The 144,179-nt window shown below is 41.1% G+C and overlaps 2 protein-coding genes and 1 long non-coding RNA gene across 7 annotated transcripts in view; 2 read left to right on the top strand and 1 right to left on the bottom strand.

Annotated features, from left to right (window-relative positions):
• LOC308642719 overlaps positions 1–10,902 on the top strand; it is a 14,163-nt gene extending 3,261 nt beyond the window's left edge. The window contains exons 2-3 of one of the 3 annotated variants that reach the window (XR_014020622.1): positions 8,031–8,078; positions 9,778–10,902. This is a non-coding gene — a long non-coding RNA (uncharacterized lncRNA). Of the gene's footprint in view, positions 1–8,030; positions 8,079–9,746 lie in introns of all 3 variants that reach the window. The other 2 variants (XR_014020623.1, XR_014020624.1) reach the window with 2 other exon arrangements.
• Positions 10,903–11,401: 499 nt separating this feature from the next.
• On the top strand, positions 11,402–43,472 carry G3BP1 (G3BP stress granule assembly factor 1). 2 transcript variants are annotated; one of them, XM_081301134.1, is made up of 12 exons: positions 11,402–11,550; positions 27,974–28,086; positions 31,172–31,253; positions 31,698–31,871; positions 34,729–34,819; positions 35,914–36,007; positions 38,002–38,203; positions 39,032–39,133; positions 39,341–39,452; positions 39,620–39,748; positions 40,977–41,086; positions 41,971–43,472. In XM_081301134.1, exons 2-12 carry the CDS (start codon positions 27,992–27,994, stop codon positions 42,175–42,177), a joined length of 1,398 nt encoding a protein of 465 aa, XP_081157260.1. In that variant the 5' UTR covers positions 11,402–11,550; positions 27,974–27,991; the 3' UTR covers positions 42,178–43,472. The 2 variants fall into 2 exon arrangements, with proteins under 2 accessions (XP_081157260.1, XP_081157261.1); XM_081301135.1 differs by lacking the exon at positions 11,402–11,550 and adding an exon at positions 11,999–12,227.
• A 19,572-nt stretch (positions 43,473–63,044) lies between these two features.
• On the bottom strand, positions 63,045–142,252 carry GLRA1 (glycine receptor alpha 1; the record flags this gene model as incomplete). 2 transcript variants are annotated; one of them, XM_081279900.1, is made up of 9 exons in its annotated part: positions 63,045–63,356; positions 69,992–70,138; positions 71,558–71,772; positions 73,392–73,529; positions 74,806–74,888; positions 77,440–77,663; positions 100,546–100,613; positions 106,294–106,421; positions 142,197–142,252. In XM_081279900.1, 9 exons carry the CDS (start codon positions 142,250–142,252, stop codon positions 63,045–63,047), a joined length of 1,371 nt encoding a protein of 456 aa, XP_081136026.1. The 2 variants fall into 2 exon arrangements, with proteins under 2 accessions (XP_081136026.1, XP_081136027.1); XM_081279901.1 differs by having other exon boundaries at positions 63,045–63,332.
• Between the last annotated feature and the right edge of the window lie 1,927 nt (positions 142,253–144,179).

The following is a 144,179-nucleotide window of genomic DNA, read 5'->3' as shown; positions in this document are numbered from 1 at the left end:
GCTCTCGTGACTCTTCCTTTCCTATATATAGGGCACCATCCCTGTCAGTTTAGGGCCTTCATATTGTGACCTCATATTACTACCTCACTGTTATCACCTCTTCACAGGTCCTGTCTCCACATAAAGTCCCATTGAGGGTTAAGGCTTACGAATTTTGGAAAGCACACAGAGCAGAATCTTACAGACCAGGGTTTGAATCTCAGCCCTTTCATTTACTAGTTGTATGACCTTAGGCTGAGTAATTTACTTCTGTAAGTCTAAATATCCTCATTTATAAATGGAGATAGTTAGGATGATTATACAATTTTTGATCTAAACCTTCTGAGACAGAAAATTTTGCCAGGCATATACCATGATCCATTCAGGCAAACCAAGGGTACATTGTTCTATCAAAGAAACCTCTTTGCAGTACTATTGGAATAAATGTGTGCAAACCACTTAGCACAATGCTTGCACATGGAAGGCACCAAAAAAATCTAAGAATTCTCCTAAGTGCTAGGCCCACCTTGCTGGTACTGGGTTTGCTTTTACTGACAAAATACCCCTTGATCCTCTACCCCCTCTCTGCCTGCCAGAAATTCCTAAAGCTGGGAGGGAGGGAGGAGAGAGGAAGGGAAAAGGGGAAGGTGGGGAGCAATGATGCTGGCAACCTTAGGTCCAGCAAAGGCAAGTGGATGGTCTTAAAAGACTGCACTGGGGTTGGGGATAGCAAGATTGCAGCGGGCCAGAGAAAGGAAATCCAGCTCAAAGGCTGTAGTGCTCCAGGAAAGCAACCCAAGTTAGAGTGTATGGCTTAGAGAACTGAGAAGGGGGAAGTTAAGCAGAGAGAAGGAAAGAGCAATTTTTATTTATTTATTTATTTTTTAAAGAGAGAGAGAGAGAATTTTTAATATTTATTTTTTAGTTCTCGGCGGACACAACATCTTTGTTGGTATGTGGTGCTGAGGATCGAACCCAGGCCGCACGCATGCCAGGCGAGCGCGCTACCGCTTGAGCCACATCCCCAGCCAAGGAAAGAGCAATTTAATGAGAACACAGCATTATGGAGATGACAGGTGAAGATCTATTAAAAAAGAGGATGTATAGGATTATAGTTCCTCAGTGAACATATACATAAATTCTATCTATTTACCCCCAAATTTAAAGTAAACTACAGCTGTTACTAGAACTTATCTTGAATTGAGTGCAGGATTACAGGCAGGATTCCAATGTACACAGTTTAAAATTTTTCAAATAGCACAAGATGGTATAAGGTAAAAATAAGTCTTCCTTCTATTCTACCCTTACCTCCACCACTGAGCCACATTTCGGCTCTTCCCATCTGAAACAAAAGGCCTGCTAAATACATGCACTGCACTTTAACCCTGTTTTCTCAATCTTAGAAATTGTACTTAGTAATACACATGGATCCCTCTCATTCTTTTTTGTTTTTAATATTTTTCTAGTTATAGATGGACACATTATTTTTATGTGGTGCTGAGGATTGAACTCAGTGCCTGACAAATGCAAGGCAAGTGCTCTACCTCTGAGCCACAGCCACAGTCCCCTCTCATTTTTTAATGCCATGAATGTCCTATTATTCAGTTGTACTATAATTTGTTTCATCAGTCCCTATGGTAGAAATCATCGGTTGACAAATGAATATCCATTTCCAATTTCTTTTTTTTTTTTTTTTTGTGATGCACTGGATTAAACCCAGGGCTTTGTGCATGGGAGGCAAGTACTCTACCAACTGAGCTTTATCCCCAGCCCCATTTCCAATTTCTTTACTCTTAATGCTAGAGAGGCCGGGATCCCTTAATACTTGATTTTCCACCCTCCCAGGCAGCCATAGGTGTACCCACATAACATGGCTCTGGACAATGATAAAAAAGAAAAGTTTGCTAGAATGATTCTGGGAAAGCTTTTCTTTTGGTACCAGGGATTAAATCCAGGGGTGCTTAACCACTGAGCCACATCCCCAATCCTTTTTTATTTTGAAACAAGTCTCGCTAAATGGCTGAGGCTGGCTTTGAACTTGCAGTCCTCCTGTCTCAGCCTTCAGTGTCACTGGGATTATAAGTGTATGCCACCATACCCATTCTGGGAAAGCTCTTGCATTCCTCATAAAGGAAACATACACCACTCCTTTGCCTTTCCTGCCTAGAACACTGTAATGTGACTGATATGTAGAGTAAAAGGGCACCACCATTTTGTCACCATGAAGGAAATGCCAGGAGAATCACAGTTGAGTCTGACACTGAACCAATGCCAGCCATAGCTGTTTTCTAGACTTGTTATATGAGAAATGTAAGCCCATCTTTATTCCTACTGATAGTAATACTTTGTTACTGGCCCCGACTAACAAACATATAGATTGTTTCCAATCATCGAATGCTGTTAATAATATAATGACAATTCATATATGCCTTTGCTATGGCAGCACATGCCTGTAATCCCAGCAACTAGTGAGACTTAGACAGGAGGATCGCAAGTTTAAGGCCAACCTTGGCAACTTATCGAGGCCCTTATGCATACAATAAATTTCGAAAAACCCAGTTTGTGGTATTTTGTTATAGCAGGTCATGGATGAAGACACTGGACATAGTTGGGATAGGGAAGATCTCAACAAATCAGTCACCAGTTCCTCAAGCCATCTGCTTAGAAGAGACACATCTACCTTCTACTCACATTTTTCTAGCAAAGCAGGGCACATAGTCATGCCTACATTTGTGTATGTTTGAGTTCATGTGGTATGGTGCTGGGGATTGAACCCAGGGCCTCAAACATTGAACCCATGCCTCACACACTTTACCACTAAGCCACATTCCCAGTCCAGTCATACCTTTGTTTGCTACCGTGGATTGAATCTAGGGGTGCTTTATCTCTGAGTTATATCCCCAGTCCTTTTTATCCTTTTGTTTTGAGACAGGATCTTGCTAAATTTCTGAGGCTGGCCGGGAACTTGCAATCCCCTGGCATTAGTCTCCCGGAGTTGCTGGGATTACAGGTGTGCAACCTCTATGCCTGACCTGTTATGCCTATCCTTAAAGGGGCAGGAAAGCATAATAATCCTCCCAGGTGCCCAGAAGGAAGAGAAATAGCAAAGTCAGGAGACAACACCACTGACTGCCTGCCATGGGGCACTTTAGATAAGCACTGTCTGGGCACCACAGTCCCCAACACTGCTTAAGTGAACTCCCAACACCACAGCCAAGAGTCAGAGAACCTTTATTGGCTGCCCTCTGGTTTTTAGATTCTCTTTCAGAGACCTCTAGACTTCAGGGTTTTAAAGGTATGTTTAATGAGACAAGCTCACATTCATTTTCCAGCATTTCAGGCAGTTAACCTCTGTGAACCTCTTTCTTCCCCTGTAAAATAAAGGTAATTATTAGATCTACTTGGTACTGTTGTGAGAAATAAAAAGACTCATAAAACATTCAACCTTGTGACTAGTGCACAATAAGTACCCAGGAACTACTTTTTGGATTATGACAATTTTTTTAATTGTACAGTATATAAAAAGTTTTTTAATATAAAAAAAATTATAAAACAATACACATAAAGAAAAAGTGCCTTTAAAACCCTTACGATCACTCTTTCACAGACATAGCAATTGCTATCAGATTGTTGTATATACATTCAGATGTTTTTCTATTATCAAACAATAATTTAGTTTAATGATCTTTTCAACACTAGAATCAGACCACACTTTGTTCCATAAAATACAATGTGCTCTCTGGGGGCTGGCTCAGTGGTAGAGCGATTGTGTAATATGTGTAAGGCACTGAGTTCCATCCCCAACACCACGTGAAAAAAAAAATAGAAATAAAATAAAGATACTATGTCCATCTACAACTAAAAAATAAAACTAAAAAAATACAATGTATTCTCATAAGCAGAGAACAGAAGAGTTTGCTTTTAAAGACAGAAAAGACCTGTAGAAAACAAACAAAAACCAAAAAGCAGATGAGTCATTTCAAAGTTACTTTCCCTGTAAGATGGGCACAGGGAAACAGAGCAATGAAAAAGAATGGGTCAGTTAACACCAGATTGCTTCAGGTTACCTTGTTTGGTGTGTGAAAGGATTAAGGCAGAGGGAATCTCATTATCATGACAATTGAAACAGTCTAATAGAAGAAATTTGGCTATTATCTCAAATCCTGATTTCTCTGGAAGGTCAGATAAACTTGGTAACTGGAACTTTAGCGTTGAGTGGGTCCATTTTTTTTTTTCAAAGAGAGAGAGAGAATTTTAATATTTTTTAGTTTTTAGCAGACACAACATCTTTGTATGTGGTGCTGAGGATCGAACCCGGGCCGCACGTATGGTGAGCACGTTACCGCTACCGCTTGAGCCACATCCCCAGCCCAAGGGGGTCCATTTTTTTTTTTAACCTGGTCTGTTGGGGCCCAGGGCAGTAGTTTAGTTTAAAACAACAGCTTCCTATAACATTTTTTTCTTCAATTTTAAGACATTATTTTACTAAGTCACACAGACTGGCCTTAAACTTGTGTTTTTCCTTCTACAACCTCCTGAGTAGTTGGGATTATAGGTGTGAACCACCGTGCCTGGTGAGATTCATGTTTTGTATATAATGTTGTTACATATATTTTCTAGGTATATGAATATACATAAACATGGATATGCATACTTTTTTATTTTTTAGTTGTAGATGGATATAATACCTTTATTCTTTTTTTTTTAAATATTCATTTATTTATTTTTTAGTTTTCGGCGGACATTACATCTTTGTATGTGGTGCTGAGGATCGAACCTGGGCTGCACGCCTGCCAGGCGAGTGTGCTACTGCTTGAGCCACATCCCCAGCCCCAATACCTTTATTCTTATGTGGTGCTGAGGATGGAACTCAGTACTCCACATGTCAGAGGCAAGTGCTGTACCATTGAGCTACAATCCCAGCCCCTAAGCATATATTTAAACTAGATTAATCTTTCAATTGCTGGGCTGGAGTTGTGGCTCAGTGGCAGAGCACTCGCCTAGCGTGTGGGAGGCCCTGGGTTCGATCCTCAGCACCACATAAAAATAAATAAAATAAAGCTATAAAGAAAATAAAAATAAAACATAAAACCAATAAAAATTTAAAAAAATCTTTCAATTGCTGCATAAACAATATAGCAATTTTAGCTATTCCCTTGTTGACATTATTTCCGTTTTATATTATTTTAAAAATTACAAACAATGCTATCTTTGTTCTCTCTATATGTGTGGGAGAGTTTCTTCAGAATGAACACCAAAAAGTAGCATTTCTATTTCCTACAATAGGTGGATTTAAAATTTTCAGAGGGCTGGGGTGTAGTTCAATGGTAGAGCACATGATTAGTATGCTCAAAGCCCTGGCTTTGAGCCCCAATACCACACATACAAAAAACTTAATAGATGCTTTCGAATTGCTCTCTGAAAGCCCATGTCAATTTACATTATGTATTAACCGTAATAATTATCTCCCTGCACTTTTGCTAACATTTGATATTAGTAATCATTTTTCAAAATTTGATGGAATGAGCATATATATAGCACTCTACCACTGAGCCACATCTTCAGCCCTTTTTTATTTTGTAGTTTGAGACAGGGTCTCACCAGTTGCTGAGGTTGGTCTCAAATTTTCGATCCTCCTGACTCAGCCTCCTTAGTCTTTGGGATTACAGATGTGAGCCACTGTGCCTGACTGGGCTTCAAATTTATAGTGATAAAAACCTGATGCTGAGGTCTGGGATTGTGGCTCAGCGGTAGAGCACTCACCTAGCACGGGCACAACCCAGGTTCCATTCTCAGCACCACATAAAAATAAAGGCATTGTGTTGTGTCCATCTACTCTCTTAAAAAATAAAAAAGAGGGAAGACCTCTCCCCTTCTTCCTCCAGGAGAAGTCTTAAAAAAAAAAAAAAAAACCCTGATGCTAAATACCAGTTCCACCACTTCCAAGCTATGTAATCTTGAGCTAGTCATCAAAACTTTATCAACTGGAGTTGTTTTTTTGTGAGGATGAATGGAAAAACAGACCGGCACTCTGACATGTAGTAGTGTTTGACACAATGTTATTTAGCCTTGTCTAAGCCACAGGAAGTAAGGACTCTTAAAGGTGTATATGTGCCAAATGTGCAAAGGACTTTGTCTTGGACTCCGTAACTTTCAAACCACTTGGAAATCTGTCTCTGTAGGATTACCTGATGCCATGCCTAAGGGGGAAAAATAATCCCAGCCTTTCAGGAGTTTCCCAGGAGACAATGTCCTTGTAGTCAGGGCTTTATCCTCCTTCTGGGCAGTATTAACAAGTGGGTAAAATAACATGGACTTGGAAATCAGAGTTGTAGGGGCTGGGGATGTGGCTCAAGTGGTAGCGCGCTTGCCTGGCATGCGTGCGGCCCGGGTTCGATCCTCAGCACCACATACAAACAAAGATGTTGTGTCTGCCGATAACTAAAAAGTAAATATTAAAAATTCTCTCTCTCTCTCTCTCTCTCTCTCTCTCTCTCTCTCTCTAAAAAAAAAAAAAATCAGAGTTGTAGCTTCTAGGCCTAGTTGTGTGATCTTGGGCAAGTTAACATCTTTGAATTTGTTTCTGTACTTGAGAAATGGAAAAGAGGGGCTTGTGAATATTAAATGAGCTTTTTTCCTTGACAAAAATACTAGCAAGAAGCCTGGCTCATGGTCAGTGCCCCACAGTTTGAGGATACGTGTTTGCAGACAGTCAAAGCCAGAGGGGGAAATTCAATTAGGCATGAATTTCTAAGCCAGTAAACTTCTCTTTGAGAGCACTCCTCCCCCCCCCCCCCCCCCAGTTAAGAGATAGGTTCTCACTATGTGGTCGAGGTTGGCTGCAGCACTGGCCTCAGCCTTCCCAGCAGCTGGGAGTACAGGTGCAGCTTCAAGTTCTCTTTGGATCTTTGGGAAGAAGCAAGAGGAAAAGAGGTTAGCAGTCCAGAAGAGGCAGATTACAACTTTGATGCCTCATTTTCAAGACCCTTCATGTACCCACCCACAAGAGGTAGTAGAGTATTCTATCCTGTTTAAAGATCAAAATCTGTCTATTGTAGTTCCTTATGTTATTCATAATCTGTAATTAACATTTTTATGAAAACTAATAGACACATTAAAAATAAATTATACATTACCAAAGAGTACAGAATGAAAACAGCCTTTTTCCTGTCCTGGCTGAAGTTCATCTCCCTGTTAGGAATCTTTAACAGTTTCTTGTGACTTATGCATATACAGCAAAACCATACAGGAATGTATACATATAACTACAGCAATACCCATGTCTTAATAGAAAATGGCATCCCTCTACCCCTTTTTACTCAAATGCTATTAGGTATTCTCTCCCTAATATTCTGCACTTTGCTTTCTTAGTATCTTCTGGAGATCATTCTATAACTGAACATGTAGATCTGCTCTCATTTTCCATATGATTGCATGAGAATCCCCTGCAAATATACTCATTGTAGTATTGTTTCTAATTGCCCTGTGTAGTCAGACATTTGAGCTACTTCCAGTCTCTTTCTACTACAAAGAATACTGCAGTGAGTATTTTTAATCACCCATCACGAATGATTTACTATGTTGGGTTAAACTGATCATACGATTTCTTATCTAATATTTCCCATTCACTACCTGTCATACTATCTTCTGAGGTCTTGCCCATGTTTCCCCCTGCCCCCCCATTCTCTGAGATTTGAGAAGAACTGGCAGAAAGAGCAAGGTGAAGTAGCCTTGTGCAGGGATTTGCAGATTTTGCTTTGTGGTGGAGATAAAAGACCAGAAAGAGGCCAGGGACTTTCCCTTAGAAGACTAAGATAACTTGACTAGGGTTTCTTAGCCACAGCACTGTTGATTTTTTGGGTGGATATTTTTTTTTGTTGTTGTTATGGGGTCACTCTCCTGTGCATACCTGGCCTCTATCTGGTAGATGCCAATAGCCCCCCTACCCAATTGTGGCCATGACCCCCACCCCTACTCCAACCACTGCTTTAGACAATTCATTAGTGGTAAATTTTTTTTTTAATATCTTTTTTTTTTTTTTTTTTTTAAAGAGAGAGTGAGAGAGGAGAGAGAGAGAGAGCCACATCCCCAGCCCAGTGGTAAGTTATTCATGGAACATTTACCAAGTACTAAGTATCCAGCATCTGGGGCTCAAGGGTTTCTAATCTGGGTGGGGAAACTACCACAGGAGAATGCCAACTTGCTTTCCCTCCTCTGGGAGACAGCAATAGACATCTGGTGTCCTGCCAACTTCTCCCCCACTATCCATTCCCCCTTCCTTCACATTAGCTTCATTGCTCCCAATCTAGTGGATTCCCTAGAGGTTAATGACTCTTATTTTAAATGTAGCACTTTCCCTATGCACTTATATATCTATTTTAACCTACAGAAATCTCAATTTTTGGGCTGGGGATGTGGCTCAAGCGGTAGCGCGCTCGCCTGGCATGCGTGCGGCCCGGGTTCGATCCTCAGCACCACATACCAACAAAGATGTTGTGTCCGCCAAGAACTAAAAAATAAATATTAAAAAAATTCTCTCTCTCTCCTCTCTCACTCTCTTAAAAAAAAAAAAGAAATCTCAATTTTAACAATTGTTAATCCAACTAACAACTGGAGACAGAACCCACCTTATTTTTAAAACTGCTGCATTTAATATTATATGCATATCACCTAAAAATTTGCCAATTGATGAAAATTTGTTTTCAAGCATTCTGATAATGCTGCAGAACACCTTGGTACCTGTGTTTGTCAACAAATGTGGCTAAAAAGTATTGTTTTGGAGGAATGTACATAATTCAGGCCACTTGGGTTATATTACCAATCCATAAATGTAAAATTTTGCCCATCTGCACTCATTAGCCTTACAGTTCCGGGAGTCATCTAGGAAACTGAAGTCTCCACTGTGCATGCATCATGCCATTGCTTTCTGTGCTTAGCCATACGCCAGGAGAGTTAGTGCCCCAGGTATCTTCATTCTTTTTAGCCAACTGAGACTCAGTCATGTGAAACATCAGTTAAAAAATAATATTGAGATCCAAATCTATAGGTAGAGAGTTTTCTCATCTGCTTGAGCTTATCGTTTCCCAGTTCAGTAGTGATGAACAACCTCAACAAGAGGATCCACCCCACCTGAAAGTCAGGGTATCACACCTGGTCAAGAGGGAGAAAGCGAAGGAGGATCTGAAATCTGAGCCTCAAGGGCTTGACCTGGAAGCTGATTTCCAGGAACTGTGTGAGGCCAAAAGTGCAAGGTGGAGATGGTTCTGATGCCAAGCATGGAATTCTATCAAATCTAGAACCCCTTAAAATGCCAGAAGCAATTTAAGTGCCATTATGGGTTGAAAAGAAGACAATCTAGAGCCACGCGTGCATTCTTGATATTACAACCTTGATTGCTAAAATTATCAATAAGTTTTACAGTTTTCTGGGGGAAAAAAGTTGCAATCTCTTCCAACGTGGATAACCCAGGAGGTCACTCTCCCCGGGCTCTGTCCAGGTGGCATAGGGGAGCATAGGGCTCTGCCCCATGATGTACAGTCCCTTTCCACAATGTTGGACATGAAGCTGGGCTTTGTGTCTGCACCTGCATATTCCTACGACTTCTCAGAGGAGACAAACCATGCATGAAACAATATCTAGAAAAAAAAAAGTTGCAATCTCTTAGTCCATCCTTTTAAGAAAATTTTCAGGTGTTCCCCATTGCCCTCAGATTAAAGCACAAGTTCCTTGGCATGGCTAGCACTATCTCGGAGTTTCTTTAACTCTAGAACACTTTCAGCGGCGTGTCTCTGTGCGCAGTTTCCTCTCTGCTTGCAGAACTCGGTGGTGCCTGTTTCCGGGGTCAGCGCAGCGTCTGACTGTTGAATGGGTGACCCCGACTGCATTTCAACCAACTCCGACCCCAGCACCCGGAGATCTCAATGCCCGAATGAGCCGGAATGATGCGGAAGTGCGGCCTTACTGGCCAAAGGAACTTTTCATGTCGCTCCTGGGCCTCCCCGCGTGAGTTTCGGACTCGGGTCTGGTCCCTGGAAGGACGCGAGTGGGCATCGCCCGGGTCGCACCAGGTTGCTGCTGGGTTGGAGCGCCTCCTCTACTTTTGTGCCAACAGGTATGCTCCATGTTACTTCATTTTTAAAAAAATTGCGGCAAAACTTAACCGGTGACCCTCCCGCCTTGTCAGATGTTTGGAAAGACAACGGGGCCGGGGCGTGTCCATGTCTAGCACGTGGGAACCAAAGCTATTTCCACATAAAATACTCCTGGTGACCAACAGAGGGCCCAGCAAAATACCGAGACCGGACAGAAGCGGGTTGGGGCTCCTTAACCGGTGAAGTGTTTCGGGAAGATCTTTAGGATGTCCGCATAGGACTTGGCAAGTTACCTTTTAAAAGCATAACGCCACGAAGTAATAGTCTCCCTCACCCACAGCAATAAGAAAACGGAATGACAATGGTGGTGACGCACAGAATGTTGCATGGAGGCCAAAACTTGATGGGAGAATATAAAAACTGCCATTTTTTTTTTCAGTAACAACCCCCCCCAAACTTCACTGAAAGATCCAGGAATCGACCATGGGGCCAACCTGCAGCAGCACCTGCCAAGAAGCAACCGGATGGAAATGCAAATTCTCAAACTCAATAGCTTTCGCGTGTGACCTTTTTACAGGACCTTGCATACACACAGTTATTCTTTTCTTTGGCTTTCCTCTAACAGTTGCCCAACAATAGTGCTGACTAATGGTAAGAGCCAGCAAGTACTCTTTAGCGCACGGAAATGAAAAAAGTTGTAATAAGGATGATAAATTAAAAAAAAAACAGAAACTTTGCCATTTGGATCCTTGGGTACCAAACTGTGCGGAAAGGCGGGAGAGGAGTCTCAGGGTCCGGACCCAAGGGAAGTTAAGAAAGGAAAGGGGACACAAACCGGGCTCAGCCTCATAACCGCCACAGAGGGTCCGGGCGGCGCTGGGTCTCTGCCCTGTTGGAACAGTCCAGCCCCCGTGTCAATCAGCTCCTTCCGGCATTGTGATTGGTCTGGGCCTTTCTTGGCTTCCCCAGTGCCCACCTCCTAGTTGCTTGGGGTTTACTTCCCCAAAGTACACGGGTCCCACCTTGTGGAGCAACCGCTCCTGCAAGGAAAACGGATCTCCGCCCAGGGGAAGACATTTTAACCAATGAGAGCAGTCCCCTGTAGTTATTGGCTACCCCGGATATCGGTCAAAGAACTGCCCACCCTCCTTCCCTGTGTGCTTTCAAGTTATTGGCCTTTCTTAGTGCCAATCCCTTATAGGGAAGCAGGACCTTCACGGTCTTATAGGCATGAGTCAAAGCCAATCAAGAGCCACGCCTTCATCTTGAGTCAGTACCCAATTGCTATTCGAAGAGCTCAGAGGACGCAGTCGGGATTGGTCCTCCGCTACCCCGACCTGGCCGCAACAAGTTAGGCTGAATCACGGTTATATAGACCGGCGGCGGAGCACGCGTGTGTGCGGACGCACTTGCGTGAGGGATTTCTGCCACCTTCTGTGCTGTGGGGCAAAGCTTGTTCCTCTCCCGCTCAGCCGCGCAGGTACGCTGGGGTGTGGGCGGGACAGTGCGGCCTAAGGACGAGGACCAGTTGGAGCGGTGGTGAAAGAGAGGAGAAGTCAGAGAAGCGCCCGCGAGCCGCATACCCCCACCCCCACCCCAACGGCCGCCGGCGCGCGCGGCGGACGACGAGTGCGCGGCGGCTCCCCAACCCCCGCTGCCTGGAGCGCGTGGCCATGTCCACCGCGTGCGCGTGCCGCGTCCAACGGCCACGCGGGGCGGGAGCGAGCAGCTGCCGCCGCCCGGGCCCCTTGGCGATCTCGCGGCCTGGGGGCTTTGCGCGGTCCGCTGGCCAGCTTTTCCCGCCTGCCTTATCCGCCACGCGCCGGGTAGTCTTACCTAGCTTGGTCACCGAGCTACGGCTCGGCGGGGATCAGGAGGATTTTTTTTTTTTTTTTTAATCTGGGAATGGGGACAATACTGAAGCGTGATAACTCTTTAGGCCTGCAAAGCAGAAGTGCCGCTTTCTGGCTTTACAGGAGTTAGCATTGAGGGAACAGCACCTAGGATTCTAATCCCTCACTGTGCCAGGCACTGTGCTGAGCCACTTATCTATTTCATGTGATTCTTACAACGACCTAATGGGGTAGGTGCGGTTTTTCTCATTTCATCGCGACTAGGGCACAGAAGTGGAGTGACCTGGTCAAAGGCACACAGACGGTAAGGGGAAGGTATTTGGATCTGTGTTCTTTGGGTTCCAACCCAGCTTATTCTTTGCTTCAGCTTTGTGCGTCCCCTGGGCACCTTTGCCCCTTGAGCACTTTCCCCTGAGGTCAGCCTCAGCTTTGAAAGGCCAACTGCAGAGAAGACTGCAGCAGTGTATTTGTACAGGCCAGTCCTAGGACTTTCCAGGGAGACCTGGGTTGGAAGTGGGATTATGACAAAGGAAAGGCTACTTCCCTACCCGTATTTGTACAGTGGATAGATGTGACCGATCAGCTTCTGGAAAAAGTAAAGAATGAGTAAATGCAAATGAGCATGGACAGTGTTCCGGCTCAGATTTGAAAGTCATAACAGTGTGATGGGAAATTCCCGCCGGCCGAAGTTAGACTCTGATAGTAGACCTTGAATCTTTTTCCGTTTTTTTTTTTTTGTGGAGGAAGATCTTGGAGATGAGAACGAGGTTCAAAATGAATTTCAGATCTCACCAGAGACTTGGGCTAACATTTGAAATTGGAATGGAAAGGTGCCCCCTTAGAGTATAAACTGGATCACTGTAGGTGAATAACCAGTGATTGTGATTTTTTGAAAAGTATACTTAGGGTAGTTTAGGGTCTTTCGTGGATAAGTCTGTCTACATTCAGAATTTTTTTTTTTTTTGCATTTATCCTACTAGAATCCTATCTATATGCAAAGACCCCTTTCTTACCTTTCAAGAACTTGAGTTTGTTTTTCTTGTACAGTTGTCATTTTAGATTATTTTAAACACAGTATACTCCTTGTTTTTATAAAGTAAGTGTTCCTATGTTTCTAGGTTCACATGATTAACTTTATAGCACAAAAGTTTTGGGGCCAGTTCTGAATTAATTTGAAATTGACTTCCATGTAAAGAAGTTAAAAAGTCAGGTAGTTTAGTATTTATAAATGTATTTACCAAGTAGTTACCTTTTGTTTCTTACCAGAAAGTAGCAATAGATAAAGAATCAAAATATTGTACAGACAAGTTCATACTTTTGCTGGTGTTACAATAAATAACAGATTGCTTTGGATTATAACATGGTTTTACTTGAAACTTGCACTCTGTGCTGCTCAGGTTAGCCTACCTTCTATACATAGGTTACCTATTCAGTTTGCATTTTATCTTAAGTTTGAATAATTTATTAAAAGTTAAAACAATAATGACTTACATTTAGAGGCTGGGGTTGTAGCTCAGTGGTAGAGCGCTTGCCTAGCACATGTGAGACACTGACTGGGTTCAGTCCTCAGCAACACATTAAAATAAATAAATAAAATAACCACTTACATTTAAAGTATTAAGTTTGTTCATCTAACTTTATTATTGCTCCAGGCAATTTTATCAGAATGAAAACACATTATGCATTAGTTAATTGAGGGAAATTTTCATTAATTTCACCTTCAGATATTAAAAACAAACCTGTACTTTTATTGGCTTCAGGCAAATGGTTGTCAGGCAAATGCTACTGTCACGACCTGTGCTTTAGTTTGTCAAGAACAAGTGAATGGCTTTGGTGGCAGGCACATGCTTGTAATCCCAGCTGCCAGGAACACTGAGGCAGGAGGATCACAAATTTGGCAAACTTTTTTTTGAGACACTTACAAACTAAAAAGAGGTGCAGATGTAGTTCCAGTTATAGGACCCCTGGGTTCTATCCTCAGTACCCTCCCTCCCAAAGTGAATTGAAATAAATTGGGATAATAGTCCCAATTTACTTCTCACCCAAGACATAGGTTATTCTGTGCATGGTCCTGGGAATCAAACCCAGGGCCTCAAGTATGAAAGACAGACACAACTACTGAGCCACGTCCCCAGCCTTAGGCTAGTTTTGTTGGAGTTCAGTCCTTTCAATCCGTGAGTTTCTAGCAGAAAAGAGGCAGTTCTTTAACTTTTCAGCTGACAGTCCGTTACAGAAACATTAGGAGACTTTGGTAATGTTTGTTCTTGACCTATGGTGAAGTATTTGTTGTTGTTACTTAACATGGATTTTTTTTTTAATAACTTGTTTTAGTACTTTACAGGGAAAGTGAGGGACACAAAATTTTACATTTTTATAGCTTTATTATTGTATATAGTTCTTAGGATGAAAATGTGATCAATGTTAAAAGTGAGATTTAATATAAAGCCTGAATTTGTTATTAAAACCATTTTTAAAATTTTTGTCAATTTAATAAAATTGCTTGATCTTTTTACATTTTGCGAATTGGTTGGATATTTAAAAATTACAGACCTTAAGTAGGCATTGTGTACTCTTCATCTAATTAAATTGTGCATTTTGATGGCCTTGGATAAAACTATTATTCTGTAAAGGATATAATAGCAAAACCCCCTCCCCCCACTAGTCTTTTGGCAACAGTTAGTGGGAAAAACCTGTAACTGTCCTTCCAAGCTCTGCAGTTAAATTTAGATTCAGCAACTGTAATCCCACTTGTAGTTCTTGATCACACTGGCAGCTAACTACATTTATATTTTTATATCTTAAATCAGCTTTCTGTTTTAAAGTGTGGAAACCTCATCTGGCCTTAGTAGGGAAGACTGAATTGCAAGCCAGGTGATGGGGTTAAGAGTGAGAATCATCGACACATGAAGAATAAAGTTAGGTTAAAAAGCAGAAAGCAATATATATTTTTTCCTCATGGATTGTGACCTAGTAAATGAAGTCTTCAGGTTTTTTTTAATATTGCCTTTTAGCATATGTGCTCCATTTTTGATATTGAATAAAAAGTAAACACAATTCAGAGAAAATCTGGCTTCTTGGATGGGACACATCTACTTTGTAGGGATATAGTTTTTGGTGGGTATTAAGTGACTATATAACAGTATTTTTGAGTATTTTATTCTTTTGCATATTTTAGTTTATTGCTAGGGATTGAACCTAGGATCTAAGCATGAACTTTTAATACTGAGCTACAACCACAACTGATTTGCATGGTTAGTTTTTTTGGTATGAGGGATTGAACTCAGGGGCACTTAACCACCACATCCACAGCCCTTTTAATTTTTATTTTGAGGCAGAGTCTCACTCAGTTGCTGAGGCTGGCTTTGAACTCATGTTCCTCCTTGATTTGCATGTTTTTAAAATACTTTCACATTGTAGGTATTCTGATATTTTTGCTGAAAATTGAAGCTGTGAAACACAAATATATCTAGTTTGTGCACATGTAGTACTTAAAAGGGTGCTGTAACCAAAAGGATATAGAATCTGAAACGTGAATGTTGTGTCTACCTACTTTTCCAGTCTTCTCCCATCCTCTGTGCTGGCCTATAGGCTGTGTTATCCTCTGTTTATGTAGGATGTAGGCCTGTAGGCTATGCTTTAAGTACATTTAGGTTTAAAATTTTTGTCAATTTAATAAAATCGACAAATTTTTATTAAAATTTTTCAGCTTACTCTTAGGATTTCCTACGGTGTGTGCACTGATGTCTATGAGATCAAAAAAACGGGAGGCTAATGTTTTTAGAGGTTTCATGAATAAGCATTAGTATTAACTGTAATCTGTCTTTTCATGTGATGAAAAATGTTTTTTTCTGAGTTATGAACCTAAGTGACTAGTTTTTAATTTTGAAATAGAGAAAGGATACTCAAAGATAGCAAATTATTAAGCTTGTGGACTCTTGAAGTGTCCCCTCAGCTCCCCCCTCCCCGATTTAGTAATTCTGAGATAATTAGCAGTCTTAGGTACTGGTTATTAATCTTTTCTAATGTTATCATCTAACATAATCTTGGTACATTTATCAAAATAGAAATTAACATTGATAAGAATCCTGTTAGCAGGGCCTGGTGGCACATGCCTATGATCCCAGCTATTTGGGACAGTGATCACAAGTTTGAGGCCAGCCTGGGCAATTTAGTGAGATCCTGTCTCAAAAGGGCTGAGGATATAGCTTATGGTAAATCTCCCCTGGGTTCAATCCCCATTCTCCCTCCCTCCTTCCCCCAAAACAACAAAAACAAAAGGCTGGGGATGTAGCTCAGTGGCCAAGTGTTCCTATGTTCAATTCCCAATGCTGCAGAAAAACCAAAAAAACAAAATCCTATTAAAGATAGACTTTATTTGGGTTTCCTTTTTTCTTTGGTACTGGGAATTGAACTCAGGGGCACTTTACTATTGAACTACACAGGGTCTCACTAAGTTGCAGAACTTGTGATCCTCCTGACTTAACCTCTGGAGCCACTGTGCCTGGTATCCTTAGGCTTTTTTTTTTTTTTTTTTTTTTTTTTTAATAAAAAAGCCTCTTCAGTTTCTCAATCTGTATTGAGATGCCACATTGTATTTAGTCGTCTTCTCCTTTGTTTCCTCTAATCTGTGTTTGTTTTGTTTCATGAATTTAAGATCTCATTTGAGTTTGTCTGATGCTATGATTTGACTGATTTTATGGCTTTGGGGAAAGAGTGCTACAGAGGTGTAACATATACCCTTTATCACATTGTATCATAGGTGCGTAATATCATTAGTTGAATTTAACCTTGATCATTTGATTGAGGTGATCTGTCAGGTTAGTATTTTCCCCTTTTCTTTGCTATTCATGGGAAGCTATGACTAAAAGCTCTAATTCAAGGGGAGGGAGGAATCACATTCTTGTAAAGGGAACAGAATCAGAATTTGTGGGCACATATGGCTACTACTAATAATATTTTGGGGAGAAATATTTTATGCAAATGTCTGCATCTCCTTAAAGTTTTCCCCTTAGTTTTAGCATTTATTAGTGGATCTTGTCAATATGGGTAGCCTTTTTTCTTCTTTTTTGCAATACTGGGGATTGAACCCAGAGGTACTCTATCATTAAGCTACATCCCCAGCCAGCATTCCCCCCCACCACCACCACCGTTTTTGGAGGGGTAGTGGGAATTGAACTCAGAGGCACTCAACCACTGAGGCATATCCCCAGCCTCATTTTGTATTTTATTTAGAGACAGGGTCTGAGTTGCTTAGTGTGTTGATAAGTTGTTGAGGCTGGCTTTGAACTTGGGATCCTCTTGTCTCAGCCTCCGGGATTACAGGCATGCACCACCATGCCCAGGCAACCCAGCCCTTTTTAATTTTTCAAGATGGGCTTTCTAAGTTGCCATGGCTGGCCTGGAATTTGGAGTCCTCCTGTCTCAGCCTCTGAGTTGCTGGTATTACAGGTGTGTCCCAGTGTGACTTTTTTTTTTTTTTAAAGCATTTTCTTTGTTGTATTAATTATCAGGTACTTGAGGCTCACAAATATTTTGCCTATACTGGGGCTAGAGTCAACAGTTCTTCTGAGGAGCAGTCAGAATATTGAAGGGAAGGTGATAGGTGATTAATGTGAAAAGTTTGTGAAATAGATTGTCAGTGGAACCAGATTTGGTGCTGCTGCTCTTTGGGCACTGATTGCTTGTATTAAAGTTGCTCTGGTATTTGGAAAATATTGTCAACTGAATTTCAAATGTTTGAATACACAACGTAACCTTGAAACAAAATTTATGGCTTTTTTTTTTTTTTTTAGCCGTGGGCACTGGATATTGAACTCAGGGTCACTGTACAACTGAGCTACATCCCTAGGCTTTTTATTATTTCGTTTGAGCAGTCTCTCTAAAGTTATCCAGGCTGACGTTGAACTTTCTTTTAGGGGATGTGTGTTTACCTTTCGATCTCCTGCCTCAGCCTCCAAGTTGTTGAAATTGCAGATGAGTCCTTGCAATTAGGCATTCTTTATAGGTCTTGGATTCAAGTATTTTGTGTTTTCTTTAAATCCCAGTTTGTGGCTTGTCTTTTTATTCTTTTAAATAGTGTCTTTTGCAAAGCAGGTTTTAATTTTGATAAAAGTTCACATTATCAGTTCTTGTGATGTGCTTTTGGTGTGTGTGTGTGTGTGTGTATATGATATTTTTGTTTACCTTGTTCTCATACAGGTTTTCTTTAGTTTTGAATTTTACATTTTGGTTTGGACCATTTTGAGTTAAGTTTTATATATGGTGTAAGTCATGAGTTGTTATTTTTTTTTCATATGAATGTTGAATTTTTCTGGCACTGTTCTTGAAAAGAGTATCCTTTTACCACACTATTGTCTTTCTACTTTTGTTGGAAATTAGTTAAATAGTGATATGTGGCTATATTTGTGAACTTTGTTCTGTTCCATGGATCCATTTTTTCTATTATGTTCAACCTATTAAAAGTCTGTTTACATCTGCATGGATAAATAATTTGTCATTGCTTTGCATATGCTAAAAACACATTTAGACATATCAGGCTATATCATACAGTACATATTCGACAACTGACTTTTTGACATTGTTTTTGAGATCTATTCCATGCTGATTTTCTGACAGCTATAAATAGGGGGACTATATCTTATATAATACCTGTATAGTTATTTATATCCATAACCCTAATTCACTCCAGTTAACCTGGCATAATTAATAGTATTAGTTTTCAATCTTATAAGTGTGCATGTGGTAATCCTTAAATATAGAGGTTTCTATGGTATGAATGAACCAGAATTCAACTCATTCTCCATTTGTTGGACATGGAGATTGTTAGTCTTATATTTTAGAAATAGGGCAGCTGTTACTTCTCTGTATTCATCTTATGCAAATAGCCGAGTTTCTCTTTTACATATGTACTTAAAATCAGTGTTTTTAGGTAACTGCAAAAGTGTTTTCCACTGTGTTTAAACCAGTTGAGGCTCCATCTTTAGGTACTGTTCTTCCTTCATGCTTTCCTGTGTCTAGTACTTACAAAGATTTTATATACTAATACTTCAGGATTTCTCAAATGAGGAGTGATGGGTTTTAATTTGCATTTTACTGGTAACTTGGCATATGTTTGGTTGTCCATTTAGTACTTTCCTGGGTTACCAGATCCCTATCCTTTGTTTTTCTCTAGAGTTATTCTTTAGTGATTTGTATGCAGGGTTGGTTGGTTATACTTAGGAATAAACCCAGGTCCATGTTCATATGTTCATACCAGTTACACTGTCTAGACTTGAGTCTACACCCTAATTCCTATATACAATATTATGGATATAATGATCTCTTACATGATGTTATATTTAAAAAAAAATTTAAATTTGCCATTATAGTGACCTACTAAGGCATTTGCTATTTTTTAAAAATTTTGTTAGAGTAAGCTCTGTTGTTAAATTCAGGTGGACTATAGTTGGCCTTCATTATGCTTCCCTGCTCCTCATTTCATTAGGCTTTAAAGGAAGCACCCTTAACATTTCATGCTTAACTTTAGCAGAATTGCTAGTGGAGAGTTTTCTTTACTGTTGTTGTTACCTGGGCATGATGGCACACACCTGTAATCTCAGCTACTCAGGAGTCTGAAGCAGGAGGATCACAAGTTCAAGGTCAGCCTAAGCAACTTAGCAAGACCCTGTCTCCAAATTAAAAATTTTTAAAAAGTACTTGGGGATGTAGTTCAGTGGTAGAGCATCCCAGGGTTCAATCCTCAGTACCAAAAAGAGAAGAAAAAAAAAAGTTGCTTGTGCAATCTAGAAACTTGGAAGCAAGTAAAAAATTTGAAAGCATTGAAGTCAGGGTCAATCAATAAAATTGGTGATGTGAACTGTTGATGTCATTGATATTTCTATGATTTGTGTGGGTATATGTAGTTTTTGCAGTTCTGGGGGTGGAACTTGGCTTGAGGATGGATGCAAGTACTTTGCCACTGAGCTAAATAAACCCCTAACCTGGGTTATACTAATAATGTTTATTGAAGGTATTAGGTACTTTTCAGGTTACTTAAGTATGAAGTGTGACATTCATTTTTTGCTGCTTGTAGGTAGCAGATAATTTCAGTTTCACTTTTTTCCTACTCTGTAAAATACCTTACTGGTAATCATGCTTTCATTATATTTTAGAGAGATCCTAAAGCCACAAAGTAAAATCAAACACAAAATGAATTCCTTCTTACGTAAAACTTAAGAAAATATTCTAATATGGTTCTTGATCAGCAAGTAAATATCTTGTTTTAATATAAACTTAAAGGCAAACAAAGATGCTTCCCTGTCCTCGTTAAGCAATTTTTTGGGTGGGATGCATGGCTCTGAGGTCTTACCTCTGAAAGTTGGGAGAAAGTGCCAGACATAGAAAAGTCCCTGCACTGCAAAAAAGTTAAAATTGGACCAATTACACCTGTGCTAATAAATACTAGAGCTGTTCTGGGATCTTCAGATCTGCCATACACAGCAGAATTTATGAAGCAGGGATTTTAAGATCATTTCAAGAGAGCTAAAATATGTAAGATACCATACCACTAGTAATTGGATGTTGGTAGTCTTTGCTGTTTTCTGTTTATTATGAATGTAAAGCATATTCATCCCAAGACGGTACAGTAATACATAGGTCTTAGAAGTAGCCCTAGATGTTTAGAAATTTGATAACAAGTTTTTCTGGATTTTTTTTCAGGAGTACTTAAAGTTTACGTTTTTATTTTTTTCCTTATAAAAATTTAGTTCTAAATACCTATTGTTAGGCAACTTTTCCTCATTTGATACATTTTTAACTTTTTATTTTTGGTGCTAGGAATCAAATAGTTATTTCTCTGCCCATTTAGTAGCCTGAAAGTTTTTCCTTTTAATAGCCACATAGTTTTCAATTACATAATTTTGTATATACATTATATGTAATGTAATACAATTTTCCATTATACATGTAGTGCAACAGTGTGTACTTTAAGTATACTTTATGTTGATTACATGTACTTATATCCTAAGGTTTTTTTGTTGTTGTTGTTGTTGTTTTGGGTTTTTTTTTTGGTACTAGAGATTGAAGCAAAGGGGCACTTAACCACTGAGCCACATCTCCAGTCCTAAAATTTTTTGAGACGGGATCTCACCAAGTTGCTTAGCACCTCACTCAGTTTCTGAGGCAGGTTTTGAATTTGCAATCTTCCTGCCTCATCCTCCCAAGCAGCTGGGATTATAGGCATGAGACAACATGCTTGGCTAACTTGAGTTCCATCCCCAATATTGCAAAAAATGTACATAACACAGACAACACACATCATGGAAATATCATTGACACAGTTCACACAATCACCAATTTTTTTTTTTAACTTGGAGATCATCCTGTTTTAGCCTCCTGAGTTGCTGGGATTACAGGCATACACCACTGCGCCCAGCCTCCTTGGCTTTTTATTTTTTGAGACAGGGTGTCACTAAGTTGCTTAGGGACTTCAACCCCCTGAGTCACTACAAACTTAGTTTTCTTGGAAAAGCTGCTCTGGTCTTATAGGAAGACCGCAGGCCCATCACATCAGCATGGAAGAGAGTTGTTTTTGATGGTTGAAATAATAAAACTGGCTTATTTCTTATTCTTATTTTGATACATGATTTATATTCTAACCAATACTGTTTTATTTATATATGCTTTTTTAAATTGGGAATAACTATAATCTATTTGTAGGCATTTCTAAAAAATTCTTTGGGGAAAGGACACAGTGTATCCAAGAGTGTTAGAATGGGAGAATCTTGGAACTTTTTAGTGTATATTTTCATTGGAACTTTCTTCTAGTAGTTTCATAGTTCTGTGTGTGTGTACTTTCCTTCGATTTAAGTTTTTTTTTTTGTTTGTTTGTTTTTAACTGTGTTTTTTATATGGTGTTGAGGATCAAACCCAGTGCCTCACATGTGCTAGACAAGCACTCTACCACTGAGCTACAACTGCAGCCCAATAGTTTTTATAAAACGTTTGTCACAGTGGATCAGTAACTGGCAAAATATTGTTCTATGATAAATCCATTTCAGTTTGCTTTTTTTATTATTTTGATTTTATATAATTGAGAGTTGATGAATAAAGAGAATAGAGACTATTCTCAAGTTATTTTGTTAGTCCTATGTTTCTCATAACTTGTGTTTTATGTTTGGGCGAGAAAAGAATAAAGATTTCAGAAGTGATTTATAAAAAACAAATTTTCCTCTAATTAGGGTTGATAGAGACATTTAATAGACACAAGTCTTCTGGGCTCAAATTGCCAAAGGTTTTTTTTTTTTTTTTTTTTTAAACTAAGAATGATCGAACAGACTACTTTTTAAAATTGAATGATCAAGTTACCCACAAAACAGTGTATCATCTTACATAACTGAAGAACTTTCCTGACCTATCTGTAGTAACTGGTAGTACAGGTACATGTTGGTTTAATATTCTTAATTATTCTGCTGGAATTATAGTGCAGAGCATTGTGTGCACAGAGGCCCTAGATTTAGTCCCTACTGCCAGGCCAAAAAAAAAAAAAAAATCCCCTGATTATTCTAATGTATTCTTCTGATATTGTCAGGACATGCCCCCCCCCCCCCCCACTGGTGATTGAACCCAGGGACTATATACCACTGAACTACATCCCTGGCTCTTTTTATTTTTTACATCTCATCAGCCAGCCAGGGCTGACCTTGAAATCCTCCTTCCTCAGCCTCCTGAATTGCTGTTTACAGGCATGTGCCACTTTATCTGGAAGTTTTTTTTTCTTCTTTAATGTCAAAGTGCTTTTTAGATTCTTTATTTTTAGAAGTCTTAATTTATACACAATAAAATATACACAATTTTGAGAGTTCAGTTTGAAAATTTTTTTAATTGTACATATTCATATAACCATCCAGCTGCATAAGTTTCTAAACTAGCTGGTTCCTTTTTCATCCTTACTAGTCAATTTCCTCTTAGGCAACCATTTTTTTGGATTCTGACACCTTAGGTTAGTTTTCTCTTTGGTCTTATTGAGACTGTCGTATCCTCTATTATGTAAATACTGAAAAATCTGACAGTTCAGTTTTGATAGATGGTAAAAAATCTGCTTCCCTTGCTGGGGATGTAGTTCAGTGGTAGAGAGCTTACCTAGAGTTCATTAGACCTGGGTTCAATCCCCAGCACTGGGGAAAAAAAAATCTATTTTGTTTGTATTCAATTCTAACCTCCTCTTGTGTAAGAATGTTGAACAAAAGTTCTTTAGAGTTTTTTATCGATCAGACATTAAATTTTAGGGGGTAGCCAGATATAGTGCATGCCTGTAATCCCAGCTACTTGGGAGACTGAGATGGGACAATTACAGACCAGACTCAGCAGAATAAAATAATAAAGATTTAAAGTGGGGGGGCCGCTGGTGGTACAGTAGTAGAGTGGTAGCTTAGCATATACAAGGCCCTGAGTAGAATCACCAGTACCATGAGGGGAAAAAAAAATTAAGGGGCTAAAAAATTGAGCAATATGTGGTCTATCCCTAATCTAAAGAAATTTGCTATTTAGGATAATCTTTCAGTCTTTCATTATGTTAGGTCCCCTCAGCCCCCGTTTTTTTTTTTTAGCGCTGGGACCTAGAAAATAAACCTGCTGTCTATATCCACCCTTTGTGGAATATTCTAAATAACCACTACCATTTCCCTTGAGCTCTTTGGAGCAATATTTATTTATTTAGGTACCACGAATTGAACCCAGAGGCACTGAATCACTGAGCCACATCCCCAACCCCTTTTATTTTTGGAGGTGATCTTGCCAAGTTGCTTAGGGCTTCACTAAGTTGCTAAGGTGGGCTTTGAACTTGGTGATCCTCCTGCATCAGCCTACTAATCGTGTTTTGTTACATGAACTAGGGAAGAAGAGCAGATAGTGGTGAAGAGTGTACTGAGAGTAAAGGGGAAAAAAGGTACATATTAAGTAAATCACTGATTTTTTTAAAATTTTTAAATTATTTTACAGTTCTATGGATTAAATACAGGGCACTCCACCACTGAGTCACATCCTTGTCCCACCCCCCTTTTTTAATAAGTGAAAAGTCATTTGCTAATTTTTTTAATTAAAGTGTGTTCATTAATAAAGAATAAGGCATAGTATAAAATGATAAAATGGTCACTAAATCGAATATAATCACGAGTTATCTAAAAATACCATGGCATCTTTGTTACATTTTTTTTTTAAAGACTGTTTCCTGGAAATGGAGGACTATTCATCTCATAGCTTTTATTGAATAATGATTAGTATACCAATTACATCATAATATAAATTCCTAAATAACACTCTATCAATTACTACTACACTCATACAATCAAAATCCTTTAGGCTCTACATCGAAGGCAAGAAAATGACTTCTTGTGACTTGAGGTAACTACCACATAGTGACAGGAGATAGACTGGCAGTTTCCAGCTACAGAAAATATTGAGTTCTACCCAAATGTACAGATTATTTGAGATATAACCCATAATAGGTAAACCAGTTTCCTACTTATTTTGGATCAGACGGGTTTGTTGTTTTGAAAAATAGGCCAACGGAAAATCCTATAGCACACAGCAATCTCTACATCTTGGCTGGACATGAAAATAGTTACTAAGCACCTGGCCCTTTTTATTTGTTCTAATTAGTTACACATGACAGTAGAATGCACTTTGATACCTTGTACATAAATGGAGTATAATTTCTTATTCTTGTGGTTGTACATGATATAGAGTCACACATATATCCATAGGGTAGTCATATAAACACATAGGGTAATAACATTGTCCAATTAATTCTACTCTTCTTCCTACTCTCATTCCCTCCCTTTTCCCCCCTCCTCTCCGCCTAATCCAGAGTAACTCTATTCTTCCTTAGCCTCCATCCCCCTTATTGTGAATTAGCATCTGCATATTAGAGAAAACATTTTTTTTTTAGGATTGGCTTATTTTGCTTAGAACATGATATTCTCCAGCTTTACCCCACTTACCCACATATGCCACCATTTTATTCTTTACGGCTGAGTAATATTCCATTGTGTATGTATTCACATTTTCTTTATCCATTCATCTGTTGAAGGATACTTAAGTTGGTTCAGCTATTGTGAGTTTAGCTGCTATAAACACTGATGTGGCTGCATCACTTAATATGCTGAGTTTTAAGTCCTTGGGTATATACTAAGGAGTGGCATAGCTGGATCAAATGGTGGTTCCATTCCAAGTTTTCTAAGGAATCTATCTGGGTCTCACTTATTTGCGGAGGGTGGCCTCCAACTTGCAATCCTCCTGCATCTCACTCATCCTTCCTAGTCACTGGGATTATAGGTATGTACCACCATGACCAGCTTCTGATTTCTTTTATCCTGTGAAGAAGGTGCCTTTTGAATTGCTTTTTACATTGTGGATATAGTATGTATTTTGAATAAGACAGGAAAGCAAAACTTGATGTTCAGCCCTTTTATATAAATATAAAAGTGCAATTTATTGGAATGAAAATATTTTACCTTTCCTGAGATAGAGAGATCTGCTTCATTTCTGAAACTAGTTGTGAGGTCTGAGAGTATAACATAATCACAGTGTTTTTTTTCCTGTTCATCTGTTTGGGTTAGATACTAATAATTTTGAATGAGAGTAGTTAATTTCCCCTCCCCTTTTGTTGTGCTGGGATTGAACCCAGGTCCTTGAAATTATCTTAATTTTAGGAATTTTTTTCCCTCTGGATTGTTTTGTTTGTGGTACTGTACATCCAACCCAGGGTGTCAGGCATACTAAGCAAGTGTTCTACCTTTGAGCTATACCACTAACCCTTCTGAACCCCTTTTAAGAAAGGAAACCTTACAGAAGGAATTTTTATATATAAATAAGTGAAATTGCTTTCATGTAAGTGCGGCAAGGGGAAATCTAAATCTTGGAAACCACAGGCTATAGATAGATAACTAAGAATCTCTAATGTACAGATATCTTTAAATTCTGGGATCTATAAGAAAACCTGAAATTATTTTATTTTTCAAATTTTTATTTTAGTTTTTGATACTGGGGATTGAATCCAGAGGTACACGGATACATCCCCAGATCCCTTTTTTCAAATTTTTAAATTTTGAGACAGTCTCACTAAGTTGCTCAGGGCCTTGATAAGTTGTTGAAGTTGGCTTTCTGCTTCTCAGCCTCCCACGCTACTGGGATATGTGTGTGCCACTAAGCCCCGCTGGAATTATGTGGCTCTCGTTGTGCTTCAGGTTGATAGTTTATTAGTTTAATACTTCAGTTCCAGAGTTTTGTTTCTGGTATCTTGATAACCATGCCTGAAGGCAATGTATTTTCCTATTATGAAAGCTGATCCATGTTGAGGGGCTGTAATTGGGGGAAAATGAAGAACAGTCTTAGGACTGATACAGATTTTGGTGAAACAAGTAGTAAGTGGGGACAGCTCTTCAAGAAAGATGCAAGAGCCATGTTCAGTGCTGCTTCTTTCATCCTAGCTGCTTACGAGGTTGAGGTGGGAGGATTATTTGTTAAGGAGTTTGAGCTTGCACCAAGAGTTTGAGGCTAGCCTGAAAAACATAGCAAGATTATCTATTAAATAAACAAACAAACTAGATTTTAGGGCAAACAAATCGTTTATTCAGAAATTTATCAATCCATTTTGCTGTGCATGGTAGTATGCACCTTGTAATCCAGCACCTTGGGAGCTGAGGCAGGAAGATCACAAGTTTTATGCTGCCTCTGCAACTTAAGACCTAGTCTAAAAAAATTGAAGAAAAGGGGCTGGGATGTAGATCAATGGTAGACCACTTGACCTAGCATGTGCGCGTACATGTCCCTTGTTCTGGGAAGGGGAAAAATCCATTTTGCCCATCTTTTTAAAATATAAAAGTTCTTCTCCTTTTGCATATCATTATTAGGTTAATATGTGTGTATGTTTGTGTAAGTTGAGAATGGTTTTCTTTCCAGTTTTAAATAAAAAGTCAGAATATCAGATTTTTTCTGAAGGTCATTTTTGGTAATACTTGGCAAAAATTGAGAACTTGATAAGTATCTAAATATTCATAGGTATTACCTGCAAACCTTCTTGATTATTTTGAGTAGTAGGAATTATTTTGCTGAGTAAAAACGTCTTGTTAACTTTATCCCATTTGATTTTTATAGTCTTTTTGTTTCCATTATAAGATTAGCTAATAAGTACATTTAGAAATCTTGATTTTATAGTTTCTATTTTTAATTGGTTTTATTTTTTAAATACATGACAGCAAAATGCATCATAATTCTTATTACACATATATAGTTTCTATTTTTAAATAATATTAAAGGTTATCTGATTTAGATGGAGTTGAAGGTGTGATAGGTTGTACCTGGATGTTAAAGCCATATTAAGGTTATTGTCCTTGAATCTTCTATTGCCACAATAAGAATGTGTTTATGATTTTGCCATTAGAATGCTGGTTTTTTCCCCTTCACTTTTTCTTTCATTTTATTTGTTTTAGTTGTAGATGGACACAATACTTTATTTATTTTTTTTGTGGTGCTGGGGGTCAAACCTAGGGCCTCACATGTGCTGGACAAGTGCTCTATCATTGAGCTATGGCCCCAGCCCCTTCCTCACATTATTTTATTGGTGCATTATAGATGCACATAATGACAGGATTAGTTGCTACATATATGTACATGCATACAATACAGCATAGTTTTTTGTGTACTTACTAACTCAAGAAAATTATGGTAGGGTGTATATTGAGGTTATTTTATCCAGTTAAGGAAATTGAATTTTGGGAACAATGGTGAATTTTTTTTTATTTTTTAAAAAGTTTTTTAATATTTATGTTTTAGTTATGGTTGGACACAATATCTTTATTTTCATGTGGTGCTTGAAGATCGAACCCATGCCTCCCTCATGCTAGGCAAGCACTTTACCTTAGAGCCACAACCCCAGACCCAGTGGTGAATTCTTCATAGTGACTTTTCCCTCGCATATGTTCATCTGATTTTAGTAAATTTGAATGTGTAAAATGTCACCTGGTATGTGTGGGTTTTGTTTTTTTAATGTTTATCCCCATCCCTACCCCCCAGGTTGAATTGACCAAAGCAATGGTTATGGAGAAGCCTAGTCCCCTGCTGGTTGGGCGGGAGTTTGTGAGACAGTATTACACACTGCTGAACCAGGCCCCAGACATGCTACATAGGTAAGAAGTTATTCATCTAATTCTTTCTTTTATAGTGTGTGGTGCTTATACGTGAGATTTTTCCATTCAGCAGCATATTTCTTATGAGGTTGTTGTATAACAGTGCTTTTACATAAGTATCTGTAAGTACTGGATGTTAAAATTATAAAATTTAAAAGAATTTCCAAGTAGTATTTAAAAAGAACTATTAACTGAATTTTACAAATGTTATAATCTCACTTATTAAGACTATATTTAAGAAGATCCAGGTTTGTTCCTGAAGTAACATTCTGCGTTAATATGCTTTTAAAAACGGAAGTATCTTTTTAGTAGAAATGTTGTATGCTTGTTGTAAGTTAAAACACAGATGTACAAAAACATTGTGAAGTGCTGAGCATGTTGTTCAGTGGTAGAGCGCTTGCCTTAGCATATAAGAGGCCATTAGTTTGATTCCTAGCATTGCAAAAACCAGGAAAACAAAACAAATTGTGAAAATATTTGGTAATAGCATACTAACAATTTTTTTTTTTGTATATGCAAACATGTTTTAACAAACTCTGTTAACAAACTCTTTTAGCTTATTTTGCTTGGTAATTAATCTAAGGTCATCTTTAATGGTAGTACATGTATCACTTAATTTTAGTGATGACAGAATATTTTATAGAGATGTAGTATGTTTTAATTTCCTAATGATGTAGGTTGCTTCCAGTATATCCTTTTATAAACAGTGTTACATTATACAAAACTATTGATGTGGACTTGTTAGAATAATTTCATATAATTTCCAAAATGTATATTTGTTGGGCCAGAACTGTTTTTTCCTTTGTACGGTGGCCAACTTACATATTCAATATTACATGGTTATGAGGAAAATTTACAGATTGGTTTTTTGTTTTGGTAGTGGAGATTGAACTCAGGAGTACCTAACTACTGAGCCACATCCCCAGCCCTTTTTATTTATTTATTTATTTATTTTTTAAAAGAAAATCTTTTTTTTTTTTTTTTTAAGAGAGAGAGGGAGGAGAGAAAGAATTTTAATATTTATTTTTTAGTTTTCGGCAGACACAACATCTTTGTATGTGGTGCTGAGGATCGAACCCGGGCCACACGCATGCCAGGCGAGCGTGCTACCGCTTGAGCCACATCTTCAGCCCCCCTTTTTATTTTTTGAGATAGGGACTTGTTAAGTTGCTTAGAACCTCACTAAGTTGCTGAGGTTGGCTTTGAACTCTTGATCTTCCTGTCTCAAGCCTCCCAGGCCTCTGGGATTACAGGTATGTGCCAATGTGCCTGGTTTATAAATTCATTCTTTTTTTTTTTTTTTTCTGGTGGTGTTGGGGATTGAACCCAGGGCCTTGTGCATGTGAGGCAAGCACTCTACCAACTGGGCTATATCCCCAGCCCCTATAAATTCATCCTTTTTAAGAATTTCTTTTAGTTGTAGATGGACACAATACCTTTGTTTTGTTTATTTTTATATGGTGCTAAGGATCAAACCTAGTTCCTCACATGTGCAAGGCAGGATCTCTACCTCTGAGCCACAACCCCTGCCCTATAAATTCATTCTTTTTTTAAAAATATTTATTTATTTTTTAGTTTTCGGCGGACACAACATCTTTATTTGTATGTGGTGCTGAGGATCCAACCCAGGCCGCACTCATGCCAGGCGAGCACGTTACTGCTTGAGCCACATCCCCAGCCCTAAATTCATCCTTAATACCTGGTTTGGCTTTACACTGAAAATGGAAACAAAAATTTTTTTAAGGTTTTATCATTTCCAAGCACTTTATACTTTACCTACAAAAACTTTTCAGTAAGGCATTAAGGTATTAACTTCACTTTGTGGATGTAGAAGCTCAGCGGAGTTAAAAATTTGCTAGTATGGGCTGGGACTGTGGCTCAGTGGTTAGAGCACTCGTCTAGCACGTGTAAGGCCCTGGGTTCGATCCTCAGCACCACATAAAAATCAATAAAATAAAGATATTGTGTCCAACTATTTCTAAAAAATAAATGTTTAAAAAAAATTTGCTAGTATTATTCTCATGTCTATTAAGTGGTAGAACAAGTCCCCAAATCAGTTTTTATTCTTCCTGTTCATTGTTTTATGAAAGTTTTATTATTTTCTGTCCTTAGAAGTTAGTTAAACTTGGAGTTTAAAAAGAAGCAAGAATTTAAAGAAACTAATCAAATGCATTAATGTATTTTCTTGTCAATATTGTCATTCTAAGGCTGCTTTTTTCCTTCCCACTGTTTTTTTTTAATTTCTGAAGTACATAGGCACATCTTAGAATGAAAAGTGGCTTAGCCAGTAGTGAATGGATTCTCTGACACATGTACATCTTCTTAGTAGCTTTTAAAAGTAGAAAGGAAGACTTATTCTAGTGATTCCAGACCTATTCCTTTTTTGGGGGTTGGGGAGTGGAGTCAGGATATAAAATAATATGTATGGGTTTATTTATTCAAAAAATATACTTATCTGGAAGACAGATAACAAAAAATACTTAATAGTGATTTTTGCCTAGTTTGGGAGCATTTGTGTGTGTGTGTGTATGGTAGAATATTGTTGTAGTGAAAACGGTGTTTGAAGATACAGATGAACGAAAACTACAGGAAATTAAAAATTCTTACTGCATCAGCAGAAATTGTTAAAAACTTCTAAAACTGCCTGTGTGAGTTTGCAAGTAGTTAATAGGAACTGCTCATATGCATTCTGAAATCTAAAAGGACTCGTCAAGCCTATGGAGAATGTGACTGCCCCCAGCCCAACTGCTGTTTTCTTCCTTCTAGTGAAAACAGAATCTTAAGTTTAAGTGACTGATCTTTCTGACATGAACTGTAAGATCTTTTCCAACATGATAATCCTGAAATGTGGAAGTTACCACTTGGAAAATAAGTGTTCTGCCTCACTAACCAAATCCATTCCTATTCAGAAAATGTTAACTGAGTGGCATGGAGGGGATGGATAGATGACTGCATATAGATAAAGAAAGAAAACACATTCCTGCCTTCAATAATCAGCCAGTGAAGTAGATTTATAATGTGAAAAATAAATACTTACTGTTAGGGTACTTAAAGATAGAAAATAAATTATCTTCCTGTGATACAGATTTTATGGAAAGAACTCTTCCTATGTTCATGGGGGATTGGATTCAAATGGAAAGCCAGCAGATGCAGTCTATGGACAGAAAGTAAGTACAAGTTTTATTTGGATCTGGAAGTATCTAGAAACAAACCTATAATAAAGTTGAGGTAGATACATGCTTAGTAAATTTGATAATACTAAAAGATTGAATTTTTCAACATTGTAATAGAAGTTTAGGTAGTTACTATTTTATAAATATGATAGTTGTTGAATGGCCTGTGATTTTCATTTGTTCACATTGGATGATATACTCTGAATGCTTTGTATGTTAGAATATAGTTGCTTTTAGCCTGGGATCATGTTTTCTAAGCTTTTAAAAGTGTTATTTTAAAGGATTCAAGTCAACTCACTGGGAATAGAGTAATAAAGAAAAAACTCTTGTTGTAACTTAAACATGTATATACTCTTTTATCTATGTTGTGTTAGGAAATTTGGGGATATTTTGAAGGTGTAAAATTGAAGGCATTAACTACTGGCCTTGATTCCTTAGGAAATTCACAGGAAGGTGATGTCACAAAACTTCACCAACTGCCACACTAAGATTCGCCATGTTGATGCTCATGCTACTCTAAATGATGGTGTGGTGGTCCAGGTGATGGGTCTCTTATCAAACAACAACCAGGCTTTGCGGAGATTCATGCAAACATTTGTCCTTGCCCCAGAGGTATGTTTAGTAGTGAAATAATGTGGGGAAAAAAAATGAAATTTTTGCATATCTTTAAATTGTTTTTGAACTTTCAAACATATTGAGTTGTCAGAATAGTGCAGAATAGTGCAGCAATGCTTATGTAAACCTTACCTATAGCTATAGAATTACTGTCAGTACTTGCCCACTTATGGTGGATTGTGTTCTTTTTTTTTTTTTTTTTTTTTTTTGTAATGCTGGAAATTGAACACAAGGCTTTGCCCATGCTAGTCAAGCACTCTATTATTGCACCACATCTCCAGCCTATAATTTTTTTTTTTTTTTTAGGTATCCCTAAAAAGGTTTCCTCTTCTAAATCATTTGAAAAGAAGTTTAAGACATTTCTAATCATGCTCAGATGCTTATGTGGGCATTTATTTTCTTTTTTCTTTCTTTCTTTTTGTTTTAAATACTTGTATGTTGATTTTGTTCTTTCTTTTGTGGTGTTGGGGGAAGAACCCAGGTCTTTGCTTGTGTTAGGCAAGGGATTTACCACACAACCTTCCCAGCTTAAGTGGGTAATTTCTAAGAATAAGGAATTCTGTCCTGTAATCATAGTGCAGTAATTAAATTCAGGAAATATTGATGTAATGTTACTATCATTCTGTAGTCCATATTTGAATTTCAGAAAACACACCAATGTTGAACTTCATAGTGATTTTTTTTTTTCCAGGTCCAAGATTCAATACATAGTTATACATTGCTTTTAGCTATAATATGTCTCTAGTCTCTTAATGTGTAGTAGTTTCTTAATCTTTTATTTGTCATGGCAGTGATGTTTTTCGAGAACGGTCATGTTATTTTGTAAACACTTCATACTTAAGTATCTTTTAGTACCTCAAAGAGGCATATGATGTCATTTAGTTTTTTTTTTTTTTTAGATGGGCAGGGGAGGAGGGGTCTTTCAATTTTTTATATATTTTAGTTGCTGGACCTTTATTTTATTAGTTTGTATGCGGTGCTGAGAATTGAACCTAGTGCTTCACACATGCCAGGCAGGTGCTCCACCACTGAGTCACAACCCCAGCCCTGTTATTTAGTTTTATTAATGATGTTAACCTTATGTAAGGTGATGTTCACTAGGTTTTGCTACTGTGTTGTTAAGTATTTTTCCTTTTCTGATTTATGCATTGTGCAGATTGTTTGAGATTTGTATCCTGTTACTTACAACTTTTTGTATGCTAACTTTAGCAATCATTGATTCTTGGTTGAAATCAGTTGCTATTTTGATGGTGACAAATTGAGTTTATCTAATCCCCTATTAGTTGGCATCCTGCTATAAAGGACTTTCCCTTTCTTATCTGTTAATCATTTGTGGATTTTTAGTTTATTTAATGAGTTGTAATCTGTTACTGTCGTGTCTAAAATGTTCCAGATCCAAGCAGAGGGAACCCCTTCAAGCTTCTTTTGTGTCTTTTTGTTTGTTTATTTTTTGAGGGGGGTCCACTTTGTAACATTGTGGAGCAAAATGTTCTGGGCTCAGCTTGCACAGACCCTGCTTTAGCACAATTCTAGAATCAGCTGTTTCTTCAAGGAACCCCTAGTTCTTTGTAGTTAGGCTTATCATGAAAGTCTTCCAGATTGATTACAGTCAAGAATCCTGTCTGCTTAAATATGTAGAAGTGGCTCATTAAAAACTTGATGAAAAAATGATCATTATTTTTTAGTATTAATCTTTAAAATAATTTTTAATATTTAGAATAATGAACGCAATACTATATTTTTACTGAGAAGAGAATATTTTTGTCTATTTGAAAAAGTTACATGAAATCATTTTAGTCATCTTTTAAATGGAGGATTATATTGAAGGGTAAAGATTTGAAGAACTTCTATTCTAGCCAGGTATAATGGTATACACCTGTAATCCCAGCAGTTCAGAAGGCTGAGGCCAGAGTATCATAAGTTCAAAGCCAGCCTCGGCAACTTAGCGAGGCCCTAATAAGCAATTCATAAGACACCGTCTCTAAATGAGATATAGAAAGGAGCCTAGGATATGGCTCAGTGGTTAAGTGCCCCTGTTTTAATCTCCAGTACCGCCCCCCCCCCAAAAAAAAAAAATATTTGAAGGACTTTTAAATGTGTGAAGAATTGCATTGGGGTGTATAGCTTTTTTTTTTCCTTTTAAAGGGAAAAGTTTATTTTAAATTTTTTATTCATTTTTATACATCAGACTTTAAAGGGATGACTCTTCCATGTTAACATAATGCATTGTTTTATAAACTTTGAGAACACATGCACTGAGGTATATATGTTGATCTTTTTTTATGGATGAGGGAACAGCTTTGAAATTGAGTAACTACTAAATAACATAACTGGATTTGGACTTGGATATGTCTTAGACATAATGTGAGCAATTTTTTTTCCCCTTAGCTAAACCACCCTGGAATGTTAGAATGAATATTTTTGGATGCAGATATAGGGAATTTTAAATATCTAATTGCCTCTTAATGATTTGAGGTGTTAGCTTTTGCATCTTGCATACTTTAGAGTTTTTAATCTTCTCTTTTTTTTTTTTTGGTATTCATCTGGTGATGAGGATAAATGTTTTGAACAAATAAAATGTATTAGAATATAGTTTTTAAAATAACTGTAGTATAAAGCATGACTTTTTAATCTTGGTACTTTTGGCATTTTGGGTTAACTAATTCTTTGTTTTGGGGGCTATCTTATTCATCCTTGCACTCTGCTTAATAGTTGTTAGTGACTGTACCAGTCATGAAAACTAAAATGTCTCCAGACATTGTCAAGTATCTCCTGCTAGTTTAGAACACTGGTGTAGTTATTTGGCTCTTTGAAAGTCTGTTGTATAAATTAAAACTTTTTGTTGGCATTGCAGGGCTCTGTTGCAAATAAATTCTATGTTCATAATGATATCTTCAGATACCAAGATGAGGTCTTTGGTGGCTTTGTCACTGAGCCTCAGGAGGGTAAGTAGTGAAGCACTGTACGTTACTTATCTAAACATTTAAAACAGCATCCGATGGACCTTTAGAGAATAATGGGTTTATTGAATAGTTTTGTTGGTTCTTTATTGTGAATAAGTAGTATTTGTTAAGACATGAAGAATCTCAGCTTTTACCCTGTTGGATGCTAATTGGTTAGCTTTTTTCATGGAGGTTGGGAGTCAACCTGACTCTAAGGTCAGAAGTAGATTATCATTCTCAGCAGCCAACAGTAGCATTTTTGCTTTAGTTCCCATAGGACCCCATGAAGAAGGTCTCATGATATATGCATTGCAGTGGGTTGTTAAAGGTGTGAAACCCTTATTTCAGGGAAACCAAATCTTTTCTAGGCAGTAACATGCCTCTCCTTTGCTCTTTTTTTTTTTTTAAGAGAGAGAGAATTTTTTAATATTTATTTTTTAGTTCTCAGCAGACACAACATCTTTGTTTGTATGTGGTGCTGAGGATCGAACCCGGGCCGCACGCATGCCAGGCGAGCGTGCTACCGCTTGAGCCACATCCCCAAGCCCCTCTCCTTTGCTCTTGAGGAATACTTTTTTCTAAGGCTGTTTGCTATACAAATATTCTTGAAAATTACCCTGAAAGAAAGGATAGATGTGGATTATGTGCAAAAGCAGACCAATGGATAGTGTTTGAATTTTATTACATGGCTCAGACTGTTCTAAGTGCTTTATATTTATTATGTAATATACACCTTATAGACAGTACTTTAGGTACTGTTTCTCCAATAAAGTACATTAGGGTATTGAAATATAATAGTTTACCTAAGATAGTGGTAGCTAGTAAGGTACATTAGATTACTGAAATACGATCTCATATTCTGTGTTAATCAAAACACTAATCTGTCCTTCAAATCTGTGTCATGATTTTATCAAATTGCCCTATGTATGTTTCCCTTTATGACCTCATTTTCTCGTTCTTAAATAGTACACATTGTTTTCCCATTCTCATCTTTATTGGTAAAATCAGTTTAAAAGATATGAATCTCCTGTAATAGACATTATAATGAACTGAAAATTAGGTAAGCACAAATTATGTTTTAAATTTCTTTTCCTCAGAATCTGAGGAAGAAGTAGAGGAGCCTGAAGAAAGACAGCAGACACCTGAGGTGGTACCTGATGATTCTGGAACTTTCTATGATCAGGCTGTCAGGTAAGGAAATTTTTGTGTACATGTCCAGGGCTACATAAGAAATTGCATTATCTGTCTCTTTGTTAGAGAGCAATCATACCTTCTCAGATTTGATATCAAATTATAATTTTCTAGAAGAATGATTTAGCTTTGGTATCTCTGACAAAATTAAAAAAAATGATGTTTATTAATAGTACAGTGATGTTTATTAATAGTAGAGTGAGGACTGTTTAAATAGTACCTATCAGTTACTTTTTGGTTTAGTTTTTTCTTGGTGGTAAGTACAAATTTTTGAATATTTCTTATCAATAGTTCACTAAATCAAGGTATTTCATTAAATGCTTTTGGGGAAATATAAATTGTTAAGTACTGAGTGACCAGGTAGAAATTAAAATATGTGAGCTAAGTAGCAATAAAGAATTTTACCACCTCAGATGGCAAATATGTCATTATATTTTAGGGTTTTTTTTTATTTTTGTGCTTGGGACAGAAATGTGTTTGATAGGGATTGAAATGATGTTGCCTGCCATGAGACATCCTAAATGTTATATTCAGTGCTTAATATTAATTAATATCAAAAAATTATAATAAATATTTTCAGTTTATCAAAATGTGATGATGGTCTAACGATATTACTCATTTGGATTGCTGGTTAAAAATGAAGATTTGTGGTCATGCCACAAATCTGCTGAATTAGAATTTCAGGAGGAAAAACACCTGCAGTTTAAAAAAAATTATTTATTTATTTATTGTAGTTGTAGATGGAGAGAATGCCTTTATTTTATTTGTTTATTTTTATTTTATTTATTTATTTATTTTTAATATTTATTTATTTATTTTGAGGTGTAGATGGACCCAACACAATGCATTTATCTGTATGTGGTGCTGAGGATCGAACCCGGGTCACGCCTGTGCTAGGCGAGCGCTCTACCGCTGAGCCACAATCCCAGCCCCATTTGTTTATTTTTATATGGTGTTAAGGATCCAACCCAGTGCCTCACACATGCTAAGCAAGTGCTCTGCCACTGAGGTACAGCCTCAGCATACACTTGCAGTTTTAACAGCATTACTAGTGATTTATATGGAAATTTAATAACTGTTCTGAATTACAACTATCTTTATTTCTCCTAAAATTTCTTATGTGTTTTTATGAGAGTTTAAGAATGAGGTGTTAAGTATGAGGTACAGTTGTCTTAACGAGGTGCACATAGATGTATGAAAGATCTCTAGAACTTTTCATTCAATGTGCAAAACACACTATAGATTTTAAGAACAGCAATTTCCTCTTTCCCTCTTCCCCCAGCCCATTAGGTATGAGAGATTTTGTGATGTGTTATAAGTAAATGGCAATACTTTTAGAATTTCTATAGGATGAGAAAATTTTTCATTTGTTTTGAATGAATTTGAGCAAATATTTTGACTTGAATTTGAGCAAATAACTTTTTAAACTTGCTTCTTTTTAATATTTATTTTTTTTAATTGTAGTTGGATACAGTATCTTTAATAATTAATCTATTTTTATGTGGTGCTGAGGATCGAACCCGAGCTAGGCGAGTGCTCTACCGCTGAGCCACAACCCCAGCCCCTTAAACTTGCTTCTTTTATCTTTTTTTCGTGCTGGAGATACAATCCAGGCCTTGCTCATCCTATACATGTGCTTCACCATCAAGCTCTAGCCTCCTCCCTGAGAGAAGTTTTTTCCATGGTTAATACATTATTAAGAATTTCTGCCAGATGCTGTGGCACATGTCTAATTCCAGTGGCCTGGGAGGCTGAGGCAGGAGGATTGTAAGTTCAAAGGCAGCCTCAGCAAATTAGTGAGACAATAAGCAACTCACTGAGACCCTGTCTCTAAATAAAATGTAAAAAAGGGCTGAGGATGTGGCTCAGTGTTTAAGCTCCTCTGGTTCAATCCCTGGTATCCCCCCCCCCCCCCCCCCCCGCCAAAAAAAAAAAAAAAAGAATTTCTAAGTCGGTGGAGGCAGAATGATATTTCTCAAATTTTCCTGTGAAAGCAATGACTTGGAAGAACATTTAGAGGAGCCTGTTGCTGAACCAGAGCCTGATCCTGAACCAGAACCAGAGCAAGAACCTGTATCTGAAATCCAAGAGGAAAAGTCTGAGCCGGTATTAGAAGAACCTGCTCCTGAGGATGCTCAGAAGAGTTCTTCTCCAGCACCTACAGATATAGCTCAAACAGTACAGGAAGACTTGAGGGTAAGGAACATGTCTTCATCTTTATTCTATTTTTACTTTTTAAAAAACTCTTTTCTCCTTTTTTAGTTGTGTTGTTAACCTTGTTGATGCATTTCCTATTGGTTTAGGGAAATTTCTTACATACTAGGCCATGTCTCAGATAAGAGGCATGATGCCTGTCACTTTGTAACATCAAAAGAAATGGCCTGTGGTTCCCACCCCCTCAAAGGTAGCTTGAATGCCTCTTAGGTATTCAAATGGTAAGTTCCATTTTTATCAGTCATTATCAACAATCTCTAGTCTTTTGATACTTCATCTTTTTTTTTAGTGGTGGAATTGGGGATTGAACCCATGGATGCTTTTACCCATGGAGGTGCATTCCTAGCTGTTTTTGTTTATTCATTTATTTATTTATTTTGAGACAGGATCCCATTAAGTTGTTGAGGCTGGCCTCAAACTTAGTGATCCTTCTTAAATTGTAAATCATTACTTTAGTATTATAGCACAATATAAATGCAAACATCAGTTTAATGAAAATAACAGTGAAATCTAGTTGAGGATTATCCATGTACATATATGATGTGTGTGTGTGTGTGTGTGTATCTTCTGATTGACTAAAAGTAGCTTCTTTATCCCCAATCTTTTCATCTTTGACTTTAACTTGATCATTAGTTCAAGGAGTTTTAGTCCTAAATTTGTGAGTAGATGAAGGAAAGAAATTGCAAGATGTTTATAATTTCCATTCTATCTATGAGAATGTGATACATACATTATGCACAGGAAATCAAAAGTTGATAGCTTTTATGTTGTTTTGATAAGTAATGTAATCATGTAACATTGGTCCCTTAGACATTTTCTTGGGCATCTGTGACCAGTAAGAACCTTCCTCCCAGTGGAGCTGTTCCTGTTACTGGAATACCACCTCATGTAGTTAAAGTACCAGCTTCACAGGTAAGGCTCTGACTGGAGGCAAATTAATACGACTCAACAGAGATTTAGAGAACAGGAACTGGCATATAGTTATTTTTTAATGATTTTTTTTTTTTGAGGGAACTGTCATATTTTACTTTGAACCTTAATTGTTAGTTTAAAAACTTCACAGGAAAATATATGAGCCTGATTTGTTTTTAGACAAAACTTAACTTGTAAATATTTTAGCCCCGTCCAGAGTCTAAGCCTGAATCTCAGATCCCACCACAGAGGCCTCAGAGGGATCAACGAGTACGAGAGCAACGAATAAATATTCCTCCTCAGAGGGGACCCAGACCAAGTAAGAGCTGAATTGGGAAATTTCTCTAGTTTGTGTGATTTTGAGATGATAACTTGGGAGACATTGATATTTTAGTATTTTTTACTGTGGAGTAATAGAAGTGTTGCTTATGAATAGTCCCTGAAAGGTCTTTCTCTAGTCTTTCCTTGTTGTTTTTGTCTCTTAAGTCCGTGAGGCTGGTGAGCAAGGTGATATTGAGCCCCGAAGAATTGTGAGACATCCTGATAGTCACCAACTCTTCATTGGCAACCTGCCTCATGAAGTGGACAAATCAGAACTTAAAGATTTCTTTCAAAGTAAGTTATTTAGTTTTAATCACTACTTAATCTAGTGTAGCACCGTCCAGTAGAAATAGAGGAGCTGCATATATAATTTTAAGTTTTCTAGTAGTCATGTTAAAGTATAAAGAAATCATTTTAAAATATAAATATATGAGGAGCTGGGCATAGTGGCATGTGCTTGTAATCCCAGTAGCTTGGAAGGCTGAGGCATAAGGATCTCTAGTTCAAAGCCAGCCTCAGCATTTTAGTGAAGAAGCAACTTGGTGACACCCTGTCTCGATGTGACTCAGGGGTAAAGCACCCCTGGGTTCAATCTCCCGTACCCGTTCCTGCAAAAACAAAAAATCAGGTACAGATTAAGCTTCCTTAAATCTGAAAACCCAGAATGCTCTTAAGCTTGGCATGGTGGTATACACCTAAAATCCCAGTGACTTGTGAGGCTAAGGTAACAGAATCCTAAATTGAAGGCCAGTGTTAGCATCTTACCAAAACCCTGTCTGAAAATAAAAAAGGGCTGGGGGTGTGACTAAGTGGTAGAGCACCCTGGATTGAGTCCCCAGTACTACCAAAAGTTTTTGTTTGTTTGTTTTAAATATCTTTATTTATTATTTTTATGTGGTGTGGAGGATCAAACCCAGTGCCCCACATTTGTGAGGCAAGTACTCTACCACTGAGCCACAGCCCCAGGCCCCCAAAAGTTTTTTAAAAAGGCATCTGGAATCCTCTAAAACCTGTCTCTTGCGTGTCATCATTATGCCACAGATGAAAAATTCCACACCTGGGGCTGGGGATACATACAGCTCAGTTGGTAGAGTGCTTGTCTGGCATGCACAGGCCCTGGGTTCTATCCCCAGCACCACAAAAAAAAAAAAAAAAAAAAAAAAAAAAACCAAGAAAAAGAAAAAAAAAATCCACACTTGACCTCATGTGTTAAGATTTGGATTCCATCCCTAAAATATCTTTTATACATTTACAAATGTTTCATAATAAAAGAAAATCTGAAATCTTTTGTTCTTAGGCATTTCAGATAAGGGATACTGAGCCTGTGTTTTGCTTTCCTTTTTTTATTTTTTAAAAATACTAATTCTGAAATCCAGTGTGTATTTTACACTCAAGGTACATGTCCATTTGGACTAGATGTATTTGAGGTGCTCAGTGTCTAGTGATACTGAACAGTGAACATCTAACATTTAAGAGGGAACTTTCTGCTAATAAATTATTTGAAAATCTGTTTCACTTGCAGATTATGGGAATGTGGTGGAGCTGCGCATAAACAGTGGTGGAAAATTACCCAATTTTGGTTTTGTTGTATTCGATGATTCTGAGCCTGTTCAGAAAGTTCTTAGTAACAGAGTAAGCAGTTTTTTTATCTTGATTTCTTCCTTTTTTTATGTTTGAAATATAGGTATGTTTTGGTTCTTTAGAGGGTATTCATCCTTAAGCTGTGTCTTTATATGTAAAATGTAATTTATTCCATCATGTTTAACCCATTAAGTCCTGTCTGGGAATTGTACTTGGAGATTTACTCCTTCTTTGGGGTTAACCATAGATGTATCTTGCCTTTTCTTCATTTTACTGTGTAGGTAGAAGTCTGCTGCTGTGCTCTCTTCAATAATGTTTTGTGAGTACAGAAATAGTTTATGCAACATTGATCACTATGTTATGTTGTAATATAGCACAGTGGTTTAAAGCTTATATTTCCCAGACAGGAGGCCGTGGATTACGTTCCTTTTCCCCCATTCACTAGTGCAGTGACCCATAGACTTACTCTTGTCCCTTGTAAGGGACAAGTATCTTAACTTCCCTGGCCTTTAATTTGCTAGTGTCTAGAATTTTATTTGCCTCAGTATAATGACATTTTTTTGAGATGAGAATGTACTTAGAATAAATATGTATAGTACTATCTCTGCATATTCTATGATGAAGTTTTAGCCTAAGCCTCTAAATCCATGGAGAAGGTGGCAATTCTTATTTATATTATCCTGTTTAGGATTTGTTAAGTAAATATAATGACAATTACTTATGTTGTTTAATTTAGCTTTTTTTAACTAGCCTGCCTCCCTTACCACATTTTCATGCTTTTGTTAACAGGAAAATATGTTGTCTGAGCTTAAAACAAAAATTGATTGCAAGAACTTGACTGATTTGTAAGCTGCTGGTTCTTTATGGTAGTGTCATTTTACTTTTGGTAGGTGTAGTTCATAAGCGCTGAGTCTGGTTACCTTGATTTCTTCCAGCCAATCATGTTCAGAGGTGAAGTCCGACTGAATGTGGAAGAGAAGAAGACTCGAGCTGCTCGGGAAGGGGACCGTCGAGATAACCGCCTGCGGGGACCTGGAGGCCCTCGAGGTGGGCTGGGCGGTGGAATGAGAGGCCCTCCCCGTGGAGGCATGGTGCAGAAACCAGGATTTGGAGTGGGAAGGGGGATTGCTCCACGGCAGTGAATTGCTCTTCACTGGTCTTCATGAAGCATAAAAACCCCAGCTTCTGCAGAATGGTGAATTTCTTCAACCAGCCTTTGTTATCTTGGAGTATGATGATCCTAGTCTTATAAACTGCTTAAGTTTGTACAATTTTACTTCTTTTTGTGTTAATGGTGTGTGATCCTTCCCTTTTCCCTTCTCCTGGCCTTTTAGTCCTTCACTTCCAGTTTTGTGGAACGCTATTTTAGGAGTAACGAATTTTTAAAGAAGAGAAAACGAAAAGACTGAATTTCCTTGCTTACTTTGCATATACAGACTGGAATTTTTTTTTTTAAACAGCCATTTCCCCAAAGGAATGTGTCTTGCTTATTACTGACATTTGGTATGTTTCATTCATTGGAATATTTCTTACTTATTTTCTATGTGTTTCAAAACCTGTGAGGAATGCAGGATTTGATAAGCATTTTGGAGGCAGGAAAAATCCAAATTGTTTATTCTTTGAGAGTTACGACTACCTTCTGATGTGGAAAAATTGCCATTGGAAAATTTGACATTTGATTCTCCCTGATGTGGTTAAAAACTGAATAAAAGGTGTTAATAGAACTTTTTTCTTTTGATATGTGATCACAAAATAATTCTAAAACCAACTGTTTTTACCATTGAAATTTAAATTGTGAGATAGGTTTTAAATGTCTAGAATGCAATTAATAGGCTTTTCTTGAACTGTTAGATTCTTTTGAAGTAGAGTTTTTTCATGTTTCATCTATATTTGTTTAAAAAAAAAGAAAAGAAAAAAAATCCTCCCCAACCAAATAACAACCAGAGCAAAAACTGTTGTGCCTTCTATTTATCTTCGGTTCCAATCTTGGCAGTTGTTTAAAGAAAAATAATAAAAAAAAAATTAGATTTGTTTTATTAGGTTCAGAGTATGTGGGGAATTGTAGAGTTCCTCTTTTTATCACCTTGTATGTCTTTTGTTAATATTTGTTATGCCTTATTCTAAAACTGAGTCTCAAACTGGAATGCCTTGGAGGACAGATACTTTTGTAGAGGTCGTTTGACCCAAATAGTTAAGCATTTGTATTAAGTTTTATTTTGATATCTAATCAGATTCTTAATCATAGCCCATAAGAAGGAATGCAACTTTAATATTGGACTTTGCTGATGTGTTTAGTGTCTGCAATTTTTTTTCTTTAAATCATAGCCATATGGTAAATTTTCTATTTTGTTATGGTTCTCTTTTATTGATGGGCATGCAGTGGGTGTTTCTTGGAAATGGCCAATTTTTATTAAAATATTTCTGGAAGAAAATTTAATCTGGCAATATAGACTAATAATACTCATTTTATATAGTATGTTATCTGTTGTGTGCTGTGTGTGAGGTGGGTGAAGGTTTTGTTTACATGTGTGAGACAAACCTTTATATTGGTAACTTGTTATAATTAGGGCAACCAGGTTAGTCTTTACTCTTAACAGTGTTCATGCTTAGGACTTTTCATTTGAGGATAACATAGAAATAGCAGTTTTGTTTCACCATTGCTGAGAAATAGAAGATTTTTTTTTGTGAACAGGTTAGTTAGGACTGAAGTGATGTTATCAATTTAGTCTCCATACCTCAGCTATTTGAAAATTGCCATCATCTCCTTCACATAAAGAAATTTATGTAACCGAGTTACGTGCCTGTTTTGTGGATCATTTTAAGTAACTCTTTGATAATCACTTTATTTGGCCCAGATTAGTGATAATTGGAAAGAAATCAACTTGCAAATTCATAGCTTATATTAAGCTTTTGATTAAAAAAGAAAGCTTTAAATTGGCAGTAACTTCAAGGTCATAAATTAAAGATAGCTTAGAAATTACTTTTTATAATTGAGTACAAAGTTGTGCATTTAAAAAAACAAGTTCATATCAATCAGAAGTTTAAGGGCACTAACTTGATATAGTTATTTCTTGAGTTGGTGCTGTTAGTACATCCTGGAGAGCATTCGGAAATGTGAGATTTGGAAGGGTTGTGAGGGGCAATAACATATTGGGTGGGGACCAAGGATACCAAATGTTTTGCAAAAGTAAAGCAATCCCATTGAGAACACTAATGGTCCCTACTCCTGTGGGTAAGTGGAACAGTGGGATTAGGGAAACTAGTGAAGGAAGTGAAATTCAGCCTCAGATAAATAATTAGGAAATGTAAATCTCTCTGAGGAATTAGAATAGCATCTGTTCTAAGTAATTAATAATTCCTAGTTTTTGTACGGCCACGTGCATTTTGTGTGTGTAAATGAATGTTTAAATGGGGAGAGGTATAGCAATATGTGCTATATGGCTGCTTATAATGTTGCAAGGAATTGTTGCATAATCTCAGAAAACAAAAGTTGTTTCCTAAATAATTTCAAGTCATCAGAATTGGGATGGATGTGGGGTTTTGAATGGCATTGGATGTAAGAAATAGGATTTAGCATCATAGTTGACACTGTTAAGAATCCCAATACCATTATTTACATTATTGCTTACAGAATAAACATGAGAGCAAAAGATGCATATATTGACACTGCTAGAAAGTTGAAGTGAAATACGTTGCTCTAAGATTTCTGTAGGCAGCAGCAGCTTATTACATAAAACTTTTTCAGATTTTAAAGTACAAATTTTTATTTGTAGGAACAGCTCAATTCATAATACTTTGCTAATGAGCTTGAGATTTTTGACCCATAAATATTTTAACTGGGTGAATTTAATTTGGTTTGGTGTGTTTGGGTCTTTTAAGACCTGCTTGTTGAATATACATCTTGGGGGCTGGGGCTATAGCTCAGTGGTAGAGCACCTGCCTTGCACGTGTGAGGCATTGGGTTCAATCCTCAGCACCACATAAAAATAAATAAATATATTGTGTCCATCTACAACTAATAAATAAATAAATAATATGTAGATCTTGGCTTTTTAAAAATATTTTTATTTCTTAGTGAGATTGTATTCCTGTGTTCTCAAGTCTTTTGAGCTATTGTTAGGGAGTAGTAAAAAGGATAGTCCAAAAATAATTATCTGATTGTGGATGACTGGATTACTACCACAGCATTAGTTCAATTGCATTTCAGTTTTAAGTTAGAAAACTTAATTCTCACATCTACTCTGTAGAGTACATGGTGTTATCCTCAATAAAACAGATGGAAGAAATGGCATTAGAACAGGTAAATTATGAGGCCTTAAAAGTCATCTGTGTAGCAAGGAGTAGAATGACTTTCAAAATTGTTTTTTCTGTAGAATCATGTTTACTTATTTATATTTGAATGGCATATTTAGTGAATAGGATTTCTATAATAAAATTACTACTATATGGAGACCTCAGTCTGAAATACATTCAGAACAACTTTATCATTACTGTTCACTTACTTTAATGCAAATCAAATCATTGAACTTGGATTTAGGGCTTCTTTTGATATTTGCAGATTGTATAGTAACATAACATAGTAAACTTGTTCTTAAATTTTTTTTTTTTTTTTAAACTGGGGATTGAACCCAGGGGCGCTTTACCACTGAGCTACACTCCCTGCCTTTTTATTTTTTTATGTGGAGACAGGTTCTTACTAAGTGGCTGAGGCTGGCCTTGAACTTGCATTCCTCCTGCCTCACTTGCTAGGATTTTAGGCATGTACCATCATGCCTGTTTCTGCATTTTTAAAAAATCTATTTGGATAATTCATTTGATATAAATTTGAAATCTGAATGTAGATGATCACAATATTTTTACTATAATTCAAGTGAGTTTATAATTGTTTTATACATACAATTGCCATTCTTGACACTTTTTTTCAGCCCTTTTTTGAAGACCCTTCTAGAATTTAGTGATACAGTGGAAAATGTTGCACTTTATAGAAAGCGGTTAGTCTCAGTATGGAAATAATCTTTCCATGAAGTTTAGATTTGTAGGCAATGATTTATGCTGAATGACTTATTTGTTTTAAGTAAATGGTTGCTTTTGTCAAATCTGCTGATCTAAAGATGTCGTTTCCGTTTTATTTTTGTGCTATTTAAAAGAATCTGCAGAACTGCATACAGATGAGATAATTTCTGACTTTAGTTCAACAATTTTTAACCTTGTAAAAGAAGGAATGTGGGGATTTTAGCTAACTTCTTATATACCAAAAGTAGACAACAGGCAGTTGGAGACAGCCTTCCACAGTGTTTTAAAAACTGGGCAATGTCCTGTGTGAAATGGGGGAGCAGATGAAGGTTGCTGGTTCAATGATAGCCGTATGGCACTACAGACAGTGAAATAAGGAGTTCTGGTCTTAAAGTAATGCCATTTGGGGTTTATATTTGTTCACTTGATGTTGAGGTTCTAGGGACCACAGGCTTGTGAACTCTATAGTAAGGGAAAAATGGTGACACACTTGAGGTAAAACTTTTAATTCTGTACATTCTTAGTGGATATGTTTTTAGCTCAGAATAATAAATTAGACTGTCTTGCTCATGTTTTCATGTCACTGTCTGAAAGCATGACCTGAATGTGTGAAAAGTTGATTAGAAGTCACCTTTAACCAATTTTGGTTTTGATTATGATTATGGTTTAAAATCAAGATTATATTCAATTCTGTTTATATTTTTTGAAAACTTTGTGGATAGTCGTTCTACTCCCTGGCTTCCAACTTGAGCCTGGTAGCTTTTTCTTTTTTCTTTTTATTCCACTGTTAATTCTACAAGTGTGATGTGGTTGGTTATAGTAATACAGAAATGTTTAATACTTTGAAATATGGCCAGTCACAGGTTTGCAAGGGATGGATGTTACAGCATGTGTTAGGTGTTTTTTTTTTGTTTAAAGTATTAATTCATTTTGAAATACTTTAGCAAGTACTTGTTTTTCAGGAATCCACTTATGAGATGAGATGTTTGCCTATATTTTTGGTAGTAATTAGAGGGAAGGTTGTATCAATCTGGGCAGAAACAATTTCAACTATTGCTGCAATTAAAGCCATTTTGGTTGCTGGTATTCACCATGTTTTGATATTACCTGTTCTACTTTGGATTTGTTCACATTTTAAAATTTTGTTGTGAAGATTGTGTATGCACTGAATGAAGACACCATGAAGCTGGCATAGGAAAGAAGAGGGTGGGCTCTCGCGTGCTCGCGCTCTCTCTCTCTCTCTCTCTCTCTCTCTACAGTTGGGTGCACATTTAACTAGAGTAGCTTGTAGGACATGTTTTAAAAATAAATTCATGTATAAGTAGATGTTAGAGATATTGAAGGGAGGGTTGAACGAAAGTAGTCTTTAGCTAATGGAATAGGAATTATTTGTGATTTATATGGAAAAACATTTTTAAGTGAGGAAAAATGAGAATATTATCTTGGTTCCCCCCCCCCTTCTGATTATCTTCAACAGGAAAGACTTAAGACTCCTGTAGTTTTTCAATCATAGAAAACCATTGTTAGTGCTGGAAAGGCTTAATACGTGATTTTTCCAACTCCTCCATTTTATAGATGATACAGATGGCTCAGAGGATTGGTCAGTATGGTTCCTAATATGCTTGTAGAAGAAATATGGAGAATCCTCAGGGATCCCCAGTCCAGGTTCCCTGTAGGAAGGCCAGAGCTGCTAAAGTTCAGGATGTGGGAAGAGAAGGGAAGGCACCACATTTTATTTGCTTACTCAGTTCACCCTTCAGTCTAGTTTTCATACCCAGGTTTTGTGTGTGTGTGTGTGTGTGTTTCTTTTAGAACTGGCTTCATGCCCAGCTCTAGCAGGGTCTGTTGTCTAAGGACATTAAAAACTTTTGCTTCCCTCAGGGATGGGTTTACTACTAGCTCTCTCAGAAAGCTATTGGGTATCCTAATATTTTAATAGCTGAAACTCAGCTGTAATTTTCTTCTAAAATCCTTCAGCATTTTGTATTCTGTACATTGTGGTGCTTTTCCACCTTGTATTGTTATAACTGTAAGCTCCTAGGGGGCAGCAATTTGGCCTTAGGCATATACCCTGTTTAGTGCCTGGCAGTGCCATATGTGTATCAGGGTCCTAATACTCCTTTCCGGTTATTTCTCTCATTCTTTATAGAAATGATGCTCCAGTATGCTGAACTGCTTGTGGTCCCCTAATCAGCTTGGCCTTGCTAATTCCCTGGCTGTAGTGCCTTTTCTCCTTGAATACATTTTTGCATCTGTACCCTGGACCCCAGTCTGCCATCAAAGTAATTTTTATCAAGGTTCAGTTCAGGAGGTCCCCTTCTCACCTCTCCCCCCCAAAAAAAAATTTGTATCAAAAATAGGGAATCCCTTTTGGGGACTGATGATGTATCCAGGATTCCAAATGAGGAACAGATTTGTTCTTATGTTTCCCTTCCATTTTGTCCCCTCTCTGAGTTTTATGTGAAATTTCAGAAAACATAATTTTTTTCCCCTTTGGAATTAGCATGGATATGTGTGTACAGATGGTTCAGTAAATATACTTTTATATACATGTATCACAGGAATTTTACATTCCATCTTCAAACTGCAGAAATTCTGACCTTCATTTTTAAAGTGTTCCTAGATCACTTGATACCTTTCTCATGGTTTATAACTTGCTCCTTAAACCTAGAGTTAGAATTATATCTGTTTACTACCTTGTTAGACTATAAGCTCCTAGAGGACAAGGACTGGGGAATTAATTCCTATATTTCTAATTATAGGAAGGTACAGTGACTTATTCTAGATGTCCTAAATAACAATTTAATTTTCAGTTTTCATTCTTAAAAGCAAAGAATGCCTGGAGGTAGTCTTGAATGCACTAAATTTTAGGCACTGTGACACTTCAGTAGGGGAAAATGTTGGAAATTTGGAGGGGATGGGGAGGAGGTCACTGGCTGTTTTGAGCTTCTTCCATTCCTGGTGTTGTATCAGATTGTCCCTGATCTATCCCAGTGCCGGGTTTCCACACAAAATGATTTTGTTCCTTCATTGCTCTTCATTCATAACATTGCCTATCCTACACATGAGTCATCTGCTTCCCTTTTTGTTAACTCCTTACATCCAGTCTCCAGCTAAGTCCTCTATCATTCTACCTCAGTAGTCTTTCACATCTCTCCTCACCTAGGTAATTTCAGTAGTTTTTAGCTCCACATTATCTCTTCTTACTCCAGCTTATTTTATACACAATATTAGATTCATCTTACCAAAGCCTAGCTCTGACCATGTATCCCACCCACATGTGTGTTCTATCTCCCCCACTAGACTGTAAGCTCCTTACGGGCAGGACCTGTGTCTAGAGTCATCTTTGTTATCCCCCGTAGCACCTACCAATAAATATTTCTTGAATGAACAAATGAATTCTCATTTCTCAGCATAAAGCTTGTCTAAAGTGAAATGTTTTTCAGGTTATACATAAGTTTCTCTCTGGGGTAATTGCAAGACTTCAAAAGTTTTCTCACATGAAGTTGGTCTGATGATAACAATTATGACTTCACCACAGAAAATTTCAGAAAACTTTAATTTTTTTCCATTGGAATCAGCATGGATATGTGTATGGATGGTTCAATAAATATACTTTTATATATATGTATCACAGAAATTTTACATTCCATCTTCAAACTGCAGAGATAGATTTTTTTACAAGCCAAAAAATAACTGCCATAACTTTTATGACTCCATGCAAAAAAGGGAAGAGTAAGGGGCCAAAGGGAATTGGTTGTTCAAGGTTGAATGTCCAATAAGAAGTAAAAATGTTACATTAAGGAAGCGATTGCTTAACACGCTGCTTAAGGTGGTGGCCAAACAAATCCTTAACTGCAGCATTAAGGCCATACCAAGTTTATACATATATACAAAGAAATTTCCATATAAAAGACACTTACATTTTCTTCTGGGAAAGGTTGAGGAACTTCTTGAGTAATTCTGACCCAATTTTCCAGACCAGTTAAGATGTCCCCAGGCTGCTACTTTTAAATCTACTTCGGCTACCTGTTTATAGAGTTGCTGCTATATGGGCTTGTGATTTTTCTGGTCTCATGTTGGAAGTATGAATCGCCTTGAATCTCTTATGTTACGCGTGATCAGGTACTTTAAGCTGAACTCAATGCCCAGCCAAGCATATTTCTTGCATCTCCTCCCAGAAGTACATGGAATCACAGTATAATAACTTGTGGGCGTCATTTCTGTAACAGACTTCACAGCCATGTGTAGACACTGGCCTAAAGAATTATACAATGCCCTTCTGTTCTTTGGGGTTAAAATAACTTCACTTGAATAATGGGCAACTAAACTAGAGTTAGGTTTCAAGAAATATCCCATGTTGAAATTTAATTTCTGATATTTTATGCTTTGTATTTCATGACATGTTAAAATTGGCAGCTATCTTTTTGGAGAAAAAAAATGTGAAGTAGCTCAGAAAAATCACCTGGCATTTGCTTTTCTGCCTAAACATCAAACCAGGGAACTATTAAGACAAGGGGTAGTTTTGTGCAAATACCTGAACAGGTAAAATGGGGACTTCCAGCTATGCAGAAGTCACTTGCTTTGGCAAGATTTGGGTGGGACTCAGATTGCACACTTTGGTTCTGTTGGCAGAAACCAGCCCATCTTAATTTGGTGGAATGCATCCTGAGTCGAAATGAAAATTGAAACGTTTCTAAATCTAGGATAAATTATGTAAATAAAAAAACCCTTTTTCCCAATGGCTGAATTAGAGCATTTATTTTACAATGTTATAACTCAATTTGGAATGTTTTGAATCAGTCTGATTTAATTTTTGATTTGGAAGTACTGTACTTTGAACACATGCAAAACTCGTAGTAGTCATTGCATTCCTGTCACGCACCACTCTTTCAAATGATACTAGTTATATACACTGCAGCAGTTTGCATCTGTTCTGAATACGGTGCTTTAGCCAACAGGTCTGTTGTAATGTTGAGACAATGAGACTAGAATATCCTTGGGATAATAAGAGAGCTTAAATTTATTAAGAGTTTTTTTTCACTTCTGTGGTTCATTTTGCCTATTTCACACCAAAGCTGCTGAGTTTTTTTTAGCTGTATTTTTTCCCCCCAATTTTTCAAACTTACTTGAAGGTCTCTGAGATAGGCCCCTACTATATTTGTTTTTTGAAAGTAGAACTCAGATGTAAAAGACTTTTAGAGAGCTTGCTAGCATGCACAAGAATCCCAAGGAGTAGGCATTTCATCTATGTCCAATATAAGAAGTAGCAGGATGGGTCCCTTTGGAATTCACTCATTTCATTTTAACTTGTTAGTGCTGAAAGTATTATAGTGACTTAGGTATTGGAAGATTGAACCATTAAAATATGAAGTATGAATTTTAAATACTCCAAAATGCCCTATGAGAATGTCCTTTTTTTTCTGCTTTCATAATATTCAGGCTAAATTGGCATGTTGAGCATGGTATACACTTTGAAATGAGGTAGAAACATATCTTAACATGGAAAAGGTTGAGTTTCCCAAACTGATTGTTTGATATGTAAGCACCAGTTTTCAAAAAGATTGGGGGTCAATCTTTTATTTACTAGGGTAGATAATACTAAGCTTTCCCCAAAATATTCTTTCTACATTTGCTTACTGTAAAAGGCTATTCCTTCTACCTGTTTGCACTAGCAATGACTTGGTAAAACTCAACTACACTTAAATCTCTATTTCTACTAATCGTGTCTTTTTTTTTTCTTTTTTAATTTATGGACTAATTACGAGCTTTGAATAGAGATGCTTTTGGGTTGAGGGGAGGAATTTCAGATGCAAGCTGAAGGTTAAGAGACATTCAAGGTTACACTTTTTCTCAAGGTCTACTCTGTTACACATAACAAATCAACAAAAGATAACATTGGAACCACAAGCTCCCCTTTAGAAATTCCTTCATTGTACTAAGTGGTAAGTAACTCTGGGAATAACTTTCACAATTAATGTAGAAATGGGAGCTGAGTATAGAACCATGACTTTACAACTAACTCCCCCTCCCCACACACACATACAATGTCAAGTCTTGTTGCGTTTAGCAGATGCCCTTGAAAGTGTAAATTGCTACTGGGTACCATATATACTTATGAGAGAAAGGAAAAGGTAGGTTCCTCCAAGAGAAGAACAGAAAAATCTGAACTGGGTAGAAGTGTCAACTAGTAAGGGACAGAATGAGCTGCTCTGCTCATGAAGAAATACTCTGCCACTGAGAACTGCTACAGTGAGTCCTAATAGGATTCCTATTGAAGCATGTTTCAATGTACTCCAAATGTATCTTTCCCAACCTGTCTCCCATTCATTACACTGGAGCCAAGTGTTTAACAGCTGCCTTGCCTGTGCCCCTTATTTTTTACCACAATATTTTTGCTCATGCTATATTTTCTCTGCCTGGAAATCCACTGTCCCTATCTGTCAAAACCCCTCTCTTTTCCTTACTGGGGATTGAATCCAGGGATGTTTTACCACTGAGCTATATCACCAGCCCTTTTTTAAAATTTTGATACAGGGTCTCCCCAAGTAGTCCAGGTTGACCTCAAACTTTGTGATCTTCCTGCCTTAGCCTCCCCAGTGACTAGTATTATAGGTGAGTGTCTGTTTCAGCTCTCTTATGTTTTTTTTTTTTTGGGGGGGGGTGTGTACTAGGATTGAACCTGGGGGTGCTTTACTACTTGCTACACCCCTATCCTTTTATTTTTAAAATTTCAGATGCTGTTTCCCTAAATTGCTGAGGCTGTCCTCAAACTTGAGATCCTGCCTCAGCTTCCCAAGGCACTGGGTAATATTATAGACCTGTGCCACTGCACCCAACTCTCTTCTGTTCTTTTAAGTTAACTGCTCAGGTGGCCTTGCAACATGCTGATTTATTTTCTGCCTGCTTCATGGCACTCTGCTTTCTGTTACATACTTCATGCATTCCTTGTTCATAATTACTGGTACTTTTATATTATAGGAAAGTAGTAGGCTGTGTTTTATTCTGATGTCATGTTTTTATGACAAATTTAATGAAAAAGGTGGAAGCTTTGAAGAGGCAGATGTGGGGAGGTTAAAAAACGGATTAAAAAAACTGGACAATATTTCATATGATTGAATATGTTCTAGTGCGGATATGACACTAACTTTGGAGATGTCCCTGTGCACATTTCAACTCAAAAGGCCTATTTGCTTTCCCCAGGCTGAGACATTGTGAAAAATAATCCAAAGGTAAATGTATAAAAGTTGCCTGGAGACTCACTAAGCCAGCCAGTCTTGGGGCCCCTAGGAGGGATCCAGAGTGCCACTTGCCTCACCAACATTTAGAGCTGTACAGAGGGGTTTTAGATTAGAAAGTGCTAAGATATTCCAGATATCACTGTATTGTAACTCATGGTCCTGTCTTGCCAAAGATCAAACTTAATAGATGCAGCTTAAGAGACACAGGTGAGGGCAAGTGGGTCCTAGGATACAGTGGTAGAAGCCTTGTCCCATGAGCTGGACTGGCTAGTTTGTGCACCTCAAGTTTCCTAGGCGATACTTAGGTCAGGAACAGAAAGACCTGGAGACAAGCAGAATATTAATTTTGTGTATGTGTAATTAGGGGGAGGGCTCTATTCACACATTTTCCTTCTAACTCCATTTTCTCAGCCGGTTGCTAGAGCTTGGAATGGGAGTAAAGAGCCATTAGAAGTCCCTCCTTTATCTGGAATACTGGCCAGGCTGTCACTTTGAATACTTATGTTTCAATAGTATCCCACACGAAAAGAAGGTCCCTTTTTACCTGAACACCTGCTTGGAGTAAATGACTAGGTAACTGCCCACTAGAAGTTATACCATTTAAAATGTCAGTAAGACCATGGTTAATTCATACAGTAAACTGGTGCTATGGAAAATTGGGAATTTGAGATCAAGTATGCCATCGTCCAAGAAACCTTGGATTTGAGACATGACTTCTTTCCCCTGAACTCTCTCCCCCTTTTGTTAACACGTCTCTCGCCAAACTTGTTATTTATACCCACATTACATATTCATTCAAGTTCTGTAGTTAGGGATGATGCTCACTTTAATTCCTGTGCCTGTCGTTGTTTATAGTAGGTTCTTTATCTTGAGCGAATGTTCAAAGGGATTCTAGACTTAGGAAAGTCTTTCAGAGAAGGTACAATCTTACCCTTGACTCCTAGGCCCATGCTTCTCTCATACAGGACTACAAATAATGGATGCTCTCAATATCCTCCAAGTGCTATCCATTCCCTCCTGTCCTGGTACTTACTCCTTTTATTCTTTATTCTACAATTGAAAAACTAGAGGATGCCTACATATTAACTCCAAATCTGTGCATCAAATACCAGATTAGTAGGTCCTTAAACCTTGTAAGGTGGGCTGATCAATTTATGTTTATGATCATGTTTGGAGGAAAAAAAGACAAAAGATTGGTTTGTTTGGTTCCTGATCAAGATATAATCAAGATGGTATTCATTAAGTTACTAGATTAAATTTTGAATGTTGAGCTGTCCTTGGTCAAATGAGTCCATACTTCTTTTATCAGCAGTTATAAGATTCAGTTAAATTAATAAATGTTTAATCCATATGACATAGTCAACTCCATTTTGTTTCCTTGATTTTATACTCAGTTTGGGAAGACAAGGCTTTTCAGGTAGATGACTTAGGGCAACAGAGGGGGAAAAGATTAGTTGAAGGTTAAAAACATATACATGGAAGAGGTAAGTTAAGGCCATTTGGCTTTCAAAACTTAGCTTTCTATGGTCTAGAGTCATGCCCAAACTTTTTTGGCAAGGTTTTGACTTGGGATAATTACCTTAAATTTTCATCAATGAATGGAAAGTAGGGTCAAGGTCATGGTGGGAATTATATAGAGACTAACATAAAACAGGTGCTCAGTAAAATATTGTGGCATTCAGATTTCCCAATTTTCCTAGTCTACATGTGATGACAGCCATTCTATCAGTAGAGCCTACTATGGTGCTTCTACTCAGTTGATACTTGAATGCTAGCTATGGGGAAAAGGCATATCAGTGCTTGATAAGTGCAATCAGAGCTAGAATTTAGGTCTCTTAGTACTGAGCCCTGAGGCAAGCATGACGTAATTCACCAGTGAGGAAATCTCTGGGGCAATTCAGGGAATGTCACTAAACCCACTGCTCTGCAGGGCAGATGGATTGGGGAGGAGGCCTCCAATCTGTTTGCTTGTTTTGGTACCGGGGATTGAACTCAGGGGCACTCCACCACTGAGCCACTTTCCCAGCCCTATTTTGTATTTTCTTAGAGACAGGGTCTCACTGAGTTGCTTAGTGTCTCACAGTTGCTGAGGCTGGCTTTAAACTCATGATTCTCCTGTCTCAGCCTCATAAGCCACTGGGATTACAGGCGTGCGCCCCTGTGCCCAGCTAGGCCTCCATTCTGAAGGACCGTTCTTGGATGACATCTTCTGATGGAGGAAGAGGACATAAGAATTTCAGAGAGAGACTAAGATGATAATGAGACTGCTTTGCAGTTTACACTGAGGAAGTGGGGCTAACATTCACTGTCATTTTGTTTAGATGACAGACCTGTGTTGTAACTATTATCCCCAAAGAAACCAAGCACCACAAAAGTCTTGCTCAATGAGGTCATGGGCCTGCAGTAGTTGCACCTCAGGCAGGCTTTGAGTGGGAAGCTGGTGCCTTTTCTACTGCATTAAGGAAACCACAAACCTTAGAGTCAGGGGGAAGTCCTTTTTGTGTGTGTGCAATAAAGTGATAACTGGAGAAGTGGAGTAGAAAAGCCTTTCAAGATCAAGTAATTCAATACTATTGTTTACAGATGGGAAAACTAGCTGTAAGGGGAAAAACAGGAAGTGATTTTACTGTGACTGCCTCCATATTCACCATATGACATAGTGTTTATCATTCCACTGTGTCTTATCATGCTTCTATCCATCGTAGTGGTCTTTAATGTCTGTTATTTGAATCTTTTGGGGGCAAAGAAGTAGCTATGTGAGGATGGGGAATAGGGGTGGGAAAAACTGGTTTCAAATAAGTTTGTCTTTTAATCAACTAGTGAAAAATTTAAAAGGTCAAAACATTTTAGTTCATTTTTAAACCAGGGATTGAGAAAAAGTTTTAGTCTGCAATATTTTAATGCCAGGGCCAGACAAGAGTGAGGGCCATTTGTCAAAGTGTCAACCATATAAACATCTGAAAGAAGTTCCATTGATATAAAGCATACATATGTCTCTGTGGAAAGGATGGGAACAGTGTTTTCTGATTATAAGGGATATTTTTTTGAGCTACAGGAGTCCAGAAGCAATTTCAGGAACATTCCCAGGGTGAGATTTTGTGGGGAGGGTGGGAGAAAGCTGGCCCAGCACCAGCCACACCTGCTGCAATTTCTTTTCATACTACTGTAGTTTAGCTAATGGTATGAATTTACACCCCCCCCCCCATGGTCTGAGGTGGCCCCACATTTTCTGCTACTGCAACCAAAATAACAGGGATACACAGGGGGGAATATTCTTAAATCTTGTGGGAAGTTTCTTGTTATGATTAAGTTGTGGAGGGGGAAGCAGGCAGGGAGCAGACTTGGGGTCACCAGCGTTGTTTCCCTCGGGACATCTCACGAGTTCTGCTCTGATGCATTTTTTTGATTCTTCCAGAAGCTTGGGCAGAAAGAATTCAAAAAACTACCTTGGGAAATGGGTTCGAGCCTTCATAGGCCATATATGCTAAAATACCAGAGTGAAATGGTATCCTGATTTGTGACAAGAGTCTCAGGTGAGAAGCTGGACTCAGAGGCAAATCTCTCAGGGTTGTGAAATACCTGGCTCTCAGGGGAAAAGATTAAGATTGTGAACTTGAGGGCCCAAACTGACTCCTCTTTTAAAAATCTCCCCCTACCTATCTACCAGAATGCCTGGGAGGGGGTTCCAAACCTAGCACTAAAATAGAGAAATGACAAAATCCTTTACAACATGGTGCATACCTTTTCTCCTTTCTTTTAACCCATCAAAATGTCCAAAATTTGGCTGTAGAAAATCTCCTTCAACTCCCATCTTTCCAGGAGAGTAAGCAGCCCAATAAGTAGCTTGCCTATAGTTCCATGTTGAGCCTGAGGTAATGCCAGAACAAGGAGCCACCTCTCACTGACCTCTGTTTATTTCACAAACCAGGTTACTGGGTTTCTGCAGTTGTGTAAGAAAGCAATTGAACTTGGAGAACTGCAGAGTCACAACAAGGTAACACAGGGAATTGCAGAAGGGGCCTGAAGTGGGAAAGGGAGGCCCACAGACTTGGAAGCTACACGAAGCCAGCAGGTCTTTCATCCCCTGATTAGTTAGCTGTTACTGCTTTGTAGCTGGTTAATGATCTTATGTAGAATGTAAGTTTTATTGCTAGGCTCACTGAAGGGCATGTTTTTGTCTTGCCATCCATCCTCTACGCTATGACTTTTTGACCCAGTGTGCCAATGGAAATTTTCCAGAGCAATGAAATTTCAAAATGAATGGGGCAAGAGAAGAAATAGAAACCTCAGCCTTACACCAAACCCTCGTCTCCCTCAGAAATAAATCAGCATCTTCTGGCAGAACTTGGTTTCATAAAACAAGACGTGCAAAATGATGAAACAGGAAATACCAACAGAGAAGGAAGCAGAGGGAGGAGTAGGGGGAGAGCAAAAGAGGGAGAAGGGATGTTTGGGATGCTAACTGGGGAATCGTTAATGATCCTAAAAATTATTGGGCAATATTTTCTGCTTTGAAACTCATTTTGCTGTTCTGAAGAATGAAAAAGCACCTTAATTGTTGCTTTAAATAACCACACAGCTCCATCTAAATGGCACAGACTAGCACCCACGTAAGAGCAAAGCTATCTTGTGCAAAGCTGTCTCTATGGCTTAGGAAATCCTCTGGAAGCATCAGAATAACAGTTCAGTAGAGGTATCATCTAGTCTGGGCCCTCGAGAGTGGAGGTCACTCAGGATTGGGAGATGGTGGTAGGGTGCCCTTGTCCACACTGAAGTTCTGAAATCCTCAGCTGAGACAGTCAGATCCAAGTCACTGCTTCCCTTCTGTTAACGTTGGATTGGGGAGGGGGAGGTATCATTTTAGGGCTTTCAAAAAGTTCTTTATTTCTGCAGGGATTTCAACCTATCCAAGGATGTTCCCTCTGTCCATTGGGACTTCAGGATACCAGGAGACCAAAGCTTTGCCAATATGTATAATTTTTCTTACACTGATACAGTGGTTCTCAAGGGCAAACAACTCAACTAAAACAAGGGATATTTTTTTTTATTCCTCCCTTTGAACATAAGCTCTTGTTCCTGGCTTCATAGAAGTGGAGGAACATTGGAAGCTTCTTGATTAATATTTCTGGAGTTGGTTTCTAAGGGGAGGGGCTTAGTGAAGGAAAAGAAGCCAAATTCTATTTTAAGAATGTACTTCCTGTCTGTCTGATTAGAAAAAAATTGGTTGGCTCATGAAGTAAAGATTCCATACATCATGGGATAAAGGTCCTTTCACCCTTTCTCAACAGGTCTTAGTAGCTTCTCAGAGTACAAATCACCTAGCTAGTAAGTCACGAAGGAAACATAACCCACAGAGAAAACACAGTCTTGCCTGTCTCTTCAGAGCTGGGGTGCAGGGTAGGTAGAAGGTGCAGAAGTTGCTGGCTGAGTAAGTATGATAGCTTCCAGAGTGCTGTTCATTGTCCCTGGTCCGGGCTTTTGGCCAGACTGGGAAATAGTTGCAAATCTCAGATCCTGACCCCAGTCCTAAAGCTGATACAGACTGTACCACCACCAAGCACTCTGCTTGCCAGATTCTTCTTCTAAGAAAGCAGTTGCTATAGGCATAATGATAACCCCCTTCAGTTTCAGTATGTCTCAATTAAGGATCTAATTTTCACAAAGGACTATTATCAGGGGTGGTACCAGTTTGGCTAGAGCACTAACCTCCTCTATGCACTCTAACATCCTGGAGCCTTACAAAACACCATCTCTTTTATGATGCTCATGAAGATGCATATACTGAGGAAAGGAACCATCTCTCATTAGTTTCTTTCCAAGTATTAAAAAAAACAAGCCTATGAAAAATATTGGTGAACTTCTGAAAGTGATCCATTTCTTGTTTATTGCCAGCTTGGAAGAAGAAATAATAGGAGTCAAATGATTGACCCCCCTTTGTCTTTCTAGACTCAAGCAAAAAAATAGAATTAATTCCAGATATTAATTACACATACACACAAATAGACATTTTTGTTTCTGTTCACATCTGTCTTTTTTCCTGTTTTATATACTTAGCCAAGAACCAACCCTTGGTGTTTGAAAGGACAAGAAGAAAAAGGAGTTCAGCCATTCATTTTGGCTGCTTTTGAAACAAGTGAAATACATTGTAAACTAATAGGGAAATATTACCATCTGGCTCCTGGGATTAGTTTCAGTTTTGGAGACCAGTGAAGTCATCAACTCCTCTCTGCCACTATCTAAGCCTCCCACTATGTATAAATACCAGTCTGTCCATGCAAAAGGTTTGAAACCAGTGAGTCAGTCGTTGCACCTAAACCAGTTTTTCATTCACCATACCACTTGGCATCTGTACTCCCATCTCCTGTGCTCAAACTGAAGAAGAAATTCAGAAGCATTGCACTGCTGCTTGGAACCACCTAAAAAATATTGGGCCACCTAAAAAATATTTGATTTTCTATAGTGATGAAATTCACATAATGTATTGCTAAAGCCTTACTACATTATACATGGATAATAGCGTCTTCTCCTCCAAAATGTTTCCTTTCCTAAATCATTGATTTTATCATGATTGATGTCCTTTTTTCACCATTGTTCACCTTTGATAGAATGGTACAAAAAGAAAAACAATCTGCAAATTTTCCAGAGAAGAAAGCCAACAAGAATTGTGAGGGTCCCTGTACTTGTATTCACAATCCACAAGGAGGGTTAAAAAATCAAAGTGACATTAAATTTTTTAGTTGGGCCAACATCCCATAGACCTGTTTATATACAGATTCATAGAACAGTTAGGGCTGGGTGGAGTTTATACCACTCTCTCCCCTTTGTGTATTCAGAGAAACTAAAGCTTAGTCATTTACCTAAGGTCACTCAGCACATTAGTGTGGCAGGACTAAAATCAGGTTCTTTTCACTGCTTGTAGAACTCTCCTTTCACATCAAATCTCTACAAGGAATAGTAAGTTTGAAATAATCTGAGAGAGGATTTTAGGGACATCACCCTCCTGTTTCCCAGAGAGCTGATTTCCTTGATTGTTGGATACTGTCCCCCAGTCTTGGCAGCTCCCAATGGCCCCACGTGTTAAATATGGCAGTATGGTGGCAGAAGCCAGGGACCCAGCAGAGGTTGGGTAAATGCCCAGGGGATTCCTGTGTCAGTGGGATTCTGGATATTGCCTTTGAGAAGGCCAGTTTGGAACCTGCAGGGTTTTTTTTTTTTTTCTTGAACAATTAAAATTTATTTTCTTGCATTTCTTTGGCCTTTGTTCTGTGCTGACTGTGAGTGTGTGTAGGAAGAATTTCTTAGAAGGATTGATATTGTCTTTAATCTCTGACAGAGACCTGGTGCCTTTGTTGCCTCATTCACCTCTACTGTAGATTTCCTGAATTTAGTCCAGTAAGGAGTAAAGTGGGGAGAAGGGCATCACTGTTTATTTATTTATTTTAATTAAAAATAATCTTTACCTAAGTAAAGTGAATATAGTGCTCATGAAAAAAGGCTCATAGCAGTTCAGAGACCACTAGCCCTGAACTGGTAATAGTCACTCAAGTCCTCTTTGACTTTTCCTCTTTTGGACACATATTTGTGGTGGGGAAAAGATGGTCTTAGATGAAAGATTCCCATGCAACTCAGCTGCCACCACTCAAGATTTCTTAGGGGAAAAAAAAAAAGGACTCCAGGTTCTATCTCACATTATCCACAGCTGGGTTATAGTTAACCTCTTTGGTCTACACAGGCCAAGAGAACGGAAGGCAACAATCAATTGATCTTGGGCTTGGATGCAAACACCGAAGCCTCAAAGCCAGTACTTTTTTGGGACACATAATGCATTCTCTTTATCTAAATCACTCAAGTTCTTCATCTTGGCCTGCTTTTTTTTTAATTAAAAATAATCTTTTTTTTTTTAAATATAAGCCTACCTATATATATAAGCCTATATAGGCATTAACAATTGTGCCATGGAGAATGGGAGGTAATTCCCTGGGGGAAGGTGCTTTAGGGAGCAGGTAGGCACCGCTCCTCTTCCATCTGCTCCATCTTGGGGTTGCTCTACAGACACAAGCAAAACCCCAAAGCATCAGGACACACTGATTGTCAGCCATCTCTCGCCATGCTGCCTACAACTTTGATCAGAAGCCAGCACACTAAGGTACAAAGTAAGAAATGGAACTCCAGTATTAGGGCCATGCGCCCAAGCAGGGAAACTGCTGTAGACAATGGTGCCATCATTTCAGGCATAGGGATGACAGAGGGGACAGAGTCCTGCTGTTTCTGCATTGCAGACCTCCAATCTGAATGTCCTTGTCCTTCATCAGCACCCTCCAGTCCCCCCAACCCCCAACTCATCTCCTACTCCCGCTCTCTTTTCTCTGGAGTGCCCTAACTATCCTAGGAAAATTCTGGCACTTCAGAGTTAGGAGGAAAGAGAAATATTCATCTAACTTTCCCAAATGTTAAAGCTAAACAAAGCACCTAAAAGAAAAAAAAAGACTTATAAAAATATAATGGGGACATCCCCCCAAACTTCTCACATTATCTATGATACATGAAATGCCAAAATATAATGAACAGACTTTCTACATATTATCATCTCTTCCCCCACATACACCTAATCCACAGCAGCCTCAGTACTTCCCTTTCACCTCTTAAAACTTTCCTCTGTAGATCCACTAGGTAATAAATCTTTTTCATCCAACTGGCCCCCCACCTTCCCCAACATGCACCCATTTGCAATTCCAAAGAGACTCTCCAAAAAAATAGACATTTGAAAAAAGTACATCTGTTTATACTCAGTCTATCTGCATATTACTTCTTGAGATTATTACTTTTTTTAACCATAAAAAAGATTGCATATTGGCAATATAATGAGAAAACCATGGTGGCCATTTCCGGGTACTGGTGGAGGGTTAGTGGGGGTAGGTGTTGAAGCACAGAAGCAAGAGGGCTTACCGGAGAATGAGTGTGGTCCCTCAACTTGAGACATGAGGATTGAGGTGGGGTCACTTGATTCCCAATCCTCAGGCCTCTGAACTTTAGTTACTCTCTTCTCCTCTGTCCACCTTTCCCCATCTCCACTACCCATGCCCATGTGTACAACCCTCTTGAAGCAGAGGTGGAATGGCTTTTTGGCATGTGTCCACATGGGTCAGTTTGAAGACAGATATGGCATTTGGAGGGGTATGATGTGGGACACATGCCAGAGCAAGCTTATTTTGTGACTGTTTCCACTTTGGGAAAAATTGTCCATCACTTCTGTGACTTTAAAAATTTAAGCAGTTACTAGGCTGATAGGTTAAGAAACAAATCTTTTGTTCTTGTGGTTTTGCATTAATATTAAGCATGAATATATATCATATATTACATTGCTTTCCTTCTGCTCTGGGCAGACTGTACTCTCCTTCCAAATAGGAAAACTGCACAGTCCGCGGACTCAAATTTTAAAAGTTGTTATTCCCCAACTCCCCATCCCCACCTATGCCCCACCCTGCCTCCCTGGCCCTCGGTTGGTTCCTATATTAGAAAAGTCCCGCCCGCCCCATCCCCATCAACCCACCCCAGGTTAAATAGATAGTGCCACATTCTAGAATTCATGCATTAGTGCATTTTGCTATTGCACATATTGCAGAGAGAGAGAGGGAGACAAGAGTTGTGTATGTGCCCCTCCCTCTTCCCCTCTCTTCCTTAGGCTCCCAGATTCCTGTGCGCTTCCCCACTGCCCTGTCCCAGCCTCCCCCAGCATCCCCCCACATCCCAGCCCTTCACTGGTTGTGGACGTCCTCTCTGCGGACAATCTTGTAGATGATCCAATAGAACATGTTGAAGATGAGGAAGGCCATGGGGAAGCCAATGCGGGATATTTTGTCGATCTTCTTGGCCCTCTGGATGAAGAGTTTTCGCATCTCCTCTGGGGACTTGGATGGTGCGGGAGGCGGGTTGGTGGTGTTGTTGTTGTTGGCGCCTTTGACCGAAATGCCATCCTTGCCTTGCAGACAGGCTGGGCCCATGCCATAGGCAAAGTTGAAGCGGCCCTCTCCTGCCTCATCCTCCTGGAATAGATTCAACATGGGGCTCTACTTAAAATAAGACAGGGGCTGGGCACCCTCCCTGCAAGGCACTCCCCCGGGGCCAGGCCATGCCCATCTGGCTCTCCCTGACCCCCACACTGTACTCTCCCAGGTGTCTGAAGGCTTTTTGGCTGGCTGGGGAGTTCTGCCTTATAGAGGGGCGCCACTTTCATGTGGAAACAGGTGCAAACCAGGGGATGGGAACATGGTTCAAATTCTGGAGATCCATGCTAGATCTCAGCGCCGTTGTAGGCTGGCAAATCCCTTCCTTCTGTGAGTCTCAGAGTTCTTCCACTTTTTCCTGTTCTTACCTCACTACATTTCAAGGCTTTGACCCTCAGACATTTCATTGGGTCAATACTCAGTGCTGTGTAATGGATTTTGGTCTGAAGTTCAGAAGACAATTTGGACAGATCCCCTGTTTTGCCTCTGTTGCTTCCTTGCCCTGGTCCCCACCCCCTTGTTACCTAGGAAGAGAACAAGAGCTCTCTACCTTCCTGTTTCACAAGCCAGGGAAGCCATAGCTTCTTCCTGCCTCATGTCCCCACGTCTCTGGAAGTTGTAACCTCTGGGTTTTTATGATGATCTTGTTCATCATTTGGTTCCAACTTACCTTTTCAGGGTGCCCCTCCCCCATGTGCTTTGCACCTCTGCCAGCTTTGTTGGACTATTTCTGTTTCCCTTGTGCAAAATGCCTGTCTCCCTTATCCCACTGGCTTGTCCCTGCTCCCGGTCAGTGTGATCTCACCCTGGCCTGAGTCAATGGAAGCACTTTTGTCTGCTCTCGTCACATCCAGCCTTGCTATTTCTCCATGAAAATTCTGTAGTGGCATTGAAACTCCAGTATTTTGGTTTCAGCTGAACTGTTTGTTGATTCAGTGTGTGTTTCTGGGAACGTTTTATCAGCTCACATGGCCTTCCTAGATATGGAGCGCTTTTAGGATAGGAATTCTGTCTTTTGCTTGTCTCTGTGCAGGACAGGGCTAACCGAGAATAAGATATTCAATACAGAACTTGCCGGTGCCTCTCTGTCTCTACTTGTGCCACCCTAGGATGGGCCAGCATCTGGATTTGTTGCAACAACCTTTAGCTTAGTCTGGAGGCTGCCAGCCTCCCTGACCCCCCTACCCATCTGGATTGTTATAAAAGAGATCTTATTGGTTATCTTTTTCTTGGAACTTTTTAATAGGGCTGCCATTGACTTCAGGAAAAAGAAAATCCTTAACATGGTGAGCAAGGCCTCAGATGACCTGGATCCTGTCTACCTCCAGTCTCCCTGTGGCATTCTCTAGGTAGCTTTCTATGCCCCAGTCACCCTGCAGTATTTCCATATATTTGAAATGTATCTGCCTTTTCATCTTTGGATCTCTGTTCAAGTTGTCCTTTTTTTCCTGGAATACAACCTAGCCCTAACCCTTGCCTCTGACTCCTCTTTTTTCTTCTTCTTTTCATTTTTTCTTTTTCTTTTCTCTTTCTTTCATTCATTCTTTTTTTTTTTTTTCCCAGCACTGGGAATCACCCCAGGGTCTCATGCACTCTAGGCAAGACTTCTGCTACTGAGCTATGTCCCCTGTCTCTCTCTTTCTTTCACCTAATTTCTTTCTCAGAAGTTCATTGGATTAGACAGAGGGGAATGAAGGGAGGAGTGGGGGGTGAGAAGAGAAAAGAGTAGAATGAACCGGACATAACTTTCCTATGTTCACCTATGAATACACGACCAGTGTAACTCCACATCATGTACAACCACAAGAATGGGAAGTAATACTCCATGTATGTGTAAAATATCAAAATACATTCCACTCTGTGGTCACGTGTAAATAAAAATAACAAGAAAAAATATTATTTTTTTAAAAAAAGCCTTCCCTAAGCTCCCAAGCATAGGTTAGCTATGTGCTCAGTAAAAGTGCCCCCCACTCCCCGGCACTTTTAAATCTCTTATTTCCTGTTTTTTTTTTTTTTTTTTTTTTTTTGCCTAGAATGCAAGAGGCTCTAGGTTCCACCCCCAGCACTGGGAAAAAAAAAAGCTCTTATTCCACTGTACCTCCTTGACCAATGTCTGTCTCTCCCATTCGATTGTCAGCTCTGTGAAAGCAGAGGGAAAGCTTGTCATGGTCACTACAACCTCAACACATGTGAACAGGTCTTGGCACATGAGCTCAAAGTTGATTGAATAAATAAATGGTTACTCATACTTCTTCATTGTCACCAGCCTTAGCTTCCTGGTTTTTGTTCATTTGTTTAAATGGGGTTGTATTCCTGGCACCGGGAGGGTCTGAGACGCATGATAAATGCCAGGGAAATGTTGGTCAAATGAATGAACCTGGTCCAACACCTGCACCACAGAAGTGGAGGAAAATAGGCAAACTCTGTTACACATAGGTTCTCAACAAATATTCATTCATGAGTAGGGCAATAGAAGAGGGCTTATTTCAGGCCCAGGAGAGTAGTACTTGTTGGCCAGATTACTAGGCTCGATACATGAAAGGGGTCTAGCTCTTACTCTGTGACATTTAAATATAAATCTGCCCTTGTGGAGTGATGAAGTACACTCAACATTTGGGCGGGACTACTGTGTTTATATGTAGGGAAGTACCACCACATTAACTTTCTATGTATCTTTAGGAATGAATTATTTTCTGCCTTTCTCATCTGTTAAACACTAGAATGGAAGGAGCTGAGGTTTGGAATTGAAAGTTCCTCTGAGTCAAAAGATTATCAATTTCACATTGTATCTGGGAGAAAGGAAATTTCTTAGGAATGACCGGAAAAAGCTTGCTATTCCTATTATAACCAGCAGGTGGCAGGAAACATCTGCCTATCTGCTGTTGGGGTTGAGGCTGGGGTGTGGAGCTGGGGAATCTGGTAGTGTACCCTGGAACCTGGAGAGGTTGCTCATGAACCTGCTGAGTCTAGGCCTCATAGAATATTCTAATAATCTGCCTAATGAGGCTGCCTAGGGATTGGAAGACTAGATGCTTTCTGCCCAACAAATGAGGTAACATGGGAGAATGGTGGGAGTTGGGGAGTTTGGCCAAAAATCACAGTCTTCCAGAAATTCAGGCCTGTGTCTAGTTCCTCTCTGATCACAATCTGGGGCCTAAAATCCCTTCTGCATACTACTGCTAAAAGGAGATTTCTGTGACCCACACTTGGATACCTCTACTGTATAAAACTCAGCTGGAATGGCTTAACCCAAAGGAGGTTCTTTGCTATGGTGAGGCCAATTCTGTGTCCTTGTAGTTTCTGAGATTTGGGCCAAGTTCAGAGTCCTTATGAATGAGGTCACATAAACTCAAATGTGCCCAACAGGACAGCGGAGAGAACTGCAAGTGCTCAAATGAACTGGGGCTGAACAATCTGTTAGAAGAGGTGGTGGTAACCTGGAGAATGCATTCTGTACCCAAAGACAGTTCCGGCACATGAATTTCATGTGGGATTGTGTAGCCAGTATGGCCAGATGCTGTGATTTTGTCAAGTGACACCAAAAGTGTGGTTTTAAAAAGATCTGAGCACCTTATTCTAGATTTTTTAAACGCTGGTGGCTAAATCCAAGATATTTGCATTTTGGATTTAGCCTTCTTAGTACCAGTCAGTGACCTGTGCCTTGAGTTATGCCTTACTTCTTGTTTATGATCTCATAAATTCAGGATTATGTTTATCTGCTTCACTGCTTAACAGATAAGAGCTCATGGTGTATGGTTAATGTTTTGGAAAGAACACCTTGAGCACTTCCCCTGCCTGTGCCATTTGTCCTTGCAGTGGGATCCTGGGGGCTTGCTCTGTCTCACTGTGGTCAGTGTCTGTCTTCAGTTGCAAGAGAGGAGAGAAAGAGATGATTTCTGAGATTCTCTTGCAGGAGGGAGATGAGCAGGAGAATGTGATCAATTCTGGATAGTGGTTTTGTTCACACCTTACCTGGCTGGAGATAAAAGTTTTTGCTTTCCTCTAGGGGGGAATTGGGTATGGGGACGTTGGAGATAGCCTTTGGGAGTACAGTAGCCCACCTGGTACCTAACTACAGGGGACTCATTTACACTGTAGCCTATGCAAATACACCTCCTGGAGTTGTGTAGTGGTGGTACCCAATTGAAAGGTTTGGTTTAGTCACATTTTTGGACATAGTCTTTCCAAATAAGTGTTTCCAAAAGTGTCTTTAGCAGAGGAAAATGCAAAAAAAAAAAAAAAAAAAGTAAATAAAAATGAATCCCAGAGGACTGGGTATATAGCTCAGTTGGTAGAGTGCTTGCCTTGCATGTACAAACCCTGGGTTCAATCCCCAGCACCACGTAACAAAAAACAAAACAAAACAAACAAACAAACAAAAAATTCCAGAGACAATTGTATTTGGTCAGTTTCTTTCTTACATATTATTATTATTACTTGGTACCCAGGGATTGAACCCAGGGACTTAAATGCTGAGCCACATCTCCATCCCTTTTTATATTTTATTTCTAGACATGGTCTCACTGAGTTGCTTAGGACCTCACTAAATTGCAGAGACTGGCTTTGAACTGTGATCCTTCTGCCTCAGCCTCCTGAGCTGCTGGGATTACAGGTGTGTGCCACCAGGCCTGATGCTTACGTATTTTTTTAATAGTCAGGGAGTAGCTAGGAATCTAGTGTACAGTATAAAAAGGACTAAGGCTAGGGATCTTTTAAGATGGTCTAGCTTGCAGAACCTACAGTTCCCTTTCCCAATACATGGTGATGTCTTAACTCCAAGGGCTTCCTCTGTCTCAGAAGGGGTGCCTCTTCCCTTTAGCATACTGCCAAAAGTCAACTGAATCATGTCACTGATGTTTAAGAAACACATTGATGGAAATGTGTGTGTAGTAACCATTTTAATTCAAAAAAATTTTTTTATAGTTGTAGATGGACAGGAATGCCTTTATTTTATTTGCTTTTTATTTTCATGTGGTTGGTGCTGAGGATCGAACCCAAGGTCTTGCACATGCTGGACGAGCACTCTGCCATTGAGCCACAGCCCCGGCCCTCATTTTACTTTTTGACACAGCTTCTCTGGCATCCTCTAATTTGATCCCCACCAGTCTCTCCCATTTGACACATTAAGTCCATTTTAAGGCTGGTGAAACTGGGCCCAGAAAGAGGCTAACTTGAAGTCATATTCTAAAGAAAATCCAGGAGACAGTTTTTTTGTGATTGATAGCATTCAGTAGTTATTTTAAATAGGTCTGTCTGAAGCTTGTAAGACCTTGGTATATCACAGGTGAGTGGTGTGACCTGATAGATTATAGTGTCTGGGGTCCTTGATTGCCCTAATCTGCCACTGGAAGTATTTCAGGGCAGGCTGTCTGACTGGAAGGCTTCCTCTTTATCCATTAGTGTGTTTCTCCCTTTGTTCAATTGTTTAACAAGACTTATTGTACGTTCATAATACATCAGGCTCCGTGTTAGGTCCAGACATGTAGTACTAAGCAAAACCAGACGTGGTCTCTGTCCTTATGGGCCTTATAACTCAGTGACTAAGAGAAGGACATTAAACAATCACATTGTAGAACGTGTAACTATGGACCAACACAATGTTTAGAAGGATAGAAATCGAGTTCATTTGGAACATGGCCTTGGTTAGCATACACAGCACCTTTATGCTCATTCGAAAAAGGGGGTCCCTTTCTCTGGGCATGTGAACTGGAGTCCTTTCAGATAAAGTGTCAAGCCAGAACATGGCTTAGGAAGAGTCCCTCCTTGGCTAGGGCCCTTGTAGGATACAAACTGCACTAACACACCTGATACCCTTATATGAAAGCCTTAACAAAGGACCTAGGCCTTCAGCAGCTGACAACTAGACAGGAGTGGGTTGATATCAAGTGTGGTGGTTCACTGGTACTGGAAAAGCAAGAAGAGAAGAGAGAATGAGATGTCTGATGTCCTTTGTGTATGAGGAGCTAAGAAAAAAGCTATTGTGGTTAGTGATCAGACAGCAAAGGGATGAGGCTAGAGAGGGAAGTGGAGTCTCTGATCCCCAGGAGAAAGGTCTTGTGGGGAGGTCGATATGGTCCAGGGCAGGGGGTGGTTGGATCCAACAGGTTGCCCTCTCCCCAGTGGCATTTAATAACCTCTGAGTTAACAGATGTTGGTGACTTTTAAAAGACAGCCTGCCAAACGTCCCTTTATTCAATCCCCACACTGGGAGGAGGATTTGCTTGTGGCCCCTCCCTGGGGACAGGCAATAAAGACTTGGAACTTGGACATTCTGATTTAAGATCCTGCCTTTTCTAGCACAGTTTCCTTCTGGAACCAAGCCCAACGAAGTAATGTAGTCTTGCAGAAAAAAAAAACAAAAAACAAAAACCAACACACGTCTCCCACCCTCCCGTCTTTAGGTATATAGTTAGCTATTGCCTTGACCTTTCAGCTTTTGCTCCATTAGTTCTGCCTTTAGGTAACCTGGTAATTTCTGCATGGTTGCCATCATGATTGTAGGAGTGACCGCCTGTTGACCCAACTAGGTCATTATGTGGGGTGTGGGGCGTGAAACTAAAGATCTCTAGGACTTTAATTCCTATTTCTTGCTTGCCTGGCCCAATAAGAAGGATGGCCCAGGGAAAAAAGGTATCCTAAGACAAGACTTTCCACCAACTGCCAGCTGTCCCTCCTTAGGTAGTGACCCAAAGGCCTACCTTGTGATGTCTCCGCTTCCTCCTGAATCGGAGCAGCTCTTTGTGTTGCCGAGACACAAAGTTGACAGCGGCATACTCTAGCAGGGCTGAGAACACGAAGAGCAGGCAAACTGCCATCCAAATGTCAATGGCTTTCACGTAGGATACCTGGAGTGAGGGTAGGGAGAAACGCAGCGGGGTGAGAGCCCAGGAGAGTGGAACAGCAGTCCTCCTTTACCTCTCATTTTATTTTCCACAGTTTTGGATGTGACCATGCTCCTAAAATAATAATTTATCAGTCTTAAGATGCACAGTGTTCTGAACTGTGTGATGAAATCTGGCATGATCCTGTCCCATCCTGTCCAGAACATGAAGCATTCCTTTGTCCAGCATATCCATACTATCTGTTTACCCATCCACAGGCCACTTGGTAGCTTTCCTGGTTATCAGATTGAAAGTCAAAATGTTGATGTCTTGTGTTCAAGTAACCCTTTTTTTTACTTAATCATTGCCCCAAGGCACAGGAGCAGTGATGCAGGTAATTTGCATATGCCAATTTGGATATCTCTCACCATAGCATATATGAGGCTGTCATTTTAAAAAGGACTTGCTTGCAAGGTTGACCCAGGACTGGTGTCTGGGATCTTGCATTTGGGGACTGTTCCTACTTTCCCTAACTGATGAGCATGGCTCACTGTGCTGTAACTGCTTATACAAGAACATGCTTTATGCTGAATATTTGATTTCCACCAAGGAGTCTGAAATTTTGGTACACGCTAGGCAGAAAATACCAACCCCCAGTTAAAACTTTGGGTGCTCAGTACCAAGAGAGTCTCTGTCTCTCTGGACAGATGTATCATGCGTCTACAGTTTTGTTGTTTGAATAAGTAAGCTCTTTGTGACTCTTCATGGGAGGGAGAGAGTTAAGAAGCCAGCACATGGATTCTTGTGTCTGACTATATTATTATAATCTAACAGTGTATCCTTAGTTTGTTACTATGATAAATCTTAGCTGGGAGTGCAAGGGTATACTGAGTCCTGAGTCCTGTCAGCTCTCTGAATGTGGCGATGGTCTTGGAGATCCCTGACACAAGTATTTACTACTTACCGTGAAACGAGAAGAATATGGTAATTAGCTCTAACTGTGCATGGAGGAGAATGCGAAGTTAAGAATTTGAGGTTTTTGGAGACAGGGTCTTGTGACATTGTTGCTGAGGCTGGTCTGGAACTCCTGGGCTCAAGAGATCCTCCTGTCTCAGCCTGTGGAGGAGCTATATACCACTGCACTTGGCAAGTTTTAGTTTTCCTTTTGTGTGTGTGTGTGTGTTTGCAAAGTTGAGTTTGAATAGTAGATGAAACAGAGTGTGTGTCTAGTGATAGTAGAGAATGGAGCAGAAGGTGGTGTCTGGCAGCCTGTATGGAATGCAATGTTGAGCCTGGTGCAAGGTTGGATGGATTAGAACACTGGACCATGAACATATAGTAGGTAAACACCACTGATAAGTTCCACATGCTCCCCTCGTCTCTGGCAGTCTAGACAGACGAGTGCTGTCTTTTTCTATGCAGGTGTTCTGCAGTGTCACTTACCTTGGGCAGGGATGCTCTGGAGCCAGAGCTCTGAGTGGTCATGGTGAGCACAGTGGTGATGCCCAGGCCCACACGGGCTGGTGCTGCATCCATGTTTATCCAAAAGGAAATCCATGAGAGGATGACGATGAGCAGGCTTGGAATGTACATCTGGATCAGGTAATAGCCCATCTGCCGCTCCAAATGGAACCGGGCCTCAATACAGGTGAATTTACCTGTAAGAAATTATAGTGAGAACACAAGTTAGGCTGGTGGGTGGGAGCAAAGGGTTTGGGGTCAAAAAATAGCTTTGAGTGGAGTTCTGGTTCAGCCATTTGTTAGCTGTGTGCTTCGGCAAGAGTATGAATGGCTCTGTATCTGTTTCCTCATCTGTGGTTAATTGGGGATAATACAGTTTGTCCTCCGTAACAGCAGGTTCTACATTCATGGATTCAACCAAATGTAGGTAGAAAATATTCAGGAAAAAATGCACCTGTATTGAACATGTATGGACTTTTTTTCTTGTTATCATTCCCTAAATGGTAAAGTATAACATGTATTTACATAACATTTGCATCGTATTAGGTATTGTAAGTAATTTAGAGATAAAGTACACAGGAGGATGGGTGTAGGTTATGTGCCAATACTACACCATTTTATATAAGGTTCTTCATTCTTGGATTTTGGTGTCCAATGGGGGTTCTGAAACCAATCCCTTGTTGATACCAAGGGATGGCAGTAATAGTAGTAGTAATACCTACTTCATGTGGTTATTAATATGGTTATTGTGAGGATAAAATGAGATGATGCTTTTGAAGAACTTAGCACAATCCTCACATATTATAAATGCTCAGATTGTTACTTGTCTCCATCATCATCATCATCACCAATATCACCATCCTTGACCTTGGTCCCCACTCCCTCCCTTGTCGTGAGCATGTCCTGTACTTTCACTTGCTCAGGGATGAAGAGAGTGACTTTGGAGGCTCTGAGATTTCTCTGAGCTGACTCAGAAGAGGATCCCAGATGGACCAGAATCCAGGCTTTCTGTCCCTTCAACTGGGATTTCAGTTTGCACGAGAGCCCGCAGTGGCTTCTCTCAGTCCCTCCCCTTCACCCCTTCTTCTCTGTGACCTGCCACCAGTCAATGCCTTTCCTCTCATCTGGGTTCAGACAGCAGCTCCCTACCAGCCTGCCAGCTGGCATGCCAGTTCACTGATTGTACCCCACAGTGCTTCTGTGAGCTCTCTCCCAGTCTGTGACAGGGCATGCAAAGCTAGTCTTGATCCAACACCAGTTCGTTCCCATATCGATCTCCCCGCCAAGGCTGTGCTGGTCATGGAGACAGGGTGTGAGCTAAGCAGTTGTGGTTTTCCTGTCTTCCTGTGGCTCCCAGGTGAGTGGACCCTTTCTAACTAGTTACTGATCTGAGCTGCCTCCTTGTAGCTCCCTCTTGCTGAGGTCTCGCGTGAGTATTCTCTATACTTTTGCCCTATCAGAAATGCCAATTCCTGGGTGATAGGGACTGTCCTCCCAATATGAGTTCTTCCCCTTCAGCCTTAGGAACAGGATCCATTCTGCTACCTGGAATAAAGACTGTATTTACCAGCTTCCCTTATAATTAGGTATGGCCTAAACTTAAGTTACTTGCCCCAGGACTCACGGGGAGAAAATTTCAGAACCACTTTTTGGTTTCAAAACCTATTCTCTTAACCACTAGGTGATAAATACAGATCTGTGAGCACCACGGGCACTGTACAAGCACTATAGAATCAGTGATAGAATATGAGCATTTGAGATGACCTCTGGTCCTGGTTGGGGGTGGGATCTGAGGACAGCAACCCCGTATACCTACCTGTGTTGTAATGCTTGGTGCAATATCTCAAGTCCTTCTCTTCCTTCAGGATAAACTGGGGCAGGGTTAGTCCATCTGCCACCTGTACAGCTCCTTGCTCCTGCCACTCAAAGATGAGGTCATTCATGGTGTATCCAACTGGGATGGGATGAAAAGAAGCAGCAGTGATCACCCAGGGTCACTTGTTTGAAGCGCGTTGTGGTTAGGGTTAGAGGCTGGGTGAGCCATCAGTCACTCGATGGAACTCATGGGATCACACAGCCTTCTCTTTCTCACAAAGGAGGGCAAAACTTTGTTTACAGCTACCCCACAACCCTTCCCTCTCCCTCTTTCCTCCATGTCCTGCCTTAGCTTGTCCTGGTGCCCTCCCCTCCCCGCCAAGCTGCAGAGTAGTTGACACCTGATGCTCTGCCTGCACCCCATCTTGGCCAGCATCCTCTTTTTCTTGCAGCAGATTTTCTTGGGGGGGGGGAATGACTCTACTGTTCAAGCTCATGGTAGGACTATCTGCTGGGAGGGGATAAGGTATGAAATAGTGACCCAAGCTAGACTAATCAGACTCCCTGCCCCAGGACTTTTGACTCTTGAGAGAGGTAAAGAAGGTTCTGAGTTGGCTGGTACTGATTCCCCTCGGAGGCGGTGCTCCAAGCAAGTGGTCCATTAGTTCCCAACACTTAAATGCTGTGCTCTGGTTCGTGTACTTTTAAGTTAATCAGTTGGTTTCTATGTTTGCAATGTAGGGAGTCAGGTTTTCTTTCTTTTTTTCTTTCTTAGCACTACTGGGAATTGAATCCAGGGAAACTCTACCACCGAGCTATATCCCAGACCTTCTTAGTTTTATATTTTGAAAGATTCTCACTAAGTTGCTCAGGCTGGGCCTGCACTTGTGATCCTCCTGCTTCAGCTTCCAAGTTACTGGGCTTATACATATGGGCTACCGCACCTGCTTCCAATCTGTTAAAATCCTGGTCCTTCACGAAGCCTCCAATACCCTCTCCTTCCAGTAGAGGAAAAGACTCCTCTGCCAAGTGGCTGCAGCATTTGCATGTCTAACAACATTCTTAGCGCTGGCTGCCCTTAGTAAGAGTTACTTATGCAGTCAGTCGCCTCTCCTCTGCTGAAGTGAACTTCCCTGGGAGTTCATGGACCTTGGCCTACTCGAGATCTTTCTCCTCAGTTCCTGATAAGCACAGTCACAAGAGACATGGAACAATGCTTCTTTGGAGAATGCTGCTGACTCCAAACTTGGGCCTCGGTTGAAGAAGGTAAGGGCAGTTATATTTCTAGTGTATTTTCTAAAAGCAAAGCCCTTATGTAGTGTTTTGAGTTTTTACAGTGTTTTTTTTTTTTTTTTTTTTTTTTTTTGGTAAATGGGAGCCTAGTTCTCTAGAAAGGACTCATGCAAAGGACTCACAGCTTTCCAGTTGCATGATACAGGTCTGGACATCCATGGGGAAATTCTTCAAGTCCATGGGGCAGGCCAGTGTCAGAGTGATTCTAGGAAGAGAGGGAGTTAAATGATGCTGAATCCATATTCAGAGAGACTGCGTCTCCATCCTAGTTACTAGCAGAAAAGCAATTATCCCGGACAGGGAAAGAAGATCAAAAAACTAGTGTTTATTGAATAAATGTATGTATATTTCCAAGTTCCTTATATGGAAGTAGAGGCTTAGAGAGGCCAAGTAGCTTGTCTAAAGTCACACAGAGTCAGAGGAACTTACAGGTTTCTTTGGAGTCTGTCTGGCTTCTAGAGACCCATCTTTAATAGGTTGCCTGGAGGTCAGGGGCTGTCCCCTCACCCCCCTATTCCGACTCTTCTGAAGAGTCCTCAGGTAGAGACGGAGTCCAAGTTATCAATGGAGCTGTACCAGGTTCAGGCATCCTCCCAGGGGCTGTAAGTGGATCCTGACTGCCTCCCCTCACATGCTGGGCTCCTTAGAAGTTATTTCAAAGAGGTCCCCTGTCTGCTAAAGGTTCACACCCAGCTGACACATCTGTGGGCTTCTGCCAGGGTCAGGTGGCAGGCGGCAGGCTCCCCAGGATTCTGGGCCAGCTATTTATTTCGGGTTGTTCAACCTTTGCCAGGGCTGCAGGCTTTCCCCCCTCAGGGGAATGGACGCCTGTGGCTCGGGCTGGGATATGAGACTTCCGCTGGAAAGGCTTTGCCAACATCAAAACGCCCACTGCAGGTGGCAAGGAAGAAAAGCTCTCAGATCATCAGGCCAACTCCCTCTTCTGACAGGTGGGGATACTGGGGTGCAGGGGAGAATAGATTGGGACTTATCTAAGGTTGCAGAGCAAGCTGATGGCTCAGCCAGGAGGCAAAACCATGTCTCCGAGCCTTTGGACTCAGACTACCAGTGGGGTTGGCTCGTGTGTTGCTGGCTGGTTTTCCTGCAGCGCTGTCCTGAAATGTTCCCCGTCACACCCCAAGATGCCTAACTGATGCCGTTCTGGGGAGACTTAGCTGTGGGCATCTCAGCTGTGCATGGAGAAAACGGCCCTTTGTGAACCTTCTCCCTCCAGCTCACACCCACAGCTCTGCATGTGGGTCCCTTCAAGTACAAAGGAGAAGCAAGAAAGGGAAAGGGGGAAGGAAAAGGGAGGGGAGGAAGAGGGGAAGGGAGGAAGTGGGGAAAGGAGGGGAAAAACAAAGGGAAAGGGAATGCAGTGGAATTCTGAAGATAAAAAGCTCCAAAGTGGGGCAGCTGTCACACTGGGTTAATTTCCTGAAGTTGAATGACCTTGGGAACATCACTTTCTGCTGATTTGTCCTTCTGTCATGCAGCACTGGGACTTAGCTTCCTAGAGATAGGAAACTAGCCTGGCAGCAGCAAAACCCAAGCAGGGTGGCCCGCTCCTCCCCCAGCCTGCCAGGGCCTCGCCAACCATTTCCTAAAAACCCATGGCTCTCCCCCTCTGCATGCATATGGCGCTGAGGGAGGTGAGCCTGCCCCTGGGGGTGGGTTCCTCGCACCCCCTCCCCATCTGTCCCATGGAAAACTGGGTCTAGTTGCACCTGAGGGTTAGGTGTAACCTCTCCCACAGGCCTGACCTTGAAGGCTCATCTCCCAATAGAAATAAGGTCCATTCCCCTGAAGAACTGAAGGGGGAGGGCGAGTCATTTCTGACCAGTGTCCTTTAAAGCACTTTGAAATAAACACATATTCATTCGTTGAATATTTAAGTACCTATTGAATATCATTCCCTGCTCTAGGCTTTGAGATTAGCCCAGGTGGGATTCTGGGTTCTGTGATGAACTAACTGTGGGAATTTAGGCATGTTATTTGAATTTTTCAGATCCTCACTTGCCTCATCTGCAAAATGGGCGTAAGAAAACCTATTTCATACAGTTGTGGAAAGGATTAGATACATAAAAAATACTTAGCACAGTGAGTAAATTCTCAATGAATGGTAGCTGTTAGTTTTGCATGTGTCAGGCCATGTCTTTACCTCTTGGCCATTGGTCATTGTCCCCATATCTTGGGGGAGGAGATTTGGGACTAGGTGGGGAGGTGTGGCAGGACACTCTGAAAGCTTTGCCCCTATCCAGTGTCTTCAGAATACCCCGCAGCTGAGGAAGGGGGTCTAGCCTCTTGAGTGCCAGCTCTCTGGGACAGGGGGTTTACAGAGGACAGAGCAGCCCTGCCCGAGCTTGTGGCAGCATCATCCACCCGGCAGGCCACCAACTTCCTGGTTGCTATGATTTTTCAGGTTTTGTGCCGTTGCTTCTGCTGATGACGATCGTATTTAACTCCTCTTTCTTGTTCTGTTGAAATGCTGGGTTGCTTTAACAATACCTTTTCTAGGATCCCTTCCCTGATCTCCTTGGTTATGTGAACCACTTGCCCCTGGGACTCCACGTGGTGTTTTGTTCTTACTCATTGAGCTTAGGTTACAAGCCAGGCATGCCTATGCTGCAGAGGGGTTGAGTTGCAGGGCCTGTTCTTCTCTGTCAGACTCCCTCCCACTTTGGTGCCTGCTTCTGGAGGGCAGTGGGCAAAGGCACGTTCTCAGGAGGGAGTGGATGGACCTGTAGGGAACTCACCTGATGCTGTAGAGGACATTGCCATTCCGGGAGATTCTTAGCAGTTTGTTGTCTGTGGTGATCTCGTGGAAGTGGGCCCCCTTCTCGTTGGCAAAGAACAGGTCAGGTTTCCAGATGGAATCCAGCATGGATGGGTCCAGGTCCAGAGAGTCATCGGGGTATTCATTATAGGCCAGACGGGGGTCGTTCCACTGTTGCCGCAGAAAGATGTTGACCCTATAGTCCTGGAGCCAGGAAACAAGGAGGAGGAGGCAGGGTCAGGCCAGGGGACGCCAACTCTCAGAGGGCTGTCACCTTTCAGCCAGGGTTCCCCCAAAATCCCTCCTGGGGGACATTATTGGAGTGTGGTTGCATCTTACATGGGGTAAGAAGTAAAGTCTGTGCCTCAGGGACCTTGAGAGTTGGAATGACTCCGGACAATTCTCTCAATACCTGGCTAAGTATACTCTGAACTGAGGTTATTTAAGTGTTATTATTTCTCTTAAAAATTTTAAAAGGTTTTGGGGCTGGGATTGTGGTTCAGTGGTAGAGCGCTTGCTTAGCATGTGTGAAGCAGTGGGTTTGATTCTCAGCACTGCATATAAATAAATAAATAAATAAATAAATAAATAAATAAATAAAATGAAAGTCTATTGACAACTAAAAAAAATTTAAAAGGTTTAAAGACTAATGTAATATACACCTGTTTTCATCATCCTCTTTTGTCATGTTTCCTTCATTTTCTTTTTGGATAAAAGAAATTACAGATCAAGTTGTATCATTTAAGCACGGTCACTTCTCTGGACCCCACGTGACCCAACTCTGCTGAGGGCTTAACTGTCCCTGCTGATCCTGGTGGAGCTGAAAAGAGTCCATTTAGTTTCCATTCACAACTACAGGAGGCAATAAATAGTGTGTGTTGGTCTCAGTGGCAGAAATCTGGGTAATGCGATTAAATCTTTCATTAGGAAAACTTTTGTATTTTGTCAGTGATTCATGTACCATGAATCTTGTGGCACTACAAATAGAATTTGGGGTTTCCCAAGGAAGAAGGGCATAGATTCTGTGTTGGATTCTTAAAAGGTCCTATAGTTCCCCTGATACCAGGGATTGAACCCTGGTGTGCTTAACCACTGAACCACATCCACAGCACTCTAAATAAAATAAAAATATTTTATTTAGAGACAGGGTCTCACTAAGTTGTTCAGGGCCCTGCTAAGTTGCTGAGGCTGGCTTTGAACTGGCAATCCTTCTGCCTCAGCCTCCTGAGTTCACCACCACCCTTATATCCCCAAAATTAATAACCTCATTTAAGTCCAACTTTATATTCTTTCCTTCAAGAAATAATGTCCAGGGCTGGGGATGTGGCTCAAGGGTAGAGCTTGCCTTACCTATGCAAGGCTGTGGGTTCAATCTCTGCATCTCTGCCAACCCCTCTCCCCCCAGAAAAAAGAAAGAAATAATGTTCACACATGAGGGCTGTTATTGCTTTTTTTCTGAGGGTGATGTATGCATGAGGTCATACTATGTGGGTTTTTTTTTTTTTTTGGTGTGCTGCTTCTAAATCCTCATCAGTTTCAGTCCATCATCATGGGGGAGGGCTAACAACCTTCCCACTGTGGCCCTCACCCCTGCCTGATTCCTCCCTCAGCACATGCCTCACTGTTTTTGCCTGCAGAAATATCAATAACTTCATAAAATGTTCCAAGGTATTTTATAGGCTTTTCCTCTAATTTAATCAAAGGCTCTCCCTCCAGTGCCATAGAAAGTGACATTTGGTCTCATAATCTCGTGTCTTATAAGTCCCGTGGTGGAGGGAGAACTTGAGGCCAGGCCTAGATGTAGGTACTTTGTATTTTTTTTTGCTGATGATAATGGACACCTCTGAATCTGGCCCCACCTGATCAGGGGGTTGGAAACAGCCCCTCTCCCCCCCTGGGGTTTTACATGGTGTGTGGTGTGTGTGTGTGTGTGTGTGTGTGTGTGTGTGTGTGTTATGATGAGGAGTGATGAGGAACGGGAAAAGTCCCATCAGAGTGAACAGAATATAAATGGTTCGGCAAAAAGAGTCTTCAGTCCCCAAACCCCTGCTGTACTTTTGATGTTCCTGCCAGTGACATGTCAAGACTGTTTATGTAGCTGGAAGGAAGAAAAGAAAGTGACATTTCTTAAAATGGTCTGTTAGGCACCAGGCGCTGTTCTAGATACTGTCACACACATTTAATTCTCACAAAATCTTTGCAAGCAAACATTCAGATTCCCGTAGCGAGGGTAAGGAAGCAGGTTTGGAAAGGTGGAGAAAGTGTCTAAGCATGGGGTGAGTGAATCGCAGATTTGGGATCAGAATTGGCATGGGTGGAACCCTTTAGTGAGTACTCCCACCTGACCTCACATGGGTGCAGGGAGTCGATTCTTGCTGGGGACACCCTCTCTTGTCCTCATTGCTTGGGCAAATTTTGCCTGTTCAGCTTAAGCCTTATCTCCTGCAGGAACCTGGATGTCCTGGCACCTGTAGGCTTTTTTTTTTTTTTTCTCCTATCTGATCTCCTAGGAGGAGGGAATAACCAGAAGCATTTAGCTGAGCACTTGCTCCCTGTGTGTGACTTATTTCCTCAACTTGTTTGGTAGCAATTTGAAGGGATGTAGCAGATTTAGTTTCTCTTGCTCCATCCCTCCTACCCTCCCAGTCAGTGTGCCTATCAGCTGCCCAGACCCAGGAGAAGGGGAAGGAGAAAAAGTCAGAACAGGTTGGAGCATCATTTGATAGCTGAAGACACTGAGACCCTGAGGGGGAAGGCCTTATTTAAGGTCATGTAGCATTTCAGGAAAGGACTTGGTATTAGAATCTGGCTCTGTTTCTCTAGACCTCATCGTTAGAAATTAGGTGGGATGGTCTCTAAGAACCTACCCAAATCCAATAGCTGAGTGTCATGAATTTCATTTTACCCAAGAACACTTAACTTAGCATCTACTAAGTGCCGGGCACTGTTCTACATCCTGGGGAATCTTCTGAGAAAAAGAAAGGTCTATTTATTCAGTTACAGAGCTTACAGGGTAATGTTGGTACCATGCTGAGGGCTCTGGTGGCGGCTATATATGGTGTTGGGACTACAGAAAACAGGTGTTCTGCATCTAGATGCAGGGCTGGAGGTCAAAGAAGTGTCCAGGAAGAAGCAATGTTTAAAGTGAGACCAGAGGTTGAACCAAAGAGGAAAAGCATCTCAGTCACTCGGAAGTACATTTGTGAAGGTCTTGAGGCAAAATAAAAGGGTGGAAAGACTGACAGGTAAATGATGAAGGAGAGGAGTGGGAGAAAGCAGAAAGGGTCTTGCAAGCCATCCTGAGAAATTCAGATTTTATTGCAACAGTAATATGAATCTTTTGAAGAGTTTTAAGTATAAACGGACATCATTCCACTTGCATTTTATTATTAGTATTTAAAAATATTCTATTTTTTTAATTGCAGAAGTAATGCAATTTGTTGACAGTAAAAATATTAAAATATTCATTATCTACAAGAAAAAAATAGAACCCGTAGTGTCTCATTATAAGATGACTAATGAAAATTTAAAGCCAGAGACCTGGAGAACATGCTCAGTGTCTGTCCCCAGGCAGCTTGACTCCTTCTGCGGTAGCAGCCGGCTCCTTCTCTCGGCAGCTGCTACCCAAACGAGTTGCCACCATTGATTTTTCTCCTCCCAAGTTGGTAAACAGCAGTGGGAAATGCAGTTCAGAAGAGATCAATGTAACTGGGGTAATAGGCTGAAAGCTAAATGCTGTATTGCTGACTTTGCCTTGTACTTCTGTTGGTTGATGTTCGACATGCTGGGGATCCATGTTCAAGTTCAGGGGCCAGAGAAGCAACATTTGAATTCTTCAGCCCAGAACTCCAGCTTCCATTTACAGTAGCTGGTTTCTAGGTCTCCCAAGGTAGCCTGTTACCCCGAAACAGGGAGATTTCTAGAGTTCAAGTCCAACGGTCTTTAGCATCAACTCACTCATGTTGCCTTGAGATTCCTTGATGTTCCGATTTCTGGTAACTGGGCTACTAGCTGTTTGGCTTCTAGAGCATAAGCTCATCGTTTGTTCATTCTACAAACACACATCAAGGGCTTGCTCTGTGTCACCTGCCGTTAGATCCGTCCCCATCCATACCCTTACTGTGTCTAATTTGAGATTCTAACTTCTAATAAGCTCTTAATTTAGTATTGCAGTAAAATAGAATGAAGCGCTTTTAATAGGAAAAAGCTAAGAGGTGTGAGTTGGTGGGAAGGAGATGTGGAAGGTATGAGGCCTGTCCATTGCCCTCAGAACCAAGAGACATGGCACCAAAAGGTGGACCCCAAGAACCAGATTCAGAGACCTTTTGAAGTCTCAACTTCCAGCTCTCAAAGGGATATCTCTTCTCTCCACACCCAAATCTACAAGCATCTGTTAAGACTGAGTTGAAGTACAACGGGGTGGTGTGTGGAAGTAGAAAGTCTTGGTTTCTACACTCAGAGCTCAAATTGTCTAGCAGGAGAGAGAAAATTTATTCACAAGTACTTGCCATAGAAGATGGCAAGTGACAAGGGTCACGAGAAGTCCTAACAAACTGTCGTTAAGTATTCTCTCAGGTCTCAGAGATTCATTCCAGCCAGGAGGGGTGAATCGGGAAAAGCTCTGGGAGAGAAGGTAGTCTTTGAAATGCCCCCTTTCCGTTTGTTCTTCTGCTAGCATCTCTAGATCTCGAATTGTTCACTGGGAAAGGAGCTCGGTGGGTGAGAGGAGAATGACAGAGGTGACACCTAGAGGCTTAGAGCAGGACCGGAGAGGGAGCAGGGCCACAGCCTCAGAGCATTTAGGATTGGGATGCGGAGCTGGGGTAAAAGGAATCTCATATTTTAAAAATGGGACAATTAAAACTAAAGCTGCTCTAAAAAATTAAAGTCATGACAATAATAAAAAAATGGGACAATCAAAGGAGTGGAGGCATTCAAGTGGCTCCTCCTTGCTCAGTCACTAGCAGTAGAAGTAATACCAGCGCTCTCACTGAGGACCTAAGCACACGATTTAGCTTATTTTATCCTTAAAATAATCCCATGACATAGCTGTGTTCACCCTGATACTATTTTGTTCACGTCGCACAGTGGTAACGGGTGGGGAGGGCTGGATTTTGAACCTATTTTATCTCATGATATAGAGTCCTTGCTTTGCACCACTGGGCTGTCATAAGGCGGTGAAATGAAGGGACGTGAGCTCTGGATATGCTTGATTGTCAAACCAGGGTATTTGCCTTTTATTTTGTAGTCCATTTGACACCGTTGAAGACTTACAGGGTGGACCGGTATCAAGGTTCAACTTCATAATCAGCAGGGCAGGACTGATTGTGAGGTATTGGAAATGAGAGGAAACAGATACAGGGAGGTCTGGTTTGAGGCCGTTTGACAGTCCCGTTGAAAGGTTAAGAAGAATCTAAACTAAGACAGCAGGAAAGGGAACTGGGCATAGGCAAGAGAATCATAGTTATTGATCATCATCATCATCATCATTTGCACCATCAAATATTATAGCTAGAAAGAACCTTGGGGACCTCTGTCTTCTTCATTTTACACAAGGCTCAGAGAAGGAAAGTGCTTTTCTCCAGGCCCCACATCAATTAAGTGACTAAGATGGAATGCATATGAAGTCATTTTTACTTCTATCCTACTTCTTTCCGTTTCTATATTGTATACCTTTGGAGGTAGCCCCAGGCCCAGGAGGAAGAGGACACAGATGAATCTGCTGTCAGGCTGGCTCAGCTTTCCTGGAGAAGTTTTAGCATGGGCTTGGCTCTGACAGGGTTTGGGATTAAGATGCATAATAGCTGAGTCAGTCTGCCAAAGACCAGGAGCCATGGGGTTCATTCCGAGTGGGGATGCTCAGGCTTGGTTTATGACCTGTTGCTTCCTTTCTTACTCACTGCTCTTCTTCTCACTTTCCTGGACCTCTGAGAAGCACTATGACATGAGTCTTATGTGTTTTTTTTTTTTTAACCCTGCAAATATGGTAAGAGCCTCATTCTCTGCACTGTCCTTTGAGCATGTGAACCTGGCTCAGCTGGCGCAAGTAGGGTTTACTAAACCATCGCAGAGTGGCAGGTATGGTGTGAAGCACTTTATAGGGAACTTCTCACCAAATTCTCACAGTGACACTGTTTTGCAAATAAACTGAGACCTGGGGATATTAAATGCTTTGTTATAAATTGAGTGGCAGAGCTGAGATTCAGCTCCAGGACAGTTTGACTTCAAAGTTCTGTACTTTTAAGTAACATACTTATTGGCTCTTATTACTAACAATGTCTTATTATAATTTGCTACTTTTGCTTTTCCAAGCCGTCCTCACATTAGATTTTGTCTGTGAGGTTGGTATAGAAGAGAAGATTCTTATCCCCATTGAACATATGTGGAAATAAGCCCTCAAAGCTCAAGTTCCCATTGCCAGGTATTGGTAGATCCAGGACTGATAGTAACAAGGTAAATAAGACTAATACATCGAGATTTTACCATGCACAAGAAATAAGAACTTGTGTATGTGTGTTATTTTATCTTCACACTATTCCTGTAATGTATGTTATATTATCATTCCTGTTTTACAAGTAGGGAAATCAAGGCATTCAGAAATTAAAATATCATTGCTGACATCAGACAACTAGTCAGTGGCAAAGCTGGAATTCGAACCCAGGATGTTAAAGCCAGAGTCTAGGCATTTAAACTGTAGAGCATCAAGCATCTCCCAGAATTGCCTTGAGAATTCAAGACACCACAATGCTATCAGTTATGGCCGCTGGCTGCTGTTACCTACCTGTGGGTTTGTGGTCGCCCACAAGTAGCAGGAAGTGTCACAAAAGGCAAAGAACAGAAAGCTTTTGCCCCAGGTTTAACAGTGCCTTTTTCCTTATTTGGCCCACAGATTTGACTCATGGTCTGGTTATACTCAAGTCCAGTGCTGGCAGACTCCCCAGATCCTGCCTCTTGTCTCCTTCTCCAGATGCCTAATTTGTGCTTAAACCTCTCTAAGTCACCATGCTGTCTGGTGCATGCTCATTTGGAGATCACACAGTCAGAGCTACATTTGTTGTTAAGAACTGTAGACATTTGGACCAGTGGAGCTGAGCATCGTTCTAGGTCTGTAGGGAATCACTAAAGCCCAGTATGAGTTTAATAATCACATAAAAATGCTAATAGCCACTACTTTTATTGGATGGCTAACATTTGCTAGAACTGTAAATGTATTTATAAACTTTTCATCAACCTAACATATTGGGTATTACTATACTCATTTTATGGATGAGTAAACAGTGAGGTTAAAGCAGAGGTTAGGGGTCTTACCTAAAGTCATGTAGTTATAAGTACTAGAACATCTATACAGATACAGGACTTATGGTTTCCAAGTTCACATTCTTTTTTTTTTTAATATAATTTTGTTCTGTTTATTTCCTTTTTTGTAAAAAAAAAAATCTAAGCCAAGTTCCATCTACTCTATTCTAAATTATCTATTTGAAATATTTATAATTATTATATTTAAATATTTATTTGAACTAAATATTTTAAAATTAAATACTATTTAAATAGTAAACATTTTATTAAACATTTAAAACATCTCATTAAAATTTTTATTCAATATTAGATATAAAATTTAAAACAGTCTCTGGGGTAAATGAAGGAAATATAGTAAATATAGTAGACTGAGCTCATGTGACAGGTTTGCTCATAAATATTCTCATAGTCAGTATCAGACAGACAACTTTGGATTGTGATATTGAACCATGGGGTGGATTTATAATTGGTTGCCAAAGGATGCAAACTGAAGGGTAGATATTAACTCAGAAAGAGGAAGAATGACACTGTGGCAGTGAAGTCCACAGTCATGAGACATGCCACTAGAAAACATGGAAGGAAAATCAACAAGAAGGCCCAACAGAGGCACCCAGTGCTCATCTCCTGCAAAGAACCCCAAATAACAAATAGATAACTACACTGTGAGGAAGTGATCTAAGGAAAAACACTGGAATTTGGCAAGGGACAGATGGGAACACTGTAGGACATGAAAATTCAGATACATAGAGAAGGGACCAAGTACTCTGCCTCTATGACACTGGTGTTTTAGTCAGATTTTGGATTACTGTGTACAAAAAGACCAGACAAGAACAACTTAAAAGAGAAAAAGTTTATTCTGGTTCATGGTTTCAGAGGTTCAGGTCATGGTTGTCCAATTCTGGACCTGAGGTAAGGCAGAACATCATGGCGGAAGGGTGTGGTGGAGGAAAGCAACTTAGGACACAGCAACCAGGAGGCAGAGAGAACTCTTCTCACCAAGGACACAATATAAAAACCAGAGGCACACCACCAGTGACTTACTTCCTCCAGCTACGTTCTACCTGCCTACAGTTACTGCCCAGTTAATCCATATCAGTGGGTGGATTCACTGATTAAGTTACATCTCTCATAAGGAAATCATTTCATCCTGAAAATTCTTGCATCTTCCTACCCATAAGCATTTGGGGGGCACCTAAAATATAAACCATAATAACTTGTTTCCTTGTTTCCTGCTCAGAGGCAGGAGAGACTTCTTAATGTAGGGAAAAGGTAAGAAGGAGATTTCCAATGCCCCCCATTACTAGTGCGATCACTATAGTCCTAGCTATAGGAGAGTTCATTGGCCCCAAGCTCCGTTTAGGGAACTTCCTGGAGTCCATATAGCTGTACTGCTTCAGAACAGAAACTCGTATATTGTTCCCCTTACTCAGTGGGACTCAAACTGCTATAGCATAGCACCAAATTGAGAACACACATTGATTATGCTGAATAAGTCATATGGAGACTATGTTACTGTGATCACCCAGAACCAAAGCCACGGCGCCCTACTCAATCAATACCTTAGTCCCTAACTACAGGAAAAGTCCCTACAAAAGCTAAAAAGAGATCACGGTTCCACCATATGTTCATATATCAATAAACACACACACACACACACACACATACACACACACACAAAACATGAAAAGGCAAGGAAACATGACACTTCTAAATGAACCAAATAATTCTCTAGTAACAGGCCTCAAAGAAAAGGAAATCAACAGATTGTCTAAAAGGAAATTCAAAATAATAATTTTAAGGAAACTCAGTAAGGTATTAATGAATAAAGATAATTCAACAAAATCATAAAATAATTTATAATATGAGAAACGAAATAAGAAATTCAACAGAGATCAATATCATGAAAAAAGACCTGAACAGAAATCTTGGAGATCATGATTGAAACTCATTGAAATAAAAATGTAAATTGAGGGCCTCAACAACAGATTAGATTAAGCAGAACAAATTGTTGAATTTACCAAAAAAAGAAAAAAAAAGCAAATGAAGAAAACTTATAAGACAAAATGTAAATGTGTAAATGCATTATCGGCATTTCAGAAGAGAAGAGATGGGGAAACATGTAGAAAACTTAATGAAATAATAGCTGAAAACTTCCCAAATTGTGGAGGAGATATGTATATCCATGTCTAGGAAGCTCAAAACCCAAATAGACTCAATCCAAAAAGGTTCTTTCTGAGGCACATTATAATCAACTATCAAAAGTCAAAGACAAGAGAAAATTCTATAAAAAAACAAGACAAGCGGCTGGGTTTGTAGCTCAGTGGTAGAATGCTTGCCTTGCTTGCATGAGGTTCTGGTACGATCCTCAGCACCACATGATAAAATAAATAAATAAAAAAATAAAGATACTGTGTCCATCTACAACTAAAAAATAAATATTAAAAAAAGAGTCAGGTCTTACATAAGGGAATCCCCATTAGATTAACAGAAGATTTCTTACCAGGTTAGGAGGGAATGGGATGCTAAATTCAAAGTGCAAAGACAAACTTGGAAATACAGGAAAGACGGTCACTTTCTGAAAGCTAAACTGATAACAGAGATGAATACAAACTAGAGGAATTTGGAGAAGGCCCAGCATCAATCAAAATGGTGCACATGTGATCTCCATGTTTTAATACAGGCACTCATTTTAATTGAATAAGGGGAACCCTAATTTTTTATACTGCATCTCATTTAGAGAACTATTTTATAAACATGTGTGAATTCATAATATGGTACAAGAAAGGGCAGATCAAGGAGCAGAAATTTGTAGTTGGAAATCTAGCATTATCTGGGGGACAGCATGGCCATGTGTAGAGGAACCAACTTTCTTGTCACTGGAAAGAGGGTATCTGTGTGGTGAGTTCAGCATGGTTTCTTAGATCTCCCTCTGGCTTGAATCCAGTTTCCCTCCAGGAGGTTTACCTCCCTTTCCTCCACTGGTAAAAACAACTTTTGCTTGACTTTCCTGGTACCAGATAATGTTAAGGGGCACACTTATAGAGGACATGAACATTCCTATTATTAGAATGGGAAGCCCCATTGTAGATTGAAATAACTCGGCAGTCTGATTTCACCACCTTAGTCTTTTTGTGGATTTGATTTCCTGAATTTGATCTCACGGAAAGCTACACTCTGACCTGCCATAAAGTCATGATTGTGATGCCTTCTTTGGTGGTGTACTGAGATAGAGTCATCCAGCAGGGGAGGCTAAGACTCCTCTTAATCCCATTTTCTTCCTGTAACAGAATCTATTGGCCTTTTTGAGGGCTCACTCCTCTGCCCTCGTTTACCAAGGCTTTGTGGAGTCGAGCCATATATATGACTGAATGCCATTTAATAGGTTTTCTTTTGGATCTCCCAAATCCAAGAGTATCGAAATAAGCTAATAAAAGCTGTGTAGAAAGGTGGAAAGGGTAGCGGAAAAAGCAACAACCAAAAAGATCTTGTTGACAACAAAAACCAACCTCACAAAATATCTAGAAATAAACCTACACAAGAAATGCGTGCATTGTGTACATTAAGAAACCCAACAACTATAAAACTTTATGAAAAGCCATAAAGGAAAAACTATATAAGTGGAGAGATATACCATGTTTATAAAATATTGCAATGGTATTATTTCTCACCAAGTTAACCCATAAACTCAGTGTAATCCCAATCAAAATCTGAGGGGATTCTTATAAGCCTCAAAAAGCTGGTTCTACAGTTCATAGGAAAGAGAAAATCGACTGGCAAGTTCAAGAAAACCTTGTAAAAGAACAACGGAGGGCTTTTTTCTATCAGATATGGACATAAAAGTTTAAGTCATAGTGATTAAAGGATTGGTGTTAGTCTAGGAACAGGTAGAACAATGGAGCAAGGTTGCATTATGGTTTGGAGGTGAGGTGTCCCCCAGAAGCTCATGTGTGAGACAATGCAAGAAGGTTTGGAGGAGAAATGATTGGTTTATAAGAGCTTAACCAAATCAGTGAATTAAGCACCCGATGGGATTAACTGAGAGGAAATTAAAGGCAGGTGGGGTGTGGCTGGAGGAGGTGGGGACATTGGGCGTGTGTCTTTGGGCATATATTTGTATCTTGCTAGTGGAGTTTCTCTCTGCTTTCTGATCATCATGTGAGATGCTTCCTTCTGCCACACTCTTCTGCCATGATACTCTGCCTTACCTCGAGCCTGGAGGAATGGAGCCAGCCTCCAAGGACTGAGACCTCTGAAACCATGAGCCCCTAAATAAACTTTTCCTGTCCTCAGATTGTTCTTGTCTGGTCTTTTAGTCACAGTAGCAGGAAAGCGGACTAGAACAGGAAATAAACTGGAACTAGAAACTAAAAATGTATATATGGGGATTTAGTGGATGAGAAAGGTAAAATTTCAAATTGTTGGAGAAATAATAGCTATTTTACAAATGGCATTGGAATAATTGATATCTAATCAGAGAAAAATAGAGTTAGATAACTAACTCCACAGAAGATTAGATTCCAAATGGAGGTACATACAAAAATCGTCTATATTATTCAAAATGCTCACTGAACTTATGCAAAGATACTCAAATTCACTAGGAATTTGGAGTATAAATCAAATAAGACAATCATGCACCATTTTGAAATCACATTTGATGAAAAAAAATAAAGCTTGATAATGTCTTGGATTGGCAAGGATGGAGAGTAATGAACACTACTGAAGGGAATGTAAATTATTGAAGTGTCTCTGGAAGGGAAATGGGTAATAATATCTATCAATGCACATTGGAAATTAACATAGAATTATGCAGCAGAATGTTCACTGTGGTATTGTTCATAATAGTAAAAATCGAGATGGACCTAAAGGTGCACCATGGGGAAAGTATTTGAAAACCATGAAACAGTAGTGTGTCCACACCATGGAATGTTATAGGGCAAAGTCCAGAAACATAAATGGCATCATTATATCATGTACTTAATGTAGTATTAATAAGTCATTTGTTACGTCCTCTCCCACATTTCCAAATTTCTGACCTGAAGAGAGTTAAAGAGAATGAGGTAGACCTAGATGTGGTGATGGTGACAGAGATGCCCAGCCAGGGTGGAAGGAGGAAAAGCAAATTGTGTTATTGAAAGGCATGCATGTGTACTTAAATGTATGTATATTCAAGGGAAAGTGACTGATCGGGTGTACACTACATTTTATTTGTAGTGGTTACCTCAGGGTAAAAAAATAGGAATTGAGGGGAGGGTAGACCAGGAGTGTTCTTATTTCTCTCTTGCTCTATTTTCCTTCCTTCCCTCCCTCCCTCCCTCCCTCCCTCCCTCCCTCCCTCCCTTCCTTCCTTCCTTCCTTCCTTCCTCCCTCCCTCCCTCCCTCCCTCCCTCCCTTCCTTCTCTCTTTCTCTCTCTTTTCCTTTGGTACCAGGGATTAAACCCAGGCATGCTTAGTCACATCCCCTTTTAATTTTTTATTTCGAGATAGGGTCTCACTGAGTTGCTTAGGGCCTCACTAAGTTGCTGAGACTGGTTTGAACTTGCGATCTTCCTGCTTCAACCTCTGAGGGATTACAGACGTGCACCACAGTGCCTGGCTCTTGCTCTATTTTCTTTTCTTTTAATTTTTTTTTTTGTAATTGTAGATGGACAAAATGCCTTTATTTTATTTGTTTCTTTTTAAGTGGTGCTAAGGATCGAACCCAGTGCCTCACACGTGCTAGGCAAACACTGTGCCACTGAGCTACAGCCCCAGCCCATCTTGCTCTATTTTCGATTGGATTAATTGCAAATGATTGTTTTCAAGTATTACTCAGGTACATATATAATGGAGTTCTACTCAGCCAGAAAAAAGAATGAAATTATCGCATTTGTTGGTAAATAGATGAAAATGGAGAATATCAAGCAAAGTGAAAAAAGCCAAACTCAGAAATTCATATGCAGAAGCTAGAGTACAATGTAAGAGGAAGGGAAGGATAGGATAATATAAAGAACCAATCAAATACAAATTAATAGATGAGTGAAAGGAAGTGGAGTAAAGGAAGGAGAATGGGAAGGGAAGGTAGGACAGGAGGGAAAATGGAGGGGTGGTCATGAACTGAAATCAATTTCCATGCACGTATGAGTCTCTCAGGATGAACCCAATTACTATGTATAGCTATAAAGCTCTAATAGAAAAAGTAATGCTTTGCACAATTTACAATAGCTAAATTGTGGAACCAATCTAGACGCCCTTCAGTAGATGAATGAATAGGGAAACTGTGGCATACATACACAATGGAATATTACTCAGCATTAAAAGAAATAAAATCATGGCATTTGCCAGTAAATGGATGGAGTTAGAGAATATGATGCTAAGTGAAGTAAGCCAATCCCCAAAAAACAAATGTCAAATGTTTTCTCTGATATGTGGATTCTGATCCATAATGGGGATTGAGGGGTGGGAGCATGGGAAGAATGGAGGAACTTTGGATAGGGCAAAAGGGAGGGAAAGGGAGGGAGGGGACATGGGGGTAGAAAAGTCAGACATCATTACCCTAGGTACTTGTAGGAAGACACAAATTGTGTGACTCTACATTGTGTACAACCAGAGACATGAAAAATTATGCTCTTTGTGTGTACTATGAATTGAATTGCATTCTACTAACACTCATAATAAACAGAATAAATAAATAAATAGATTAATTCAATATACCAGAATAAGGATGATGATGCCATCCCTTTGCTCTGCTCTGACCACTCCCGGGTGTCATGGATACAATCTAACGAGAGGGCCCCATATGCATGGTGAAGCGATTGACATCTAGAGAGAATGGTTGAAGAGGCCAGGCTTGGGAGGTGTCCAGAGAGCCAAGTTCATTTACTTAAAGGGTCGTCAGGTAAATAGATTGTTTCTGTGTAGCGCCGGGGTCAGGACTCAAACCACTGGTAAGTAGAGATTTGAGAGTTGTCCAAAGATGAAAGGGCTGCTGTGTGAGGTAGTAGAGTCTCTATCACTGGCGCTATGCAAGCAGGAACTACTTGGCCACGATGTTTGTGGCAGGGATTCCACCAACAGATGAAGGTCAGACTAGAGAATGTCCAAGGTTAATTCTTTTCACAAACACTGATTAGCTCCTATGATTCAAGCCATGTGTTGGGCCCTGGAAATGTAGAGCTGATTAAGAGGAGAGACAAGGTCCCTGCTCTTGGTTAAAAAAAAGTAAACGAGTCAATGGATGGACAAATAAGAAGCTTCAAAATTTTAGGTATTGCTCTGAGGATAGAGAACATGGTGGTGTGATAGAGAGTAGCTAGGAAGGGGAGCAATTTTTTAGGCAAGAGGGTTGGGATACCTGAGCTGAGAGCTAAAGGATGAGAAGGAGCCAATCCTGCAGAGATCTTTCTGGGTAGAGGGAACAGAATAAGTAAGAGAATTAGGAGGCAGGAGAATTCTGTGATCTGACCTGGGGTTTCAGATGAACCCCCAAGTAACAGTCGGAACTGGAAGGGGACAGGAGGAGCAGACGGAGGGAAGTCAGGTGACTGTTTTTGTCAAGCAAGAGAGAGAGATGATGTCAGTTTTAACCAGAGTTGACAGCAGCAAAGATGGAAAACAACAGATGGATTCCAAGGATTCACAATATCTCTTTCGCTCAACCTGGTTGGATGGCAATGGGCAGTGAATGCTTCCTAATCAAGTGTTAATATTTGTGGTTGGGCCCAAGGGGTTTAGTCTCCTTGTGAGGAAGCCTTTTCCTATATCTTTTTTCCCCCTGTTTTTCCTATATCTTGAGGTCTTGTTTGCAAATACCCAAAGGGATGGATGGGCAGAGTCTTGCCGAACCATTTATATTCTGTTCACTCTGATGGAACTTTTCCCGTTCCTCATAAATAAATGTTCTGATAGAATTAAATAAATACCATTTAGTATTTTATTGGAAAAACCCTGGGGCTGAAGACTAGGATGAGGTCATGTCATCACGTGGCTCTGCCATCTCATCTCATCTCTTTACCTTTTGCGGTACTGGGGTGGGAACCCAGGGCCTTGCACGTGAGAGGCATGTGCTCTACCCTGGCGCTACACCCCCAGCGGTCACCTCCCTCTTGCCTCATGCTTAGCAATGGTCCAGGCCAAGGACAGGCCTCCAGGAATCAGGGGGCCTGGAGATCAGAACTGCCTTTTATAATCTTCCCATGTTTTTTTTCCCTTATGTTTTTATCCTTTTCGTGTTTTCATCAGCTGGAAAAACTTGGGTGTATCAAGACTCTCTGAGCCCCATTTTCCTCATCTATAAAATGAGACTGTTGTACTATATGACCTAATTACCATAATTCATTAACCACAATTATCTGGCTTTCAGAAAAGTATTCAATACATGACAAACACCAATACAAAACCTCACACTCCATTCATGCAGAGCTTTTAGAAAGACCTTATCTGTATGCCGTCTTTGTATTCGTTTGCCTTTTGCTTTCTTTATGCCTCTGAAATCACTTTCCCTAATTTCGTACATGTTCCCTCCTCCTATGTCCCTCTGACAAACCTACGGATGCTGTTCTCTTTTCCTCTATGATTCTATTTATTTTATTCATCCATTCGGTGCTGGGGATCAAACTGAGGACCTCACCCATGCTAGACAAGTGCTCTACCACTAAGCTACATCCCCAGCCCTTATGCTGTAGTCTTACTGGACCTTCCTCCTTTTTTGGCACTACTGAGCACAGACCCATTTTTTCAAAGCCCTCATCCTTTGAGTCGTCCCCTGAAACTGTTCTCTCTTGGAAGATTTTAACCTGGAGAATAGCACGATCCTCCGGTAGCAAAATTACTCCAAATCACAGAGCAGCACTTTTCACAGTGCTTGGCACATGACATGCATTCAGTAAGTACTAGCTTGGGGTACTTTTGGTTATTAGTATTCTCTGTGTTCTATAACACCCTGTGCATACCTCTGTAATCTCACTCATCAGACTCTACTATTATCTTTGGTTTCTTTGCCCAATAGATTCCTTGAAAACGGAGACTTACTATTCCCTGATGCCTTGTTCCTGTTTATTTCTAAAAACTTGGGAGGAGTATACTCTTCAGGCAGGGCCATGTGTCTTTATTTCAGTGGTAAAATGGGAGCAGATGTGGCCGATGTCACTTTTAGGTAAAAAGCATTTACTTGTCTCTTGTTATGGATTGAATGTTTGTGTCTCTCCAAAATTTATAAGAGGATTTTCTGACACCCAGTGGGAATGTATTGGAGAGTCTTTTAGGAAGTGAAGTGAGGTCATAATGGTGAGGCCCTAATCTGATAGGATTAGTGTGCTTAGAAGGAGATGAAGGGGTGTGTGTGTGTGTGTGTGTGTGTGTGTGTGTTGGTCTGTCTGTCTTTCTCTGCATGCAGAGAGAAGCAGCCCTGCAAGGACATAGTGAGAAGAGAGCTGTCTACAAGCCAGGAAGAGAGGGCCTCACCAGAAACCAACCTTGATGGCACCGGGATCTTGGACTTGTAGCCTCCAGAATGGTGACAAAGTAAATTTCTATTGTTTGGCATTTTGTTACGGTGGCCCAAGCAGACTAATGCACCCGTGCATCCTGCCTTTAATGGAAAATGTGAACTTGTGAGTTGATGTGGAAACGCAGCGCCGAGCCACTGCCCCGAGACAGTAGCCCTGGAGAGTCCTCTAGATCTGCAGCAGGCTTTGTAGAAGGGGTGAATCTTTGTTGTTTTAAAGCACTGAGATTGGGGAGTTTGTTTCTGTGAAAATGCTTAGCTTAAAGACCGAATTGGAACTCCATCCCTAGAGCCTCAACCACACTGAGCACATATAGGACCTTCATAAATAGGGTGAAAAGAGCCCCGGATTGAAGAGAGAATAGCAAACAGATACAACCAACCAACCAGAAAGGCATTTCCCCATGTGTATGGGTTGGAGCCCTTGTGTGATTAGTTCCGCGGATAATAATGTTCTACATCTCTGTAGCAGTCACCGAATGCTTACATCCCCATTGTTCTGGGTAATCTACGCACCATTGTTGGAACAGGGTGCCTGGGGGACCCGAGCCTCATAGGTGGCGGCAGGGCTACAACTCAAACCCTGGTGCCGGGGGTTTGGATCACTGTCTCCCAGGGCGCACACGACGGCGCCTTCTTAAGCACACGTGTTCAGAGAAGCTGGCTTCTAGCTCTAGATCAGGACCCCTTTCTTCCACTCTCTTATGTATTCCTGCATGTACTTTTATCTACTTTATTTTTTTTTATTTTTATTTTTTTAAATTATTTTATTGTTGGTTGTTCAAAACATTACATAGTTCTTAATATATCATATTTCACAGTTTGATTCAAGTGGGTTATGAACTCCCATTTTTACCCCGTATACAGATTGCTGTGTCACATCAGTTACATTTCCATTGATTTACAAATTGCCTTTCTAGTGACTGATGTATTCTGCTGTCTATCCCATTCTCCACTGTCCCCCCTCCCCTCCCCTCCCCTCCCCTTCTCTCTCTCCATCCCCTCTACTATAAATCGTTTCTTTCTACTTTATATTTAAAAAAAAATTTTTTAGTTGTTGATAGACCTTTATTTTATTTATTTATATGCAGTGCTGAGAATGTCTCTCACATGTGCCAGGCAAGTGCACAACCCTGAGCCACAGACCCTGCCCATGGACTTTTACCTTCCTATAGGGCAGATTCAAAAAGAGCCCTGGGAAGGTCAGATGAAGGACAGGCCAAGTCAGGCTTCCCCGGGATGGGAATGGACCGAGGCCCCGTGGCTTTGCTGGCTGCCTCTCTCTGCTCTCAGGTCTGCTAGCTCCAGTGAATAGAGCCAAGCCCCGGGAGGCAGACACTTAAGCCTGGGGACTCCAGCTGTCTCCGGAGCTGTTCTGCATCCTGCTGCTCCTGGGAAGCAAACCCAGTCTGGAAAGTTTCTGACACTGGGACTATGTCCATGTGCACAGCCAGCTCCGTGTGGGTGGAGAGCCAGAACCCAGGGCTGACCGCGGCACCTATTAGCTCTGGGTTCACGGGCAAGTTCAATCCTCTCTCCAGCCGCCTGTTTCTGTGTCTGTTCAAAGGAGCACCCTTTCGCTTCTAATTCCCTATAATCGAAGGAGACAAGCAATGGCTGGGAAATCCCAAACATCCAGGAATCAGATATTTCTATTTGGCTTAGGAAACCATGTGCTGGGGTCAGAGAGCTCTGATTTCAGGTTCTACCTCTCCTATTCATTAGCTATGTATCTTTGGGTAAAAAAACCTAACCTTTCTGATCCTCAGTTTTCTCACTTATAAACTGGGTATATAACCTTCCCTACTTTCTGGGGGTTATTGTGAGGCTGAAATGAGGTGATATACACAGAATTGCTTCACACACTGCCTGACACAGGGTAGCATCTGAAATGTTCTTTGAGAACAAGCTGTTGTTCGTGTTGTTATATGAATACAGGTGCAGCATTGCTCCCCAAGCACACTTTGAGTGACAGGTGAAAGGCCCCAGTGGGAAAGTGGTCCAAAGGGGGTTGGTAGGGTCTTGGGGAGAAAGAAGATGAAGGGAGGAAAAACCTAGAGAGCATGGGGCCTGGCTTTCTGTCCCCCTGTTTCATGCCATGTGACCTTGCTCAAGGGACTATATCACACTAGCCATCAGATTCTCTCTGTAAAACTGGGTTAGACAGTTTCTAAAGCCTCCCCCCCCAGGCTTGAGATTCTAGTTTTTTTTTTTTCTTCTAAATTATCTGCAAAGAAAATTCAACACATACAGATAATTAAGAAGCTAATGAAAAAATTCACAATATCACCAAAGGTGCAAGCTGGAAATGGCGCCCCTGCCCTGCCTTGGATTACCTTAATAAATAGGAGGGAGCAACGTGAACCGTGAACCTCTCCTTAGGAAGCGCTCACTGCCCAGCCTTCATTTCCTCTCTAAAGATGATTAATCTTCACCAAAGGGGCCATCTCCTCTGGGCTTCTTTTATTGGTCATCTCCATTATCAGTTGGTGTGTGAGTCGGCATAATCTGGGGTTAGATTTCTTTTTTATTTTTCTTTTTTATTCTTTTTTTTCTTGGCGGGGTGGGGGATAGTACTGGGGATAGAAGCCAAGGGTGTTCTACCACCGAGCTACACTCCCCAGCCCTTTGTATTTCATTTTGAGACAGAGTCTTGTTAAGTTGCTGAGGCTGGCCTCCAATTTGTGATCCTCCTGCCTCAGTCTCCTGAGTAGCTGGGATTACAGGTGTGTGTCACTGTACCCACTATGGATTTCCACTTTTGAGAACCCTTTGGTTTTTGCTTCTCTGTGATTTGTAGGTCTCTGGCCCCTGGGTCCTTGAGCTCTTCGCTGTTATGGCAGTGTGGTAGAGAACACTTATCTATGGGTTCTGAACATCAGGGCTCATTCTTTCTTGGTCTCTAACTGCCTGTGTGATGTAATTTCTCCATGTTGGCTTCCTCAGCTGTAAAATGGGGTGTAAGCCAGGTCCACTTCACAGAGTGGTGGGAAGACCCAGCATTTGGTGAAGGAATCAAGTGAGCAGGTGAATGTGAAAACGTGCTGATGAAGGCAGGTGACGTTTAGTAACAACGGCCAACTTGCATTGCCTGTGTGCTTCGAGTCAGGCCCTGTGCTTAGCACTTTTCACATTGTCTCTTCTGACAACAGGTCATGAGATGAGGCCATCTGTATTTCCATCTTACAGTTGAGGAAGCTGACTTAGGTGGCCTTGCCCAAGGTCACAGTGCTGAGTCTCAGATTTTGTCTGGGTTTTGAAGACAGTGCCTTGATCACTGTGCTATACTGTCTCTCTAGAAAGCAAAAAGTGGCAAGAGGGAGGGGGTAGAAGACATGGGGGTAGGGAAGGGAGAAACCAAAGCTCAGAGAAGTCTAGGGATTGTTCAAGATCACACAACTAATTAGTGTAAGTGTTGGGGCTTCAGTGTCCAGAATCTCCACCACCATCATCATCATCGTCTTTGACATCGTCATTATCTTTAGCCAAAATATTTAGTAACATTCATAAAGCATTTACTGAGATGAATACTTTCCTGCATATGGTACACGAAATAACCTGATGAGGTCGGAGTGATAATCACCCCTGGGGTTTTACAGATGAGGAACTTGAGGCTTAAAGACATGAAGCAAATAAACTCCTTGCAGATGGAGAGTGAATCCAAATTCAGGTCTGTGACTCTACAGCAGGGGCTTTTAATCTCCACCCAGACAGAATAAGGATATGCTCTTATTCTTTTAGGAATCTGTAATAAGGAGATAAATCTGTTGGGTCATAAAAGGAAACCAGTGTGAGTAGGGGTGGGAGGGTGGCGTGTAGATACCTGCCCTGACCTCAAAGAGCCAGGCCCCTTACATAACCAGGCGGTCCAGACTGTGACTTGATTTGCTAACCATCTACCATGGAGGAAGAAGAGTGCAAAGGTAATGGGTAGTGCAGGCGCCAACATGTTTCTGATTTGGGAGGAGAGGAAGGGAAGCAGAGGGTTCCTTCACAATTTTTGTGAGACAGTCTTTCAAGGGGTAGAAAAACTAGGCTCTTTGGCCTGGACACCTGGTGAAAAGCAGCCACGGTTATTCCTAGTTCACAGCTGCCCTTCGTGTACTGGGTCTTCTTGATCGTATCCAGACAAGTCTCCTTGCAAAAGAATAAACTTTGGGGACATTTGCTCCATGACCTACAGAGCCTAGTGATTTTTGCCAGTCTTCGACTAAAAATTTAAATCTAATCTTCATAAACGTTTTTAGGAGTGAATAATGGTTCGAACTCACAAACAATATATCCTATTTGCTTTATTTATTTAAAAATTATTAAGTGCCTACTATTGAACCCTAGCTAGATGCTGAGGTGGCTCCAGGAAATGGATAGATTCCAGCCTGCAAAGAACTTATGTTATAGTCATAGGAGGGACAAAGAATACAGATGGGTACAGTGGCAAGTGCCGTTGAGGGAGTAGTAAAATGTGTCTTGACATAACCCATGGCTTCTAAACCCACACACGCATGCACACATATGTTGGAGAGGGAATGCGTCCTGTGGAGGGACTTCTAAGCACCGTCTTGAAGGAGAATAGGAGTTGGCGAGGGAAAGAGGCTGAAGCAGGTGCTTTAGGCAGAGGCCTCAGGACATCAATCAAAGCCTGTGAACCCGAGAGAAGCCGTCTGTGTGGCGAACGCTGAGCAATGGGCATAACTAGCGTGCGGTGGGCGAGAGAAGAGATGAAGCGGATCAGGATCACAAAGGGCCTTAAAGGCTTGGCAAGGAATTTGGGTTTAGAGCAGAAGCGGGTGGGCAGCCACCAGGAAGGCTTAAGCAAGGGAGTGGGTGGCTAGATTCGTGTCTGAGAAATGCTGCTTTGTGGGATCGACTGGAGTGGGGCAAGAAGGCTTTGTAGGAATATGCGCAAGCCATGATGGCCACTTGAACTGGAGAAGGGGCAGGTGGGTGGAGAAATGGATGATTTGAGAGCTGGGGCAGCGGTATACTGCCGGGTTTCTGTTCTCGCGACTAATAGGCTCAGGGGTCACTCCAGTTGAATTGGGCTAACTGGGCTGCACAAAATAACCACACAAGAGACACAAATACCTTTTTCTTTGGGGTCACTCTGACGGCTCCTCTGACCTTAAGGGTCCGCAGAAAGAGAGAGAGAACGAGAGCACTCGCTGACTCCTTTTATTGAGAAGCTATTCAAATGAGGCAAGGGGTCAGGTTTCAGGGGGCTGAGTATCTTCATGATGTCCACTGTCAGCAGGTTGACTGACACCTGGGTAGGCCACGCCCAAGGGCACAGTAAGAGAAGGGGACACACACAAGGCACTTCCATGGAAGATTCTATCCTAAACAGGGCAAGGGGTTATATTACAAAGGAACAGGTGAGCGTAGCTCCACCCAAGGGCTGTAGCAAGACACACCCATGCATGAGACCCTCGAACCCAAGAAGGGTGGGGAATGCTCTGCCACATTTCTGCGACTGAGCGCCTCAGCACCCAGCCAAAGAGTGTGACTCAGTCAAGTGCAAGGTTGGTCTCCCACAGTATACATGGCATTTGGCTTCACTGGCTGCCTGTCTCTCTGCTCAGAGGGTTGATTTTTGGTTGCTCTGATTATTTTTTCACATTCTAGATCATTCTGTTCACATGAGTACAACTGATTTATTTTTTGTTTGTTTCCAAAGGTTGAGAAAAACATTAGTCATTCAAATATATCTGTGATCATTAATGTAATATTCACTCCTTGTAGAGATTTGAAAAATACAGCAATACTGAAATAATAAAATAAAAATTATCTGTAAGTCAGTGATTCGGAGACAATTGCTATTAACACCAATTTTTGCTTTATGGTCTTTTTTTTCTCGTATAATTGATCTATTTTAAGCTTTTATTGCAGAAAAATTTTAAATACATTAACAAATCACGCAGTTAACCCAACATATCATTTCAGCTTCTAGAACCAGAAGTCTTCTGCCATTCTGCAGTCAAATTTTAAACATATGACCAGGTTTTCACATTTTCTTGTAATCTAAAAATTTAGCTTGTTGAATAGTTTAGTTTTTTGTAATCCTGGATATTTGGCAAGTGTTAGCCCTGTTATTATCATTATTATTTTTTTATCCATTTTCATATGTTATGTATATACCCACAGCTTTGAATAGTACAGTAAAAACACTGGAGCCCTGTGGTTTACCACTGAGACCTGACAATAAAACACTGAGTCTCTACCTCCTTGGGGAAGATCAATACAGAGGATAACTATTTCCAGGAGAGACATATCCCCAGCGGGAAGGAGCAGCTTGTATTTTGACTCACTCACCATGGTCGTCTCAGCAATGGATCCGAAACTGTTGATGAAAATGTTGCAGCTCACGTTCACAGGAGGACCTGCCAATCAAGAGAGATTCCTGCTTAGCCTCGGGCCATGGAGAAATCCACAGTATAGGACCTATTCCAGGACACTGACTTCAGGGACGGGTCCCCTTGATGGAAGACCTCCTTACTTGCCTGCTACCCCACCCTGAAGCACGGGAGGGGTGGGGGGGGCTCCATTTAACATCTCTATGCCAGACTTCCTTGTCCCCAGGTGAGCAGCAGGTATAGAACACCAGAGGCTGAGCTGAGATGTGCTTTCATTAACACAGGATGATTCATCATGCTGCCATATGGTTGAAATCCCTTCCCCAAACCCCACTGGCTGTCTCCTAATTTATGTCTGAAATGTATTTATGGCTCCAACATTTGGAGGCCATCTTGGGAATCGCAAGGAACAGCAAGTTTCTTGCCTTGAACTTATGAACTAAGAATGATTGCCTGAAAGGGCGATGATAGGAATTACCAGTGGAGAATCCAGAGGGAATCTCAAGGAAAGTCCACATATTTGTTAAACATTTTCAAGGCAAGTTTTTTTTTAAATTTAATTTAAATTTTTTTTAATCTTACAGCCAAAGATAGGAAAGAAGTGGAGGAATATTTACTGCATTGGTATCTACTTGTTGGAGAGCATTCTGTCTAGCTGGAGCCCAATTTATTTCTTTTATCGTATTTATTATAGCAGTTACCACTTACCAAGCAATATAGCATTTGCTGCTGTGCTAAGTTTTACTAAAGATCATCTCATTGCATTCTCCCAACAACTTCATGAGAAGGAATGGTTATGTTAGCTGATGAGGAAACAGAGGCTCTGAGAGGTTAAATTATTTGTCCAGTGGCCACCACTGTTAATCAATGGTTGAGCCAGAGTTTGAGTTCAGATTTGCCTTCTACCAAAGGTGGTCATCATAATGTCTACACTCTAGGAGAGATTCAGGGGAAGGAAGAGGCATGCTTGAGTTACAGACAGTGGCAGAATCCAGAATTTTAATCACTGGGCTTCCACATTTGCTGACAAGAGCATCAGTGTAAAACAATAAAAGAGGAATGCAAGACCTTGGGTATGGGTGATAAAAACAGCAGGAGTCGGGCTGGAGTTTGTAGCTAGAGAGCTTGCCTAGCATGTGTGAGGCACTGTGTTCTTGATGCTCAGCACTGCATGTAAATAAGTAAAATAAAGGTACATCAACAACTAAAAAAAAAAAAAATTAAACAAAACAAAGCAGCAGGAGTCTAGGTGAGAAAGGTTCTGAAAATTGAGACAGAGAAGACTTTGTAACAGTGATGACCTTGAGCTGAACTTGAGGGTGGTTAGAGCTTCAATAATAGGTCATAATCCTTCACAGGATGATTGTAATTTGCAGTTTTTGAAAATTTTTTAAAGTCCAATTTCATGTTGATCCCCATGAGGGACTGAGGTAGGCAGAAAAGAATCATTGTCCCCACTTCATTGATGAGCACAGAGTTTTAATAATGGCCTTAGTCTCATTTAGCTAAAAAGTAGTGGGGGTGAAACTTTGGACTTGAACCAAAGTTTGCTGAGAGTGGAAAGAAGGAAGTAAATCTCTGTCTGTCCTCTGGTATCCAATCCATTCTGATCTTCTTTAAAAGGTGCCCCAATTATTGTACCCAGACTTAGCCAAGATCTCCTTCTGTTCTGAGACCTTGGTGCATAGGAGGAGACTTAGGCTTGGGTTAGAATCCGGGTTCTCCCTCTGCAGGAGTGTCAGGACCTATGGAATTTAGGCATGACTCCAAGCACTCATCGGCTGTTTGACCTCAGGAGTGCCCCTCCCATTTGACAGGCCTCAGTTTCCCTATCCATCTGGAGAGAGAGTAGCTCTTGAACTAGGTAGCCATTCTCAGCCCCAGAGGGTTGGGATTATTTTAGGGAAGCTCTCCACTAAAAATTGCTCTGCTTCAAGATCCTTTTGAATTTCAGAGTTACAAAGTTTCAGGGCTGGAAGATTTCTTACAGGTTACCTCATCCTTGGCTTTTAAAACAAATGTGCAGACCAGACTCTAATGGGCAGTAGAATTACCCAGGAAACTTGTTATATTGCAGAATCCCTGGCCCAACCCCACACTTGGTGATGCCAAATCTCTGGAGATGGGCTCTGAGGCTATTGTTCAATGAGTTTCCTGGGTGATGCTCATGCATAGCCAGGTTTGGGGACCAAGGCAATTCAGCAGCTCTCCTTTCAAGACTGATACCTACGCACCCCCAGTAGGGGGACGCTCATCCTGTCTTGAGCCCTTTTCCTAGCTGGATAGCTCTCTGTGTTATTTTTCTCCCCCTTCGTTGAGTGGAAATGTGCCTCATTGTTACTTCCACGTAAACAAAAGCTTGTTCTTTTTTTTTTTCTTCTCTCCCTTGTTTAGCCTCAGACTTCGGTTTTTCTTTTCATTTAGCCTCATACCATTAAGATGCCCCAAAGAGTTACTGCCCATGGCTAGAAATGACATGCAGGGTTCCCACCCAGGCCCTGCAATTGTCTGGTACTGTGAAGCCCATATAAATTAGATCCTGATTTATGTGTGCGAGAGGGCGCCTGCCAAAAGGACCCCATGGGGAGGTGCGGTTCATTGACATAAATCTGAAATTAAATTATCTCAAGAAAATTGCAATCAGGCTGCCTTTGGCAGCAGGATAATGTATATATTTCATTAAATATTAAAGTTTAATTTTGCTTTTGTGTGAGTGTTTGCATCGGGCTGTGCCCCTAATCCTGGGAGCCATCGTAATCCACGAATTCTTAGAAAAAGAGGCAGAACATCAGAGCTGGAAAGGCCTAGTCCTACTGGCTAATTTTACAGATGCTGAAAAACAGAGGCCCAGATACAGTGAATGATTGATTCAGGGTCACACTCATCATGTACATGGGGGAGGATTACAGTCCAGTTCTAGTGCTTTACAGCTGCAGTATAATTTGCATTACTGTTGGGCTCTGTGGACCATGCCTGTGGTTCCTGGCCACCCCTAGCTTTAAGAGCTGGGAAATTTCTGATGCCTTAAGGAAGCTGCTGAGTGATTAATCATTCTGTGGAGTTAAAAAAAAAAAATGCTGGCTTCTCCCTATGTGTTGAGATCGTTGGGGGCCTGACCTACGTGCCCTTTTCAGGAGCCCTTTGGGGAACCTTTTTTGGGCCTAAGTGGAAATGCAAAGGAGATTGTGGGGCTCAGGGGTGGGATATCGCTTCTTACCAGCTTTTTAAACTCTCACCACAGAGAAAGTAGCAAACCTGTCCTTCAGTTCCTAATGTGACGCTCCAGAGTGGGAAGGGGAAGGGGCCTGATTCAGTGGTCTGGATGAAATAAAATGTTATTTCTTTTCTTTTTCCTGTGGTACTGGGGATTGAACCCAGGGCCTTGTACATGCGAGGCAAGCACTCTACCAACTGAGCTATATCCCCAGCCATAAAATTTTTATTTCTTAAAACGATTCCCACTAAGTAAGTAAGTAAATAAATAAATGAGTAAACAAGCATGGGATAAAGAAGGGAATCATAGTAGCTGGATTAAGATCCCTGGTCTTGACAGCATGGATTGGGAAAGTCATTTTACAGCTCTAAGCCTTCACCTCGCCTATGTGTTGACTCATTGGGTCACTCACTCATTTATGGAGGGTTTATTGAGGGCCTTTCCTGTGCTGGGATAAGTGACCCACCCTGGGCACACCCACTTGGAACAAATGAAGGAATCTTCGTCAGGAGAGCAAGACCGTGACCCCAGAGGATGAAGTTCTGAGAGAGTCCACCAGGGGGCGTGATGGACTGGAATTCCTAAGAAACCTCTAGTGGTAAAGGATGGGACCTGGTGGGGAGGCTTATAACCCATTCCCCGTGGGTTGGGTTTAGTCAATGATGTTTTTAAAGGTGGTGACTTAATTGTTAACTTAGAGAATATTGGAAAAACCCTAGATTTAAGTCCTATGTCAAGGCCTGGCATCCCAGGGCCCACATTCCTTCCTGCCAGGAGCCACAGGCAGGAGTTAAAGAGAGGCCACCCTTCGATAAGATTACGTCTTCTGATTTTTTTTCCCTCCTCATCCTGTTTCATTCATGAGAAATTCTTGCCTGGCCCATCAGAGTATTTGAGATTGTGACCCTGGTGAAGGAACTGGGTCAACGGACTGGGTCAACTATTCTGTGCCTGCAACCTCAGGCCTGACTCACCCGTCTTGCTAATGATGATGGAAAATATGGCCTCAGAGGCAAGGGGCAGGGGCAGGGGTAGTGTAGGAGTGTTAAGGTGAACAGGGTTGGGGGGGGGGGCAAACACAAACCTGAGTGCATCTCATGGACTGTTTTCTATTTGCAGAGACTTGTGGATAGAGCCCTCTGAGAAGGGGACTCAGAGAACAGGGGCAACCTGAGCCAATATCAAAAAGCCATTACAGCTGTCACATCCCTTGTTTGCTCTTGAACTGGAGCCCAGAGGAGCTGAGGAAGGGCATCTGGAATCAGGAGTTGGTTTGGAGGTTGACCTGCAGGTCCCTGGAGTAAGATTTTTGCAGGGGTGCTAGGAGGAAGGTCATTAAGACCCCCAGACTTGAACGAGGCAGTTTAAGGTGATTACACCTTCAAGGCCTCAGTAGACATTGAGAACTGTTCTCTTGTTATAGACATTGAGATCTCAAGGCCCTATGAGAGCTCAGAGAACCTTCTCAGATCGCCTGGACTAGAGTTTGCAATTTGACAAACCACAGGTGTATCTAGGTCACAAACATGCTTCACTTGAATTGACATGTTTTAGATGTTAGGAAGTCTCACATAGATCTTGATTTCTGGTTCTTCTCAGACTACTGGGTTCTTTAGTAACACGGGGCCAACATTCCTACAGGACCTGCAGTCTGGGACTTAGGGGAGGCCTCTCCATTCAGAGAAGACTGCACTTCATTTTGTCTATGGTCTGCACACCCCCTATTTTTTTCCGTGGGAACCTTTCAGTAGATGAATTTGAGTTGGAAGACCTTTATCCAAAGCAGATGGAAGTGGAGCTGCTTGGGAAAAGGTGAGGTGGAATTGATGATTATACCCTCTTGTTTCTCCATTTTGGGGCACCTGATGATAACCCCAAAGCTCCACAAAGCATATGTTTTAAAAGCTGCAGGTGTTGCCAATCACGTCTCCCAGAGAGGGGGAGTGGCTTATTCAAGAATAAATTTGTAGCTGGGTGCAGGGGTGCATATTTGTAATCCCAGAAGCTCTGGAGGCTGAGACAGGAGGATCGATAGTTCAAAGCCAGCCCCAGCAAAAGCGAGGTGTTAAGCAACTCAGTGAGACCCTGTCTCTAAATAAAATACAAAATAGGGCTGGGGATGTGGCTCAGTGGTTGAGTGCCCCTGAGTTCAATCCCTGGTACTCCCTCCGCCCCCAAAGAGTAAATTTGTGCCTGAGCCAAAACTAGAAACTATTTTTCCACATTCTGTGTTTATCCTCTGTCTACACCAGAGGTAGCAAATAGATATTAATGTACTTATTGACTTCTAGTAGCCAGAAGTACAGTTGAGTCAGATTCTCTGAGGCTTTGTCTGGGCTTGGTGGGAGAAGAGGCTGAGGAGACTGAATTGATGAGCAATGTCTGTCCTGGGTACAGAAAGAGTCATGGGATTTTACCATCTGCATAAATACCATGTTGTAATTTGGGAAAGCATTTTCTTATGGATCTGAAAGGAATTTTTTTCCCCTCTACCTTTAAAATTGGGCCTGATCCTGGCATCATATCCAGAAGTTCTGCCCATCAGCTTATCCAGGAAATCCGAGGGTGACATCGGCTTGGGCGCAGAGCGGGCAGCTTCAGCCTCCTTAGAAGCAGCAAGGCTAAGAAGAGCAAGAGAAAAGCAAAGGTTAACGGTGACCCTTTTTTCTGTGGTGATCAGATCCCAGCCTTGTCCGGCCCTGTGGAACCTCTGGAGTGTTCTAGCCCCAGAAACAGTCATATGGTCTCTAATGAAGGACGGCCCAGGCTAAATTGTTTACCCAACCCAAATATAAACCACTGTGGGATTCTGGCAGGCAGCCAAGTGTCTGACTGATGCTGAGAAACTACTGACTCCTGTAAGGTGTCATCTCTGGGATTTGGAGGAAATCACACTTGGCTGCTGTGTTTCCCTAGGGGGTGAGATTGAAGGGTTAACCCTTTGACAGCCTCTGCCTGGGTATCTGCCCTCTCATAGGTCCATGGAGCAGATAGCTGAACGAACCTTGGACAGGGAATTATCCAGGCTCTCTCCCCAAGGTGTCCTTTTAGAATCACTGAGTTAAAAAAAAAAAAGTTGCCAATGTCAAATGCATTTGGCAATACAAATTGAACCAGGCATCCTCACCTCAGGTCTACACAGAGCTTGTAACAAATTTATATGTGTGTGCTTCTAGGGCTACTATCTCATGCAACATGCATTTTAAAAAGTGCTTAATTGGAAAAGTTGAGACCCAGCTCACAGAAGAAACTAACGTACATTCCAGAGTAAGTCAGTGGTCTTTGTCTCAAGAGTTGGGTACTTTGAACTCAAACTCCTGGGAACACCTCACATTGTTTCTGTCCCCTCAGCAAAGCAGTTTCAGATCCTCACAGTCTGAATCGCTCATGTCTAGGAACAGTGACCTTCCACCTGACAACCTCTCAAAGGTGCACAGATTTCAACAAAAGTCAAGATCCGAGGCTCCAGGTTGAAGAACAATCGTTGGGTTGCTTGGGCCACTGAACTCTCCTAATCCTGAAATGACCCCCAGGGCAGAGCCGGAGCCAGGTGCAACCCAGAGCTCTGTGCTTGCGGGCTGATGTGTTGGAGGGAGCATGGGGAGAGAGGTGTGTCAGGGAGTTAAGTAGGACATGGAGGTCCCCAAGGATTCCTTCTCAACTTGTTATTCACACCAACTCCCTTTCTGATCTCCTCAGTTGTAAGTGTTCAAGGGGTCTGCTCTAAAGGACGACTTACACGTCTCTATCTTGACTCTGGGCTCTCCCTTGAAGGCCTCTTTCCTCAGTTGCAAAAACCTGCAGGCCCTGTGCCTCAAGTCCACCTGTGACTGCCACAGTTTCCTTCCCAAACTTGCCCTTCCAGATCCCAGTTTCCCCAGAGGACGCCAACGGTCCCTGTTCTCTAGGACTAGAAGACCCTCTCTTGTCCCCCTCTCCTGGCTCATCCCTCCTCTAGCAGGTCCCGTCAAGGCACAAGCCAGGTCACTTTGCAGCATCAGTATTTGTGCTTGTCTTACAAGAGTGGAAATCGTGGTGGTTTTATTTATTATTTGTTCTCTTAACCCCCCACGGTGTCTACCATGATGTCTCACACTTAATTGGAGCTCGGTAATTGCCCGGTGAATGAATGAATGAATAAGATGCCACTTTAATCAAATATCCTGGCTAGTAGGAAGCGTTCATAAATATTTATATATGGATTAACGATTTAAAAATAATGACACTATTTTACACAGTCATGAAAACACTGACACCATCTGGTATTCTTTTGAAGATTCAGAAGGTATTCTAGGATTAGACAATCTGAAGATACCTTATGCATACCCTGAAGAGCTAGTTTTGATGGACAGGATGAGGGAAAGGTGCATTTTTCTGTGTGTGACTATGGAGGCAGGTGAATTTCTGAGATGTAGGTTTCTAGGTGTCCTGGGTATGATGTATGTTATGTGTACAAATGGACAGACGTGCAGTATGTGTGCCAGGGTTAGAGCATGCACAGGAGTGTTTGTGGCTGTGCGGTGGATTGTTACATAAATATGTGCAAAACTATGGATACCTGTGTTTGTGATAAGGGTGGCATTTCGTATGGGCATTTTTGTGTTTGTATGTGGGGTATACGGTCTGAATATATAAAATGCCTTTGTAGATTTTGTATCTTCGGTGTGTTTGTTTTTAAATGTACTGTGAGATATAAGATAGCGCAGAAGAAGAAGAGAACAGGTGATTTGAAATCAGTTCTACCTCAGTTATTAGTTAGGTGTGTTACCTGGGGAAAGCGAAGTAACCTCTCTAAACTTCAGTTTTCTCATCTATCACATTAGCTTCATACAAGAAGTATCTGAAATAGCACTGTAAATAATATCCAGGACAGTTCTTGGAACACAGGAGGCCCTCCACACAGTCTTCTTTGTGCTGTGTGTGTGTGTGTGTGTGTAACAGTTCAGAGCCAGCCTGAGGGCTTCTACTCTCACACTGCTCCCAGGTGCACCATGGACCTGTATGGTTAAGCCCTCTCTCAGGCCCAGTGCTATCAGCACCACAGTTTCAGCCTTTCCCTATTCAGCAGGAGACTCCTGGCCACTCTGCAGCTCTGGGGAGCAAAGGAGTCCAGGCACACAGTGGGTGATGTGAGACTCTTCTGCTTCTGATTCTCCCCTAGAACCTCTTTCATAGTGGCAGTTTGATAATCAGATTCGGGGACATAGCACTCCTCCCAGCAGCTACTAGAGCACAAGCCATCTCTTGGCTCTGAGGCCTCTTTCATAAGCCTGAATCCTATTAGGCGGTACAGTGGGAGAATGGATTCGTCCCCAATTATCCCAGACCGTTTGCTATTAGCATAACGTGCCATTTAATACTGGGATCCTCCACTGCTGCCGCCGAGTCCTCTAGTTATTCTAGCTCACGCATCTGCAGCAAGGTATTTGCAGTCTGGTCACCTGGCCATTGGCTCACTGAAAATCCTGATGCTGAGGTGAACTGGAGGGGACTCTGAGAGGTTAAATAACTGGCTCGGGTCGCATGGCACTTTCTTTCTTGATTCATTTTGGTACCAGGGATTGAATCCAGGAATGCTTAACCACTGAACCACATTCCCAGACCTTTCTTATATTTTATTTTGAGACAGGATCTCACTGAGTTCTTTAGGGCCTCACTGAGTAGCTGAGGCTGGCTTTGAACTCAAGATCCTCCTGCCTCAGCCTCCCGAGCAGCTGGGATTACAGGTGTGCACCACCGCGCCCGGCCACACAGAACTTTAATGAGAGAAGGGATAAGAATTCAGATTTTCAAGAGCTGACTTATAGAAATGCTACAACATAAGGAAAGGCCTTTTGTAAATGGTGAAGACTGTAAATCAGGATAGCTACTATGATTGTTATTTGTTTTTTAATTTTCTTTTTTTCCATATGTTTATTGGTGCACTGTAGCTGTAAATAATGGTGGGATTTGGTGTGTTGTTCCGTATTCATATATGCCACAATAAGACAATATGATCTGGCCAATATCATTCCCCGATATTTCCCCTTTCTCTTTCCTCCTTCTTCCTGGATTCTTTCCTCGACTAATCTCCCTTCAATTTTCATGAGATTCCCCCCAAAACCTCTCTTTACCTTTTTCTTCTCTAGCTTCCCCATGAGAGAGAAGACATGAGACCCTCGACCTTCTGAGTTTGGCTTATTTCATTTAACAAAATGGTCTCCAGTTCCATACATTTTCCTGCAAATGACATAATTTCATTCTTGTTTTTTCATGACTGACTAAAGTTCCATTGTGTATATGTACCACCTTCTCTTTATCCATTCCTCCAAGGATCAGAGGGCTGGTTCTGTGGTTTAGCTATCGTGAATTGTGCTGCTCTAAAGATGGGTGTGCACGTTATCACTGTAGTATGGTGACTTTAATTCTTCAGGATAAATACCAAGGGATGGCATAGCTGGGTCATAGGTGGCCCTATGTCTAGCCTTTTGAGGGAATTTTATACTGATTTCCATAGTGGTTGTACTAATTTACAACTCCATCAAGATTGTAGAGTGTACCTTTTCTTCCACATTCTTTCCAGCATTCATTACTATGTTTTAAAATTTGTTCTTTTTAGTTATACATGACACCAGAATGTATTTTGACATATTATATATACATGAAGTGCAACTTCCCATTCTTGTGGTTGTACATGATGTGGAGTTACACTGGTCGGGTATTCATATATGAACATAGAAAACTTATGTCTGATTTAGTCTATTGTCTTTCCCATTTCCATCCCCCTCTCCCTTTCCCCTATTTGGCCCTGTCCAATCCAGTGAAACCCTCCCCACCACCTCCAGCCTCTTGTGGGTCAGCATCTGCATATCAGAGAGAACATTAGGCCTTTGGTTTTGGGGGATTGGCTTATTTTACTTAGCCTAATAGTCTCCAGTTCAATCCATTTACCAGCAAGCACTATAATTTCATTCTTCATCACTGAGTAGTACTCCATTGAGTATGTGTAACACATTTTCTTTATCTATTCATCTATTGAAGGGTACCTAGGTTGGTTCCGTAGTTTAGCTATTGTGAATTGAGCTGTTATAAACATTGATGTGGCCATGTCACTATAGTATGCTGAGTTTAAGCCCTTTGGGTGTATATATTGAGAAGTGGAATAACTGGGTCAAGGGTGGTTCCATTCCAAGATTCTCCATCTTTCTTTCCAGAGTTGTTGCGCCAATTTGCAATCCCACCAGAAATGTATGCGTGTACCTTTTTTCCTACATCCTCACCAACATTTATTGTTATTTGTATTCTTGATAATTGCCATTCTGACTGGAGGGAGATGAAATCTCAGTGTAGTTTTATTTTGCATTTTCTAATTGCTAGAGATGTCGAACATTTTTTTAAATATATTTGTTGATGGATCGTATTTCTTCTTCTGTGAAGTGTTCCAGCATCTATTATTGTTTGTGTTCTTGATGGCTGCCTTTCTAATTGGTGGGAGATGAAATCTCAGTGTAGTTTTGATTTGCATTTCCCTAATTGCTAAAGATGTTGAACATATTTTCATATATTTGTTGACCATTTGTATTTTTTCTTTTCAAAATCGAGGGGATTGGGATGATCTCTTAAGAGTCTGTTCAGTTCATTTTCCTATTTATTAGGTTCTAAGTTGGTTTTTTTTTAGTTCTTTGTATATTCTGAATATTAATCCTCTGTCAGAAGAATAGCTAGCAAAGGTTTTCTCCTATTCTGTAAGTTCTCTCTTCATATCCTAATTGTTTCCTTTGCTGTGCAGAAGCTTTCAACTTGATGCCATCCCATTTATTAACTCTTGGCATTATTTCCTGAGTTTTAGGAGTCCTATCGAGAAAGTCATTGTGTACACCTATATATTGGAGAGTTGACCCTATGTTTTCTTCTAGGAGTTGTATAGTTTCTGATCTAAGTCCTAGGTCTTTGATCCATTTTTAATTGACTTTTACGGAGGGTGAGAGATAAGGATCTAGTTTCATTCTTCTACATATGGATAACCAATTTTCCCACCACCATTTCTTAAAAAGGCTGTCTTTTCTTCAATGTATGTTTTTGGCACTTTTGTCACAGATCAGATAACTGTATCTGTTATTATTTGTTGTTGAAGCTTGTTAGATCCTGTTGTATCCCAGATCATCAAAACACACATCTGACTTCTAGTGATCCCGACATGCACAGCTTTGACTGACAACACTTGAAAATGGAGAAGATACAATCACCAGATACCAAAGGATCCTTTGTTAAGAGATTCACAGCAGAATTCTTTGAAATTTTGAGATTCTCTGGTCCAGACTTTCCCATGTATCATTTACCAGTGGTTTTCCGTGATCATTTTATAACTCATGTTCTGTTTGTGTACCACCTCTACTATTTACTTCACTTAAAAAAAAATTAAATGGTCTCACTTCTGTTAAATGTACACTCTTTCTTTGTAAAAAAGGAAACTACATTTTACTACTCATAAGTGGAAAACTTGTGTCACTTCCTGTAATAGAAGATAACAATAATAGCAAGTGTCATGAGAATAGGCAACAAGAGAAGCATTTAAGATGCTGGGCTGTTGCTGCCTCTTGTCAGTGTCCTGAATCTGCAGGCTGCTCAAAGGAAGATCAGCAGTGTTCGAAGGCGTTAGAGACGTACTGACACCTCACTGACACTTGTTTAGATGCAATGATGGTTAAGAGGATGGGTTCAATAATAACTCAATGTTATTTGTGTATATTCAATGATGATAAATCACCCCCACCCCATTTCTCACAGTTCTGGTTCAAAAGTTCCCCAATGTTTTCCCCTGTGAAATACAAAGGGTCTCCTTTAATGACAAAATAGCCGTTTCCCTCACTTGATAATCCTATATTTAGACAGTACAATTTGCACAGGATTATTTTAAGCCTCCCTCCACCTATAGGGCATCTGTGTTCTGTGCCTCTGTGTAGAGTAAACACGCATCAGGGGACACTGAGACACATTTGTAACTCTGTTGGTCTTAAGCATTTGCTCCTAGACTCTGAGATGCTGAGCAGAGAAGCTGGGAATGAATCTGAGAAAGCAAACACTCACTAGGATTTTCTGACCTTATGAAAGTATTTGGAAATGATACAAATTGTTTCAGGGATTACTGAACGTCATAGGTGGGTCAGGCTCAGTTTAGACAGCTTTGATTAGTAGTAATCTTTGAAGGACAGCGAGGACTTCTGGGATCAAGTTTTCTGTTCCTCACTGACGGCTTATGGTGATAGGTACATTGGGTGGACCATTAGATGGCTGTCACCTCTAGTTGGGATTTGTCACATCGAGAGTGTAGTATTTAAAGAATCATGACAAAGACCACAGAAAGGTTTAGGAACAGATTTTGACAGAGGCCATGGGCTGTCATGAAGTGGGGACTGTGTGACCTTGGGTGAGCCAATTCCCCTCTTGTCTTCCAGCTTCCCAATGTTATAAAGTGAGGGGATTGGGATGATCTCCTAAGAGTCATTTAGTTGTAAGCCAGCATTTTATGAATCTGTAATATTCTCTCTTATTGTTCATGCATCTGGTCTGAGAATCTGACTTTGCCTGAACTCCTGTGGGGAAATATGTTTATCTTGTTTCTTTCTCATCCAGTCTCAAGATCTCTCTCCAGTGAGCCAACTGATTTCTCAAGAATTTGGTGGAAGAAAGGCCAGATCGATGCTCAGATTCTCATTCTCCAGTTACAACATCAATTGGAAACAGAGAGTCAATGTGAAACTGTCAATGTGAATTTCAGATGAACTGAGGTTTGCCAAAAGAGTGGGGAGTAACGATTTTAATTCTACCATCCAGGGCATCACACCTGCCAGGACCACTCTGGCTTCGCAGGGCTGTTCCCAGATTCCACTGGCCTCGTTCACTTTGGGTAGGAAATCCTGGAGGTCAGGTAGGAAGAGGAAGGGAAGGATAGGTGAGGGGCAGAAGAGGGACGGAGAGGCTGAGGGTAACCAGAGGTGGGACTTATGGGGCTAGAGACTGAGGAGGAAAGGAGGCAGGAAGTGGGGAGGAAGAGGAGAGTGTGACCGAGGAGATGTCTGAGGCATGCGCTGTGCTGTTACTGAGGAATTGGGTGTGCCTAGAGGTTGTGCACTCAACTGCTGTGGATGGAAGGGCAGTGATGGGGGTTGGGGGTGAGTCCAAGAGGGTTTGGAGGTGCAATGGCTTTTGTGGCAAAACTTGAAGCTTGGTATGGACTTGGCTTGGAGAAAAAGGAGAGGAAGTTTGCTTTAGGTAAAAGGAGCTGCTTGTGTAAAGTCTAGAGGTGAGAGAACTTGGAAAAGTGAAAGAAGTTTGATGCATGTACAAGACATGGGGAGGTAGGGACAATGGTAATTGATGAAGATGGAGCACTAGTGTCCGCAGGAGTTGCAAGGATGGGACCCTCTGGTCTGTGTCCTTATGGTATGTCTGAAAGTTCAGGTAAGGTTATCCTTCCTCAACCCATTTATGGTAACAATACTCAATCTGATGTCTCATCTGTCATCTGGTTAAACTGAACCGTGGCCTGGCCAAGCTTGGGGAATGGGTCCTCCAAAGACACCACCCAATGGTCAGTGTCTTTGGTTTCCACGCAGCTTGTCCTCTGACTTGACCCGCTTTGCCTCGGCAGGGAGGTACTCAATGAACTGGAATTTTTCTGTGCTGAGGATGCCTGGTCAACTAGTCCAGCGTTGTTGGAGGGCCTGCTCTAGGTCACCCTGGGCATTTTATTAATACACAACTATCAAGGTGGCCGTGAAATTGAGCAGAGAGCATTGAAGTAGGAACCAGGAACCCTGGGTAGCTTTGGATGGATGTCCAACTTTCTCTGTGAACTTAGTCCCACTACTTTTCCTAGGTGGACCTCGGTTTCCTTGAGTGTAAATGGCAGTTTTTGATTAGGTCAGGCATGGCAAATAGTTTTACCTGGAGCGCTGATACCACTGGTCTTGACTGCTCAGAGAAGGATTCTGGGGCTGAACCAGAGGGAGGAATAGTGGGATAGATTATCAGTCTCTGCCAAGGCCCTGTGCTGGGGAGTAGTGGCACTTGTGGCTTCCATGGGCTCTCTTGCTCCAAAATCCTATGACTCTTTTGATTTGTTCAGCACTCCTTGTATGCATAAGCATATGAGGGTGGGTTCAGGTTAAATATGTTACTGCCTACCAGAAAAAGTGCCCCAGGTGGATGGAATTTGTCTGTCTTTTTTGGTGCCTGGCATGTAGTAGCAATCCGTAATCATTTGTTGAATAACATTTGCCCTCTAATTATTTTTTGTTCAGTGGACAGAATAGATTAGGTACTTTAGCAATCATTATAAGAGGTGGTCACCTATTTGAAGTGGAGTAACTGGACCGCTCTGGTATTTTGGAGGAGGAAGGCAGTATTTAGGAGGCAGGGGTGGGGCGGATTCATCAGAGAAACTTTGAATTTTGCTGATATTAGTTTCTGTGTAATTTTAAAAAGATCCAACATATGGCCTTGTTCAAGTTGGGCATTTGAGGGAGAAAGACTTCTCCTGCTCCATTGCAGGGGCTCTGCTTTTGGGAAAGGAATTGGAGGGTAGAGGACTAGGTGCTGTAGGCCCCTGGGGATAGGTGGAGCTAAGCCAGAGTGGCTCTCTTGGTCTTATGGAAGGAACCAGTTTCCTGTTCCTGGTTGGTACTTGCCGTGCAGCTTGGGCTGGCTGGTTACCCTTGTTCTTGCCTGAGTTTTATCATCAGATCAACATCTGGCTTCCCCCAGCCAGCTGTGCAATTCTGATTTTATTTGATTTCTGTAAGGGGCTTAGGCTGGCAGGGGCGTGCCTGACATTTTATTACTCTTACTTCTTGATCTGCTCAGCACCCCTGGGAGCACAGTGTCACAGTTCTGAGCCCCAGGTCTTAGGGAACAAGACACTCTTCTCTCCTTCTTGTTCTCCCTTCCACAGCTGAATCTCCTCCTACAAGGGGCCTTCTCTGGGTAAGGAGCATATGCACTTTAACATGATTCTCTTGTGATAGCAAAATACAATCCTGGATTCTTGGAGTTGGCAGGAACCTTGAGATTCTATCTGCTTCTGCCCCAGATTCTCTAGGGATCCCTTATGCTATCATCAATTCTAGTCTATCCCTCTAGACGAATAAGTTTTGTGATTTATTTTATGTACCCCACAAAGCAGGGCCAACAATAGAATGAGGTGCATGAGGTGCCTAGCAAAACTCCATGAAAACTCTCAGGCTTGTGCAAGTACCAACTGTGCCCTGGCAGGGACCACAGGCTGAGTGTGTCCTTAAACTTGGTGCCTCACTTGTCTTCCCTGAGTCCTGGCCTTGCTACTGCATCTTAGAGCCTCAAGCCCCACTCTTCAGGGTAGGAATTTCTTGTAGATTGTCTGAAGAGGAGACTCTACCTCTCATACAACCCATTTTATTTCCCCAAAGCTTCATTTTGGTTTTTCTTCTTTAGTGATAAGAAATAATAACAACTGAGCACCTACTATTCCTATTAGGCACTCTAAAAGACACACTCCACCCCCCCACCACCACACACACATATTGGGGGATACTGAAGATTAAACTCAGTGGCACTAGACCACTGAGTTTAATCCTCAGTATGGGTGCTGAGAATTGAACCCAGTGCCTCACACATGCTAGGCGAGCGTTTTACCACTGAGCCATAATCCTGGCTCCAGCACCTCGATTTTGCTGAGGCTGGCTTTGAACTTGGGATTCTCCTGTCTCAGCCTCCTGAGCTGCTGGGATTATAGGCATGCGCCACTGCACCTGGCTCCCACTATGTATTTTGTCTCATTTCATCCTCCAAACAGCCTGAGAAGTGGAGATGTTTGTTCCTATTTTACACATAGGAAAGTCGAGGCTTGATTGAGTGGTGATTTGACCTGCCCAGCTCTGGTCTTCCATGCTGCACTGATGCTTTCTTTCCTCTTGTCTCCTTTCCCCTTACTCCATGTGTATGTGCCAAGCCTAGACGCATGGAAGCCTTCAGTCTTTTCTGGTTCAAGGGCAACCTTCAGTTCAGTAATCTTCCTTTTCCTCAGAATCAGGGTGTCAAGCAAGGTCTTGTGTAGACAAGACCCAAAGCACGAGTCCCACAGTCTTCTTTTTGGGCTCTTTGTAGACATGGTTTTCATGAAACACAGAGCCTGGTGCATGATCATGGCTTCATAGATTTTGTTGACTAGTTGCTATGTACCTATAATTCCAGATTTAGCTGTGAAGCCATGTGGCATCTGTAATGTGTTTGGATGGAGTCAAAAAAAGCCCTGAACTCTGTTCCTGGTACCCTTCACCCCTTAGGGAAAATACTTAATGTCCTCTGGGGAAATCTAAGGTGGGAAAGTAGGGAAGAAGTCCTCTCTCTCTCTCTCTCTCTCTCTTTATTTTCCCTAAGAGAATTGAGCCTTCCTATGCAATGACTTGGGCAACTGACCTATATGTCTGTTCATAAACTCCGTGTTCCTGCCTCTAACGTCACTCCCTATAATCCTACAACAACTATGTCACTTGGCCCTGATTGCCCCTATATGTCTCATTTGGGGAAATCTTCCTGTGCCTCTGACTTTCATTGCCATTCTGTAGTCTGATCATTTGGTGAAAAAACTCTCAGTGCAAGCCTATCTGCATTGTGCACCCCCATGTGGTACACCGTGAGGGGTCCTGGGGGTTTTCCAAAGGTGTGAGTGCTGGAGGCCAGGCCTATGGGGCTTATTCTGCCTGAGTAAAAGCTCTTAGCAGGCCCTGCGTAATTAGCATGCATGCCACGAGCTGGACAGAAAGCAAATGGCTCTCATTACCTTCAATGCAGCGTTCTTTTTAATCAGATAAATCACACTACAGAAATGCATCTTTGCAGAGGATGGAGCTCAGAGCTTCTGGACAAAAAGTTTTGGGAAAAACAATGACAATGATCAGCAGGGATTGGTCACTTGAAGCCTCGGGAGGGGTATAAATAATGGGAAGAAATTGTAATAGCATCAAAATAGATGGAGAGACACTGGATCAGCCAATGAGAGGAATAGCTAGCTACCACTGAGAATTCACGATGGGCTGGACACATTCCATACGTTACCATATGTAATCTTCCTAGTCATCCCCATGATGGCATCATTATCCCCATTTTATAGACGAGGAGGCTGACACATTGGTTTTCAGATATTTAGCCAAGATCTTGCAATTGGTGAATGGCAAGTCCATGAGTCAACTGGTCTCTAAAGCCCACACGATTAACTACCACAGTCTATTGCTTCTTTCAAGTGATAGTGATTTGTGAAGTCCCTCTGAGGAGCTGCTCCAGTTCATGTTATAAATGTTCCCATGACTTTTTGGAATTACAAGAGAGAATCTGGAGCAGGAGAGAATTGGAAAGTACGGGTTGGGAGCCATGTGGCAATCGTTTGCACAACATATAACACTTTCCATTTCTATGACACTTTCACATCCACAACGGTCTTTGATCCCCACAACCTCCTTGTGATAGCATTTCCATGTGCAGATGATGGTGATAAGGCTCCGTTGGAGGATGAGGGACTTGCTTGGGGTCTTGGATGGTTCAAGCATAACTTAAGGGGGGATCTCTAAATGTGTCTGAGACACCTGCTTGACCACCTGGCCACCCCCCCCCCCCAAATGAAGCATGGGGTTGGGTAAACCTTCTTGACTATTTATTAAATTGATTCTATCAACATTTCTCTGAATTCAACTGCCTTTCATTTTACCCCTTTCTGTCCCAGTTCTCTCATCCTTAAAATAGTCTCAGTCTTTACCAAGGGAAGGCATTGTTTGAATGGTAAAAGCACTTTCCACAGTGCTTTTACAAATGCTGTGGAAAGAAACTCTTCTTTTTCAGATTTGTTAACTTTAAAAGGCACTCTGAGGGAATGATCATTCCATCTTAGTTTATTATTTCTTTTATTTACTTATATATTCAAAATAACAACAACAACAATAATAATAATGACAAAATGATTACAGAATGCCTATTATGTGTTCAAGTACTAGGTGCTAGAGCAGGATATAAATAAAAACAACAACTGCTAGTCCTTATTGAGTGGCTCTGAAGTGCCATGTATTATACTAACAGTTTTGTGTGTAATAATATTTAATCTCCCCAATAACTCTGTGAGTTGGGTATCATATTCCCATTTTACAGATGAACAAACTGAGATTCATAGGATTAAATAGATTATCCAGGTTCACCTGCCCTCACAGCCTTCTCTTTTACCTTTATCAATGATGAACATGTGATAACCGTTGCTTCCCAGGGACGTTCCAACTAGTAGAGGAAAATCTCTGTGAAGACAAATATGATCTTGCCTCTCTGGGCCTATTAGGAAAAAGTACATCACTTTCCCCTCCCAAGTCTACACTATTTCTAACCTGTAGTATAAAAAAGCCAAACTGCAGTAAACCCTTGGGAAATGCATCCGCACAAATGGTGCCACTGATCCCCTCCAGTGGTTTTCATTGGAATGAAGTTTGTGTGGTCTTCAAACATTCAGAAGATTATGGTGCAAAGGATGGTGTCCAGAAAACAACTAATCCTTGCTAGGCACCAAGGAGGAAAGGATCTTAAATTGTAGAAAGAGCAATTTTCAGCAAAACTCGAAGCTGACTTTAATAAGCTCAGGGACAGGTCTTCAGAAAGTGAGCACTTTCCGATGAGTTAGGAGGGTTTCGCTGAAGCAGGTATTTGGATATTAACATAGAATGGTAGGGAAGATCCAGGTCTCTAGTTCTCCAAATTGGTGATTCCCTTGAATCTCCAATCCAGAATCAAAGCTACCGCTATTCTCAGTAGGGTAGAATCTGTCTCATGCATCAGGTTCCAAAGTCTTGGGAATAGATGGGTAGAAGGGCCAGACTTCAGGGACCTAGTCACCTTGTGCATTAAAAACAACAACAACAACAACAACAACAACAACAAAAGTTTGTTGACCATCTGCTATTAATTAATGACTGTATATCACAGCCCTGCAAGGTCAGTAGGGACTGTCATTTCTGGTTTATATATGCAAGAGATGACTCAGAGATGAACTGAGAATAGTGATAGCTGTCAATGGTCTAGTAGTTTCTAGATGCCACGCACAGAGTTAAGAACCTTTTCCTAGGAGCTTTTTAATCCTCCTAACAACCTTAAGGAACATCAACCATGTTCTTCTCTATTTTTTCAGATAAGGAAATTGACATTCAGAGAGGTCGACTGAACCAAGGTGACATGGAGGCAGAGTCGATACGTGAATCCAGCTGAGGTGGAATTTTGGCAGAGGCTTTGGAACAGCTGTTCAAATCTGCTAGAACAGCTCACTCAACTCAAATATGCATTGTTTTAGATTTCTGCTCCTCTGTGGTGTAGTATAAGCTTCTATACAAAGTCCCCGGGAAGCCATGGGAGTATTAGGAGAATTCAGGAGAGGTGTTATGGACAGCTAGTAGGATTCAATGAGATGGAAAGAAGATCGATGTCTGATGTTGGAAGAGCAAGGTGCTATGTCCAGGGCCCCTTCCTGTTTTCAAATGAAAAGATATCAAGTCTTTTCATCTTGGGGTTTTATTCCTCTTCACTTCCTGCCTCTAGGATTCCCTAGTAGGGTCACCTCTTTATAGCTCAGGGGGACAAGATCAGAGCCAAGTTCCCACTGCCTCCTGCTTTTTTTTTTTTTTAACTTTTATTTTATTTGTTTTTATATGGTGCTGGGGATGGAACCCAGTGCCTCACACATGCCAGGCAAGCGCTCTACCACTGAGCCACAACCCTGGCCCCTCCTGCTTCTTTTTGCATGTCACAGAGGCCAAGGGAAGTGACTCAAGGACTGGGACAAGTTCTGGGTGCAGAGGCAGACATCCTGAGTATGACTTCTTTCTACCTATTGTGATTCTTTCCCTTATGATCCCTTGTTATTTTAAACATCAGCTTCCTCACCCATAAAGCGTAGGTACCCTCTGTGTGAACTTGTAAAATACAAGTTGAAATCATGTCGAGGACTGGGGTGTAGCTCAGCGGTAGAGCTGTTGCCTAGCATGTGTGAGGCCCTGGGTTGGATCCCCAGAACTGAAACACCCAAACCCACCATGTCAATGAAAGTGGAAGATACGAAGCAAACAGGAACTCATTTTTTGGTGGAAGGCTGAAATAGTGTATGTTCCAGGGTTCAGCAGGTGGTCTCAGGGATTAAATCCAGGCTCTACCATGTATTACTTATGTGGCTTTGGACAAGGAACTTATCCTAAGTCTTTGCTTTTATGTTTGTAAAATAGAATAATATTTGTCTCTCACCACATTGTTAGAAAGAACAAATATTTTTTTATAGTGCTTACTTTGGTACTTGGTGCATTGTAGATGTTCAATATAACTCTTATTGATTTAAAGAGAGTTGGTTGAGCTAGGCTTTGTGATAGGGAATAAATATATGAACTTCTACAGGGTTTCTTTGTGTGCCACACTGGAGTCTATGAGGAGACTGGAGTCCACCCACTCACACACCTAGAAGAGTCGCACAGCAGTCTCAGGTAATTCTATTGCTTTGCTCTTAGTAATTTACCACTTAAGTAGTAAATTAATAGCATTACTTTGGCATTTTAATCAATAGGATTAAGATGATCTGATGGTAACAGAGTAGTAATTGCTGCTACACAGATGGACCTTGTCCAGTGGAAACCTGATCTTCACGAGCTGGCTGGCTGCCCTCAGACCAGATTCTTTCAACCCTTTAAGAAAACATCATTTTCCTCTGATGATTAAAGCAATAAATGCACATTGGAAAAATTCAATGAAGTTCAAATTAAAAAATAAAACCCACTTGGAAATCCCATTATCCGGATACCTACTGTTAACATATTGGTTGATTATTTTTTAGGTTTATTTTTTCCCCTCTATAGATCATAATCAGTTTTTGTTTCCTTCTTTTTTATGAACCAAAGATTCTAAGTGAGCATTTCCTCTCATTATTAAACCTTTAGAAACACACTTTTAAATTGCTACATATGCCGGTGTGTGGCTGCTTTAGTGTTCACTTAGCTATCCTCCTGTGGATGGCCATTTATACCGTTTTCAATTTTTAGTGGTTATAAATTATGCTGTGAAAAACCCCCTTGGTGACAAACCTCTGTTCATGTCCTAGAAGCAAAAGTGCTGAGTCAAAGGGTAGGAATATTTCTGAGGCAGAAAGGCTCTACCAGTGCCCCTCCTAGCCCCCAGGACCAGCAACTTGGCAGGGGGCGGGCGGGGAAGAAAATAAATTCTTCGTAGTACAGAGTCTGTTACAGGCAAAGACCAAAGGCAGTGGTGAGAAGTGAAAGTGAAAGAAAGTGAAAGACTGCTTCTACATTTCCCTCTTTCCCTCACTGACTCATATTGCCCATGGAGCCACAGATGTGGGGACACGCTAGGGGGCAGATGGGGACATCTTTGTGATAGGTTGTTCAGAAGCCCAACATTGCTTCATGCCCTGCATCTCTTTGAGGATTAAATTGCTTTGCTGTTGTCTTCTGCTTTGTGTCACATGTCATCCCTGAAAACCCTTATATCTTCTAAATGCTTAAAATGGGAGGTGGGGATAGCATGGTGGGCCTGATGTTGACTGATGTTGATTGTGTCACTTAACTAGCTGTGTGACCTTGGGCAAGTCACTTAACTCCTTCAACTGTTTCCTTATCAGTAAAATAAGGGAAATAAGAGACCCCCTTCCTAGATTGTTGGAACTACCTGTGAACATATGTTATAAGGGCTAATCACAGTTGCCAGGCACATACAAACCATGGAGTATGATAGCCATTTTTTGCAAATATAAAAATTAAAGTATCTCTTCATTGGTTTAGATATTCTTCACTAAAATTTTAGCCCAGCCTAGGTGAAAACAAATAATCCTGAGCAGGAAATACTGGATGTGGGCTGTACTTTAAATCTTGGCTAATTTATAGTATTCAGTTGTAGGTCCTGCATTTTAAGAGGGACATTAACAGCTGGATCAGGTCCAGAAAGGAACAACTGGGCTGGTAAACAAACTTGAAATTGACCTATAAGGAATAATGAAAGACTCTGTGGGTGTTTGGCTCAGAAAAGATTCAGGCAGAAGGGATCTGTCTGCTGGGCTGTTGTGGGGAAGAGGGAACAAACTTAATAAAATAATGATCTTGAGTATTTTTCTATTTTTCCAGGCATTGAGCTAAGCCCTCTGCAAATATGATTTTTTTTTTCATCTCCAAGACACTGTACATAGAGGATGCATGCGTTTGTATTCCTATTGTACAAACGAAGCCACTGAAGCATGTGGGTGAAAGTGACTTGGTTCAAAGTTACCTGGCTAGTAGGTAGCAGGGCAGGGATGGAACCAGATCATTCTAATTCCATAGTTTAGGCACCTTCTAAAGCCCATGGACTGTTCCAAGTGACCAGGAAAGGCAAGTCTGACTTTCAAAGGGTACAGCTGCCTGATACTTGTAAGGAAAGAATATTTTGACCATGACAGTCCCCTGGTAGCGGGGGAGGCTGCCTAGGTAGATGCTGGATTTCTGGCCATCAGAAATGTTCAAGTAGAGGCTGTAAGGATGACATCTGGGGTGTGTGATAGGACCGTAACTCTACTGAATGCTTGTGCCTTCTTGAAAGTTGCTTAACCTCTCTGAGCCTCAGTTTTCTCTTCCATCAACTGGGAATCCTGGCTAATTCTAGAAACAGTTGGGGAGAATTTAAAAAACACAGACCAAATTTTTAGCTAAGAACCTAGTATACATTATATATTAAATGAATAATTATCTATGATTTGCATAGTTTCATCTGCAGCTCTCATTTATATGGTGACACTATCTACACACTTCATCACGGGGGTCAATTTCTGAGCTGAGCAGGTCTCCAGCAGCATGAGTTTTCTGAGGCAGGTAACTACTAGTTTCTGTCTCCTCTGGCCAGTGAGAGGTTGGACTTGAAAATAGGGGCAGTAGAATAAATAAAAGAATGTTAGACTAAACTGTTAGGTAACAGAAGAGATATTATGAGAACAGAGATTAGAATTACTTTACCCATTGATCAAATATCAGATGGATTTCACTGTGTGGATCAAGGAACATTCAATCAATGAAGGCAGTGTTTGTCTTCAAAGGTCTGAAGGCCTGAGATGGCTCAAACAATCACAAAGAGATTAGCTAATAGGACTGAGTACCAGTCCATGCTGAATCTTTTGGGTTGGATTATAGCCCCATTGGCAGTTAGACGAGGGTGGTTGGAGGCAGTGGTTTTGAGAAGATGCCCTTGGAAGATCTGTTTCCTGTGACTTTCTCCTTTTGGTGGTCCCCAGGGTTTGTTTTAGCAGGCACAATGTGACAATCTTGCAATTTTGGGTTTCTTGGGACATATTTCTAGTCATTTCACTGGGATATCTTCCAGGGCTTGGGAATATGCTAATCATAACAATAGATATATTGTTGGGCTTGGAGGAGGAAGACCCTCCAGGCAACCTTCTTTTCTCAGAGGGAACAGGGCAGCATCCTGCCTCCGAGATCAGGATTCATTCAGGCCTCTGTTCTGTACACATCACTTTAGGCTGATTGTAAACCACCATCAGCCGTGGGCCCCACCAGAGGGAGGCATGGAGTTGGCTGCGAGAGGAGGAAAGCTTTAATTGCTGAAGTTCTTGATGCTTTCTTCCTCCTCCTTTTTGCAACAAGATAAGCAGATTCCAGTTGCTCTGGAAGATGCCTTCTTTTCTTCTGGTTTCCTCCTCCTTTCATCATTCCTCCTTAGCATTTACTTCTTCTTTTCTGTTTTTTGACCTTCCATTACCTCCAATATGGCAGACCTGAGAGAGATCTTAAAAGTCATCTAGTGCAAGCTACTCATCCACTTTACAGATGAGAAGACTGTGGTCCAGAGGAGGCTCATACAGTGAGTTCCTGGTTGACCTGTGTTTAGTGTTTACTAATTATTACTAGGCTTATGTTTTCCTTTCTCTCCTCTTCCCTCTTTATTGCTCTCTTGATTTCTCTTTCCCTATCCTTTCTTGTTCATTTTTAAAATTTTCCATTTTATTTCTTGCTCAATATTATTATTATTATTTTTTTGAGACAAGGTCTGCCATGTTGCCTCTGTTGCCTTGGCTGGCTTTGAACACTCAGTTCTTCTGCCTCAGCCACCTGGGTCTAGAGATCAAATTGCACTCAACTCCAACATCTTTATTAATCTCATGTTTCTTCATAAATCCCATGGTGATCAATGGAAAGGAAATCAGGATTTTGGGCAGCAGAAATGAGGGGGAAGTGTGTTGACAGGTTCCCCCCACCTCTGTTTCCCCACTGGGAAAGGCTGTCATTTGGGGTGAGCACCTTTATTTTCTTCTTCACATCCTGCCCCACCACATCCCTGGAGGAGTTTGTATGTCTTTCTCATATGAAACATCCTTCATTTGCACTTGGATTGGCAAGGTGGCCTAAAGGGGTCCCAAGTTGGTAAGATTACTACCTTAGTCTATCCCTGAATGGAGATGATAATAGTACTTACTTCATAGGGTTGCTATAAAGATAAATATTTAATACATCCAGAGCTTTTAGCCTAGTTCCTCACATAAGCTCCAACTACACCTTATTTGCTAACCTTATTAATTATAAATATTATTAGAGGAATTATTGTCCATAAGGCAATGTTGGAAGTCACAGATGTCATTCTAACATAAGGAGGGAATTGAAGACTGTGAGTACCTGAGCCACCAGAGAAGCAATTTGGGTTTAAATTTAAAGTTAGGCTTGCTCAGAACTGGCCCAGTTTCACAAGTCCTTGCGATAGTTTTCACTTTCTCCAAACCCGAATGAACCACTTGCATAACATGCCACAAGTTTTGCTTGATTCACATACTGTTATTTATTTATTCATTTATTTAATAAATACTGGATTTTCTTTATTTATTCATCTATTGACAGACAACTAGGTTGTTCTGCAGCTTGGCTATCGTAAATTGTGCTGCTATAAATATGAGTATGCAAGTATTGCTTTCAATATGCTGATTTTAATTCTCTGGGGTAAATATCAGTGAGTGTATAGGTGGGCCATATGGAGATTATATTCCTAGTCTTTTGAGTAACCTCCATACCAATTTCCATAGTGATTGTACTAATTTACAATCCCACCAACAGTGTATAAGTGTTCCTTTTTATCCACATCCTCTCCAGAACTTTTTATTGTTTGCATTCATTATGATTGCCATTCTAACTGGAATGAGGTGAAATCTCAATGTAGTTTCTTATTTATTTATTTATTTATTTATTTTGGTAGCAGGGATTGAACACAGGGGCACTCAACCACTGAGCCACATTCTCAGCCCTATTTTGTATTTTACTTAGAGACAGGGTCTCACTGAGTTGCTTAGTGCCTCTCCTTTGCTGAGGCTGGCTTTGAACTCACAATTCTCCTCTCTCAGCCTCCCAACCCACTGGGATTACAGGCGTGTGCCACCTCGACCTGCTCAGTATAATTTTGATGAGCATTTCCCTGATAGATAAAGATATTGAACATTTTTTTCATATATTTGCTGGTTGTTTATATTTCTTCCTTTGAGAAGTGTCTGTTTAGTTCATTTGCCCATTTATCGATTGGGTTGTTTTTATTAGTTTTTTTTATGGTAAGTTTTTTTTGAGTTCTTTCTATATTTTGGATATTAATACTCTGTTGGAAGAATAGCTGGCAAATATTTTCTCCCATTCTGTAGATTTTCTCTTCATGCCCTCATTTTCTTTGCTGTGCTTTTTAACTTGATGCCTTCCCATTTACTGACTCTTGGTTTTATTTCTTGAGCTTTAAGGGTCTTGTTAAGGAAGTTGGCATCTGCACCAATATGTTGAAAATGATGACCCTATGTTTTCTTCTAGCAGTTGCAAAGTTTTTGGTCTAATTCCCGAGTCTTTGATCCATTTTGAGTCAACTTTTATGCAGGGCTAGATAAGAGGGATCTGTTTTTATTCTTCTACACATGGATATTCAGTCTTCTCAGTATCATTTTTTTTAAAGGCCATCTTCTCTGATGTGTTTTTTGTTCCTTAGTCCAACCAATTAATGCTTTGGAGAATTATCACTTTTTTATTGTACAACTCATATCTTTTTGTGTTCTGGGAAATGGCTTACTGCAAAGAAACATTCTTCCTTGTGACTTAGAAAAGACTCACAGATGACGCCCTGGTAGCCTATGACAAAGCCAGACCTCCAAAGTCCCATTCTTTGTCTCATTCGCTAATCTGAACTATTCTCATTTACTATTCTGGTTGGTCAATGTCTGAGACCTGACCTGCTATTTATTTTTTAATTTGACTTTTATCTTAAACAATTTAAACATTATTAATATTATAGTGGAATTGGTAAATCTCCTACCAAAATAAAATTCATTGCGATTTACCTCGCACACTATCATTGGCACACTTACTGGATTTTAGGGAACCTTGTCATGGGCATAAGAGACTCAGAATCCTCAGTTATTTTGGGGGCTGAGATCTAATCCACTGTAAATTTAAGGAATTGGGCCAGATAATTCTTTTCATGGCTAACTCTCTCTTCTTTTGTGACTAGGAGGATTTCATGAAATTGCATATGGAATTAGTGGCACTCATCCCTCTGATGAGACTATGTCCCACTCATCACTTTATTCTATGGACACAAATAGCCTAACTCTGGCCTTTTGTTTTATAGTAATATTTTACTTCCAGAAGGATGATATCAGTGGGAAAAGCAGCTTCTAGTTGCTGCTCAGAAAACTCCAATGACCACACCAAATGATTCTCGGCCTCTAGGCTCATTTGTGCTTGAAGAAAACACAATCAGCTGGGCCAGTTGGCTTTCTTTGGATTTGTCATTTTCTCCTACCTGGTTCAGGTTGTCTTTTATTAAGGAGGGCTCCAAATTTGTATGTCTCCAACTTTGTACTCTCTGACATCCTCTTTTTTCTTTTTACAAAAAATATTTTTCATCTTTTAAAAGTAATATATAATATTTAAGCATTACAGAAATATTTATTTATTTATTTATTTATTTTTATTGTTGGTTGTTCAAAACATTACATAGTTCATGACATATCATATTTTACACTTTGATTCAAGTGATTCTGCAATCTGTATACGGGGTAAAAATGGGAGTACAGAAATATTTAATGCAGGAAATAAGAGTCCCCCTTAGTCTCATTCTCAAGAGGTAATAAAAAGTATAAACAGTTCTGGGTCCATTTCTCTAGGTTTTTGTCCTTGTATGAGAACATTAATCCATATAAAAAAGTAAAAATGGGATCCTACCATAATACTCTTTTGCTACTTGCTCTCCCCACACCCGCCGGATTTAATCATTCATCCAGGATATTTTTGACTTTTCTGCTTAGAATGAGGTCACCTGGCATGGCTCTGACTGATCATGTGATATTCATTACATGGTCATTTTTCTCAGGGGTTCAGTTTCCTCACCTGTAAAAAGAGCAGCCTCCTCTAACTCCCTGTGATAGAAAGCTGAAGAAAGAGAAAGTTGTGTTTGAAAGTGTAGGTACTTGGCCAAGGGGTAGACCCTGGTGGACAATTCTCTGTCCTGTTCTACTGTGGTATTGAGTTTATAGCACTTACCGGACCCTGAAATTCTAGCTTCCCAATTTGTTTAGTTGTCTGAACCTCCTTCTAGAGTTTAAGCTGTACGAGAGCAGGGACCCTGCTTATTCTGTTTGTTCATTGATGCCTCTGTCCTCAGAACTTAGAACAAACTATCTACTCTCAGTTGGGCTTCTAGTTGATAGATCCACCGAGAGAGAACAGGGCAGAGCAGAACTGGGCTGAGCCTGGGTAACAGGTGGACAGTTGCCCACCATGTCCTGGAGGTCAGCATCATCCTGCAGGCCTCCCCTGCCAGCCTTGTTCCTGCACAGGTATCGTTCTGTGGGTACTCTTGGCCACCTGGTGAATTAAACATCCTCTATTGTCCTGATTTTCTACAAAATTGTCTTCAACTTTTTGCTATATGCTCGACTTCAGACAGATTAGTCAGACTTTCTTTAAACCTTCAACCACACTTTGCACCCAGCCCATTTTAATTATAGTAATAACAGCGTTTTCTATTTTGTACAGTTATGCACCAAATGCTGTGCCAACACTCTTCTCTCATTTAACACTTAGGGTAACCTGTCACTCCCATTCCACAGATAAGAAAAACTGAGGCTTTGAAATCTTAAAAACAATTTTGCTCCAAGGGCATATACCTAGTAAGTGGTGTAACTAGAATTTCAGATTATAATTGATTCCCAAGATAGTTTTCCACTGCTGGGTCTTCTGTGATCCTACTCAACTTAAGGATTACACATCAACAGCTGGAAGGACCCATAGCCTTTACCTAGTCCAATCTCATTTTAGGCCTGGGGAAAATGAGACTCACAAAGTCAGGGGAGAGCGTGCAGGGAAAGGAACATCTTGCTCTGATCTCCAGATGGTCTAATTTTGAGGCAGTATGGAGCATCACGGCTTCGCCTGAGCCTCCTCAGCCTATTTTTCAGGAGGTATAGATTTTTTACATTCCAAATTCTATGAGTTCCTTCAAGCCCCCTCTCTCTGGGCATGATGCAATCTTTTTCTTGGCTCCTGTGGAGAATTTTTCTCTTCTCCTAGATGTTTTGGGTCACAGTGATAAAACTACCTCCAATGAAATTCATGCTCTTTTGCAGAAATAAAGCCATTTTAGAGAGTTTGTCTTGTCCTATGGAAGAGGCCTCTCTGCAGGCCTGGCTTACCGTGGGAAGCAACCCTATCTGCAGTGGCTCAGATATTTGGAAAGGCCTAAAGTTCAGACATAGCCTGTCAGGCAGCAAGGATGGGGATGAACTGCTCACTGCAACATTGAGAGAGCCAGGACTGAACTGCCATAGCTAGCGTACTCTCTCACTGGGACTTATTTCTTGGAGCAAAAAGAGGTCATGGTAAGACACAGCAGAGTTTCAGGATTGGTGGGTTGGATTTCTTCAGGTCCTGGGTTTCTGCAGAGCCAATAAAAGGAGGACGGGAACAGGCATATGGGGACAAATGAATTTGGTTAAGAAACACTGAGTTTAAAATATATGAACCACTGGGATGATGCTTTGTGAGAGAAAATGGAGCCAGTTGAAGACTGTAGGAAGTACCAGGGATATGTCCCTTGTCTTGTTTGCCTTTCACATGCACCAAGGAATTCATGAAGTTCTTAGCCTTTGAGAGGCTTACAATCCATCAGGAGAGTTGCAAATCCCCCCACAAATATATGGAAAGTCACTTTGAGCAAGCTAAGAAACAACAGTAATACCTACATTTCCAAGGAGATTTAATATAGAAAGGAGAGTCTGTGACCAATTGTGGGAAGGGACAGTGGCAATCCAGGGGATACCAAGAAGGAAGCATTGCTAGAGATGGGTCTCCATACATCCATGGGATCTCAGAGACATGGAGAGGGAATTACCACTGGTTAAGGGCTTGTGTTCTGCTAAGGAAAAGCATTTGGAATGGAGCTTCATTATTTATCAGTGAAGTTATTATCCTTAGTCTTTAAGATGAGGAAATTGAAGCTCAGAAAATGTTGAGCCAACTGCCAAGATCCTACGGGAAGCAAGTGGATCCAAATCAGATTAGCTTGAAACCAGAGCTGGCTCAGAGGTCTTTCTAGGCAGACTTGAAGGGAGGGGAGTTTCCAGATTTATGGTGGGGGTAGGAAACACTGCAAGCGCAGAGGTGAGACTTACAGACAATGAGAAATCCGTTTTGGGGTTGGAATTTGGTTTGTGTGAAGTAAAGCAGCTGGAAATAGAGATGGGGGTTGCAAGGGTGGAAAGTTGAGTTTTGTGTTATTCTCAAACCTGGTGTTCTTAGGAGAAGGGCAGCATGGCTACAAGAGGCATGGGATGCATCTGTAGGTACTGTGACAAGGTATTGCTGAGTGATAAAAGGAAGACGAAGAACACGGTGTTTAGAGTAATTCCCCCTGCCTTTTTTTTTTTTTTTTTTTTTTGGTAACAGCACAAATGGCTTATTACTGTAGCACAGAAGTTAAAAATGGTTCCTGGAGCCACACTGCTACTTCCAGGCTGGATGATCCTTGGGAAATTCTTTAACTTCCTCCCTACAATGGGATGAAGAATACTGTGTGCTTTATGGGACTGTTCTGAGGATCAGCATGGGTTCAGAGTCACTCAACTTCTAGAATGGCATCAGGCACATGCTTTGGGTTATTATTATGTTATTCCAATCATCCGGGAGCATGAATATCCAACTGTTAAATGATTTATCCTAGGGAATAAAATTCAGTGTATTTTGTTTTGAAACATTTCTCCCTATGTTGTTTTAATATTTTACGGCAAACAAGTGTAATATTTATAATGTAACAAACCCAAAGACAGGAAAACAAAATAAAAAGCCAGCAGGTCTATTTCAAGAGTCGATATTGGGAGACTTTATTTCTACTGTATTTTTTTTCTTCTATTAGCTACAGGTCTGCTAGGGACGTGTCGGGAGGTATCTCTGGTATCAGTCAGAAAGCTACTGAAAACCGGTGTCTGAGACAGCACTGACAAGGGTCCCACATCTGGAGTGATGCTCGTGGTCATAAAGGAAGACTGGCTTGGTCCTTGCTCCCTCCCCCTTTGTCCTCACCCTGACACATCTGGACTGGGTGAGGCTTCCTGCTCTAGACAAGTTCTGAGGTGCCCATTGGGTCTGCTTTGGGAGTGGCAATCTTGGACATGTGGTGGGATCTCTGGCACTGGGGATGGGACTGACTCTCTGACCTCTCATACAGAAGATAAAGGGAGACTGGGGTTACTTAGTCCTGTGTTTGTAAGGTTAGTGGTGAGACTGACAGATCCTTGATCTGAGTACAAGGGACCAATAGTTAAAAAAGTTCTGTACCTGGTCATGAAAACCAAAGGTTGACCAGTAGAATAGAGGAAAGGAACCAGGGGAAGGAGGAGGGGAGAAAGGGGGATGTACTGGGGATTAATATTGGCCAAATTGTATTGTTATGTTGTGTGCATGAATGAAGATGTAACCATTAGGTACCACTATGATGCACCAATAAAAAATGTGAAAAATTGTGTTCCTGGGCCAGAGGCAATGCTGTCCCTCTTCCTAACTTCCCAACTCAGAAATTTTCTCCCATAATCCTAAATAGCTCTTTCAATTGAATGGTTTTGTCCACAAGGCAGCTGGGACAGAGAAGAAAAGATGCCATGTAGTAAATCATCTCCACCTTTTGACTGAGCTCTGCATAGATGCCTTCCTGATGGGTGTGAAAGTTAGTGAAATTCTGTGCAAAGGGTGGAGATAGGAAACACACGTCTATTATAGATGCCTCTTAGGTTTGTCATAACCTGGAACAAGCTGGAAGAGATGAGCTCTTTATTACCCGGAGAGGCAAACTCATCTCCACCAGGCAAACTTCCTCATCCACCTCAGGCTCCTCCCACTTCTACTCTGCTTCATTTGTGGAGTTGTGATGGCAGCGGAACAATTAAAAGAGTGATTTCTAGAGTCAGACTTGGTTTTCAATCTTGGCTCTGCCTCTTACCAGTTGTCTCACCTTGATCAAGTTACGTGACCTGTTGGTATCTTCATATTGTTGCCTATAAAATGGGAACATAATGCTATTTACATCTCAGTTTTTTTTTGGTGTGTGAGAATTATGAGATGAGGCATATGATGTTGTTAGTAACAGTACCTAGGATTCCATAAATATTTAATAAGTACTAAGGATTATTACTGGTGAGTCGTTGCAGTCTGGGCTGAGCTGGGTCAACATGAGAAGGACAGAAGAGAAGGCTCAGGAAGAAAGGGATATTTGGCTGCCTGTGCTATCTATTAACATAAAAGATACATACACATACGTTCTGTGCCTCAGCAACTCCATTTCTTATTTCTGTTATCTGCCTGGAGAAATGCCACATGTGTTCACAAAGATGCATGTGCACCGTGACTACTGTAGCAAGGATTGCAGTGGAAAAATTAGGGAAAAAAATGTATAAATGTCTATCAATAGGGAGATGGCAGAATACAATTAGACCTCCAAAGCATAAAATGCTCTGCAGTGGCTAAAGGAATGAGGTACCTCAACAGGTAAGGCTTCCCAAGACACACAGAAACAAGAGCAGAACAAACTGTGGAATTATGTTGGCAAAGTGAGTTCAAGAAGTGAGTGTGTGTGTGTGTGTGTGTGTGTGTGTGTGTGTGTATGTGTGTGGCTATACACATGTGTATTTGTATGTAGTGTATAATGGATATGAATAAAAATGATAGAGAGGGATAACAGTTGGAGGGTCTTGGAGGTCATTATCAAAGTGGGTTTTGGGCTTAAATATAGTATTAGAATTTCTTTAAAAAGTATGCATATATTTTACCATTAAGAATGATCAAGAGGGGCTGGGGATGTGGCTCAAGCGGTAGCGCGCTGGCCTGGCATGCGTGAGGCCCGGGTTCAATTCTCAGCACCCCATACAAAGATGTTGTGTCCGCCAAAAACTGAAAAATAAATACCAAAAATTCTCTCTTTCTCTCTCTCTCTCTCTCTCTCTCTCTCTCTCTCTCTCTCTCTCTCTCACACACACACACACACACACATACACACACCTCTCTCTTAAAAAAAAAAAGAATGATCAAGAGGGCTGAGGTGTGGCTCAGTGGTAGAGCACGTTCCTCCCATGTATGAGACACTGGGTTGGATTCTCAGAACCGTATATAAATAAATGAATAAAATAAAGGCCCATCAACAACTGAAAAATTAAAAAAAGAAGGAGAACACAGGAAGAAAGGCCTTTCTAGTTAAAAACAGGAAGACCATGGCCCTCTCAAACCAAAGTCCTCATGGGAAATTCCCGCTCTCCTCTCCTAATCTTCTTTCCACCTCTGTGACCCACTGGCAGAGAGAGGGGACTGTTTTCTTGATGTCCATAGCAGTTCACAGGAGCTGCAGAGTGTGGGTGTGTATCAGTGTAGATCCACCTATATGATCTATCTCTCTATATTGATAGATCTATCAGCGTATATCTATCTATATAGATATACTGTATACATACACACACACAGACACACACAGACATATTTCAGTGTGGTGGGTTGGGAGCAAGGAAATCTGTATTTGAATTCTGGCTTTACTGTGAGATTAACAGCCTGGTTACTTATGATTACCAAGTGGAAAATCACTTTTCCTCCCCAAACCTCAGTTTTCTCAGCTCTAAAATGGGCACAGTGACCACAGTCTGCTGTCTACTTTTCAAGGTGAAGGGCTTGGAGCTATGGGATGCTCTAACCCATAAAGAGCTTTGGTAAGAGTACAGTAGATCTGCCTGGCAGCCAGGGTTGTGGTGGCCTTGCCGCAGTTCTGTGGAGCTGGGGAGGATTGCAGAATGCAGTGTGTAGCAATAAACACGCAGCTATCAAAAAGCTGGAGACCACGGCAGTTAACCTATTTGGTGTGTAAGATACTAACATGCTTTGTGGAAGGGCAGACAAAGGGGTAAAGAAAGAAGGACACGGTCCTGAGATCAGATAAATGGGACAGTGGCCTCTGGACATCTGGGAGTCCTAAGCAATATTCCTGTTATGCAAGGTTGATGGTACAGTGTCCACAGGAAGGCTTGTAAGTGAGCTCCTTGGAGAAAAAACAGACTTCCTTCTTCTGACTATCTTGATTCACCTCCTCTGTTGATCCAGGCAGGCCCTCACTGCTATGACCCAAGGCCCCAGGGGGCCTGGATTAAAGGTTGATTCCTTGGGTAGTCCTTCTCTCACACAGAGTTCCTAGCTATGTAAATGAGAGCTTTTGGTTCACTAGGTCTTCAGGGACCAGAACCAGTTCAGGGATGGAGCTCGCTCCCTGAGGAGTCCTCTTGATGTGCAAGGGTTAATATTTATGAGACTGACGGTGTTTGAGAGAACTGAAGGAAGGAAAGTGCAATGGTAGTCAGGGCATAGGGACCAGTATACAAATGCTACGTGTGCAATGTCTGGGGCATGACTTTGAGGGTCCTGTCACTTCATAACATTGAGGGATTCATGTATCCTCTCTTCCTCTAAAAAATAAAAGGGTCAATTTATGTCAGGGTTTTGGTCAGGATGATTTAGAGTCTTTCTGCTCAAGCCTAGCATTAGCCTCCCCTGGGAGCTGTCAGAAATGCAGATTCTCAGGCTCCCCAGGCCGACTCTGCCAGCAGCTGCGTCTTTGTTACACTCTCTGTGATTCCCATGCACACAGGAGTTTGGAAAGCACTGACTTAGGGAGTCCTCTTGACCTTGCAGGTTTTTCTATTCTCATCCTGGGAAATTCTGTTTCAGCAATTTACAAATCTGTATTTTACTTTATTTAATTTTAATTTTAAAATATTTCGCAGTGTTGAAGATCAAATCTGGGGCCTTGCCCATGCTAGACAAATGCTTACACCTCCGGCCCTGACTTTGATTAATTTCTAAAATCACTTATTGAGATATGATTGACATATAAGAAGCTGTACATATTTAATGTAGAGAACTTGACGAGTCTGGAGTTAAGTGAAATCATCTTCACAATCTATGCCATAAACATATCCATCACCTCCAACGGTTTGCTCCTGTCCTCTCATTTATTGTATTTATTGTTATTTTTGTAATAAGAATATTTAAGATTTACCCTCTTAGAAAATTTTGGGGAAACTGTCTTTTTGACAAAACCCTCACAGTGAGGGACTACTGAATTGTAGAACTTTCTAGACCTTTTGCTGCCCCAGACTCCAAAGGACAGTGTGATATCTGGTGCGGGACAGGTGGGTAAGTCGAGAATGTACCCAGAGGGGAGCTGAGGCTTCTTCTCTCTGTGCCTGGGGGTCTCCCTTCTACGGGGCTAGACAGAATGCTGCCCAGGAGCCATTGCCCATTTCACGGCTGGGATTAACGTTTGTTGGCAGTTCCCTGTTGAGATGGTAAACTCATTTAGCAACGGACACTGAAAAACAGCCGAATTCAAAGGCGGAGAGTGGTAATCTAATTGCACTGAATTAGCCTCGGGAGACTCGGACAATCTCAACTTCAGGAAACCACAAAGGGCTCCTTTATACAGAGTTTGAAAAGCTCTGGGGTCTGGGCAGCCCTCATAAGGGCCTGCGGTACAAAGCCTGGGCCCTGTTAGCTTTGTTTCCTTCAATGTGCTCTCTGAATGGATTTGCTGGCTCCCCCTATGGTGTTTTCGGTTGTGTTAGGCTTAACGGAGGTTGCTTCAGGAGAGCCGGCTGGAGTTCAGCATAGAGTCCTGAGGACTGACCAGGTCTGAGGTTTCGTCCTTGGACCTTGGCATTTTCCGGTGGATCCTTCTGGCTTATGCTGAGGTGCTTCTCATTTCTTAAAACCAGGCTTTTCCATAACCGTGGTGATTTCCTCTTAATAATTCTTTGTCACATTGTATATGTTTATTGCCCAGTTTGTTTATTTAAAAAAATAAAAAAAAATACCCAGAGAGGATGTGTTGATGGTATGCTTTAGTCAGTTTATACCCATCAGATGGTCATTTGGGAATCAGGGAATGGGGAGCATTAGCACTGTGAAGGTTTGTCACTAACCTGCATTTTATTTATTCTTCTGCAGCAAATGATAAACCTCAATTTACAAAAGAAGGATTTCTTCTAGGTTTCTCCTGGGAAACAGATTTCCAGTCTCTGTTTGCACACCTCCACTGACAGGAACCTTCACTACCACTGAGGAAGCCCTTTGCACCATTTGACAGAGCTACCAGAAAGTTCTGAATTACATTGAGCCAGAATTTATGTGTATGCATTTTTTAATTGATTGTTCAAAACATTACAGAGCTCATGTGTATGCATTTAAAAAAAATCTACCAATTCTTCTCTTGTAGTTACATAGAATAAATCTAATGTTTCCCAATATGGGGTCCCTGGGCACCTAGGAGGTGCATGAAATAGTAATGAGGACTCAGAATCCATCTTAAACAAGCCAAAGACTGACAGACTGCATGTTTACATCTGGCAAAGCTTTATGGATTATTTCAAAAGCATCACATATCTTTAGTTTTGTTTCTTCTTCGGTCAATGGAGTGGCATTGTGCTGTGATATTTGGTATTTATGGCAGTTATGTATGCCTTTGATTAATAAAGATGGAAAAATAAGTTAATACTGAATGGGATTTAGTAAATAAATTTCTAAAGCGTAGGCTTTGTGGAGTAGTCATGATAAGAAGAATCATTGATAGGAAGTATGAAACTTTGGTCTGTCTGTCTTGCATCATTTTTTTCAGACTAAACACAGTGATCAGGTGTCACATTTTCTCAATATTCTAAGCTTTTCTTGGGGGAAATTGACACATTTATAGTATCTGTCAGTAATCATCTCCAAGTTAGGATAATCCTCCAAAGAGTGAAGTGGCTTTGTGAAGTTCTCAATTCTTTCAGGTTTTGACCTGGGATATACCTTGGTATAGCTATATATTTTTGGTAGTAATTAAAATATTCTGCAATAGCTATAACCCAAACTGTGCTGTGATGGAAGAGGTTGAACGATACAGCTAAAAATAATTTTAGAAAGAGTGATTTGTCAAATCTTTTCATTTTACAGGTGGGGAAATTGAGGGCTGGAAAGGTCATAGAACCCTCTCAATGTCACACTCAGCTAAATTCTAGATCCTGGGTCTGCGGCCTTTGGGCCAGTGCGGTTTTGCCTAACGCGTACTTTAAAACCCGCGAATAGAATCAAGATGGCCATGCGGGGAGACAGTGCCATCCATCTTAAAAATCATTCTGGCTTCTGCCAGCTGATGAAGGAAATAAAGTTAATGACACCCACATAAATGTGACGCTGTTGCAGGATGCACGCACTGGCTGCCTGGAGGAGAGCTCTGTGGGTCTTCTGAAGAAGGAGAAGGATGCTTTTAGTGTAGCTTTAAAGGAAGAAGTGTCTCCTTTTCTGCAAGGACAGGGACTGTGACATTTGCCCTGCAGAGAGCCTAGCTTTGGACTGGACACGTATGCACATGCTAAGTAAGTGTCTGGTGAAGAAATGAAGGCAGGGCCACCACTAGAACCAGTTCATCCTGAGCCTTTGTGGGTCTGGGGCCCTGTCTTTGATAAAGAGCATGCCAGAGGCCAAGGGGGCTTACAGGGTTGGATTCAGTCATTTGAATTGCAAACTGAGTCCTCACCGTGGAAGAAGCTTGTTATGACCAAGCTGTAGGATGGGAGCAGAGCTGGCTCTAGAAGCAGGGGCTCTCAGGTCACAGCCACACTGCTCTTTCATGGCACCATATAGTCACAACCTCTTTCATTAGATAGTCTCAAAAACAAATTCCCTAAATGTCCCCTGATAGGTCATTACCAGTTTGGCAGATATGCAGATGTTCGTGTGCTGATCCATAACTCCATTTACTGGCCTTGGGTCCCTGTCCAGGCTGACACTTGGGAAGGAAAAAAATGCCTACCCCCCCACCCCTGTTAAGGTTTCTAAACCCAAAAGGAGGGTGTACTGATTGACATTTTTTGTTGGTCCTGATGCAAACTTGCCCAGCAGCTTCCCTTTTCCTTAGGAAAAAGTCCTTGGCCTATTTCAGAAGCTCTTAGACACTTTCCGCAGTATCAAAAATGCAGCAAGTAAGACTCAAGGCAGGGTATAACTATGTCACCAAGAGAAAAAGATCAAGGTGGTCGTCTGCCCCCTTTTTAAAAAATATTTATTTTTTAGTTGTAAGTGGACACAATATCTTCATTTCATTTTTATGTGAAGCTAAGGTTAGAACCCAGTGCCTCACGTGTGCTAGGCGAGCACTCTACCCCTGGTCACATCCCCAGCCCCCCATCTGCCCTTCTTGACAAGCTTGGAGACCCAGCTGCCAGAAGGGCCCACCTCAAGGGAAGTTTATTTACTTTTCAACTGGGTAGTTATTTTTAGGACTGCAGTATAAAACAATGTGCTTATCATGTTCCTTTTGATCCTAGTGTGTTTGAAACATCTCCCCTCCAAGCTCTAATGACTTTTCTTGGTAAATGAGTACCACATTTAATACAAAACCCATGCGAAATACCATCTTACTGGAATGGGAGATGGAAGGGGCACATGAAGAAAACCTGATCTTGTTTTGGGAGAGCCACACATAGATTAGACTACATCTATCTTCCTATCTTTATTCCCTTCTGAAGCACAAGCTAGGTCCCTTTTTTTTTTTTGGTTTCACTGGGAGGGTTTGTATATCTCCTTGGGGATGACAATTTTCTAAAGGAAGCTGGAATTTCTTATTTTAACTTCCTTATTATAACTCAGATGTTAAAGCAAATCATTAAAAATTTGGTCATTTCAAATGGCAGATCAAAACTTGGGCAATTGAGTCTCCTTTTCCTGCCCTCCCCCCATGTCTGGAGATATTTTTGATTGTCATGACTGGAGGTGGGAGGGGAAGGGAAGCTACTAAACATCCTACAGTGCATAGGACAGCCTTCGTAGCAAAGAATCGTCCAGTTCAAAATGCCAATAGTGTAGAAGTGGAGAAATGCTATTTATTGTGGGTCTGTTTGACTTGTTGATAAAGCAAAAGAATTTTGGGGTCCTACCAGGCCTGTCCTGGACAAAAGCCTCTGTAAGGGCTCTGGGGATTAAAGCCAAGTTACCTCTGGCTTGAAAAATGGTTTGAAAGGAATGTGTTCCCATCATCACAACAAAATGTTTTTGTCTGTTACTTTTGGTTTGTCTGGATATAAGACTCCATCTCCCAAATGAGGAAAAAAATTTAGTTTATTGAATTCTAGAATGCCACCTGCAGTATTTTAGAACCTCAGGCTTTACAAAAACCAGAGCAGGAACTTCTGCCAAATCACCTCCTTTTTCTTATAGGGACACAGTTGATGAGCGCCGCAATGCTGTTGGTCTCCTAGGACCCCAAGTCTCCCTTTCTAAGGCTTTGATTCGTTCTCTGTGTTGGCATCACATGAGATTCTGTCCGTACTCTCTTCAGTTGTTGTTCTGTTTGTTTTGCTATCATTTTTTGCCATTTCATTGCTTATAGGTTGCAGCAGCAGCCCCTCTGTTAGTGAGTGCTTTCCGAGCCCCCACGTTTTTTCAGCAAGGTGGGCAGCTGGCATATCTTAATCTAAGGAGTGCCTGGGACAATTGGATTGGTTCATCCCAACGCAGCGCCTTAGGGGAGAAGGGGGTATTCAACCGGGGACTGCTAGGGAGCTGCCAGCACCCATTTACCCATTTTAATAAGTCTCCAGGTTTTAATACTTCTCTATTTTCATCTAAAATTTGAAAAAAATAAAAGAATGAGAAATGAAAATACCCATTGAAGAAAGACAATCTACTCAGTTTGCCTCCTTCTGACCTTTTATTTTCTTTCGTCTGTCTGAAAAAATTGCTGAGGGTACTCCCCTGGTTCAATTCCCCATATTTATGGTTCTGAAATGGAGTTGCTCCTCAAATGAAGTATCTATTCCTATATTTTGAAAGTGCCATGGCACCCTGCTTTTCCAGCCTGCTATAGTTGTGACTCATTTTTTTCCTGATAAACACATGAATTGTGTCTTACGTCCATTGAAGCTCATGTGTGCCTTCACACACGTAGGGGACAGAGATGTAAACTGATGCTTCCTGATAGGCCACTACCAGTTTACTTGAAGAATTAATGCAGCAGTAGATTCGTAACCTTATCAAAATGATTACAATGCAGACCTTTTAGAATGAGTCTCCTTTTTGTGAAAGACAATGTCTGGGAATGGAAAATCAGGCATTGCATACTGTTCATCAAGAAATAAAGGAGTGTGGAGGGGGTAGAATGATGTGCTTGGTCCTATTAATTTGCTCTTTAATCTCTCTGGTTCAGTTCTGTCTCGGTAAGACAAACAGAGAATCAATTTGCATACAAATGTTACCAAGTACCCCATCTCTACAGCATTTCACAGTTCTACCAGGTATAAAGGGGGGACAGGATCAGATAGTATTAAGAGGACACTTTCTGCTTTAAAGTAGGTAAAATTTACAAGGCCTTGAACTACTGGACTTTTTTCATTCTACCTGACAACTTGACTATTTACATTGTGAGCTGTGGTCAGGATAGTGACCTAACAACTAATTATTCAAACCAGAGATTAGAAACTGTAGCTTTGGGTACCTCAGAGAAGAGGGGGATCTTGTCTTCATCTGGACAGAAAGACATAAGGAGAGAGAGACTTACATATAGAAATTTGCAATTTTGGGGGGAGGTGTCATTCATTTAATAGCAAATCAATGGAGTAATCAAACAAACAATTTTTACACAATGCATTAAACAAGAATTATTTGCTGTTTTATGATGGGAGAGGATAATATTTGGTGGTCACTGAGTTATTTGAAACAACTGTAGTGGGGTTTTTCAAATGTCTTAATCCAATGCCATGGTAAAACATGAGAAGCAGGCATCTAAAATGAGGAAGATTAATGATCCCTGCAAGCTGTGGAAGAAGAATAATTTTTTTCAATTCATATAAATGGAATTTATCATAACCATCTCTGAAGATGGCATGATTCACTCACAAAAGGCCCATCTATTTCAATACTTCCTAAAGAGATGATTTTTCACTTTTCACTTGTACTAAGACAAGAATGCCAAGCCTGTAGGCAGAAAAAATTTAACGTAGGAGACAATGGATAGGGGAACTCAGCTATAGAGTCAAGGATAGGGATAAATTAAGAAACAAAACAAAGAGGCATTATCCATTAGTTCAAGATCTGCTGCTAACAGAGTAGTTTATAAAGGTGGGTAGGGGAAAGGAGGGAGTCAAAGTTTGATAGGGGGAACGTTTCACAGTAACTGTTCTTAAATTCATTCTGCACCCAAGTTCAGGGCTTTACAAACGGAGGTCATAACTCTCTTGTTTCCTAGCACTAAGCCTCAGTAAACGCCTCCCTATCCCCCGCAGGAAAAAAAAAAAAAAAAAGAAAACAACAACAACAAAAAGGATAGAAAATGGTATGTTTTGTGCCTAGCGAGTTGGAGTGCAACCTTCCCTATCACCGCTAGTTGTCACTTGGCTCCCAGACGGGAGAGCTGAGGTTTTCGGCACTGCGGTTACAGAGAATGCAGTCCTAATTAAACTGAGTAACTCCTAAAGCTTCCCCTTAAAGTCCTCAACCGAGTGAAAGCTAATATGCACAGGGGGCCGGGAACCAATGTCGGGGTGTAGCAGGCAGAAGTACAAACAAACCGCAAGAAACAGGCAAACAGCTGCCAGAGCTGAGACTGTCTCAGACCTCCACGCACAAGCCAGACACCCTGCGGGCGGGGGGTGGGAGGGGAGAAGGGGGCGGGGGATGGAAGGACCCGATTGCAGCGGTACACAGCAACCCCCTCCCCCAAATGATGGGACCACGGTCAGAGTCAAGCGTCTGTTCTCCTTCCCCCCATTTCCAACAGAGCGATATGGTCAGTAGAAAATTGCATACCTGAAGAATACAATGGTCTCCCAAAGGTAGAGTCGAAGAGTATTGAAGCTGTACATTTTTCAGGTCCTTGTGCTTTGTAGTCCACGAGTTACGGGGGCAAAAAAATGTTTCAAATTGGCACTTACAAAACCAGCGAGAGCTATTGGAAAAATAATCCAGATGTTAAGGGGAGGTGAGGAATAGGGGTGAGGAGAGAGAGCCTCAGGGGAAATTGGAGCGAGGAGGCTGTAGGTACCACGGACAGCGGCGGCCGCGTAGCGTTTCAGCACCACGGAGAGCGTCCAGCCCCGCTTTTCAGGAGCGCGAAGAGTATTGCTGTTTGTTAAACTCCAGCTTGTCTGTTGGCTCCCTGCGGCGCTGGGGAGGCACGTTTGGGGGTGGGTATATTTTCTTTCTTTCTTTCTTTTTTTTTTTTTTACCCCTGTTTTTCTGTTTAAACGGCCAGCTCCGTGAAAGGGCAAAATTCTTCTGTGGAGATCAGAGGGCTGGCCGCGGACCTTTAGATTGGGCGAGCATCTTGGGTAGACGCAGCAAGGCTTGATGGCTCTGGGCTGGCCTGAGGGGGTCAGGGGCAAGGGGAAAGCGGTGGACAGCGCAGCCTTCAGTTAAATCTCGCAGAGTGTGCCAGGCTGGCGCATCGCGACCGAGTCCCAGAATCTTGCTCCCCTGTCTCCGTTCCGGTCTGCTGTCGCTGTGCAATCCCTGTTCTCTGGTCCCCGCCGAATAAGTTATGATCGCTGAAGGAAAGGTGTCCCATTGCTTAGGATTGCAGGCGGGAGAGAGCCCAGGGCAAGTTTCAGGGGCTGCTAGGGTCCATGGCTACCCCGAGGGGCTCAGGAGCCCAGGGTTTCAGATGCATCGCGGTTCTCTGGGCTCGCCCATTTTCCTTTGGCCAGGACTCCTCCAGATCTTCAGACTTTCTTACTGCATTAATTTAACAAACTGACGGGGTAGGGGATGGAGGGGCGGGCAGGGGGCGATGGCCGATAGGAGGGGGTGGAGAGGGGAAAGAAAAGGGGGGAAAACTCCTTAGTATCTTCAAACCCTCCCACTCGAGGTGTTCATTGGCCCGCGGCTGCGAAAACCAGATCTTCTCCCAGTATTTGGCCAATCGCGTGTTAGACCTTGGGTTGAGTTTAACGCTTCGAGTGCTGGGCGACATCCGCTTCCCCTATTTCCCGGGGCCCCAGGGTCTCTATGAGCATTCGGTGCGGGGTGAGGGAGGTTACGGAGTTAATCTCTTGAGGACTCTCAAAATCCTACCATTTACAGAACATAGTCGTTAAGTGTGTAAAACACCCTGGGTCCCAGTTCGGATGTGCTTCTGATCTCAGTTTATCATTTCAAAAGGGAAGAGTTGAGCCAGATCACTGAATTTCTTTAGAACTCTGAAGTTACAATATTTGGTTCGGGAAGGAAAGGAGAGGCTTTCAAAAAGAAGTCTGATGGATAGAGGAAGTCCCCATCCAGGGTCACTGCAGCAGAAAAACACAGGAAAGAATTCTTAAATAGTTTCCAGGGTCAAGAGGGAGCTGTCCTCTCCCGCACCCTTTTGGAAGAGAAGAAAAATAGCTTTCCTCCAAGTGGACAGGAGACAGTTTTATTCACATTTTCTAAGCTGAGTTTCTAGAGCTTGTAACTTGCTCCAAATCAATGTCAGGGTCAATCTGTACCCACAGGTATCCAACACTTCTTGCTCCCTCTTCCTATTTTTTTTTCTTCATCTCACCTCTCTGTTTCTCCACCTTGTTTGAGTCTCAGCAACCAGATATACATTTCACTTTAGAGCCCATCTGGAGAGGTGGAGTTAATCAGATTTTCTCCAAGCTATTCGACTTTGGTGGATTAATAGCCTCTGCAGGATTTTCTGGCTGATTTAAACTCCCCAGGACTCTGGGGGCTCTCCCTTCCAAGGCTACTGAGGGATAGCAACCCCTCCCCCTTACTCAGTAACTTTAGGGACGCCTTCTTCTGACTGTTTGG

The sequence above is a fragment of the Spermophilus citellus genome (genome assembly GCF_964194105.1).
Source record: "Spermophilus citellus genome assembly, chromosome: 1".
NCBI classification, from domain to species: domain Eukaryota; kingdom Metazoa; phylum Chordata; class Mammalia; order Rodentia; family Sciuridae; genus Spermophilus; species Spermophilus citellus.
The sequence above is the reverse complement of the archived record's forward strand: the minus strand, read 5'-3'. Positions and strand labels throughout refer to the sequence as shown.

Excerpts from the sequence above, each read along its gene's own strand:
- G3BP1 (XM_081301134.1), top strand. The coding sequence starts at position 27,992 with ATGGTTATGGAGAAGCCTAGTCCCCTGCTGGTTGGGCGGGAGTTTGTG. Across the intron at positions 38,204-39,031 it reads CAGTACAGGAAGACTTGAGG|ACATTTTCTTGGGCATCTGT; the intron begins GTAAGGAACATG and ends TTGGTCCCTTAG. Across the intron at positions 39,453-39,619 it reads TCAGAGGGGACCCAGACCAA|TCCGTGAGGCTGGTGAGCAA; the intron begins GTAAGAGCTGAA and ends TTGTCTCTTAAG.